Source organism: Leucoraja erinacea, chromosome 22 (genome assembly GCF_028641065.1).
Source record: "Leucoraja erinacea ecotype New England chromosome 22, Leri_hhj_1, whole genome shotgun sequence".
Lineage (NCBI taxonomy): Eukaryota > Metazoa > Chordata > Chondrichthyes > Rajiformes > Rajidae > Leucoraja > Leucoraja erinaceus.
The window spans coordinates 34,958,047-35,102,225 of record NC_073398.1 but is presented as its reverse complement, the minus strand read 5'-3'; the positions used below and the strand labels follow the sequence as shown (position 1 = coordinate 35,102,225).

At 48.5% G+C, this 144,179-nt stretch overlaps 1 protein-coding gene across 2 annotated transcripts; it reads right to left on the bottom strand.

Moving 5' to 3' along the window:
* Positions 1 to 26,557: 26,557 nt before the first annotated feature.
* Positions 26,558 to 105,624, bottom strand: prkcq (protein kinase C, theta). 2 transcript variants are annotated; one of them, XM_055653454.1, is made up of 18 exons: positions 105,510 to 105,624; positions 67,291 to 67,428; positions 60,171 to 60,370; positions 57,707 to 57,767; positions 54,904 to 55,069; positions 53,850 to 53,881; positions 53,678 to 53,762; positions 50,292 to 50,422; positions 47,643 to 47,752; positions 45,992 to 46,097; positions 44,194 to 44,351; positions 42,226 to 42,399; positions 38,127 to 38,218; positions 36,056 to 36,118; positions 34,152 to 34,290; positions 31,732 to 31,920; positions 28,850 to 28,978; positions 26,558 to 27,051 (listed from the first exon to the last, which is right to left on the bottom strand). In XM_055653454.1, exons 2-18 carry the CDS (start codon positions 67,403 to 67,405, stop codon positions 26,899 to 26,901), a joined length of 2,103 nt encoding a protein of 700 aa, XP_055509429.1. In that variant the 5' UTR covers positions 67,406 to 67,428; positions 105,510 to 105,624; the 3' UTR covers positions 26,558 to 26,898. The 2 variants fall into 2 exon arrangements, with proteins under 2 accessions (XP_055509429.1, XP_055509430.1); XM_055653455.1 differs by having other exon boundaries at positions 54,904 to 55,066.
* Positions 105,625 to 144,179: the final 38,555 nt, after the last annotated feature.

Below are 144,179 nucleotides of genomic sequence, written 5' to 3'. Positions count from 1 at the left end.
ACGTTTCGGGCCGAAACCCGGAAGGGTTTCGTCCCGAAACGTTGCCTATTTCCATAAGGATTTCGGCCCCGAAACGTTGCCTATTTCCTTCGCTCCATAGATGCTGCTGCACCATAACTCAGCGGGTCAGGCAGCATCTGTGGAGAACATGGATAGGTGACGTTTTTCACAGAGTGCTGGAGTAACTCAGCGGGTCAGGCAGCATCTGTGGAGAACATGGATAGGTGGTGTTTCACAGAGTGCTGGAGTAACTCAGCGGGTCAGGCAGCATCTGTGGAGAACATGGATAGGTGACATTTCACAGAGTATAAGATTGTAGTTCCGGACTGCTCTCTGGTTGTGGTAGACCTGAAACATCACCTATCCATGTTCTCCACAGATGCTGCCTGACCCGCTGAGTTACTCCAGCACTCTGTCTTTTTAAAGTCATACAGGCCCTTCTGCCCATCATGTCCTTGCCGAACAAGATGCCTCATCTAGTCCCACCTGCACATGTTTGGTCCATATCCCTCAAAACATTTCCTATGTTATATACCTGTCCAAATGTCTTTTAAATGTTGTAATAATACTTGCCTCAACTAGCTTTTCTGTAAACTAGCATCTGCTGTTTCTTGTTTAAGAATAAGGGGGAAGCCATTTAGAATGGAGATGAGGAAACACTTTTTCACACAGAGAGTTGCGAGTCTGTGGAATTCTCTGCCTCAGAGGGCGGTGGGGGCTGGTTCTCTGGATGCTTTCAAGAGAGAGCTAGATAGGGCTCTTGAAAATAGCTACGTCAGGGGATATGGGGAGAAGGCAGGAACGGGGTACTGATTGGGGATGATCAGCCATGATCACATTGAATGGCGGTGCTGGCTCGAAGGGCCAAATGGCCTACTCCTGCACCTATTGTCTATTGTCTATTGTTTGTTCAATTAGTTTAGTTTAGTTTAGTTTAGTTTAGTTTAGTTTCTTGAGTTAGACTTTAGACTTTGGAGATACAGCATGGAAACAGACCCTTCGGCCCATCGAGCCCGTGCTGACCAGCGATCACCCCGTACAGTAGCACTACCCTACACACTAGGGACAATTTACAGATTTTTTTTTAAACCAAAGCTAATTAACCTACAAAGCTGTGTAGAAAGGAACTGCAGATGTTGGTTTACACCGAAGATAGACACAAAGTGCTGGAGTAACAGCGGGTCAGGCAGCATCTCTGGAGAAAAGGAATAGGTGACGTTTCGTTGAGTTACTCCAGCTTTTTATGTCAACCTCCAAACCTGCACGTCTTTGGAGTGTGGGAGGAAACCAGAGCACCCGGAGAAAACCCACGCAGGTCACGGGGAGAACGTGCAAACTCCGTATGGAAGGCACCCGTAGTCAGGATTGAACCCGTGTCTCTGGCGCGGTGAGGCAGCAACTCTACCGCTGTGCCTTGGTTCTTGGTTCTTGGTCCTCCAAAATATTCCAAATGGGATTTTAAACTGAAGAGGATTTCTAAACTGGCCCCTCTCCACTCACTCTCCCTGCCCCTCTTCCCCCCTCCTCCCCTCCTTTCCTCCCATTCCCTCCACCCTTGTCCCTTCTCAACCCCGCCCCCTTTAGTTCCCCTCCCCCCTCTTTTTTCACACTCCCCCTCTCCCTCCCTTCTTTTCTCACTCGCTCCCCCTTACCCCCCCTTCCTCCCTCCCCCTCTCCCTCTTCCCTTCTCCCTCCCTAGCTTTCCTTCCTCTCCCTTTCTTTTTTCTTCCCTCTTCCCCCTCCCGCCTTCTCTCTTCCCTCCTTCCCTCCTCTTTCCCCTAGCCTTCTCTCCTCCTCCTTCCTCCCTCTATCCATTCCCTCCTTCTCTCTCTCTCTTTTCAGGTTTCCTCCCCTCCCCCTTCTTTCCTTTCCTCTCTCTTCCTTCCCTCCCCTCTCCTTGGCTTGCTGTCTTTTCTTTCCTCCCTTCCCTCCCTCTGCCCTCCTTTCTCTTTTCCCCGTTCTTTCCCTCTTGGTCTCTCTCTCCCCTTCCTCCCTCTGCTTCTCCCCTCCCCCCTCTCTCTCCTCCCTCCCTCCTCTCTCTCTCCCCTCCTTTCTCCCTCTCCTCCCTCTTCCCTTCTTTCTTCCTTCTTTCTTCCTTTCTTTTTCTCCTCTCCTCTCTCTTCCTGGCCTTTTTCATCTCCTCCCCTTTTTCTTCGGTCTTCCATCTCTCTCGTCTGTCTCCTTCCCCCCCCTCCCACCCATCTTTCCGCTTCCCCTTCTCATTCTCTTCGCCTCCCCCTTGTTGGATCAGACTCCCCGCCTCCCCCCTCTTCCCCCCCCCTCCCTTTCTTCCGTCCCCCCCTTACCTTCCTTTTTCCTTTCTCTCCTCCCTCCCCTTCTCTTTATCTCCCCTCTCTTCTCCCCCTCCTCTCTCCCTCTTCTGTCCTCTGTCCCTCCTCCCTCTCTCTCCCCCTTTTCCTCAACTCTTGCCTTTGCTTCTTTTTCTTTTCTCCTTCCCCAAACTCCTGTCTTCCCCTCTTTTCTCTCGGCTTCTTCCTCTTTTTTCTCTGCCCCCCTTTTCCCCCCTTTTCTTCCCCTTGTGTCCTTTCCCCTTTGCCCTTCCTCTCCCCCCCTCTTTTCTCCCTCTTTCCTCTCCCCCCCTTTCTCTTTTCTTCCCCTCCCCTTTGAGGGGAGAGCTTTTTTTCTCTCCCCTTCTCCCTCTTTTCCCCTCCCTTCCTCTCTCCTTTTCCCTCTCTTTTCCCCTCCTCCTCTGTTTTCTTCTTTCCCCATCCATCTTTCCTCTCTTCTCTCCTTCTTCCTTTTGCCCTTCTTTCCTTTCCTTTTTTCCCTCCTTGCCTTCCTATCCTCTGTTTTTTTTCCCCCTGGTTTTGTTTCCGCTCTCTTCCCCCCCTCACCCCTTCCCCCTTTCCCCTTTCTCTCCCCTTTCCCCCCTTCCCTCTCTTTTCCCCTTCTCTCCCCCTTCCCCTCCCTTTTGTCTTTCTCTTCCTTGTGCTCCCTCTCCTTCCCTGTTCTCTCCTCTCCTGTGTTCTCTAGACTCTAATCTCTCCCCCCCTTGGTGCTTTTTTTCTTTTTTCCTTTTCCTCTTCTTCCTTTCCTCTGCTCTCCCCGCTTTTCTTCCCTGAGAGTTTCCCCCTCCCTCCCTGGTCCCCCCCCCGTACCCACTGTTGCGCTCCTTTCTTTTGTCTGTTCCTCCTTTTCCCCTTATTTTCTCCCCTCCCGCCTCCTCCTCCCTCTCCTGTTCTTTCTCCCTCTCCTCCTGTGTTTTTCCCCTCTTCCCTCCTCCTCTTCGTTATCCTCTTCTCCTTTCTTTCTTCTCCCCCCCCCCTCCTCTGCTCCCTGGTGCTCTACTTAGTTCCCTCCCTTTCCTGTTTTGGGTCCTTTCCTTTTCCTTCTCCTTCCTGCTCCTCCTCCTCCTCTGCGTCCCTCCCCCTTCTCCTTTCTTCCCCTGTCCCCCCCCTCTCCACTGTGGCTCCTTGTTTTCCCTCTGTCTCCCCTCTCCTCTCCCTCTTTTCCCTGGCTGTCCCCCCTTTCTCGCTTCCAAGAGTCCTCATTCCTCTGTTTTGGCTCTCTTCTCCTCTCCGCTCTCTCTCGCTGCTTTTAGCCCCTCCTCCCTTCTCCTAGTCCTTCCCTCCTCTTTCTCTTGCCTCTTGTCCTATGTTCTGTCTTCGTCTGTCTCTATCCTCTTCCTCTGGTTCCGCTCGGACTCTCTCTTGTGGCTGTATCTATGTCTTGTTTCTACTCCTCTCCTCTCTTCTGTATGTATCTGTTTTTAGTCCCATCTCCTCTTTTCTCCCACTGGGTCCACTCTGTTGATTTCCTTTTTTATGTGGTTCTGTGTCCCTATCTCCTCTCCCCTGTCTTCTCCTCCCTCGACTGATCTGTGTTTCCCCCCTTCTTCTCTCCTCTGGCTTTGGCCTTGTTTTCCCTTCTGTCTCCTGTCTTCTCCTCCCGTGTCTCCTGTCTCCTTTCGTTGCTCTTCTTCACTTTTTTTCCTTTCTTCTCTTTCCTCCCTCTCCTCCTCTGTTCTCTGTCCCCCCTGTTTCCCTCCAAAGTCCTCGGCCCATCCGGTCTCCTCCTCCCTCCCCTCTCGCCTTGTTTTTCCCTCCTCCTCCTCCCCCCCCTCCTCTCCTCTGCTCTGTGGTCCCTATCGTGTGTCTTCTTTCCTCTTTCCTTCCCTTTGCTTCCTTCCCTTCTCCTCTCTCTTTCCTCTTCCCCCCCTTTCTATTCTTCACCGTATATGCTTGAGTATCCTTCAGTTAGGTCGTTTGGGCCTCTGTTCCCCACTCTCCCTCTCTCCCCCCCACCCTTCCACTCTGTCCACTTCCTCCTTCTCCCTCCATCCTGCCATCTCAGCCCCCTCTCCTCCCACTCCCACTCCCTCTCTCCCACCAACTAACCTCTCCTCCCCAAGAAGGAGAGACTCCCTCCCCTCCCACCCCCTCCCCCCCTTCCTTCCTCCACCCCTAACATCTCTCTCCATCTTCATAAACCTCTGAGCCACTCTCGAACTTGAACTTACCCCACCCCCAAAAACCCCACCTCTCCCCCCATCACACCCCCTCCCCCCCCCCCATGTCTCCCTGTACCTCAGGTAAACCCCTCTGTCCCCACCTCCTTCCACACCTCTATCCCCTCCCCTCCTCTGTTGGCTAGTAAATCCCCTATTATACCATACTCCACTATTCCACTTCTCCCCCCTCCCCACTTTTGATTTGCAAAGCAAACCGAAGTCAGGATCGAACCCGGGTCTGTGGAGCAGGAGATGACCCCTGCATTCAGCTGCGCATAATATACTCAGCATTGAAACTTGCACCGAGTTTAAAAAAAAACTTTGAATTGAGCCATCAGGAACAAATTTACAGTCTGCTGAATGAAAATTGCAACGATGGCGAATTAAAAACTGGATTGTTGCTTCTAAATGTCCACCATCTAGTCTCCTCTCATCCCCAGCATTGTATCTGATCACAGCTCCCATTGAAGGTTATGCCAGTCTCCTCTGGATGTTAAATCCCTAGTCCAGGCTGCTTAATCACCTCAGTGTCGAGGCAGAGGCATTTCTCATTCAGCATGGAGGTGTACGTGTGGCTGGTCACATCTCAGTGAGCCCCAGACGCTGGGCCAGTCACACCACATTACATCGCAATACTCACCACAAACTTCCCCTGTCTCTTAACCTCTTGTGCTCTGGTATTCCACGCAGTGTGTGTGTGTGTGTGTACGTGTGTGTGTGTGTGTGTGTGTGTGTGTGTACGTGTGTGTGTATGTGTGTGTACGTGTGTGTACGTGTGTATGTGTGTATGTGTACGCGTGCTAGTGTGCATGTGAATGTGCATGAGTGTGTGCATGTGTGTGTAGTGTGTTTGTGTGTACGTGTACACGTGTGTGTGTATGTGTGTGTGTGTGTGTGTGCATGTGTGTGTGTGCATGTGTGTGTGTGTGTGTGTGTGTACGTGTGTGTGTATCTCTATGTGTGTGTGTGTGTGTGTACATGTGTGTGTATGTGTGTGTACGTGTGTGTACGTGTGTGTACGTGTATGTGTATGTGTACGCGTGCTAGTGTGCATGTGAATGTGCATGAGTGTGTGTGTGTCAGTGTGTGTGTACGTGTACACGTGTGTGTATGTGTGTGTGTGTGTGTGTGTGTGTGTTTGAATGTGTGTGTGTATCTCTATGTGTGTGTGAGTGTGTGTATGTGTGTGTGTCTGTGTGACTATGTCACACTCACACACACACAGACTCACACACACACACACACAGAGGGGGAGAGAGAGGGGGGGAAGGAGGAGAGAAATACGAGAGGGGTTGAGAGATAGGGGTGCATGAAAGAGAGGGGGGGGAGATAACATAGGGGGAGATAGGGAGGGAGGAAGGGGGGAGTGAGGGGGGAGAAACAGTTCATGATCCCTATGGACCATTCTCCAGGTTTCTGTCATTGTGACATTATTGGTGCACCAAAGCTTTTGGTTTCCAGATTACCTTAAATCCTACGGGCATCACGGTGGTGCAGCGGGTAGAGCTGCTGCCTCACGGTGCCAGAGACCCGGGTTCCATCCTGACTACGGGCGCTGTCTGTACAGAGTTTGTACGTTCTCCCTGTGACCTGCGTGGGTTTTCTCCGGGTGCTCCGGTTTCCTCCCACACTGCAAAGACGTGCAGGTTTGTAGGTTGATCGGCTTGGTGTAAATGTAAAATAGTCCCCTGGAGCGTGTAGGATAGTGTTAGTGTGCGGGGATCGCTGGACACGGTGGGCCGAAGGGCCTGTTTCCACGCTGTATCTCTAAACTAAACTAAAGTAAAACCAAACTAACCTAAGTACATGAAAGCAGGTCAAACCTGGTGATAAAATTCCCAGCTGTAATCTGTTCAGTTCATTCATCTTTAAAGAGCGGGCCTGATTCGAGTAACAGCAGCACAATGCAGGCAGCACCTCATCCTTTATTCAGTAGACTCGTGCTTCTAGTGCATTAGGAAGAGAATAAATACGAAGCCCATTCCCCTGTCCTCTGCTCTCCTTCCTCCCAAAGCCGTTGATTCATCAGCAAAGCCTTTACTTCAAGTAATCCTTGCATCCCCTCTCTCTCCGTCCCTCCCCCACCCATATAACTATATAACAATTACAGCACGGAAACAGGCCATCTCGACCCTTCTAGTCCGTGCCGAACACTTATTCTCCCCTAGTCCCATCTACCTGCACTCAGACCATAACCCTCCATTCCTTTCCCGTCCATATACCTATCCAATTTATTTTTAAATGATGAAATCGAACCTGCCTCCACCACCTTCACTGGAAGCTCATTCCACACCGCTACCACTCTCTGAGTAAAGAAGTTCCACCTCATGTTACCACTAAACTTCTGTTCCTTAATTCTCAAGTCATGTCCCCTTGTTTGAATCTTCCCTATTCTCAGTGGGAAAAGCGTATCCACGTCAACTCTGTCTCTCCCTCTCATCATTTTAAAGACCTCTATCAAGTCCCCCCTTAACCTTCTGCGCTCCAAAGGTAATCCAGGCAACATTCTAGTAAATCTCCTCTGTACCCTCTCTATTTTGTTGACATCCTCCCTATAATTAGGTGACCAGAATTGTATCCCATACTCCAGAAATGGCCTCACCAATGCCTTGTACAATTTTAACATTACATCCCAACTTCTATACTCAATGCTCTGATTTATAAAGGCCAGCATACCAAAAGCTTTCTTTACCACCCTATCTACAAGAGATTCCACCTTCAGGGAACTGTGCACAGTTATTCCCAGATCCCTCTGTTCAACTGTATTCTTCAATTCCCTACCATTTACCATGTAGGTCCTATTTTGATTTGTCCTGCCAAGGTGTAGCACCTCACACTTATCAGCATTAAACTCCATCTGCCATCTTTCAGCCCACGCTTCCAAATGGCCTAAATCTCTCTGTAGACTTTGAAAATCTACTTCATTATCCACAACATCACCTATCTTAGTATCATCTGCATATTTACTAATCCAATTTACCACACCTTCGTCCAGATCATTGATGTACATGACAAACAACAGTGGACCCAACACAGATCCCTGTGGCACCCCGCTAGTCACTGGCCTCCAACCTGACAAACAGCCATCCACCATTACTCTCTGACATCTCCCATTCAGCCACTGTTGAATCCATCTTGCTACTCCACCATTAATACCCAACAATTGAACCTTCTCAACCAACCTTCCGTGAGGAACCTTGTCAAAGGCCTTACTGAAGTCCATATAGACAACATCCACTGCTTTACCCTCATCAATTTCCCGAGTAACCTCTTCAAAAGATTCAAGAAGATTAGTTAAACATGACCTTCCAGGCACAAATCCATGTTGACTGTTCCTAATCAGACCCTGTTTATCCAGATGCTTATATATATTATCTCTAAGTATCCTTTCCATTAATTTGCCCACTACTGACGTCAAACTAACAGGCCTATAATTGCTAGGTTTACTCTTAGAACCATTTTTAAACAATGGAACAACATGCGTAGTTGGTGCAACTAGTTTGACTGTGACCTTGTTGAGTCTCATTGTCTTTAACTCGTTTTCACCTAGCGAACAATGGCCTGCTTCCTTGATCATGGTTGCATTTAATAATAATAATAATAATAATAATAATAATAATATATTTTATTGTCATTGCACATAGGTGCAAGGAGATTTGGAATACGGCTTCATCCGATGTCATAACTTAAATCTATTATATATTAAAACTGTGTGGCTGCCGCCTGCCACCTGGCGTCCGGCTGCCTTTCTGCCTTTTGATTCGCTGCTCCTTCCTATCAGCTTCCAACACACTTCAAAACAAAGTTGCAAGACAGGAACACTCTGAACTTTTCACCTCAACGGGATATCACAGCAAGTGCTTCAACATGAGGGGGAGGGCCAATTGGTATTGCAATTGGAACTGCTACAGCACGAGGCGCAGTCGTCTTTCTTACAGTTTGGCTTTCTTCCCAACCAATTGTTCAAGCGCTTTTGATTGCAACATGCGCCTTAATTTAGTTCAACAATGAAACTGACAAGTTACTAAAGGAGAAATTGGAATTTTTTAAAAATCCACTGCTGAGGGAGGCAGGGGAATGCTGGAATCTTACATTTGGGAACGGGTTCAGTTCCGTTGGAGGGGACGGGTGCATGGTGGAATATTGGGTTGGGGGATCACACCATTGGGGGAGCAGACCCAACGGGTCTGCACTTGGTCTAGTAACTAATACAATTTGGATACCCAGAGAAACATGATTTATAAAAAAACCCAGTAAAGCAGTATAAAGTGCAAATGTGTGTGTGCCGGGTCAATGTGCAACGTGACCATCCGAGGGAGACAGTTCATGGGGGTGTGGGGCACTCAGCAGGGCCGGTTCAGAGCTGCTATAGCTCTGGGGATGAAGCTGTTCCTGAGTCTGGAGGTGCGGGCGTTGAAGGCCTTGTAACATCTGCCGGATGGTGGAAGTTCGAACAGACTATTACAAGGGTTACATTTTTTGCATTCCGTTCATTCATTTGTTCCACATCTCTCTACATCACCGTCTATATCTCTTATCTCTCTTTCCCCTGACTCTCAGTCTGAAGAAGGGTCTCGACCCGAAACGTCACCCATTCCTTCTTGCAAGAGGTGCTGCCCTGACCCGCTGAGTTCCTCCAGCATTTTGTGTCTGCATCTGCAGTTCCTTCCTACACCTTTATTTCTAATGGGCCTGTCCCACATAGGCGATTTTTTTCAGGATGTTGCCACATGGTCGCCGGCGTGTCGCCTGTACGGTCGTGAGTCGTCTCCTCAGTCGCCCACAGAGACCTAGCGTCTTTCTTGTTGCCGCTGGGTTTTCAACACGTTGAACTTTTTCGGCGACAGTGGTGACCATGGGTTTGACGCCAATGAGCGTAGCCTGGAGTATTGTGTGCAGTTTTGGTCCCCTAATTTGAGGAAGGACATTCTTGCTATTGAGGGAGTGCAGCGTAGGCTTACAAGGTTAATTCCCGGGATGGCGGGACTGTCATTTGCTGCGAGAATGGAGCGGCTGGGCTTGTACACTCTGGAGTTTAGAAGGATGAGAGGGGATCTCATTGAAACATATAAGATTGTAAAAGGGCTTGGACACGCTAGAGGCAGGAAACATGTTCCCGATGTTGGGGGAGTCCAGAACCAGGGGCCACAGTTTAAGAATAAGGGGTAAGGCATTTAGAACGGAAGACTTTTTCCCACAGAGAGTGGTGAGTCTGTGGAATTATCTGCCTCAGAGGGCGGTGGAGGCCGGTTCTCTGGATACTTTCAAGAGAGAGCTAGATAGGGCTCTTAAAAATAGTGGAGTCAGGGGATATGGGGAGAAGGCAGGAATGGGGAACTGATTGTGGATGATCAGCCATGATCACATTGAATGGCGGTGCTGGCTCGAAGGGCCGAGTGGCCTCCTCCTGCATCTATTGTCTATTGACTATTGACGTAGGTGCTGGCATAGGTTGTCACCAGGATGTCGGACCGGTGAATTCCATTGCCATAGTCGCCGGCAGTTGCCGAAAAATCACCCAAGTGGGACAGGGCCATTAGTCTTCTTATAGCAGAATGAATGCTCTCCGACATTGACCTTGAACAATCTCCGAAGATATCTTGGGAATCTTCAACTGTTAAACAGACAAAGCGCCCTGGCATGGACTGTGATCTCACCCAAATCAAGGACCAGTCTCATCCCGGTCACTCCCTCTTCTCCCCTCTCCCATCGGGCAAGAGGTACAGAAGTGTGAAAACGAACGCACACCTCCAGATTCAGGGACAGTTTCTTCCCGGCTGTTATCAGGCAACTGAACCATCCATTCACAACTAGAGAGCAGTCCTGAACTACTATCTACCTCATTGGTGACCCTCCGACTATCTTTAATCGGACTTTACTGGACTTTATCTTGTCCTAAACATTATTCCCTTTATCCTGTATCTGGGCACTGGATGGCTCGATTGCATGGAGATTAATGAAAATTGTTAGGGTGATAAGTGTATAGATAAGGAGTGAAAACAGCCAAAGGGAAGTGTTCCATGATCTGCATTTCCTAGGAAGAAGCGTTTCGGCCCGAAACGTTGCCTATTTCCTTCGCTCCATAGATGCTGCTGCACCCGCTGAGTTTCTCCAGCATTTTTCTGTACCTCCTGCATTTCCTTTGTTCTGGTTTCACACCTTACACTTCCTTATCTTTGTACCGCCCACTCCCCTGAAATCTGTCTGAAGATGCCTCAAAAAGGCTGGCAGCATCATCAAGTACCCACACCATCCTGGCCACACACTCATCTCCCCGCTACCTTCAGGTAGAAGGTACAGGAGCCTGAAGACTGCAACGTCCAGGTTCAGGAATAGCTACTTCCCCACAGCCATCAGGCTATTGAACTCAACTAAAACAAAACTATGAACATTAACAGCCCATTATCTGTTAATTTGCACTTTATCAGTTTAAATGGACACACTGATCTGTTCTGTATTCATGCCTACTATGTTCTGTTGTGCTGAAGGAAAGCAAGAATTTCATTGTCCTATCTGGGACACATGACAATAAATTCTCTTGAATCTTGAATCTTGAAGAAGGGTCTCGCCCCGAAACGTCACCCATTCCTTCTCTCCAGAGATGCTGCCTGTCTCGCTGAGTTACTCCAGCATTTTGTGTCTATCTTCGGTGTAAACCAGCATCTGCAGTTCCTTCCTACACAGTTTATTCCCAGCTGTTATCAGGCAGCTGAACCATCCTATCACCAACTAGAGAGCGGTCCTGACCTCCCATCCACCTCGCTGGAGACCCGCAACTGGACTTTACCTTGCACTAAACGTTATTCCCTTTATCATGTATCTGTACACTGTGGACGGCTCGATTGTAATCGTGTATTGTCTTTCCGCTGACTGGTTAGCACGCAACAAAAGCTTTTCACTGTACCTCGGTACACGTGTGACAACAGTACACCAATATCAATAAATTAAATGCTGTCAGCTCCACCAATAAATCACAGATGAAATTACTAAAGAGTTTGTGAGTTCAGCGGTTGCAGTCACTTCTCCAGTAGCGCAACTCACCATGACCACAGCTCATTAACATTCCCACCCCCGTGTGTGTGTGTGTGTACATGTGTGTGTGTGTGTGTGTATGTGTGTGTACATATGTGTGTGTGTGTGTACATGTGTTTGTGTGTGTGTACATGTGTGTGTGTACATGTGTGTGTGTGTGTGCGTGTACATGTGTGTGTGTGTGTGTATGTGTGTGCGTGCGTGTGTGTGTACGTGTGTGTACATGTGTGTGTGTGTGTGTACGTGTGTGTGTGTGTGTGTGTACATGTCTGTGTGTACGTGTGTGTGTGTGTATGTGGATGTGTGTGTGTGTACATGTGTGTGTGTGTGTGTGTGCGCGTTGTGAGTCTGTGGAATTCTCTGCCTCAGAGGGCAGTGGAGGCCGGTTCTCTGGATGCTTTCAAGAGAGAGTTAGATAGTGCTCTTAAAGATAGCGGAGTCAGGGGATATGGAGAGAAGGCAGGAACGGGGTACTGATTGGGGATGATCAGCCATGATCACATCGAATGGCGGTGCTGGCTCGAAGGGCCGAATGGCCTCTACTCCTGCACCTATTGTCTATTGTCTATCGTCTATTGACCCTTCTTCAGACTAGTTTAGTTTAGTTTAGAGATACAGCGCGCAAACAGGCCCTTCGGCCAATCGAGTCCATACCAGCCAGCGATCCCCGCACACTGACACTATCCTACACACACTAGGGGCAGTGACACCAATCCAATTAGCCCACAACCCCGTACGTCTTTGGAGTGTGGGAGGAAACCAGAGCACCCGAGGAAAACCTAAGCAGGTCACGGGGAGAACGTGCAAACTCCGTACAGACAGCACCCGTGGTCGGGATGGAACCCGGGTCTCTGGCGCTGTGAGGCAGCAGTTCTACCCGCAGTGCCACGTAGCGAGAGGTTGTTTAAATACTTCTGCGGGATGATCAGTGTCAGGTCACTAAAACCACCTCCCCTGAATACATCAATGACAGGACCTTGACATCGTAAATCCTCTAGATGAGGATTGAAGGGCTATTAAAGCAGGCCCTCGGGCTAAACGGCTTAAAAGGCAGCTGACGGCTTTAATATATGGACGTCTTTGACATTTAGAGGCATTCAAAAACAAAGTTGAGCTAAAATTACCCATGAATAGCTGACTAAAAATGATAAAACACTTCAGGTATTTAAATGGTCCCTGGCACTTCCATCAATATAATACTAATGTTCAAGAAGGAACTGCAGATGCTGGAGAATCGAAGGTAGACAAAAGTGCTGGAGTAACTCAGCGGGTGAGGCAGCATCTATGGAGCGAAGGAAATAGGCAACGTTTCGGGACGAAACCCGAAAGGGTTTCGGCCCGAAACGTTACCTATTTCCAGAAGGATTTCGGCCCGAAACGTTACCTATTTCCAGAAGGATTTCGGCCCGAAACGTTACCTATTTCCAGAAGGATTTCGGCCCGAAACGTTGCCTATTTCCAGAAGGATTTCGGCCCAAAACGTTGCCTATTTCCTTCGCTCCATAGATGCTGCTGCACCCACTGAGTTTCTCCAGCAAGTTTTTCTACCAAATTAAATGCTGATTGCTTGAGCATTTCTCTTGATTAGTACGGGTGTCAGGGGTTATGGGGAGAAGGCAGGAGAATGGGGTTAGGAGGGAGAGGTAGATCAGCCGTGATCGAATGGCGGTGTAGACTTGATGGGCCGAGTGGCCTGATTCTGCTCCTCGAACTGATGTACTATTCCTCTCATGATTTTAGAAACATAGAAAATAGGTGCAGGAGGAGGCCATTCGGCCCTTCGAGCCAGCACCGCCATTCATTGTGATCATGGCTGATCGTCCCCAATCAATAACCCGTGCCTGCCTTCTCCCCATATCCCTTGACTCCACTAGCCCCTAGAGCTCTATCTAACTCTCTCTTAAATCCATCCAATGACTTGGCCTCCACTGCCCTCTGTGGCAGGGAATTCCACAAATTCTCTGGGTGAAAAAGTTTTTTCTCACCTTAGTCTTAAATGGCCTATTAAGACTGTGGCCCCTGGTTCTGGACTCGCCCAACATTGGGAACATTTTTCCTGCATCTAGCTTGTCCAGTCTTTTTTTATAATTTTATATGTTTCTATAAGATCAGCCCCCTCATCCATCAAAACTCCAGTGAATACAAGCCTAGTCTTTTCAATCTTTCCTCATATGACAGTCCCGCCATCCCAGGGATCAATCTGGTGAACCTACGCTGCACTGCCTCAATCACAAGGATGTCCTTCCTCAAATTAGGAGACCAACACTGTACACAATACTCCAGATGTGGTCTCATCAGAGCCCTGTACAACTGCAGAAAAACCTATTTTGTACACTTCTGTACAATCACCCCCAACTACCTCCTCCTCCTCTGGCAGCTCGTTCCGTACACCTCCCACCTTCTCAGTGAAAAGTTGCTCCTCTGGTTCCTACTAAATCCTTCCCCTCTCACCTTCAACCTCTGCCCTCTGGATCATCATTTATGCCAAACAGATAAAGTTCACAAAAGTGCTGGAGTAACTCAGCGGGTGCAGCAGCATCTATGGAGCGAAGGAAATAGGCAACGTTTCGGGCCGAAACCCGGAAGGGTTTCGGGCCGAAACGTTACCTATTTCCAGAAGGGTTTCGGCCCGAAACATTGCCTATTTCCAGAAGGATTTCGGCCCGAAACGTTGCCTGTTTCCTTCGCTCCATAGATGCTGCTGCACCATAACTCAGCGGGCCAGGCAGCATCTGTGGTGAACATGGATAGGTGACGTTTCGCAGAGTGCTGGAGTAACTCAGCGGGTCTGGCAGCATCTGTGGAGAACATGGATAGGTGACGTTTCACAGAGTGCTGGAGTAACTCAGCGGGTCAGGCAGCATCTGTGGAGAACATGGATAGGTGACGTTTCACAGAGTGCTGGAGTAACTCAGCGGGTCAGGCATCATCTGTGGAGAACGTGGATAGGTGACGTTTCACAGAGTGCCGGAGTAACTCGAAACGTTACCTATTTCCAGAAGGGTTTCGGCCCAAAACGTTCACAAGGTCATTTGCACTGACATTTGAATAACTCTGGCACTGGCCACTCAAATCAGCTGCCCTGGACTTTTTAATTATTGTTTTTTACTGTATATTAATGTTGCTGTTTTACCTGCTTTTAACTATTTATACTGTTTCATCAGGGACTGGATTGTTTTTACTGTTATTACGTGTGAAATGTTTAGGTTTTTATGTGCGATGTTCTGGTATTCCCTGGGAAACGTCTTCTCATTTTGCACTGTACAATTGTTGCTTTGTAAAATGACAATAAAGGTTGATTTGATTTGATATAGAAACATAGAAAATAGGTGCAGGAGTAGGCCATTCGGCCCTTCGAGCCTGCACCGCCATTCAATGTGATCATCCAACTCAGTATCCAATCCCTGCCTTCTCTCCATACCCCCTGATCCCTTTAACCACAAGGGCAACATCTAACTCCCTCTGAAATATAGCCAATGAACTGTGGCCTCAACTACCTTCTGTGGCAGAGAATTCCACAGATTCACCACTCTCTGTGTAAAAAATGATTTTCTCATCTCGGTCCTAAAAGATTTCCCTCTTATCCTTAAACTGTGACCCCTAGTTCTGGACAAGAGCAGAAGAATCAGGCCATTCGACCCATCAAGTCTACTCCGCCATTCAATCATAGTTGATCTATCTCTCCCTCCTGACCCCATTCTCCTGCCTTCTCCCCATAACCCCTGACACGAGTAGGCTCACCAGGTTAATTCCCGGGATGGCGGGACTGTCATACGCTGAGAGAATGGAGAAGCTGGGCTTGTACACTCTGGAGTTTAGAAGGATGAGAGGGAATCTTATTGAACCATGTAAGATTATTAAGGGTTTGGACACGCTAGAGGCAGGAAACATGTTCCCGATGTTGGGGGAGTCCAGAACCAGGGGCCACAGTTTAAGAATAAGGGGTAAGTCATTTAGAATGAAGATGAGGAAACACTTTTTCTCACAGAGAGTTGTGAGTCTGTGGAATTCTCTGCCTCAGAGGGCGGTGGAGGCAGGTTGTCTGGATGCTTTCAAGAGAGAGCTAGATAGGGCTCTTAAAAATAGCAGAGTCAGGGGATATGGGGAGAAGGCAGGAACGGGGTACTGATTGGGGATGATCAGCCATGATCACATTGAATGGCGGTGCTGGCTTGAAGGGCCGAATGGCCTACTCCTGCACCTATTGTCTATTGTCTAGTGTCTATAATTAAACGTTAAACGTTGCGATAGTCCCAGCCTCATCTACCTCCTCTGGCAGCTCGTTCGATACACCCACCACCCTCTGTGTGAAAAGGTTATATACTATTAAATCTTTCCTCCTTTCTCCTTAAAACTATGTCCTCTGGTCCTCGATTCCCCTCCTCTGGGCAAGACTCTGTGCATCTACCCAATCTATTCCTCACATGACTTGATACACCTCTATAAGATCACCCCTCATCCTCCTGCGCTCCAAGGAATAGAGACCCAGCCTGCTCAACCTCTCCCTGTAGCTCACACCCTCGAGTCCTGGCAACATCCTCGTGAATACTACAACATCCTTTATGGGTTAGGGGGCCAAACCTGTGCGCAGTTCTCCAGGCGTGGCCTTACATACCTCCTGTACGACCTTAACGAAACCTTCCTAGCACTAAATATCAACGCCTCCACGATTTAGGACAGTTTTCCTGCGTCAATGTTGGTTCGACCTGTTTGCTGACATTTTTGTGACTAATTCACGAGAACACCTTGATTAGTTCGGAGATACAGCGGGGAAACTATCCTACACACACTGGGGACAATTTACATTTACACCAAGTCAATTAACCTGCAAACCTGCACGTCTGTGGAGTGTGGGAGGAAACCGAAGATCTCGGAGAAAACCCGCGCAGGTCGCGGGGAGAACGTGCAAACTCCGTAAAGACAGCACCCGTAGTTGGAATCGAACCCGGGTCTCTGCTGCTGTGAGGAAAAGTTGCTTCTCGGGTTCCCATTAAATAGGAATAGGACATTCAGCACGGTGGTGGAGCAGTAATCGCTGCCTAACGGCACCGGAGACCCTGGCTTGATCCTGGCAACGGAGTGCTGTCTGCAAGGAGTTTGCACGTTCTCCCTGTGACTGCGTGGGTTTCCTCTGTAAACTTCCCCCTAGGGAGTGGACGAGAAAGTGGGATAACATAGAAACATAGAAATTAGGTGCAGGAGTAGGCCATTCGGCCCTTCGAGCCTGCACCGCCATTCAATATGATCATGGCAGATCATCCAACTCAGTATCCCGTACCTGCCTTCTCTCATATTTCCCCCTGATCCCCTTAGCCACAAGGGCCACATCTAACTCCCTCTTAAATATAGCCAATGAACTGTGGCCTCGACTACCCTCTGTGGCAGAGAGTTCCAGAGATTCACCACTCTCTGTGTGAAAAAAAGTTCTTCTCATCTTGGTTTTAAAGGATTTCCCCTTTATCCTTAAGCTGTGACATAGAACTAGTATGAACGGGTGATCGCTGGTCGGCGTGGACTCTCCCTGCTTCTTTACCTCCCCCCACCACCACCCCCCCCACCCCCCCCCCCCCCCCGTGAGAGACTACAATTGGGTGAAGCTCAGAGGGCCGGCACGGTGGCGCAGCGGTAGAGTTGCTGCCTCACAGTGCCAGGGACCCGGGTGCGATCCTGACTACGGGCGCTGTCTGTACGGAGTTTGCACGTTCTCCCCGTGACCTGCGTGGGTTTTCTCCGAGATATTCGGTTTCCTCCCACACTCCAACGACGTGCAGGTTTGTAGAATAATTGGCCTGGTGTAAGTGTGAATTGTCCCTAGTGTGTGTAGGATAGTGTTAGTGTGCGGGCCTGTTTTCCCCACTGTATCTCGGAACTAAACAAGGTGCTGCATCTCTAAACTAAACTAAACTAGTGACAGTTACAGGTTGATTCACCATTTATTGACATGATTCATTGATTCACAATTCATAATTGACCATTCGTAAGTAAAAAGGTCCCAAGAACTAATTTGTAATCCCACTAACTACACTGAGTACTTATGTCTAGTAAATATTATTGATAGTCATGGTACACAAGGAACTGCAGGTGCCGAAATCTGGAGCAAAACACAGAGTGCTGGAGTAATTCATGAGAGGAATAGATCGGGTAGACGCACAGAGTCTCTTGCCCAGAGTAGGGGAATCGAGGACCAGAGGACATGGGTTTATGGTGAAGGGGAAAAGGTTTAATAGGAACACAAGAAGCAACTTTTCCACCCAGAGGGTGGTGGGTGTCTGAAACCAGCTGCCAGAGGAGGTTGTTGGGGCAGGGACGATGACAACATCTGAAAGGCACTTGGACAGGTACATGGATAGGACAGGTTTAGAGGGATATGGGCCAAACGCACGCAAATGAGATTAGTGTAGTCATCAGTCTGAAGAAGGGTTTTGACCTGAAACGTTGCCTATTTCCTTCGCTCCACAGATGCTGCTGCACCCGCTGAGTTTCTCCAGCATTTTTGTCTATATTTTGGCTATATTTAAGAGGGAGTTAGATGTGGCCCTTGTGGCTAAGGGGATCAGAGGGTATGGAGAGAAGGCAGGTACAGGATACTGAGTTGGATGATCAGCCATGATCATATTGAATGGCGGTGCAGGCTCGAAGGGCCGAATGGCCTACTCCTGCACCTATTTTCTATGTTTCTATGTTTCTATTTTCCAGCATCTGCAGTTCCTTCTTAAACACCATGTCACCACAGTGTCTCTATGGATGAACCAGTGGTAGAGATTGCCCTCTAGTGGCCTTGCATCGACGGTGCGGAGTGAAATATATAGAGTGATACAGCGTGGAAACTTCAGCCCAACCTGCCCACACCGACCAACATGTCCCATCTACACTAGTCCCACCTGCCTGCGCTTGCTCCATATCCTGTCCTATCCAACTACCTGTCTGTTTCTTAAACATCACAAATCTGAGGAAAGACATTATTGCCATAGAGGGAGTGCAGAGAAGGTTCACCAGACTGATTCCTGGGATGTCAGGACTGTTCGTATGAAGAAAGACTGGATAGACTTGGTTTATACTCTCTAGAATTTAGGAGATTGAGAGGGGATCTTATAGAAACTTACAAAATTCTTAAGGGGTTGGACAGGCTAGATGCAGGAAGATTGTTCCCGATGTTGGGGAAGTCCAGGACAAGGGGTCACAGCTTAAGGATAAGGGGGAAATCCTTTAAAACCGAGATGAGAAGAACTTTTTTCACACAGAGAGTGGTGAATCTCTGGAACTCTCTGCCACAGAGGGTAGTCGAGGCCAGTTCATTGGCTATATTTAAGAGGGAGTTAGATGTGGCCCTTGTGGCTAAGGGGATGAGAGGGAATGGAGAGAAGGCAGGGATGGGATACTGAGTTGGATGATCAGCCATGATCATATTGAATGGTGGTGCAGGCTCGAAGGGCCGAATGGCCTACTCCTGCACCTAATTTCTATGTTTCTATGTTTCCATCACGATAGTCCCAGCCTCAACTACCTCCTCTGGCAGCTCGTTCCATACACCCACCACCCTCTGTGTGAAATAGTGACCTCTCAGACTCCTATTAAATCTTTACCCCTTCAACTTAAAACTATGTTCTCTGGTCCTCGATTCCCCTACTCTGGGCGGGAGAATCTTTGCATCTACTCGATCTATTCCTCTCATGATTTTTATACATCTCTATAAGTCGCTCCCCACCCTCCTGTACTCCAAGGAACAGAGTCCCAGCCTGCTCAACCTCTCCCGACAATTTATCCGTGCGAATCTTCTCCGCACCCATTCTAACTTAACAACATAATTCCTACCACATGGTAATATGTTTGGGATCATGAGCGGCGCGGTGGCGCAGCGGTAGAGTCGCTGCCTCACAGCGCCAGAGACCCGGGTTCGATCCAGACCACGGGCGCTGTCTGTACAGAGTTTGCACGTTCTCCCCGTGGGTTTCTCCGAGAACTTTGGTTTCCTCCCACATCCCAAAGACGTGCGGGTTTGTAGGTTAATTAGTTGGTGTAAATGTAGATTGTCCCCAGTGTGTGTAGGGTAGTGTTAGTGTGTGGGGGTCGCTGGTCGGCGCGGGCTCGATGGGCCGAAGGGTCTTTCTCGGTGCTGTATCTCTAAACTAAACTAAACTAGTGAGGTACTCTTCTTCACCACGAGTTAGGGGAGACAATAGGTGCAGGAGTAGGCCATTCAGCCCTTTGAACCAGCACCGCCATTCAATGTGATCATGGCTGATCATCCCCAATCAGTACCCCGTTCCTGCCTTCTCCCCATATCCCCTGACTCCGCTATCTTTAAGAGCCCTATCTAGCTCTCTCTTGAAAGTATCCGGAGAACCGGCCTCCACCGCCCTTCCACAGACTCACAACTCTCTGTGTGAAAAAGTGTTTCCTCGTCTTCGTTCTAAATAGCTTACACCACAGCTCCAGAGAGTCCCCAGCTTATGGAAGGGCCGTTCAGAAGCCTGATAACAGAGGGGAAGAAGCTGTTCCTGAGTCTGGTGGTGCGCGCTTTCAAGCTTCTGTACCTTCTGCCGGACGGGAGCGGGGAGAAGAAGGAATGACCGGGGTGGGACAGGGACAAGTCTTTGATGATGTCGGCTGCTTTCCGAGGCAGCGTGAAGTGTAGATGGAGTCAATGGTGGGGAGTGTGGTGTGTGTGATGGACTGGGCTACATCTACAATGGTGGGGAAGTGTGGTGTGTGTGATGGACTGGGCCACATCTACAATGGTGGGGAGTGTGGTGTGTGTGTGATGGACTGGGCTACATCTACAATGGTGGGGAGTGTGGTGTGTGTGTGATGGACTGGGCTACATCTACAATGGTGTGGAGTGTGGTCTGTGTGTGACTGTTCGCTAATGGTTGTCTTTGCTACTCCTGCCCTAGAATTATTGCAAGAGACATCAACATCAGCCGGCAACACATTAGGATCATGTGGATTATTCCTGTAATCCTCTTTTTGGCAAGCGGACTCACGCTCACATTCCAGGGATGGAATTCCGTTGATGCAGAGATTAATGGGGATACATAGCGATGAGGCTGTGGGATTTAGGGATGGTGGCACTCTCTCTCCCTCTCTCTGTGTGTGTGTGTGGCCCCTCCTGACTAATAGCAATGACTTGGCCAGTTCTCATCCAGCTTTGTTACATCACTGGAGACAGACACAAAATGCTGGAGTAACTCAGCAGGTCGGGCAGCATTCCCACACTGACCTTTCTGTCCTGGGCATCCTCCACTGTCAGAGTGAGGCCCAGCGCAAATTGGAGGAACAGCACCTCATATTTTGCTTGGGGCAGCTTACATAGAAACATAGAAAAATAGGTGCAGGAGTAGGCCATTCGGCCCTTCGAGCCTGCACCGCCATTCAATATGATCATGGCTGATCATCCAACTCAGTATCCCGTACCTGCCTTCTCTCCATACCCTCTGATCCCCTTAGCCACAAGGGCCACATCTAACTCCCTCTTAAATATAGCCAATGAACTGGCCTCGACTACCCTCTGTGGCAGAGAGTTCCAGAGATTCACCACTCTCTGTGTGAAAAAAGTTCCTGACATCCCAGGAATCAGTCTAGTGAACCTTCTCTGCACTCCCTCTATGGCAATAATGTCCTTCCTCAGATTTGGAGACCAAAACTGTACGCAATACTCCAGGTGTGGTCTCACCAAGACCCTGTACAACTGCAGTAGAACCTCCCTGCTCCTATACTCAAATCCTTTTGCTATGAAAGCTAACATACCATTCACTTTCTTCACTGCCTGCTGCACCTGCATGCCTACTTTCAATGACTGGTGTACCATGACACCCAGGTCTCGCTGCATTTCCCCTTTTCCTAGTCGGTCACCAGCGGTATTAACATTGACTTCTCTAGCTTCAAGTAACCCCCTTCATTCCTCCCTCCCTCCCCCACCACAGTCATCCTACTAGTTCCACTGTTCGCATCTTTGTATCCCTTTGTGATCACCTCCTCCCCAGCCAACAATGGACCATTGTGGGCTCCACCCTTCCTTGGTCACCTGTTGACGGCCCTTGCTATGTTCTGGCCTTTTCCTACCTCCAGTTCCCTCCCCTCTACTTGCCGTCTGAAGAATGGTCCCGACCCGAAAACGTCACCTATCCATGTTCTCCACAGATGCTGCCTGACCCGCTGAGTTACTCCAGCACTCTGTGAAACGTCACCTATCCATGTTCTCCACACAGATGCTGCCTGACCCGCTGAGTTACTCCGGCACTCTGTGAAACGTCACCTATCCATGTTCTCCACAGATGCTGCCTGACCCGCTGAGTTACTCCAGCACTCTGTGAAACGTCACCTATCCATGTTCTCCACAGATGCTGCCCGGTTACTCCAGCACTCATTCAAGCACTTTGACAGTTTGGTTTGTCTAATGACTTAAACATCGGAACAATGGTGACCAGGTGACTTTTGCAAGGTGCATGGATCCAGCAAATGAGGGTTTAAGGCTGAAATAATTGATGTCAATGTTTAATTTCCCACAATACTACAGACAGCTGACATACAAACGGGAGCAGAAAATGCCGGAGATATAGGAACGATCTTATACCGAAGCCAATGAACCTACAAACCCGTGTGTCTTTAGAGTGTGGGAGGCAAGTAGAGCACCCGGGGAAAACTCACGCAGGTCACGGGGGGGAACGTGCAAACTCCGTACAGACAGCGCCCATAGTCGGGATGGAACCCGGGTCTCTGGCGCTGTGAGGCAGCAACTCTACCGCTGTGCCGCCATGTTTAGAAAGCACACTGGCACTAATAGCTAATATATTTATAAAGAAACCATGCACTGGCAAACTCATCGCTATGTTGTTGGAGCATATGACAATTAAACAGTCTTGGCTACAGAAATTTGGACAAGTACATGGATGGGAAAGGTTCAGACTAGAGAGGTGTGGGCCAAAGGTGGGACTAGTGTAGATGGGGCATATTGGCTAGCATGGGGGAGTTGGGCCAAAGGGCCTGTTTGCGTGCGGTATAACTATGCAATAGACAATAGGTGCAGGAGTAGGCCTCAGGGTTAAAGGACGTTCATTTAGTAAGGAGGAGGAGAAATTTCTTTAGTCAGAGGGTGGTGAATCTGTGGAATTCATTGCCACAGACGGAGGCCAAGTCAGAGGACATTTTTAAACCAGAGACTGATTCATGAATAGTACGGGTCCCAGATTATTGGCAGCAGGATATGTAGTTTTGCTTCCAATTCCTATTTCAATAGACAATAGGTGCAGGAGTAGGCCATTCGGCCCATCGAGCCAGCACTGCCATTCAATGTAATCATGGCTGATCATCCCCAATCAGTACCCCGTTCCTGCCTTCTCCCCATATCCCCTGACTCCGCTATCTTTAAGAGCCCTATCGAGCTCTCTCTTGAAAGCATCCAGAGAACCGGCCTCCACCGCCCTCTGAGTCAGAGAATTCCACAGACTCACCACTCTCTGTGAGAAAAGTGTTTCCTCATCTCCGTTCTAAATGGCTTGCCCCTTATTCTTAAACTGTGTGTGGCCCCTGGTTCTGGACTCCCCCAACATCGGGAACATGTTTCCTGCCTCTAGTGCGTCCAAACCCTTAATAATCCTGTATGTTTCAATAAGTCCCCCCTCTCACCCTTCTAAACTCCAGAGTGTACAAGCCCAGCCGCTCCATTCTCTCAGCATATGACAGTCCCGCCATCCCGGGAATTAACCTTGTGAACCTACGCTGCATTTTAATAAACGGGAAGTATTTTTAATGCTCATTAGTTAGGACATTTCAGTTTCTTTCCCAATCATGCGTGCTTTACAATCTTGACTAAGAGTTTCATAAAACACTCAAATGATTAATTAAAAAAGATGTTTTTTCTCGTTCTTGGGCTGTAAGAATTCTTCAGGAAACGGCCGCTGAGCGAGAGAGAATTCATCTTCTCTTTGGGTGGCTCAGCGGTAGAGTTGCTGCCTCACCGCGGCAGAGACCCGGGTTCCATCCTGACTACGGGTGCTGTCTGTACGGAGTTTTCACGTTCTCCCCGTGGGTTTTCTCCGAGCGCTCCGGTTTCCTCCCACACTACCAAAGTCGTACAGATTTGCAGACCAATTGTCCCTAGTGTGAACGGGAGATAGGCGGTTGGTGCACACTCGATGGGCCGAAGGGCCTGTTTCCAGGTTGTGCCTCTAAACTACATGTATGTTGGATGTCAGGGGTCCCATTGAACTAATATCTTCACACTTGGACATTCGGGATACAGCGCGGGAAACGGGCCGTTCACCCCACCGAGCCCGCGCCGACCAGCGGTCTCCCCGTACACGAGCAATATCCTCCACACTCGGGACAATTTACAATTCACAGGAGCCAAACTGACCTACAAACCTGCCCGTCTTTGGAATGTGGGCGGAAACCGGAGCTCCCGGAGAAAACCCACGGTGGGTCACAGGGATATGGGCCAAATGATGGCAGGTGGGACTAGTGTAGATGGGGCATGTTGTTCGGTGTGGGCAAGTTGGGCCGAAGGGCCTGTTTCCACGCTGTATCACTCTGTGTATTCTGCTGATCTAGTCTGGAGCTGCATTGGGAAGCTCTTATCCCTTGATTTCATCTCCCTCCGTAGAGTTGATCCCATCTCACCCCCACTGCCTCCACCATCTCCTGCAGTCTCCTGTCCCCAGATCCCCACCCTCCCTTGTTCTGGCCTCTCTAGGTGTGTGTGTGTGTGTGTGTGTGTGTGTGTGTGTGTGTGTGTGTGTGTGTGTATGTGTGAGGATATGTGGGTGTGAGTGTATGTTTGTCTGGTAATGTGTTGGTGTGTGTGTGTGTGTGTCTGTGTGTGTGTGTGTGTGTGCGTGTGTGTGACTGTGTGTGTTTTCACATTAAATCACAAACATTCACACTTCACTCACCCTCAGGCATGTGTGCACACACACACACACATGTACACACACGCACACGCATGTGTGGAATTCTCTGCCACAATCTGTGGAATTCTCTGCCACAGAGGGTAGTTGAGGCCACAGTTCATTGGCTATATTTAAGAGGGAGTTAGATGTGGCCGTTGTGGCTAAAGGGATCAGGGGGTATGGAGAGAAGGCAGGTAATAGGATACTGAGTTGGATGATCAGCCATGATCATATTGAATGGCAGTGCAGGCTCGAATGGCCGAATGTCCTACTCCTGCACCTATTTTCTATGTCTATGTCTATGTGCACACACGTGCACACACACACACGCATGTACGCACACACACACACACAAACACACGCACGTGCACACACCACACACACACACACACACACAAATACATGCACACACCACACGTCACACACACCTCTAACCCCCACTTACACCCACACCTTCATACACAGACACACCCATACACCTCATACACAGACACACAGAGGGAGGATGTTGTTCCTGGGTCTGGTGCTGGACTCAGGCTCACACATCACGCACACGGAGCCGGCATTGAAAGTTGTCCAGGATGGGCCCGGAAATGAACACTGATTGACCGGGGGGGGGGGGGGGGGGATTTAGAGGCGGGAGATCAGGGTGGTGAGTGGTGGTGGAGAAAGTTCATAGGTTCATGTGATAGGAGCAGAATGAGTCCATTCGGCCCATCGAGTCTACTCCGCCATTCTATCACGGCCGATCTAGCTCTCCTTCCTAACCCCATTCTCCTGCCTTCTCCACGTAACCCCTGACACCCGCACTAATCAGGAACTTCTGCCTTAAAAATATCCACCGACTTGGCCTCCCCAGTCGTCTGCGGCAACGAGGTCCACGGATTCACCACCCAGATCTTTTGTTTTACAGACCGTAGCAAGGCAGCGTCTGTGCCATGGGCATTCTCCAGGGGATGGGCACCAGCTACCGACCATCTCAGACAGGACTTTGCCCGCTCTCCTGACTCCAAGTTCAGGGCAGGACCAAGTCTACAACTTGAGGAGGGAAACGCCACCGAGACGAGCGGCCGACATAGACACGTGGAAACCAGGTGCAGGAGTAGGCCATTCGGCCCTCCGAGCCAATGTTAGCACGGCTGATCATCCAAAATCAGTACCCTGTTCCTGCTTTTCCCCCCACACAATCCCTTGACTCCGTTAACCCGAAGAGCTACATGTAATGGGCCTGTCCCACCTGGTGATTTTTTCGGCGACAGTGACTGGCGTATCAGGGTTGCCGAAAGATTTCGAACGTTTCAAAATCCAGCGGCGATAGGGTGATTTCACCAAAGGTCAAATGAGCGTAGATCCCCCCTCACGTGACCGAAAATTTTAACTGGAGGACATATGTCAGTTCGGTACATGTTAGTGAATGGGGAAACACGCACCTTCCCACCCGTTAAAAACATGGAAAACGGCCGATTTTTTAGTTGAAATTTTCTGTGCTAGTCGGGGTGACCGTGAAGCACAACGACCTAAATTTTCAGGCAAAAAAAAAGATAGAAAGTAAGGTAATTACAAGAGGGAACTGAAGGTAAAAAACAGCGGAAGTGAACAGCCGACATTTGCTGTGGAGATTTAAAGATCCAAAATATCGGGAATTATCGCGTTTGCTTGCTGAATTTCATCAAAAGTAAGGAATTATTAACTTACTATTGATGAAATTCAGCGAGCAAACGCGATAATTCCCGACTAGCACAGAAAATTTCAGGTCAAAAATCCGCTGTTTTCCATGTTTTTAACGGGTGGGAAAGTGCGTGTTTCCCCATTCACTAACATGTACCGATGTGACATATGTCCTCCAGTTAAAATTTTCGGTCACGTGAGGGGAGGATCTACGCTCATTTGACCTTTGGTGAAATCACCCTATACTCGAGGGGGCGCCGCGTGTCGATATGTCGACGTGCCGCGACTTTATCGGTGACCTGATACATCAGCCGGTGATGCCGGCAGTCACAGAGAAAATAAAAAATCGACCAAGTGGGACAGGCCCTTTTACTCTCTCTTGAGATGAACGGAAAACACGGTCGCGGGAATCGTTTTCCCAGGAAACAGCGTTGGCCCTCCCCTCCCCCCTCCCCCCCCCCACGCAATGAGCGCCCCCACGGAAATCAAAGCTTGTAAACACAATGATTGGAGATTTAAACATTTCTACATGCAATATTGGCCGCTGGTCTCCAGTGCCAATACTTGAAGATTACACTAGGCGCGACTCTCTCGAGCGTTTGGTCCACGGAAACAAACAGGATGACTTCACCCACGGCGGTCTCACGCAACGGCCTCCCAAGGCTTGTGTCCGGGTATGTTGGGGTGAATATTTAACACTGGGGTTCCACTATTTCATGCCACACTAGAGTGGAGCGACACAGACTGGTCCAGGGAGCATGCTGTTATCACGGGCAAAGCGCAGGCCTCGCAGTCACAGTGTTACACCACGTGTGGGGAGGATGTTCTTCCCCCGCCTCGTCAAAGTATCCTGTCCATCCTGGGGTTGGTGAAGGAGAAGTTGTTGAACATGTTCTGGTCCATGCTGTTGATCAGAGTCCTGTCCGCACACGACAGCTTCGGCTTCTCGTTCAGAAACTCCTTGTCAAAGTTGCTGCAGTCACCCGCCGACTTCTGCCGGGGGAAACGGACACAGATTCATCATCGAGTTAAAGAATTACCGAGACACAGAGGCACGGAGAGACAGGCGGAGGGAGAGGCGGAGGGAGAGGCGGAGACGGAGAGGCGGAGGGAGGCAGAGAGACGGAGAGAGAGGCGGAGAGAGAGAGAGAGAGAGAGAGTACTGAGACTAACTTATCCAGTTAAACCCTATCCAGTTAAACCCTGACCAGCCTCAGATCAACACTGCTCCCCAATCACCAGTTAGACTGAACCAAATTATCAAACAATGTAAAGAAACGTATTTGGAACATTGGGATAAAGAAACCAAAAGCCAAAGCAGATTAGAATGTTACCGTGCCCTAAAAAGAGATTATAAATTGGCAAACTATTTCTCAACTGTTAGAGACATAAAGCAGAGACAGGCCCTCACCAAATACAGGTTAAGTGACTACTACTTGGCAGTTGAAAAGGGAAGACAGAAGAGATTCTGGCAACCAAGAGAAAACAGAATATGCGGTCACTGTTTGACAGATGAGGTTGAAACAGGAGGTGTAACTTCCTCCTAAAATGCAAGAAAATTGACAAAACAAGGAAAGCATACTTTGACAAACTCAGTGTGGCAACCCCGGATTTTAAAGAACTAGATGCTACATCAAAACTAAGAATAATCCTTGGCGAAGGAAATACGGCACATCTTGTTGCACAATACGTAACAGCATGCCATAACCTGAGAGACGGTGAATGACCAACATGCACATATGTACGCACACACTAATCGACATTAACTAACACTAAGAAATGAATATTGAATTGCTAAACTTGCTATTGTGTTGTACTGCTTACAGCTGCAAGAACATGTAGCATCAATAAAGGGCTATAGGCCTATTGCAAGTTTATGTACAGGGACATATCTATCCATGCACTGTATACTTGTATTTATACTTATGCATCTTAAATATGTATGTCATGTTTTATACTTTGGCAATATAACAATGTTTTTTTTTATCATGCCAATAAAGTTTTTAAATTGAATTGAATTGAGAGAGAGAGAGAGAGAGAGAGAGACAGAGAGAGAGACAGAGAGAAACATAAGCACACAGTGTAGAAACAGGCCCTTCAGCCCAATTTACACACACTGACCAACATGCCCCATCTACACTATTACCACCTGCCTGGATTTGGCCCATATCCCTCCAAACCTGTCCTATCCATGTACGTCTTTAAATGTTTAGGACCGACCCGCTGAGTTACTCCAGCACTCTGTGAAACGTCACCTATCCATGTTCTCCACAGATGCTGCCTGACCCACTGAGTTACTCCAGCACTCTGTGAAACGTCACCTACCCATGTTCTCCCCAGATGCTGCCTGACCCGCTGAGTTACTCCAGCACTCTGTGAAACGTCACCTATCCATGTTCTCCACAGATGCTGCATGACCCGCTGAGTTACTCCAGCACTCTGTGAAACGTCACCTATCCATGTTCTCCACAGATGCTGGCTGGCCCGCTGAGTTATGGTGCAGCAGCATCTATGGAGCGAAGGAAATAGGCAACGTTTCGGGGCCGAAACCCTTATGGAAATAGGCAACGCTTCGGGCCGAAACCCGGAAGGGTTTCGACCCGAAACGTTGCCTATTTCCTTAGCTCCATAGATGCTGCTGCACCCGCTGAGTTACTCCAGCACTCTGTGAAACGTCACCTATCCATGTTCTCCACAGATGCTGCCTGACCCGCTGAGTTACTCCAGCACTCCGTGTCTGTCTTTGGTGTAAAACCAGCATCTGCAGTTCATCCTCATTACATTTTCTTACCACGGTGGGTCGGAAGGGTGCATCCACTTCCCTGTTTTCCAGTGCTTGCCAGTTTATATTCCCGAAAAAGGCGTGTTGCCGGATGTTCCCTTTAATTCCCAGCCTTCTCTCGGGTTCTCTGACGAAGAGCTGAAAGAAACAAACAGGTCGCTGATCACCCATTGCTGTTCAACTATCGTTCAGTCAGGCTTGTTCCCCGCGGAATCCACTGAACATAGAAACATAGAAATTAGGTGCAGGAGTAGAGGCCATTCGGCCCTTCGAGCCTGCACCGCCATTCAATATGATCATGGCTGATCATCCAACTCAGTATCCCGTACCTGCCTTCTCTCCATACCCCCTGATCCCTTTAGCCACAAGGGCCACATCTAACTCCCTCTTAAATATAGCCAATGAACTGTGGCCTCGACTACCCTCTGTGGCAGAGAATTCCACAGATTCACCACTCTCTGTCTGAAAAAAGTTCTTCTCATCTCGGTTTTAAAGGATTTCCCCCTTTATCCTTAAGCTGTGACCCCTCGTTCCTGGACTTCCCTAACATCGGGAACAATCTTCCTGCATCTAGCCTGTCCAACCCCTTAAGAATTTTGTAAGTTTCTATAAGATCCCCTCTCAATCTCCTAAATTCTAGAGAATATAAACCAAGTCTATCCAGTCTTTCTTCATAAGACAGTCCTGACATCCCAGGAATCAGTCTGTTGAACCGTCTCTGCACTCCCTCTATGGCAATAATGTCCTTCCTCAGATTTGGAGACCAAAACTGTACGCAATACTCCAGGTGTGGTCTCACCAAGACCCTGTACAACTGCAGTAGAACCTCCCTGCTCCTATACTCAAATCCTTTTGCAATGAAAGCTAACATACCATTCACTTTCTTCACTGCCTGCTGCACCTGCATGCCTACCTTCAATGACTGGTGTACCATGACACCCAGCCACCCATCTACAAGATGAGATGGATGGCGCAGCAGTAGAGTTGCTGCCTCACAGCTAGGGGTTGCCAACTGCCCCGTATTAGCCGGGACATCCCGTATATTGGGCTAGATTGGTTTGTCCCGTACGGGACCGCCCTTGTCCCGTATTTGACCGCTACTACTCGGGTCGAGGGGACTGTCGGGTCGTCCGGCCCCGCCTCACCCGTCCCGACGTAGTGCAGCCCGTGGAGTGCAGCAGCAGCAGCAGCAGCAGCAGCAGCGCCTCGCCCGTGGCCCCGTCGGTCAGTCGGCAGCCCGGCCAGCTGTCCGACCTTCGGACCTTCGCTTACCGCCGACACCACCACCTTCTCGTGGCCGATCAACGGTTCACGAGTTGGACGAGGCGCAGGACTTTGCGCTGGCCCCACCAGCTGGGCTTTGTGTGCAGTCCAGCACCCAGAGCCAACTCATCATTCACCCACCCAGACACGGCCCAGTCGGTCAACGAATTGCCGTGGGGAATTTGTCCCGTATTTTGACCTTTTGTCCCTTATTTGGGAAAGTTGGCGACCCTACTCACAACAGCGCCAGAGACCCGGGCTGGAGTGTCCTTTTATTCTGAGGCTATGAACTCTATTCCTAGACTCTCCCACTAGTGGAAACATCTCCTCCACATCCACAAGAATTATCCCAGGAATTAATACATTGAAACTAACAGAATAATGAAAGGCCTGGATAGAGTGGATGTGGAGAGGATGTTTCCACTAGTGGGGGAGTCTAGGACCAGAGGTCACGGCCTCAGGGTTAAAGGACGTTCTTTTCGGAAGGAGATGAGGAGAAATTTCTTTAGTCAGAGGGTGGTGAATCTGTGGAAATCTTTGCCACAGACGGCTGTGGAGGCCACAAGTCAATGGATATTTTTAAGGCAGAGATGGATAGATTCTTGATTAGTACGGGTGTCAGGGGTTATGGGGAGAAGGCAGGAGAATGGGGTTTAGAGAGACAATAGACAATAGGTGCAAGAGTAGGCCATTCGGCCCTTCATGCCAGCACCGCCATTCACTGTGATCATGGCTGATCATCCCCAATCAGTACCCCGTTCCTGCCTTCTCCCCATATCCGCTGACTCCGCTATCTTTAAGAGCCCTATCTAGCTCTCTCTTGAAAGCATCCAGAGAACCGGCCTCCACCGCCCTCTGAGGCAGGGAATTCCACAGACTCACAACCCTCTGTGTGAAAAAGTGTTTCCTCATCTCCGTTCCAAATGGCTTACCCCTTATTCTTAGGTCAGCCATGATTGAATGGTGGAGTAGACTTGACGGGCCGAATGGCCTAACTCTGCTGCTATCACTCATGACCTTATGACATTGCCATGAGGAGATAATGGAGATGGCGTTTAAGAAGAAACTGTGCAGATGCTGGAAAATCGAAGGCAGACAAACGTGCTGGAGAAACTCAGCGGGTGCAGCAGCATCTATGGAGCGAAGGAAATAGGCAACGTTTCGGGCCGAAACCCTTCTGGAAATAGGCAACGTTTCGGGGCCGAAATCCTTCTGGAAATCTGGAAATAGGCAACGTTTCGGGCCGAAATCCTTCTGGAAATAGGCAACGTTTCGGGCCGAAATCCTTCTGGAAATAGGCAACGTTTTGGGCCGAAATCCTTCTGGAAATAGGCAACGTTTCGGGCCGAAATCCTTCTGGAAATAGGCAACGTTTCGGGCCGAAATCCTTCTGGAAATAGGCAACGTTGCGGGCCGAAATCCTTCTGGAAATAGGCAACGTTTCGGGCCGAAATCCTTCTGGAAATAGGCAACGTTTCGGGCCGAAATCCTTCTGGAAATAGGCAACTTTTCGGGCCGAAACCCTTTCGGGTTTCGTCCCGAAACGTTGCCTATTTCCTTCGCTCCATAGATGCTGCTGCACCCGCTGAGTTTCTCCAGCAATTCTGTCTATTGGAGATGGTGCTTACCTTGACCAGGATGTCCTTGCCCTCCTTGCCCAACCAACGTGGGTAGATGGGGTCGTCCGTGCGGATGGATTGGAAGAGCTCATCCTCGTCTCCTCCACGGAATGGAGACTGTCCGATCAGCATCTCGTAGAGAAGGACAGCAAAGGACCACCAGTCCACTGACATGCTGTATTTCTGCCCAAGTAGGATCTGTGCAACAAGCGGAATAAGTGGACACAGTCAGACTCAACCTCATCTCTTGCATCCGCTGCTCTAGGTGTCAGCTGCTCTACATCGGTGAGACCAAGCGCTAGGCTTGGCGATCGTTTCGCCCAACACCTCCGCTCGGTTCGCAATAACCAACCTGATCTCCCGGTGGCTCAGCACTTCAACTCCCCCTCCCATTCCCAATCCGACCTTCCTGTCCAGGGTCTCCTCCATGGCCAGAGTGAGCCCCACCGCAAATTGGAGGAGCAGCGCCTCATATTTCGCTTGGGTAGTTTACACCCCAGCGGTATGAACATTGACTTCTCCAATTTCAGGTAGTCCCTGCTTTCTCCCTCCTTCCCCTCCCCTCCCCTTAGCTCTCCCACAGCCCATTGTCTCCGCCTCTTCCTTTCTTCTTCCCTCCCCTCCCCCCCCCACCCTCACATCAGTCTGAAGAAGGGTCTCGTCCCGAAACGTCGCCTATTCCTTCGCTCCACAGATGCTGCCTCTCCCGCTGAGTTTCTCCAGCAATTTTGTCTACCAGTATCAGTTCGGTTCAGTTAATTGTCAATGTGTGGGAAGGAACTGCTGATGCAGCTTTAAGGGGCCAGTCCCACTTGGCGATTTTTTTCGGCGACTGCCGGCATCATATCAGGGTCGCCAGAAGATTTCGAACATTTCAAAATCCAGCGGCGTCAAAAAAAATGTTGCGACACTTGAAAAAACACCGCACGTACACAAAATGCTGGAGTAACTCAGCGGGTCAGGCAGCATCTCTGGAGAGAAGGAATAGGTGACATTTCGGGTTGAGACGCTTCCTCGGAAGCATCTACTGAGGTACAGTGAAAAGCTTTTGTTGCGTGCTAACCAGTCAGCGGAAAGACAATACATGATTACAATCGAGCCATTTACAGTGTTTAGATACAAGATAAAGGGAATAACGTTTAGTGCAAGGTAAAGCCAGCAAAGTCCGTTCAAGGATAGTCCGAGGGTCTCCAATGAGGTAGATAGTAGTTCAGGACCGCTCTCTAGTTGTGGTAGGACGGTTCAGTTGCCTGATAACAGCCGGGAAGAAACTGTCCCTGAATCTGGAGGTGTGTGCATTGGTTTTCACACTTCTGTACCTCTTGCCCGATGGGAGAGGGGAGAAGAGGGAGTGGCCGGGGGTGAGACTGGTCCTTGATGATGCTGCTGGCCTTGCCGAGGCAGCGTGAGGTGTAGATGGAGTCGATGGAAGGGAGGTTGGTTTGTGTGTGTGATGGTCTGGGCTGCGTCCACAATTCGCTGCGATTTCTCGTGGTCTCAGATGGAGCCACACTGTGTGGCTCTGTGAGATTAGTATAGATTAGTTTAGTGATACAGCGCGCAAACAGGCCCTTCGGCCCACCGAGTCCATGCTGACCAGCGATCCCCGCACTTTAACGCTATCCTACACACACTAGGGACAATTTACACACACACCAGGCCAATTAACCTACAAACCGGCACGTCTTTGGAGTGTGGGAGGAAACCGAAGATCTCAGAGAAAACCCACGCAGGTCACGGGGAGAACGTGCAAACTCCGTACAGGCAGCACCCGTAGTCGGGGTGGAACCCGGGTCTCTAGCGCTGCGAGCGCTGTAAGGCAGCAACTCTACCGCTGCGCCACTGTGACTTCCCAAGTAAAACACGGTATCTTGCCCCGTCCATCTCGGCATGAGCAGCAGAGTGTATGTGCGGTGTGACTCTGTGACACTATGAAAGGACTAGGCTTGTATTCACTGGAGTTTAGAAGGATGAGGGGGATCTTACAGAAGCATATAAAAATTATAAAAGGACTGGACAAGCAAAATGTTCCCAATGTTGGGCGAGTCCAGAACCAGGATCCACAGTCATAGAATAAAGGGGAGGCCATTTAAGGCTGTGGTGAGAAAAAACTTTTTCACCCAGAGAGTTGTAAATTTATGGAATTCCCTGTCATAGTGGAGGCCAAGTCACTGGATGGATTTAAGAGAGAGTTAGATAGAGCTCTAGGGGACTAGTGGAGTCAAGGGATATGGGGAGAAGGCAGGCACGGGTTATTGATAGGGGACGATCAGCCATGATCACAATGAATGGCGAATGGTGCTGGCTCGAATGGCCGAATGGCATCCTCCTGCACCTATTTTCTATGTTTCTATGTCACGCCTGTTCACGGTTCTCTCATGTGGCTGGCGTTTTGGGCAGCGTATCGCCGCGCCCGTGGGTGTACTGACCTCAGGAGCGATGTAGTCGGGGGTTCCACAGAAGGTGCTGGTCCTGGCATCGTTGAGAATGTTTTCCTTGCACATGCCAAAGTCGGCGATCTTAATGTGACCCTCACTGTCCAGAAGAACGTTGTCCAGCTTCAGGTCCCTAGAAATACGTGAGGAGGATTGGTGAGAACAAAAGCCACAGACAATGACGCCCGCAGCGAATTGTGGACGCAGCCCAGACCATCACGCACACAAACCAACCTCCCCTCCCATCGACTCCATCTACACTGCACCCTGCCTCGGCAAGGCCAGCAGCATCATCAAGGACCAGTCTCACCCCCGGCCACTCCCTCTTCTCCCCTCTCCCATCGGGCAAGAGGTACAGAAGTGTGAAAACGAACGCACACACACCTCCAGATTCAGGGACAGTTTCTTCCCGGCTGTTATCAGGCAACTGAACCATCCTACCACAACTAGAGAGCGGTCCTGAACTACTATCTACCTCATTGGAGACCCTCGGACTATCCTTGATCGGACTTTACCTTGCACTAAACGTTATTCCCTTTATCCTGTTTAAGAAGGAACAGCAGATGCTGGAAAATTGAAGGTTGACAAAAATGCTGGAGAAACTCAGCAGGTGCAGCAGCATCTATGGAGCGAAGGAAATAGGCAACGTTTCGGGACGAAACCCTTCCGGGCAAGAGGTAGGGAAGTGTGAAAAAGCACACAATAGACAATAGGCGCAGCAGTAGGCCATTCGGCCCTTCGAGCCAGCACCGACCGCCATTCAATGTGATCATGGCTCCAGATTCAGGGACAGTTTCTTCCCGGCTGTTATCAGGCAACTGAACCATCCTACCACCAACTATACAGCCATACAATAAAAAAAGGGACACAACACACTATAGGGTTTGACATAAAACATCCCCACACAGCAGAATCAAGGTTCCCCACTGTGTGGAAAGGCACCAAAGTCAGTCTCTTCCTCCACTGTTCCCCGTGGTCAGGACCTCCCCGTGCCCTCCGCAGTTGCCGCTACAGGCGGCCCGATGTTCAAGACCGCAGAACCATATAACTATATAACAATTACAGCACGGAAACAGGCCATTCGGCCCTTCTAGTCCGTGTCTAACACTTACTCTCACCTAGTCCCATCTACCTGCACTCAGACCATAACCCTCCATTCCTTTCCCATCCATATACCTATCCAATTTATTTTTAAATTATAAAATCGAACCTGCCTCCACCACTTCCACTGGAAGCTCATTCCACACCGCTACCACTCTCTGAGTAAAGAAGTTCCCCCTCATGTTACCCCTAAACTTCTGTCCCTTAATTCTCAAGTCATGTCCTCTTGTTTGAATCTTCCCTACTCTCAATGGGACAAGCTTGTCCACGTCAACTCTGTCTATCCCTCTCATCATTTTAAAGACCTCTATCAAGCCCCCCCCCCCCCCCCCCCTTAACTAGAAATTAAACACAAGTTTGCACACGGGGAATTTTCCACTCGGACTGAACTAAGGTGCTTGCCTTAACCTTTATGTTTTTTGTTTTTTTTTTTAAATATTTAATATATTTTTATTAGAAGCAGTGAACTCAAGTACGATCAGTGGCAAATGACAAAATACATTTATTGTACAGCTTCCATTTTAATTTTAACAAAGATGAAATAGAGAAAGAGAGAAAGAGCAAGAAAGAAAGGAAGGAGAAAATGAACGTGTAAAAACAGAACCCCTAAACTACCAAATGAGTGTGGTCAAAGAGTGAGTCAAAAAAAATAAATAAATAAAAAGACAAAAATGAAAAAAACGAAAAAAAACTCCAAAAGATGTTGATTGGTATACCTGCTTCATTCGTTAACGTGACTGAATCTGCAAATAAAATCCAAGCATTAGACAACAACATGCATGTTCTATGCGTGTTACCTGTAAATGATGCCCCTGGCATGAAGAAACTGGAGGCCACAGATGATTTCAGCTGCGTAGAACCTGCAAAGAGACTTATCTTGGTGAATGTTGTAACAATTAAACTTTTAGTCGGAGGGTGGTGAATCTGTGGGATTCTTCACCACACAAGATGGCGGCGCTGGCTTAACAGCTGCGGCCCACCTGCAGTCCGTCTGTTTTTTTTTCTTTCGTTTTGTTCCTTGTCATGTTTTAGTTAATTTTGTTTTATTAAGTTGTGTATGTGTGTGGGTGGGTGTGGGAGAAACATGCTTTGGCCTCTTCCTTCGGGGGATGCGACTTTTTCTTCGGTCGTATCCCCCGTCTCCGTCTGCGCCGAGGCCTAATGGCGGAGCTGGCGGCAACGGAGCTGTGGCGGCGGCAGCAGCGGCGGAGACCTGGCTCAGCCCTGAGGCTGTGGCGGCGGTGGAGACCTGACTCGGCCTCTGAGCTGTGGCGGCGGCGGCGGCAGCGGCAGCGGTAGCGGCAGCAGCGGCGGAGACCTGGCCCGGCACCGGGGCTGTGGCGGAGGCAGCGACCACCCGCGGAGTTTGAACCGTCGCCTCGGCGCAGAGGGAGAACAAAGAGGGAAGAGCCAGAGACTTTAAGATTTTGCCTTCCACCACAGTGAGGAGGTGTTTGGTGAACTCACTGTGGTGGTTGTTAAATTTGTGTTGACTATGTGTTTTGTAATTTTTTTTAATTATATGTATGACTGCAGGGAAACATAATTTCGTTCAGACCGAAAGGTCTGAATGACAATAAACAAATCTAATCTAATCTAATTTAATCTAACAAGGCTGTGGAGGCCAGGTCAGTGGATGTTTTTTAAGGCAGAGATAGATAGATTCTTGATCAGTACGGGTGTCAGGGGTTATGGGGAGAAGGCAGGAGAATGGGTTAGGAGGGGAAGATGGACCAGCCATGATTGAATGGCGGAGTAGACTTGATGAGCCGAATGGCCTCATTCTGCTCATATCACTTATGACTTTATAACAAGGAACTGCAGTAGCTGGCTTACAGAAAAAGCCACAAAGTGCTAGAGTAACTCAGCGGGTCAGGCAGCATCTCTGGAGAACATGGATAGGTGATGTTTTGGGTTGGGAACATTTCTCCAGACAGGCCTGCAACGTCACCTATCCATGTTCTCCACAGATGCTGCCTGACCCGCTGAGTTACTCCAGCACTCTGTGAAACGTCACCTATCCATGTTCTCCACAGATGCTGCCTGACTCGCTGAGTTACTGCAGTACTCAGTGTCTATCTTTGATTTAAATCAGCATTCTTGATTAGTACGGGTGTCGGGGAGTTCTGGGGCCTGCCCTGGTTTCCCCCCACATCCCAAAGACATCCCAAAGATCATGGCTGATTGTCCCCTCTCAATAACCCGTGCCTGCCTTCCCCCCATATCCCTTGACTCCACTAGCCCCTAGAGCTCTATCTAACTCTCTCTTAAATCCATCCAGTGACTTGGCCTCCACTGCCCTCTGTGGCAGGGAACTCCACAAATTCACAACTCTCTGGGCGAAATTTTTTTTTCTCATCTCCAAACTGAACTAGTTTAACCGGCAAGGCCAGCAGCATCATCAAGGACCAGTCTCACCCCCGGCCACTCCCTCTTCTCCCCTCTCCCATCGGCCAAGAGGTACAGAAGTGTGAAAACGAACGCACACACACCTCCAGATTCAGGGACAGTTTCTTCCCGGCTGTTATCAGGCAACTGAACCATCCCACCACAACCAGAGAGCGGTCCTGAACTACTATCTACCTCATTGGTGACCCTTGGACTATCCTTGATTGGAGTTTACTGGCTTTACCTTGCACTAAACGTTATTCCCTTATCATGTATCTGTACACTGTGGACGGCTCGATTGTAATCATGTATATATAAGATCATAAGTGATCGCAGCAGAATTAGGCCATTCGGCCCATTTCCGCTGGCTGGTTAGCACGCAACATAACCTCGGTATACGTGACAATAAACTAAACCGAGCTGAACTAAGCTGGGAGCACAATGAAGAGATTTGGGAAACCGGAATGACGATGCACTCACGTGGCTCTCGGTACCTCAAACTTCTGGCAGCTTTGGATGTGAAACATCAGGTCGCCCCCATTCAGGTACTCCATCACAAAGAACAGGTTCTCCTGGGCAAAGAAGGAAGCAGAGGATCAATACCCTCAGTCTCACCCAAGAGGAATCGAAGGCGTCCTGATCAATACTCAACTCATCTCATCCATTGGGGTCTGCGGCCGACAAATTGACATGGAGGCATGTTCATGGGGACATGGTCATGGAGGTGGGGGTCACAGAGTCAAGGAGTCCTAGTCATACCACATGGAAACAGGCTCTTCGGCCCAACTCTCCTATCTTCTCCAGCCTCTGGTCTTGGAGGTGACCACTGACAGTAATTAAGGTATCCATGCTGGAACTCAGAGTCATGCAGTGTAGAAACAGGCCCTTAGTCCCAACTTGCCCACACCGGCCAGCATGTTTCATCTCCATCCACTGGCTTGGCAGGTAATAGATGCATACAGATGAGGGGGGTGGGTTGAAAGGCATATGGTTGGACAATGGGCAGAGATGGTGAGTTGGATTAAAATTGGAGAAGTCAAGAAGTTCATACCGCTGGGGTGTAAGCTTCCCCAAAGTGAAATATGAGGTGCTGTTCCTCCAATTTGCTCTGGGCCTCACTCTGACAGTGGAGGAGGCCCAGGACAGAAAGGTCAGTGTGGGAATGTGAAGGGGGGGTTGAAATAGCTAACAACCGGGAGATCGAACAGACCTTGATGGACCGAACGCCTGTCGGGTGAGATGGTCGCCTGGTCTCTTGGTAAATGATGTCGCGTGGGATCCAAGGAGAGATAGCTGAATGGATAGAAAATTGGTAGGAAGCAGAGGGTGATTGTGGAAGGTTGCTTCTCGGACTGGAGGCCTGTGACTAGTGGTGTGCCTCAGGGTTCGGTGCTGGGCCCGTTACTGTTTGTCATCTACATCAATGATTTGGTTGAGAACATACAGGGCAAGATTGGTAAGTTTGCTGATGATACAAAAGTGGGTGGTATTGCAGATAATGAAGATGGTTGTGACTGATTGCAGCAGGATCTGGATCGATTGGCCAGGTGGGCTGAGGAATGGTTGATGGAATTTAATACAGAGAAAGGTGAGGTGTTGCAATTTGGGAAGTCTAACATGGGCACGACCTACATAGTATTTGGTCGGCCTCTGGGTAGTGTTGTAGAGCAGAGGGATCTAGGAGTACAGGTGCATGGTTCCTTGAAGGTCGAGTCGCAGGTAGATAAAGTGGTCAAAAAGGCTTTGGGCACATTGGCTTTTATCAGCCAGAGTATTGAGTATAGAAGTTGGGAGGTCATGTTGCAGTTGTATAAGAAATTGGTGAGCCCGCATTTAGAATATTGTGTTCAGTTCTGGACACCCTGTTACAGGAAAGATGTTGTCAAACTAGAAAGGGTACAGAGAAGATTTACGAAGATGTTGCCAGGAGTTGAGGGTGTGAGCTACAGGGAGAGGTTGAGCAGGCTGGGTCTCTATTCCTTGGAGCGCAGGAGGATGAGGGGGCGATCTTATAGAGGTGTACAAAATCATGAGGGGAATAGATCGGGTAGACGCACAGAGTCTCTTGCCCAGAGTAGGGGAATCGAGGACCAGAGGACACAGGTTCAAGGTGAAGGGGAAAAGATTTAATAGGAATCTGAGGGGTAACTTTTTCACACAGAGGGTGGGTGGTAGATGTGTGGAACTGCCAGAGGAGGTAGGTGAGGTAGTTAGTATTGCAACGTTTAAGAAACATTTGGATGGATACATGGATAGGACTGGTTGAGAGGGATATGGACCAAACGTAGGCAGTTGGGACTAGTGTAGATGGGGCATGTTGGCCAGTGTTGGCAAGTTGGGCCGAAGGGCCTGTTCCTGTGCTGTAGGGTTCTATAAAGTGCTGGAGTCATTCAAAGTCAAAGTCAAAAGGACACACTGATCTGTTCTGTATTCATGCCTACTATGTTCTGTTGTGCTGAAGCAAAGCAAGAATGTCATTGTCCTATCAGGGACACATGACAATAAACTCTCTTGAATCTTGAAGCCAAAGTTAATTTTATTCGTCACATGCACCCAAAGGTGCAGTGAAATGAATTTACCAGCAACGATACACTTAAAAAGAACACACAATACACAATAAGATCTAACACAAACATCCACCACAGTATTCTTCACTGTGGTGGAAGGCAACAAAGTTCAGACAGTTCAGGCAGCATCTCTAGAGTACAATGGGGTTTTGTCTTGGGACTCGAAGGGCCTGTGTGATACCGGGGCTACAGGATGTGGGAGAGAATGACTGTGGGTGTAAGGGCCGATCAGACTGGGGATTCCCGCGGTTGGTGGATCGTTTCGCCGAACACCTCCGCTCAGTCCGCAATAACCTACCTGAACTCCCGGTGGCTCAGCACTTCAACTCCCCCTCCCATTCCCAATCCTACCTCTCTGTCCTGGGTCTCCTCCATTGCCATAGTGAGCAACACCGGAAATTGGAGGAACAGCACCTCATATTCCGCCTGGGCAGCTTGCGTCCTGATGGCATGGATGTTGAATTCTCCCAATTTTGCTAGCCCTTGCTGTCTCCTCCCCTTCCTTAACCCTCGAGCTGTCTCCTCCCCTCCCCCCGCCCTCGGGCTCCTCCTCCTCCCCTTTTTCCTTCCTTCTCCCCTCCCACCCCCCATCAGTCTGAAGAAGGGTTTCGGCCCGAAACGTCGCCTATTTCCTTCGCTCCATAGATGCTGCTGCACCCGCTGAGTTTCTCCAGCAATTTTGTCTACCTTCGATCTTCCAGCATCTGCAGTTCCTTCTTGAACACTTTGTCTACTCCACTGGGGATTCCCGCGGTCGGTGACTCATCTCCCTGTTCAGTTGCCACGTACGTGCGTACGCTAAACTCAGGCACGCTCGTGAGTAATTCACACCCACGGCAGTGACTTAGCGAAAGGTCAAAGCGATTGGCAGAGCGGAATCATTTTGTAAATTGAATAAACCTTCTTTCCTTACAGCGACACTTTGAAATGACAAATAACACAAGGCACGAAAGGGCCTGTCCCACATGTGATTCTTTTCGGCGCCTTTTGCCGGCACCCGTCATAGTCGCAAGCAGGTCGGTGAAAATGTTCAACATGTTGAAAATCCAGCGGCGACCAAAACAAGGTACGTACGACTCTGTGGGCGACTACTCACCACCATACAGGCTTCACCCCGCGACATGTCGCCCGTATGGTTGTGAGAGTCGTACCTTTTTCTGGTCGCCGCTGGATTTTCAACGTGTTGAAGATTATCGGCCACCTGCTGAGACTATGACGGGTGCTGGCAAAAATCACGTAAGTGGGACAGGCCCTTTAGTGTCCTTGCTACACCAGCAAGGTGTCCTAACTACACCAAATTCATTATGCCCAGACCATCACGCAAACCAACCTCCCCATTCCATCGACTCCATCTCCACCTCACGCTGCCTCGGCAAGGCCAGCAGCATCATCAAGGACCAGTCTCACCCCCCGGCCACTCCCTCTTCTCCCCTCTCCCATCGGGCAAGAGGTACAGAAGTGTGAAAACCAACGCACACACACCTCCAGATTCAGGGACAGTTTCTTCCCGGCTGTTATCAGGCAACTGAACCATCCTACCACAACCAGAGAGCGGTCCTGAACTACTATCTACCTCATTGGAGACTCTCGGACTATCCTTGATTGGACTTTGCTGGGCCAAATGGCCTAATTCTCTTCCTATCATCTCTGCCTCAGAGGGCTGGATGCTTTCAAGAGAGAGCTAGATAGGGCTCTTAAAAATAGCGCAGTCAGGGGATATGTGGAGAAGGCAGGGATGGGGAACTGATTGGGGATGATCAGCCATGATCACATTGAATGGCGGTGCTGGCTCGAAGGGCCGAATGGCCTACTCCTGCACCGATTGTCCATTGTCTATTGTTATGGGGAGAAGGCAGGCGAATGGGGTTGAGAGGGAGAGATAGATCAGCCATGATTGAATGGCGGGGTAGACTTGACGGGCCGAATGGCCCCATTCTGCTCCTATCCCACGAACGTGAAATATACGAGACGCAGTCGGGGCGATGGAAGGTGATTGTTTGAAGGGCTCCTACCTTGGTTTGGAACGTGCAGTAGAGATGAGTGAGAAAGGGATGCTCCCACGCCAGAGAGAGAACTCGCTTTTCCACCATGGTGCATTCCACGTCATCGTCCAGCAGGACCACGTCTTTCTTCAAAGCCTTGATGGCAAAGAACTCGTTCCTGCCCTTCAACTCAGCGAGGAAGACCTGGACAAACGAGCACAGGAGACATGAGGTTTGTGTTGAAGAAAGAACTACAGATGCTGGAAAAATCGAAGGTAGACAAAAAAAAATGCTGGAGAAACTTAGCGGGTGAGGCAGCATCTGTGGAGTGAAGGAATAGGCGACGTTTCGTCACCTATTCCTTCGAAGAAGGGTCTCACCCGAAACGTCACCTATTCCTTCGAAGAGAGGTCTCATAGAAACATAGAAAATAGGTGCAGGAGTAGGCCATTCGGCCCTTCGAGCCTGCACCGCCATTCAATATGATCATGGCTGATCATCCAACTCAGTATCCTGTACCTCAGGTACCCGAAACGACACCTATTCCTTCGGAGAAGGGTCTTGATCAGAAACATCACCTATTCCTTCGGTCTATAGATGCTGCCTCACCCGCTGAGATTCTCCAGCATTTTGTCAAACGACCACAGGAGACATGAAGAACATCATTAGCTTGGGTTAAACAAAACTCCCAGGAATGAATAAATGAAAGAATGAATGAATGAATGGTTGAATGAATGAATGAATGGACGATATTTCATTGTCACAGGTGACATGCCACAGTGATATGTGCACTCCCAAGGTATGCAAAGAGGCACCACAGAAAGGGCACTGACAAAGTATCCCATCGCGGCTGTTCCATTGTCTTCATGCCTCAGAGGGTGGTGGAGGCCGGTTCTCTGGATGCTTTCAAGAGAGAGCTAGAGAGAGCTCTTAGGGATAGCGGAGTCAGGGGATATGGGGAGAAGGCAGGAACGGGGTACTGATCGGGGATGATCAGCCATGATCACATTGAATGGCGGTGCTGGCTTGAAGGGCTGAATGGCCTATTGTCTATTGTTCTCCCCTCCCCCCCGCCGTCTGAAGTTAAGAGTAAGGATAGTATTGAATAGAAGAGCTACGAAGGTTTAATTGCCGTATGTAACGACAATGAAACAGTTCATTTCTTACTTGCAGCAGCATTATAGGTGGCACGGTGGCGCAGCAGTAGAGTTGCTGCCTTACAGCAACAGAGACCCAGGTTCAATCCTGACTATTGATGCTGCCTGTGTGGAGTTTGCATGTTCTCCCCCGTGACCGCTCACCAGTTTCCTCCCACAACCCAAAGACGTGTGTGTGTGTAGGCCTGTTTCCTCGCTGTATCTCTAAACTAAACTGAAGCTTTTCACAGTACCTCAGTAAAACCCGACAGCTCTAAACCAAATTAAACAGATACAGGGTGAAGGGAACAACCCTTTAGTGCAAGATAAAGTCCAGTAAATGTCCGATTACAGAGAGCCCGAGGGTCTCCAATGAGGTTGGTGGGAGATCTTCAACCCCGCAACGGCGACTTCCCCCGCCAGAGTTGCGGGGTTGAAGAGCTCCTGGAGCGGGGCCTAACATCACTGCCCCGCGCGGCTTGGAATGGCCGCGGGACTCTGCGAGCGCACGCCGGGGGCTCTAACAGCAAGACCCGGTGTGCGACCTCGCACCACCCGGCGTGGCTTTAATGGCCGTGGGACAATCGCCATCGCCAGCCGGGGGCTATGACTTTGACTCTGACATCGGGGGGGGGGGAGAGTGCAGTGGAGAGATAAGTTTATTAGGCCTTCCATCACAGCGATGTGATGGATGTTTATGTAAATTATGTTGTGTCTTGGGTCTATGTGTTTGTAATGTATGGCTGCAGAAACGGCATTTCGTTTGGACCTCAAGGGGTCCAAATGACAATTAAATGTATCTTGTATCTTGTATCTTGTATCTTGTAGAACCGCTCAGCATGAAGTGCGTTCATTTCCTTGCCTTTCCAAAGCTGCCTTTCCCCAACATCTTGTGCAGGGTGAAGTCATCGACGGTGAACCTGCGTTGATCGATGCTGGGAACCTCCTCGTAGATGGGCGAGTCCGGAGGGCTGCTCGTCTCCTCTTCCGTAGGAGTTTCCCAGCTGATTCCTTGCACCTCTGGAGAAAATAATGTTTTTTTAGTTTAGTTCAGTTTGGAGATAAGAGCGCTGAAAACAGGCTCTTCGGCCCACCGAGTCTGCTCTGCCCAGCGGTCCCCACACGCTAACACTGCCCTACACGCACTAGGGACCATTTACATTTACACCAACAACCTACAACCTGCACGGCTTTGGAGTGTGGGAGGAAACCGGAGCGCCCGGAGAAAACCCACGCAGGTCACGGGGAGAGCGTGCAAACTCCGTACAGACAGCACCCGTAGTCAGGATCGACCCCGGGTCCCTACCCAAAAACATCACCTGTCCATCTCCTCCCGATCTGCTAGGTTCCTCCAGCACTTTGGTTCTCCGCAAGATTCCAGCATCTGCAGTTCCTTGTGTCTACTTTTGTAAAAGTCATTGCTCTTCTGGAACTGGCCACTTGGGGGAGGTAGAGGACACGAAGGTAGACACTAAATGCTGGAGTAACTCAGCGGGACAGGCAGCGTCTCTGGAGAGAAGGAATGGGTGACGTTTCGGGTCGAGACCCTTCTTCGGACTCTGACCCAAAACGTCGCCCATTCCTGCTCTCCAGAGAGGCCGGGCCGCCCGTCCCGTCCCGCTGAGTTACTCCAGCATTTTTGTGTCAATCTTCAGTGTAAACCAGCACCTGCAGTTCCTTCCCAGACAATATATCCCCTTTGTTGCATGAAGCAAATCGACGGGACTGTTGCCGAATGTCCCCTCCCTCCCTATCTTCAGATACCAGCACACAATGTGGCTCAGACCCTCATGACAATGCTGCCAAACTTAAGGGGCTGTCCCACCTGGGCGACCTAATTGGCGAGTTTAGAAGAGTTTGAAAAAATGATGTTGAAGACTTCCTTCAACTATGTTGAAGACCAGCTACAACTAGCTACAACTAACTTCGGGGAAATTGGACACCGAATAGTGGAGAGTGAAGACGACCTCCTTTCGATCTCCTTCGACCTCTCTTCGACTATGATGAAGACTATCTTCGACTACCCTCGACTACCTATGACTAACGTGCCGACCTACTACGACTAAACCTGCGAGTAAAAAAAGTATCAATTTTTTCCATGGCGACCCTTTTTTTACTCGCGGGCGATTTTCAACATATTGAAAAAAACGCAGCGACTTAGCTGAGACCTCGAGTACGCGGGGACCACTCTCAAGCATGAAGGAGAGTTACAAAGACCTCCTACGACCTCATGTCGACCGTTCTGTGATCATCCCCAATCAGTACCCCGTTCCTGCCTTCTCCCCATATCCCCTGACTCCCCTATCTTTAAGAGCCCTATCTGATATACCGTGACATAGCCCTATAGAGCTATATCACGGTGGCGCAGCGGTAGAATTGCTGCCCTATGGCACCAGGGACCCGGGTTCGATCCCGACTACGGGCGCTGTCTGTACGGAGATTGTACGCTCTCCCCGTGACCTGCGTGGGTTTTCTCCGAGATCTTCGGTTTCCTCCCACACTCCAAAGACGTGCAGGTTTGACAATAGACACGCTTGGTATAAATGTGTGTGTAGGAACGTGTTAGTGTGCGGGGATCGCTGGTCGGCGCGGACCCGGTGGGCCGAAGGGCCTGTTTCCGCGCTGGATCTCTGAACGAAACTAAACACCACCCACTGCACCTTTCACCGATGCCGTCGGCTTTGGATCCTCCGATGGTTTCTCGAAAATGCCAACTTTCAAAGGTCCCTCTCGACTGATGTGCTCGTTGTCACGTTGGGTACGTGCCTGCAGCAAAGAGGCGCATAAACAGGGCGTTAAAGACTCGGCGTACACGGGCAACAAGTCTTGGGATTGGGATAGAAAATTACTTTCCAAATAGTGAAAGGCCTGGATAGAGTGGATGTGGAGAGGATGTTTCCACTAGTGGGAGAGTCTAGGACCAGTTAAAGGAATTAAAGGATGTTCCTTTAGGAATGAGATGGGGAGGAATTTCTTCAGCCAGAGGGTGGTGAATCTGTGGAACTCATTGCCACAGACGGCTGTGGAGGCCACAAGTCAGTGGGTATTTTTAAAGTGGCAATTGCTAGATTCTTGATTAGTGCGGGTGTCAGGGTTTATGGGGAGAAGGCAGGGGAATGGGGTTGAGAGGGAGAGATCCATCAGCCATGATTCAATGGCGCAGTAGACTTGATGGGCCAAATGGCCTAATTCTCCTCCTATCATCTCTGCCTCAGAGGGCGGCGGAGGCAGATTCTCTGGATGCTTTCAAGCGAGAGCTAGATAGGGCTCTTAAAAGTAACGGGGTACTGATTGGGGATGATCAGCCATGATCACATTGAATGGCGGTGTTGGCTCGAAAGGACAAATGGCCTACTCCTGCACCTATTGTCTAGTGTCATTTATGGAAAAAAAAGTATGAGGGCCATAGTGAGGTAGGTTGGAGGATTAGTTAGTTAGTTTATTGTCATGTGTACCGAGGTACAGTGAAAAACGTTTGATACACGATAAGGGAATAATGTTTAGTGCAAGGTAAAGCCAGCAAACTCCGATCAAGGATAGTCCGAGGGTCACCAATGAGGTAGATAATAGTTCAGGACCGCTCTCTAGTTGTGGTAGGATGGTTCAGTTGCCTGATAACAGCTGGGAAGAAACTGTCCCTGAATCTGGAGGTGTGTGTGCGTTCGTTTTCACACTTCTGTACCTCTTGCCCGACGGGAGAGGGGAGAAGAGGGAGTGGCCGGGGGTGAGACTGGTCCTTGATGATGCTGCTGGCCTTGCCGAGGCAGCGCGAGGTGGAGATGGAGTCAGTGGAAGGGAGGTTGGTTTGTGGGATGGTCTGGGCTGCGTCCACAATTCTCTGCAATTTCTTGTGGTCTTGGACGGAGCTGTTCCCAAACCGTGCTGTGATGCGTCTGAGGGTCACCAGTGAGGTAGATAGTAGTTCAGGACCGCTCTCTGGTTGTGGTGGGATGGTTCAGTTGCCTGATAACAGCCGGGAAGAAACTGTCCCTGAATCTGGAGGTGTGCTTCGGTAACTCTTGTCTGATGGGAGAGGGCAAGAACATACTTGGTAAATACTATTCTGATTCTGATTCTGATTTCGAGAAGAGGGAGTGGCCGGTGCGACTGGTCCTTGATGATGCTGCTGGCCTTGCCGAGGCAGCGTGAGGTGGAGATGGAGTCGATGGAAGGGGGGTTGGTTTGTGTGTGTGTGTGATGGTCTGGGCTGCGTCTACAACTCTCTGCGGTTTGTCGCGGAGGTGGACGGAGCTGTTCCCGCACGCATGGCTGGCTTGGTCGCTGGGGGTGGGGGGAGAAGGCGGGAATCACCTGCTGTTCGCTCTCTATCTGGGCCAGGGCCTCCGCCATCATCTTCTGGTTCACTCCGCACAGATTGGCCACTTTGTTCTGACACTTGTGGTGGACGTTCATCCCGCATTCTGTCCCGAGAGAAGAGACAGACAGAATGGCGTCAATTCCCCAAACCTCACCACTGCCAAGGACGTTACTCGATTGGCCAAGTCAGTGGACATTTTTATAATAATAATAATAATAATCTTATTTATATAGCACATTTTTAGTCAACTTGCATTGACCCCAAAGTGCTTCACATAATTACATTACATTTATACACACAGGCAAAGGTGGGTGAAGGTCTTGCCCCAAGGACACAACGACAGTATGCACTCCAAGCGGGATTCGAACCAGCTACCTTCCGGTCGCCAGCCGAACACTTAGCCCATTGCGCCATCTGTCGTCCAGAAACCAGAACCAGAAACATAGGAAATAGGTGCAGGAGTATTTGGCCCTTCGAGCCAGTACCGTCATTCAATATGACCCCGTTCCTGCTTTCTCCCCATATCCCTTGAGTCCGTTAGCCCTAAGAGCTAAGTCTAACTCTCTCTTGAAAACATCCAATGAATTGGCCTCCACTGCCTTCTGTGGCAGAGAATTACACAGATTCACAACTCTCTGCGTGAAAAATATTTCCTCATCCCGGACCTAAATGGCCGAGCCCTTATTCTTAAACTGTGTGTGACCCCTGGTTGTGGACTCCCCCAACATGCGGACCATTTTTCCTGCATCTAGCCTGACCAATCGCTTAAGAATTTCACATGTTTCTATAAGGTTCCCTCTCATCCTTCTAAATTCCAGTGAATACAAGCCCAGTCAGCCCATTCTTTCATCATATGTCAGTACCGCCATTCCATTAGGCAGAGGTAGATAGATTATTGATTAGTACGGGTGTCTGGAGGTATGGGGAGAAGGCAGGAGAATGGGGTTAGGAGCGAGAGATAGATCAGCCATGATTGAATGGCGGAATGGACTCGATGGGCCAAATGGCCTAACTCTGTCGCTTGTATACAAGAGCGGGGATGTAATGCTGAGGCTCTATAAGGTGTTGGTCAGGCCGCATTGAGAATATTGTGAGCAACTTTGGGCACCATATCTGAGGAAGGATGTGCTGACTCTGGAGAGGGTCCAGAGGAGATTTACAAGAATGATCCCAGGAATGAGTGGGTTAACCTATGATGAGCGTTTGACGACACTGGGCCTGTACTCGCTGGAGTTTAGAAGAATGAGGGGGGACCTCATTGAAACTTACAGAATAGTGAAAGGCCTGGATAGAGTGGATGCGGAGAGGATGTTTCCACTGGTGGAGGAGTCCAGGACTAGAGGTCACAGCCTCAGAATTAAAGGACGTTCTTTAAGAAAGGAGATGATGAGGAATTTCTTTAGTCAGAGGGTGGTGAACCTGTGGAATTCTTTGCCACAGATGGCTGTGGAGGCCACATGTCAGTGGATATTTTTAAGACAGAGATAGATAGATTTTCGAGTCTTTTCTCATCCACTCTCTAACACACTACCAAGGCTGCTGTTAGTCCCACATTCTTTTTAACAGCGGTATTCTAACAGTATATTACACCGTTAAAAATTTCACTAGCACACCGATGCAAATGTTTTCTGCGTCATTTCGACATACAGCACGGAACAGTCCACACTAGTTCTATGTTATCGAACTTCGTTTTGTGCATTTTGTTGTCTCTGTACTGTACACTGACAATGACAATTAAAATTGAATCTGAATCTGAATCTGAATTATCCCACTTTCTCATCCACTGCATGCACACTAGGGGGCAATTTGCCAATTACAAAACAGAATTGCCGATTTAGAAGCAGAGCCTACAAACCCGCACGTCTTTGGGATGTGGGAGGATACCGGAGCAGCCGGAGGAAACCCAAGCAGGTCGGAGAGAGAACGTGCAAACTCCACACAGACAGCACCCGAGGTCAGGATTGAACCCGGGTCTCTGGTGCTGTGAGGCAGAGGGTCTCCCCACATTAATCACCCTGCATAGAACATAGAATGGCCCAGACCCCCCCGAGTTCACCCAAGACCTTGTGCTTTTGCTCAAAGGTCCAGCATAGAACATTGAACAGTACAGCAGGGGAACAGGCCCTTCGGCCCACGATGTCTCTGCAGAACATGATGCCTAGGTAGTGCTGGAGTAACTCAGCGGGTCAGGCAGCATCTGTGGAGAACATGGATAGGTGACGTTTCACAGAGTGCTGGAGTAACTCAGCGGGTGCAGGCAGCATCTGTGGAGAACATGGATAGGTGACGTTTCACAGAGTGCTGGAGTAACTCAGCGGGTCCAGCATCTATGGAGCTAAGGAAATAGGCAACGTTTCGGGTCGAAACCCTTCCGGGTTTCGGCCCAAAACGTTGCCTATTTCCAGAAGGGTTTCGGCCCGAAACGTTGCCTATTTCCTTCGCTCCATAGATGCTGCTGCACCATAACTCAGCGGGCCAGGCAGCATCTGTGGAGAACATGGATAGGTGACGTTTCACAGAGTGCTGGAGTAACTCAGCGGGTCAGGCAGCATCTGTGGAGAACATGGATAGGTGACGTTTCACAGAGTGCTGGAGTAACTCAGCGGGTCAGGCAGCATCCACGGAACAACCTGCACATTTACCTTCACATTTTAACCCCTGCCTTGCCAGGCCCCAGAGTAGAGTGCCACAGTGTTCACAGAAGGTTGGACTCTTGTAGTTGTAGATTTTAAACCTGTGCGGCATGTCGATTTTAAACCTCTCCTTGTGGAAACTGGAAGGCAACGGAGAAAAACGGTGGTCAGTGAAAACATGAGAGAGATTGTTTAGGGGAGACACAAAATACTGGAGTAACTCAGCGGGTCAGGCACCCATTCCTTCTTTCCATAGACGAGTTACTCCAGCATTCCATGTCAACATTGACAACGCCCAGTGAATTGGCCTCCACTGCCTTCTGTGGCAGAGAATCCCACAGATTCACAACTCTCTGGGTGAAAAGGTTTTTCCACATAGAAACATGGAAATTAGGTGCAGGAGGAGGCCATTCGGCCCTTCGAGCCTGCACCGCCATTCAATATGATCATGGCTGATCATCCAACTCAGTATCCCGTACCTGCCTTCTCTCCATACCCCCTGATCCCTTTAGCCACAAGGGCCACATCTAACTCCCTCTTAAATATAGCCAATGAATTGGCCTCGACTACCCTCTGCGGCAGAGAGTTCCAGAGATTCACCACTCTCTGTGTGAAAAACGTTCTTCTCATCTCGGTTTTAAAGGATTTCCCCCTTATCCTTAAGCTGTGACCCCTTGTTCTGGACTTCCCCAACATCGGGAACAATCTTCCTGCATCTAGCCTGTCCAACCCCTTAAGAATTTTGTAAGTTTCTATAAGGACATCTCAGTCCTAACTGGCCTTATTCTTATTCTTAAACTGTGTGACCCCTGGTTCTGGACTCCCCCACTCGATCAATTCTGGTTTTGGACAGTGAGGTCCTGGACATTCAGTACAGCTCGGCCCAACTAGGGCTTTTAGTCCAATACTCCATGTAACGCTTTCATTCACAGATACGTCCTGACGTTCATATGTGAATAGGAACATAATTAGGCCATTCTGCCCATCAAGTCTACCCCACCATTCAATCGTGGCTGATCTATTCCCCCTCCATTGACGAACTGTACACTGCAAGGGCCAGGAAGCGAGCAAGGGCCAGGAAGATCATCTCTGACCCCTCTCACCCTGGCCACAAACTCTTTGAATCACTTCCCTCTGGAAGGCGACTCCGGACTGTCAAAGCTGCCACAGCCAGGACATAAAAACAGTTTTTATCCACGAGTAGTTGCTCTACTCAACGGCCAAAAATCTGTAGCCTCCCTTTGATTTGGTATTGTGTTGGTTCACATGCTTGATCAATGGTGTTTTATCATTAATGTTTTATCATTATTAATGTTTAGTGTTTTCGGAGACATTCGTAACTGTCACTGTATGTCATGTTGTTACTTGTGGGCGGAGCACCAAGGCAAATTCCTTGTATGTGAATACTTGGCCAATAAACTTACTTACTTACTTATCTATCTCTCCCTCTCAACCCCATTCTCCTGCCTTCTCCCCGTAACCCCTGACACCCGTACTAATCAAGAATCTGTCAATCTCCACCTTAAATATTCCCATTGACTTCTGTACCAATGAGTTCCACAGATTCACCATCCTCTAGGTGAAGAAATTCCTCCCCATTTCCTTCCTAAAGGAACGTCCTTGTATTTTGAGGCTGTGGCCTCTCATCCAAGACTCTTCCAGTAGTGGAAACATCCACTCTATCCGGGCCTTTCATTATTCGGTAAGTTTCAATGAGGTGCCCCCTCATCCTTCTAATCCTAACATCTACCGCATTGAAGACCCTCGGACTATCCTTGATCGGGCTTTACCTGGCACTAAACATTATTCCCCTTTATCCTGTATCTGTACACTGTGGACGGCTCGATGGTAATCATGTATAGTCTTTCCGCTGACTGGTTAGCGCGCAACAAAAGCTTTTCACTGTACCTCGGTACACGTGACAATCATCTAAACTAAAGCTACCAGCTCTGTTCTTTCGAAGGTAGACAAAAATGCTGGAGGAACTCAACGGGTGAGGCAGCATCTATGGAGCGAAGGAATGGGTGACGTTTCGGGTCGAGACCCGGAAGGGTCTCGACCCGAAACGTCACCTATTCCTTCGCTCCATAGATGCTTTCCGGGTCTTGACCCGAAACGTCAACAATTCCTTCGCTCCATAGATGCTGCTGCACCCGCTGAGTTTCTCCAGCATTTTTTGTCTACCTTCGATTTTCCAGCATCTGCAGTTCCTTCTTAAACAGCTCTGGTCCTCCGTTGCTTTATAGAAGTAATTCTCTTCTCGTGTATCCAGGGTGTGATCCAGCGCCAGAGACCCGGGTTCCAGAGATCCTGACTACGGGCGCTGTCTGTACGGAGTTTGTACGTTCTCCCCGTGGCCTGCGTGGGTTTTCTCCGGGCGCTCCGGTTTCCTCCCACACTCCAAAGACGTACAGGTTTGTCGGCTAATTGGCTTTGGTGTTAATTTAAATTGTCCCTAGTGTGTGTGCGGGGTAGTATTTGTGTGCGGGGGGAGATCGCTGGTCGGCGCTGACTCGGTGGGCCGAAGGGCCTGTTTCCGCGCTGTATCTCTGAAGTAAACCAAACAAAATGGAGACATGGGCCAAAGGCCAACATGAGGGACTAGCGTAGATGGGGGCAGTCAAATGCGTCTTAAACATGCATCTCTCATAGGTAATTTGTTACTAACACCTATGAGAGAGAAGCGAGTGTTACCAAACTCCTGAATCACTGGTCGGGGTGGAACCCTCTCCAAGACACACGTGAAGCTCACCGTTTGACCTGTTTTTACAGAATGTTAAATGGCCAGCTCGACATAGACTCCAAGACCTACACCAAACCCTAACACAATTAGGAGCAGACGAGGGCATTCGATCCAGTTTGAGATACAAGCCGCCAAGACAGAGATGTGTACAGCAATTCGTTCCCCCCCCCGCACAATTAAAGCACGGAATAATCTCCACCCTACCATAGTTACCCAACCAGACGCAACTAAATTTAAGGGTTTCGAAGGCTGCAGCAGCATCTATGGAGCTGAGGAAATAGGCAACGTTTCGGGTCGAAACCCTTCCGGGTTTCGGCCCGAAACGTTACCTATTTCCAGAAGGGTTTCGGCCCGAAACGTTGCCTATTTCCTTCGCTCCATAGATGCTGCTGCACCCGCTGAGCTTCTCCAGCTTTTTTTGTGCAACTAAATTTAAGGTAGCTCGTTCTTTTCTTCCCAAAAACCCTTTCTGGCTTAAGTCCTCCCTCCACCACCTCCAGTTTAAATTCCATTTGGAATATTTTGGAGGACCAAGAAACCAAGAAACGGCACTATCGTATCTGCCGCCGCCCCTGGCAGCGCGTTCCAGGCACCCACCGCCCTCTGTGCCCCTCTACACCAGTGGCTTTGGGACTGAGATCACATACGTACAATAGTCTCCCTGCTGTTCACGGCAGACCCAGTGCACTTGGCGATAATCTTGTCGATACACTTCTTATGAATGGCAGCGTTGCACTCTGTGGAGTAAGCGGAGATATTGATCACACTCAGAGCATCATTCAAATCTTTCTCTGGAAACATCTGTAGAGCTGGCAACTACTTACGTCTGCACTGGTATCCTTGTTTATTCAACCCCCTGCAATTACAAAAGAAATTCATAAATTATAGGAGCAGATTCGGCCAATTGACCCATCATTTGTGGAGCTAGATAGGGCTCTTAAAGATAGCAGAGTCAGGGGATATGGGGAGAAGGCAGGAACGGGGTACTGATTGAGGATGATCAGCCATGATCACATTGAATGGCGGTGCTGGCTCGAAGGGCCAAATGGCCTACTCCTGCACCTATTGTCTATTGTATAATTGAGGAAGGACATTCTTGCTATTGAGGGAGTGCAGTGTAGGTTTACAAGGTTAATTCCCAGGATGGCGGGACTGTCATATGCTGAGAGAATGGAGCGGCTGGGCTTGTGCACTCTGGAGTTTAGAAGGATGAGAGGATATCTCATTGAAAAATATAAGATTATTAAGGGTTCGGACACGCTAGAGGCAGGAAACATGTTCCCGATGTTGGGGGAGTCCAGAACTAGGGGCCACAGTTTAAGAATAAGGGGTAAGCCATTTAGAACGGAGACGAGGAAACACTTTTTCTCACAGAGAGTTGTGAGTCTATGGAATTCTCTGCCTCAGAGGCCGGTTCTCTGGATACTTTCAAGAGAGAGTTAGATAGAGCTCTTAAAAATAGCGGAGTCAGGGGATATGGGGAGAAGGCAGGAACGGGGTACTGATTGGGGATGATCAGCCATGATCACATTGAATGGTGGTGCTGGTTCGAAGGACCGAATGGCCTACTCCTGCACCTATTGCCTATTGTCGCTGCCAAGATACGGAGGTGTCTCATGTTACCACCCAGCGCAGGCGTGGCATGAACTCATTCAGTCCTTGGTCCAGGCCAGCAAGACGGATTAGGTGACCTCATCTCCCTGTTGGCTGCGGGGAAGGAAAGGGGAGGTTTGTTCCGTGCTCGAATGGTGGTGCTGGTTGGTAGGGCCGAATGGCCTCTACTCCTGCACCTATTGTCTACTGTCACTCTACCCAGGCCTTACACTGTGGAAGCACCCCCCCGTGTTTGGGGAACAAGGCGAGTTGGGGTCCACGTACCAGACAAACTCGTGGCAGACGGAGCAGAAGGTGGGCTGTGGGAAGAAGGTGGCGATGAACTCATGGCACTTGACGGTGTGAACCTTGGCCTGTTTGATGGCTCCCCGTCGCTGGTGGCGGGCGAATAGACCCTCCTCCTCGCCCTCCGCACTTTCCTTCTCTCCTGCTGGGCAGAGGGGGGGGGGGGTGGGGGGGGGGTGGGAAACAGGAGGTCAGGCATTGAATACAACCCCACGTGATCTCTCCCCCTCCCTTCTAGGAGAGACCCCCCCCCCACCCTCCGCTACCTACACATTCCAACAGTGTCATAAAACAGCACCGTTTTTTTTAAATGTTTTAAAAATTTTTAATTTTTATTTATTATCAAAAATATTTATTCATATATTAAAATATATACAGTACAGTAAAAAGGAAAACAGAAGCTATGATATCTAACAGTATGATTCGACTGGAGAACAACGTTTCTCATTGTTTCTCACAACACCTGCCAATAATTAAACCAACATCAACCCAATAATCAATCAATATAATCAATCAATATTAAACCAATACCAAGCCAATAATCAATCAATATTAAACCAATACCAAGCCAATAATCAATCAATATTAAACCGATACCAAGCCAATAATCAATCAATATTTTGTTTAAGAAGAAACTGCAGATGCTGGAAAATCGAAGGTACACAAAAATGCTGGAGAAACTCAGCGGGTGCAGCAGCATCTATGGAGGGAAGGAAACAGGCAACGTGTCGGCCCGAAACCTAAAGGAAATAGGTAACGTTTCGGGTCGAAACCCAAAGGGTTTCGGCCCAAAACGTTGCCTATTTCCTTCGCTCCATAGATGCTGCTACACCCGCTGAGTTTCTCAAACATTTTTGTGTACCATCAACCAATATTTAACCAATACCAACCCAATAATCAATCAATATTTAACCAATACCAACCCAATAATCAATCAATATTTAACCAATACCAACCCAATAATAAATCAATATTTAACCAATACCAACCCAATAATCAATCAATATTTAACCAATACCAATTTAACCAATAATCAATCAATATTTAACCAATACCAATCAAATAATCAATCAATATTTAAGCAATACCAATCAAATAATCAATCAATATTGAACCAATACCAACCAAATAATCAATCAATATTTAACCAATACCAACCCAATAATCAATCGATATTTAACCAATACCAAGCCAATAATAGATCAATATTTAACCAATACCAACCCAATAATCAATCAATATTTAACCAATACCAACCCAATAATCAATCGATATTTAACCAATACCAACCCAATAATCAATCGATATTTAACCAATACCAACCCAATAATCAATCAATATTTAACCAATACCAACCCAATAATCAATCGATATTTAACCAATACCAACCCAATAATCAATCGATATTTAACCAATAACAACCCAATAATCAATCAATATTTAACCAATAACAAGCCAATAATCAACCAATATTCTTGGTTCTTGGACCTCCAATATATTCCAAATGGAATTTAAACTGGAGGTGGTGGAGGGTGGACTTAAGCAATAAAGGATTCTTGGAGAAGAGCTACCTTAAATGTAGTTGTGTATGGTTGAGTAACTATGGTAGGATGAAGAGTATTCCATGCTTTAATTGTGCGGGGGAAGAATATTAAACCCAGATAAACCAATAATCAACCAATATTAAACCAATACCAGCCAATAATAAATCAATACCACGTCCACTTGGATCTCACTTCAATGGTCAGTCTGCCATTATAATTTTATCAAGATATTTGTTAAAATTAATTTACATCTCATCTAAACGGCAAATTTCTTTCTTTTGCAGGTTAATAGTTTTCCATTCATTCGGCCAGGGGCGAGACAGAAGTTTCAGAAATGCCGCCTATAGTCAGCGGAGTGCGCATGGATTGCACCGTGTTGCCATAGCAACCGATGGTTTAAATGACTTCAAGTGTTGAGAACCTAAGGAATGTTCCGGCGTGCACTTAAAATGAATCACCCGCTGAGAATTACGTGACTTGTTACCGAGACAAGAATGTCACGGAGGCGCAGCGGGAGAGTCGCTGCCTCGCGGCGCCAGAGACCCGGGTTCCATCCCGACTACGGGTGCTTTTCACTGTACCTCGGTACACGTGACAATGATCCAAACTAAAGCTACCGGCTCTGTTCCTTCGAAGGTAGACAAAAATGCTGGAGAAACTCAGAGGGTGAGACGGCATCTATGGAGCGAAGGAATAGGTGATGGTTTCTGGGTCTCGACCCAAAACGTCACCTATTCCTTCGCTCCACAGATGTTTTCCGGGTCTCGACCCAAAACGTCACCTATTTCCTTCGCTCCATAGATGCTGCCTCACTCGCTGAGTTTCCCCAGCATTTTTTGTGTACCTTCGATTTTCCAGCATCTGCAGTTCCTTCTTAAACAAAATATTGATTGATTATTGGCTTGGTGTTGGTTTAATATTGATTGATTATTGGCTGGTTTTCTCCGCCATCTCCGGTTTCCTCCCGCGCTCCAAAGACGCGCCCGGCCTCCACTGCCTTCTGTGGCAAAGAACCCCAAAGGTCCACCGCCCTCTGACGAAAGATATTCCCCCCTCATTGGGTCTCCTAAAGGAACATCCTTTAATTTTGAGGCTGTGACCTCTAGTCCACGTGACAGAAGCCTTTCACTGTACCTCGGTACACGTGACAATGAACTGGACCAAAGTGGACTGATGTGGTGCTCAGAGTAACTGTGGGCTTTAAGCAGTGTCACGGAACGACAGGTACAAACACTCACCATTTTGTTCGAGATAGTAATTCGCACTCATCAGCATCCGACCGCGGGGTTTTAGGTCCAACTGTTTTGTTATAAACGAAGAAGGAACAAAAGATTAATCGCAAGAAGTAAAACACGATTACAATACGATGATTGTTTGACCGTTACCAGAATTCTGCCTGGATCAGAGGGCATTAGCCACAAGGGGAGGATAGAAACATAGACAACAGGTGCAGGAGTAGAGGCCATTCAGCCCTTCGAGCCTGCACCACCATTCAATATGATCATGGCTGATCATCCAATCAGTATCCTGTACCTGCCTTCTCTCCATACCCCCTGATCCCTTTAGCCACAAGGGCCACATCTAACTCCCTCTTAAATATAGCCAATGAACTGTGGCCTCAATTACCTTCTGTGGCAGAGAGTTCCACAGATTCACCACTCTCTGTGTGTGAAAAAAAAATGTTTTTCTCATCTCGGTCCTAAAAGACTTCCCCCTTATCCTTAAACTGTGACCCCTTGTTCTGGACTTCCCCAACATCGGGAACAATCTTCCTGCATCTAGCCAGTCAAACCCCTTAAGAATTTTGTAAGTTTCTATAAGATCCCCCCCTCAATCTTCTAAATTCTAGCGAGTACAAGCCGAGTCTATCCAGTCTTTCTTCATTTGAAAGTCCTGCCATCCCAGGAATCTTCTCTGTACTCCTTCTATGGCAAGAATGTCCTTCCTCAGATTAGGAGACCAAAGCTGTACGCAATACTCCAGGTGTGGTCTCACCAAGACCCTCTTTGTTTTCTCTGGAACGTTGGAGATTGAATCTGACGGTGTATGCTTCAGACTTGATTTTACTGCAAGGTTCGTGACTTTGCAAGGCCATACTTGAAACCTTGGTCATTGTTAGCGGACGCCTTGAATAACAGTACAAGACTTCACTCTAGTGCATGGGGGACATGTCAGGCTGTTGTACACAAACTGCAGATGCTGGTTTAAATCGAAGGTAGACACAAAACGCTGGAGTAACTCAGTGGGTGAGACAGCATTTCTGGAGAACATGGATAGGTGACGTTTCGGGTCAAGTCCCTTCTTCAGACTGTGCCTCTGTAAATTGCTCCTTAGCGTGTTGGGAGTTGATGAGAAAATGTGATGTAGAACTAATGTGGCGGAACGTTGGTACATCGGTAGAGTTACTGCTTTACAGCACTGGAGACCCTGGTTCGATCCCGACTACGGGTGCTGTCTGTATGGAGTTCGCACGTTCTCCCCGTGACCCGCGTGGGTTTTCTCCGGGTGCTCTGCTCTCCTCCAAAGACTTACGGGTTTGTCGGTTAATTGGCTTCGGCAAAAATTGTAAATTGTTCCTAGTGTGTGTAGGATAGTGTTAGCGTGCGGGGATCGCTGGTCGGCGCGGACTCGGTGGGCCGAACGGCCTGTTTCTCCGCTGTATCTCTAAATTAAACAAACCTAAATAAAACTAAACTAAACTAGTTTTAATTTAGAGATACAGCGCGGAAACAGGCCCTTCGGCCCACCGGGTCCGCGCCGACCAGCGATCCCCGCACGCTAACACTATCCTACACACGCTAGGGACAATTTTTTTAATTTATTTTGTTGACATTTTTTTTACATTTATACCAGGCCAATTAACCTACATCCTGTACGTCTTGGGAGTGTGGGAGGAAACCGAAGATCTCAAAGAAAACCCACGCAGGTCACGGGGAGAACGTGCAAACTCCGTACAGACAGCACCCATAGTCGGGATCGAACCCGGGTCTCCGGCGCTGCATTCTCTGCAAGTCAGCAACTCTACCGCTGCGCCACTGTGAACGGGCGACCGCTGGTCAGTGCGGACACGGTGGGCCAAAGTGTCTGTTCCTCCGCACTCTCTAAACTAAACTTGGTGTGGAAAGGTGACCGAGGGTCGGCGCGGACTTGGTGGGCCGAAGGACTTGTTTCCACGCTGTAACTTGAAACGAAACAAAACGAAATCTAACGAAAATAAACTAAAGAAGGAGATGAGGTGGAATCGCTTGGAATCTGTGGAATTCATTGCTGCAGAGGGCTATGGAGGCCAAGTCAATGGATATTTTTAAGGCAAAGAGATAGATTCTTGTCAGGGGTTATGGGGAGGAGGCAGGAGAATGGGGTTAGGAGGGAGAGATAGATCAGCCATGATTGAATGTGGACTCGATGGGATGCAGTTTCCAACTGGATTTCTACATCAATCAGTCAATGTAGAGAGGGCAGTGGAGGCCAAGTCGCTGGATGGATTTAAGAGAGAGTTAGATAGAGCTCTAGCGGCTAGTGGAGTCAAGGGATATGGGGAGAAGGCAGGCACGGGTTATTGATTGGGGATGATCAGCCATGATCACAATGAATGGCGGTGCTGGGTCGAAGGGCCGAATGGCCTCCTCCTGCACCTATTGTCTATGTTGTAATGATTGGTGCGGTGCCAATAAATAGTGCAGCAACTAATCGATACTTTACCCAGATGTCGGCTTTGCCTTGGTTGCGTTTACATTTCTCGGCCAGGGAGTTGAGCTCGACGGTGGTCTCGGAGATGAGCTCCACGCTCTTGTCTTTGATGACGATATGCATCAGGTGACCCTTGTTGATCTGGGCGTCGAAGGTGCTGTTCCAGGGCGGGTACATGGTGGGCTTCTTCTGCATTAAGATCTGCCCTTTCTCTGTGGAGGCATTCACACACATAACATAGAAACATAGAAAATAGGTGCAGGAGTAGGCCATTCAGCCCTTCGAGCAGAGAATTCCACAGACTCACCACTCTCTGTGAGAAAAAGTGTTTCCTCGTCTCTGTTCTAAATGGCTTACTCCTTATTCTTAAACTGTGGCCCCTGGTTCTGGACTCCCCCAACATCGGGCACATGTTTCCTGCCTCTAGCGTGTCCAAACCCTTAATTATCTTATATGTTTCAATGAGATACAAGAGCAAGATTCAAGATTCAATTTAATTGTCATTTGGACCCCTTGAGGTCCAAACGAAATGCCGTTTCTGCAGCCATACATTACAAACAAATAGACCCAAGACACAACATAATTTACATAAACATCCATCACATCGCTGTGATGGAAGGCCAAAAAAACGTATCTCTCCACTGCACTCCCCCCCCCCCCCCCCCGATGTCAGAGTCAAAGTCAAAGCCCCCGGCTGGCGATGGCGATTGGCCCGCGGCCATTAAAGCCACGCCGGGTGGTGCAAGATCGCACACCGGGTCTTGGTGTTAGAGCCCCCGGCGTGCGCTCGCAGAGTCCCGCAGCCATTCCAAGCCGCGCGGGGCGGTGATGTCAGGCCCCGCTCCAGGAGCTCTTCGACCCCGCAACTCGGGCGGGAGAACTCGCCATTGCGTGAGCCCTGAAAAGCGGTCTCCCTCCAGGGACCCGCGGGCTCCCGTTGCTGCCGTCCGCCAGACCCGCAGTTGCAGCCTCTGAATCTCCGGAGGTCGGGCCGCAGCAGTAGCAGCGCTCCTCCACCGCTCCACCCGCTCTGGACTCGGCCAGCTCCGCGACGGTGAGGTGAGGTGATTCGTCGGCACCAGAGCCCCCAGTCTTCTCCTGTTGGAGGCCGCTCCTCATTGCAGCCCCAACGACAACGGAGACCCGACAAAGAAAAGGTCAGGTCTCCCGAGAGTCGCGCCGCCTACCCTCTCATCCTTCTCATCCTTCTAAATTCCAGAGTATACAAGTCCAGCCGCTCCATTCTCTCAGCATATGACAGTCCCGCCATCCCGGGAATTAACATTGTGAACCTATGCTGCACTTCCTCAATAGCAAGAATGTCCTTCCTCAAATTTGGAACCAAAACTGCACACAATACTGTGGTCTCACTAGGGCCCTGTACAAGTGTTGCACCAATACTCAACTCCTCTTGTTATGAAAGGCCAACACGCCATTCACTTTCTTCACTGCCTGCTGTACCTGCAAGCTTACTTTCAGTGACCGATGAACAAGGACCCCAGATCCCGTTGTACTTCCCCTTTTCCCAGCTTGACACCATTTAGATAGTAATCTGCCTTCCTGTTTTTGCTACCAAAGTGGATACTCACATTTATCCACATTAAACTGCGTCTGCCATGCATCTGCCCACTCACCCAACCTGTCCAAGTCACCCTGCATTCTCATAGCATCCTCCTCACAGTTCACACTGCCACCCAGCTTTGTGTCATCTGTAAATATGCTAATGTTACTTTGAAACCCTTCATCTAAATCATTAATATATATTGCAAATAGCTGGGGTCCCAGCACCGAGCCTTGTGGTACCCCACTAGTCACTGCCTGCCATTCTGAAAGGGACCCGTTAATCCCTACTCTTTGTTTCCTGTCTGCCAACCAATTTTCTATCCATTGTTTGTGCCCACTAATCTCTTATGTGGGACCTTACCAAATGCTTTCTCAAAGTCCAGGTACACTACATCCACTGGCTCTCCCCTTGTCCATTTTCCTAGTTACATCCTCAAGAAATTCCAGAAGATTAGTCAAGCATGATTTCCCCTTCGTAAATCCATGCTGACTCGGACCGATCCTGTTACTGCTATCCAAATATTTCATCTTTTATGATTGACTCCAGCATCTTCCCCACCACCAATGTCAGGCTAACTGGTCTATAATTCCCTGTTTTCCTCTCTCCTGCCTTTCTTAAAAAGTGGGATAATGTTAGCTACATTGGATAATTATCACCAATGCGCCTACAATTTCTAGAGCCAAGTCCTTAAGTACCCTGGGATACAGACCATCAGGCCCTGGGGATTTATCAGCCTTCAGTCCCTTCAGTCTACCCAACACCATTTCCTACCCAATGTGGATTTCCTTCGGTTCTTCCGTCACCCCAGATCCTCTGGCCACTAGTGCATTAGGAAGATTGTTTGTGTCCTCCTTAGGGAAGACAGGTCCAAAGTACCTGTTCAACTCATCTGCCATTTCCTTGTTCCCCATAATAAATTCACCCTTTTCATTCTTCTAGGGTCCAACTTTGGTCTTAACTAATTCTTGCTCTCCACACACCTAGATGCCACAGTTCACCACCCTCTGACCAAAGCCATTCCTCCTCATCTCCTTCTAAATGCACATCTGCGCCGACCAGCGATCCCCGCACACTAACACCATCCTACACACACTAGGGCCAATTCACACTTACACCAAGCCAATTAACCAACAAACCTGCACGTCTTTGGAGTGTGGGAGGAAACCGAAGATCTCGGAGAAAACCCACGCAGGTCACGGGGAGAATGTACAAAGTCCGTACAGACAGCGCCCGTAGTCGGGATCGAACCCGGGTCTCCGGTGCTGCAAGCGCTGTATGGCAGCAACTCTACCGCTGCACCACCGTGACCGCCCTATCTCTCCCTCCTGACCCCATTCTCCTGCCTTCTCCCCATAACTCCCGACACCCACACTAATCAAGAATCTGTCAATCTCCTCCTTAAAAGCATTCATTGCCCAATCCCTACGATGGAAGGCTTTGACTGACTGAAAGACCCAGCGTGGAAACAGGCCCTTCGGCCCACCGAGTCCGCGCTGACCATCGATCACCCGTTCACACCAGTTCCATGCTATCCCACTTTCTCATCCACTCCCTACACACTGGGGGGCAATTTACAGAGGGGCCGATTAACCTACAAACATCGCACGTCTTTAGGATGTGGGAGGAAACCGGAGCACCCGGAGGAAACCCACTAGGTCCCAGGGAGAACGTGCAAACTCCACACAGACATAATGCCCCCAAGTATGTTTGGAGTTTATAGTGTTCAAGACCCTGATGGCTGTAGGGAAGAAGCTGTTCTTGAACCTGGAGGTCACAGTTTTCAGGCTCCTGTACCTTCTTCCCCATGGTAGCGAGATGAGCATGGCCAGGATGGTGTGGGTCTCTGATGATGCTGGCTGCCTTTTTGAGGCAGTGACTCCTGTAGATCCCTTCGATGGTGGGGAGGTCAGTACCTGTGATGGACCGGGCAGTGTTCACCACTTCTTGTAACATGGTGTAAAAAGCTAGGAAAAGGGGTTGTGGTTTTGTGAAAGACTAATAATAGGAACTGCTGACATTTTCCACTCTCCACAGCTTCAGTGTGGGGAAATAACAGTTTAATAACGACATATTAAACCATAGGTACGAAAAGTTCACAAGTTTCACTTCGTCGAAATGATGCAGACAACTTTCCATCGGTGCACTAGTGAAGTTTTTAAATCCACGGGGCAACAAGCCGTTTGATTAACCGCTGTTCTAGAGAACGTTGGACAACCAGCAGGCTCAGTAGTGCGTTAGAGAGTGGATGAGAAAATGGGAACTTGTGTGAATGGGTGATCGCTGGACAACATGGACTCGATGGGCCGAATGACTTGGCCTCCTCTCCCATCGGGCAAAAGGTACAGAAGTGTGAAAGCGCACACCTCCAGATTCAGGGATAGTTTCTTCCCAGCTGTTATCAGGCAACTGAAACAGAGAGCGGTCCTGAACTACTATCTACCACATTGGTGACCCTCGGACTATCCTTGATCGGACTTGATCCTTGATCGGACTTTACCTTGCACTGCATACATTATTTCCTATATCCTGTATCTGTACACTGTGGACGGCTCGATTGTAATCATGTATTGTCTTTCCGCTGACTGGTTAGCACGCAACATTGTACCTCGGTACACGTGACAATAAACTCAACTGAACTGAAACACTGGGATCCTGGGGTCTCACTCACACGGCATGGTGCGTTTCGTGACCAGTGGCCATCTCCACACTCACACAAGATTCAAGATTCAATTTTAATTGTCATTGTCAGTGTACAGTACAGAGACAACGAAATGCATTTAGCATCTCCATTGAAGAGCGACATAGCAAACGATTTGAATAAATAATAATAAGTGTCCGGGGGGGGGGGGTGGTGATTGGCAGTCACCGAGGTACGTTGTTGAGTAGAGTGACAGCCGCCGGAAAGAAGCTGTTCCTCGACCTGCTGGTTCGGCAACGGAGAGACCTGTAGCGCCTCCCGGATGGTAGGAGGGTAAACAGTCCATGGTTGGGGTGAGAGCAGTCCTTGGCGATGCTGAGCGCCCTCCACAGACAGCGCTTGCTTTGGACAGACTCAATGGAGGGGAGCGAGGAACCGGTGATGCGTTGGGCAATTTTCACCACCCTCTGCAATGCCTTCCGGTCGGAGACAGAGCAGTTGCCATACCATACTGTGATGCAGTTGGTAAGGATGCTCTCGATGGTGCAGCGGTAGAAGTTCACCAGGATCTGAGGAGACAGATGGACCTTCTTCAGTCTCCTCAGGAAGAAGAGACGCTGATGAGCCTTCTTGATCAGAGTAGAGGTATTGTGGGTCCAAGAGAGGTCATCGGAGATGTTGACTCCCACCACCACGTTGCCAGTGATGGCGATCCCTAGAATGCCCCTGGTCCATCTTCAGCGACCATGACAATAGGTGCAAGAGGAGGCCATTCGGCCCTTCCAGCCAGCACCGCCATTCAATGTGATCATGGCTGTTCAACCCCAATCAGTACCCCGTTCCTGCCTTCTCCCCATATCCCCTGACTCTGCCCTATCTAGCTCTCTCTTGAAAGTATCCAGAGAACCTTCCTCCACCGCCCTCTGAGGGATGTGGGAGGAAACCGCAGCACCCGGAGGAAACCCACGTGGGTCACGGGGAGAACGTGCAAACTCCACAAACACAGACAGCACCCTAGGTTAGGATTGAGCCCGGGTCTCTGGTGCTGTGAGGCAGCAGCTCTACCCGCTGCTCCAACGTGCTGAAGCTACTCTGTTGGTGGTTTCCACCACAAGTATTATTTTACTTGTACTAAGACGCTACCTGCAAGTGAAGTCAGATTCCACTGGCAATTACTGCAAAGTGCTTGTCCGAAACATAATGTTTAGCATTGCTTCAAAGACATTGATACAGAGTCTAAGAATATCTTGCATTATAGTAAGTAGTAGGAGTGGAGAAAAGCAATTTGTCCGGCACAGCGGGTAGTCCCGCTGCCTTCCAGCTCCACAAACCCGGATTCGATCCTGACCTCGGGTGCTGTCTGTGCCTGTGGAGTTTGCACGATCTCCCTGTGACGGCGTGGGTTTCCTACGAGAAGATAGACACAAAAAGCTGGAGTAACTCAGCGGGACAGGCAGCATCTCTGGCAAGAAGGAATGGGTGGCGGTTCGGGTCGAGACCCTTTGTCACCCATTCCTTTCCCTCCAGAGATGCTGCCTGTCTCACTGAGTTACTCCAGCTTTTTGTGCCTATCTTCGGTTTAATTCTGTGGCAGAGAATTTCACAGATTCACAACTGGAAAACGTTTTTCCTCGTCTCAGTCCTAAATGGCCTACCCCTTATTCTTAAACTGTGTGACCCCTGGTTGTGGACTCCCCCAACATGGGGAACATTTTTCCAGCATCCAGCCTGTCCAATTCCTTAAGAATTTTTTTGTGTTTCTATAGGATCCCCTCTCATCCTTCTAAATTCCAGTGAATACAAGCCCAGTCAACCCATTCTTGCATCATATGCCAGTCCCGCCATTCCGCTAGGCAGAGGTAGATAGATTATTGATTAGTACGGGTGTCAGGGGTTATGGGGAGAAGGCAGGAGGATGGGGTTAGGAGGGAGAGATAGATCAGCCGTGATTGAATTGCGGAGTGGACTAGATGGGCCAAATGGCCTAACTCTTTCGGCTGAATACAAGAGCAGGGGTGTAAATGCTGAGGCTCTATAAGGCGCTGGTCAGGCCGCATTGGGAATATTGTGAGCAATTCTGGGCCCCATATCTGAGGAAGGATGTGCTGTTCTCTGGAGAGGGTCCAGAGGAGGTTTACAAGAATGATCCCAGGAATGAGTGAGTTAACATATGATGAGCGTTTGACACCACTGGGCCTGTACTCGCTGGAGTTTAGAAGAATGAGGGGGGACCTCATTGAAACGTATTGAATAGTGAAAGGCCTGGATAGAGTGGATGCGGAGAGGATGTTTCCACTAGTGGGAGAGTCTAGGAATTAAAGCACGTTCCTTTAAAAAGGAGATGAGGAGGAATTACTTTAGCCAGAGGGTGGTGAATCTGTGGAATTCTTTGCCACAGACGGGTGTGGAGGCCTGGTCAGTGGATATTTTTAAGGCGGAGATAGATAGATTCTTGATCAGTGTGTCAGGGGTTACGGGGAGAAGGCAGGAGAACGGGGTTGGGAGGGAGAGATAGATTGAATGGCGGAGTAGGCTGGATGGGCCGAATGGCCTATTACTGCTCCTATCACTTATGAACATAAAATATATGAAGAGAGAGTGACCGAGGTGCGACTGACCCTTGATGATGCTGCTGGCCTTGCCGAGGCAGTGTGAGGTGTAGATGGAGTCAATGGAAGGAAGGTAGACAGCAAAACTTGGCAGGACAGGCCCCATCTCTAGAGAGAAGGAACGGGTAACCCTTCTTCTAACTTCAATTTAAACCGGCATCTGCAGTTCTATCCTGCTCAATGGAAGGGAGGCTGGTTTGTGTGATGCTCTGGGCTGCGACCACAATTCGCTGGGGGGAGGTGGGGGGGGGGGGGGGGGGGGGGGGGGGGGGGGGGGGGGGGGGGGGGGCGGGGGGGGGGGGGGGGGGGGGGGATTGTTACCTGTGTCCACCACCTCTTTCACAATCACGGCACAGTAAGGGTTCTGGATGTCCTCTGCTGGCTGTGACGGGCCGCTGTCAAAGTTGGAGAACCCAATGCGGAGGAAGGGATTCATCTCGTCGATCTTCACGGTCAGACCTGGGGGGAAGAACAAGGAGAAAGTAAACATGCAGGTACAGCAGGCAGTGAAGAAAGTGAACATGCAGGTACAGCAGGCAGTGAAGAAAGTAAACATGCAGGTACAGCAGGCAGTGAAGAAAGTAAGCATGCAGGTACAGCAGGCAGTGAAGAAAGTAAACATGCAGGTACAGCAGGCAGTGAAGAAAGTAAGCATGCAGGTACAGCAAGTAGTGAAGAAAGTAAGCATGCAGGTACAGCAGGCAGTGAAGAAAGTAAACATGCAGGTACAGCAGGCAGTGAAGGAAGCTAATGGCATGTTGGCCTTCATAACGATTTGAGTGTAGGAGCAAGGAGATCCTACTGCAGTTGTACAGGACCCTGGTGAGACCACACCTGGAGTATTGTGCGCAGTTTTGGTCTCCTAATTTGAGGGAGGACATTCTTGTTATTGAGGCAGTGCAGCGTAGGTTCACCAGGTTAATCCCCAGGATGGCGGGACTGTCATATGAGGAAAGATTGGAAAGACTGGACTTGTATTCACTGGTTTAGAAGGATGAGAAGATTTCTTAAAGAAAAGTATAAAATTATAAAAGGGCTGGACAAGCTAGATGCAGGAAAAATATTCCCAATGTTGGGCGAGTCCAGAACCAGGGGCCACAGTCTGAGAATAAAGGGGAGGCCATTTCAAACTGAGATGAGAAAAAACTTTTTCACCCAGAGAGTTGTGAATTTATAGAATTCTCTGCCACAGAGGGCAGTGGAGGCCAATTCACTGGATGCATTTAAAAGATAGTTAGACAGAGTTCTAGGGGCTAGTGGAGTCAAGGGATATGGGGAGAAGGCAGGCACGGGTTACGGATTGTGGATGATCACCCATGATCACAATGAATGGCGGTGCTACATTAGTAATAATCTTTCAAAACTCCTTAGATTCTGGAGTAGTTCCAGAGGATTGGCGGGTAGCAAACGTAACCCCACTTTTTAAGAAGGGAGGGAGAGAGAAAACGGGGAATTACAGACCAGTTAGCCTAACATCGGTAGTGGGGAAACTGCTAGAGTCAGTTATTAAAGATGGGATAGTAGCACATTTAGAAAGTGGTGAAATCATTGGACAAAGTCAGCATGGATTTACGAAAGGTAAATCATGTCTGACGAATCTTATAGAATTTTTCGAGGATGTAACTAGTAGCGTGGATAGGGGAGAACCAGTGGATGTGGTGTATCTGGACTTCCAGAAGGCTTTCGACAAGGTCCCACATAAGAGATTAGTATACAAACTTAAAGCACATGGCATTGGGGGTTCAGTATTGATGTGGATAGAGAACTGGCTGGCAAACAGGAAGCAAAGAGTAGGAGTAAACGGGTCCTTTTCACAATGGCAGGCAGTGACTAGTGGGGTACCTCAAGGCTCAGTACTGGGACCCCAGCTATTTACAATATATATTAATGATCTGGATGAGGGAATTGAAGGCAATATCTCCAAGTTTGCGGATGACACTAAGCTGGGGGGCAGTGTTAGGTGTGAGGAGGATGCTAGGAGACTGCAAAGTGACTTGGATAGGCTGGGTGAGTGGGCAAATGTTTGGCAGATGCAGTTTAATGTGTATAAATGTGAGGTTATCCATTTTGGTGGCAAAAACGGGAAAGCAGATTATTATCTAAACGGTGGCCGATTGGGAAAGGGGGAGATGCAGCGAGACCTGGGTGTCATGGTACACCAGTCATTGAAGGTAGGCATGCAGGTGCAGCAGGCAGTAAAGAAAGCGAATGGCATGTTGGCTTTCATAGCAAGAGGATTTGAGTATAGGAGCAGGGAGGTTCTACTGCAGTTGTATAGGGTCTTGGTGAGACCACACCTGGAGTATTGCGTGCAGTTTTGGTCTCCAAATCTGAGGAAGGACATTATTGCCATAGAGGGAGTGCAGAGAAGGTTCACCAGACTGATTCCTGGGATGTCAGGACTGTCTTATGAAGAAAGACTGGATAGACTTGGTTTATACTCTCTAGAGTTTAGGAGATTGAGAGGGGATCTTATAGAAACTTACAAAATTCTTAAGGGGTTGGACAGGCTAGATGCAGGAAGATTGTTTCCGATGTTGGGGAAGTCCAGGACAAGGGGTCACAGCTTAAGGATAAGGGGGAAATCCTTTAAAACCGAGATGAGGAGAACTTTTTTCACACAGAGAGTGGTGAATCTCTGGAACTCTCTGCCACAGAGGGTAGTTGAGGCCAGTTCATTGGCTATATTTAAGAGGGAGTTAGATGTGGCCCTTGTGGCCAAGGGGATCAGAGGGTATGGAGAAAAGGCAGGTACGGGATACTGAGTTGGATGATCAGCCATGATCATATTAAATGGCGGTGCAGGCTCGAAGGGCCGAATGGCCTACTCCTGCACCTAATTTCTATGTTTCTATGTTTATGTCTGGTACAGGTGTCAGGGGTTATGGGGAGAAGGCAGGAGAATGGGGTTAGGAGGGAGAGATAGATCAGTCATGATTGGACGGCAGAATAGTCTTGATGGGCCGAATAATAATAATAATAATAATTTTATTTATAGAGCACTTTAAAAACAAACATAGCTGCAACAAAGTGCTGTACATCACTAATCATTGACAAAAAAGTTAATACACACCAAAAATAACAATCAAAAGAAATAGTAGGAAAAGACATGTAAAATAAAGAAACATCAAAAACACCACAAACAGAAGCAAAGCCTCAGGCATGGTCAAAAGCCAGGGAGTACAAATGCGTTTTAACACTGGATTTGAAGATGGACAGTGAGGGGGCCTGTCTGATGTGCAGCGGCAGGGTGTTCCAGAGTGCCGGAGCAGCAACAGAGAAGGCTCTATCCCCTCTGAGCCTCCGACTAGACCTCGGTACCTCCAGGAGCAGCTGACCAGCTGACCTGAGGGACCGGGCAGGAGTGTATGGGTGGAGCAGCTCAGAGAGGTAAGGCGGGGCGAGCCCATTCAGAGATTTAAAAACAAATAACAGTAACTTAAAATGAATAGCCTAATTGTACTCCTATTCCTTATGACCTTATGACCCAAGGTCACACAGAGATGCTGCCTGACCCGCTAAGTTACTCCAGCACTCTGTGAAACGTCACCTATCCATGTTCTCCACAGATGCTGCCTGACCCGCTGAGTTACTCCAGCACTCTGTGAAACGTCACCTATCCATGTTCTCCACAGATGCTGCCTGACCCGCTGAGTTACTCCAGCACTCTGTGAAACGTCACCTATCCATGTTCTCCACAGATGCTGCCTGGCCCACTGAGTTACTCCAGCTTCTTGTGTCTATCTTAGGAGGCAACATGAGCTCCACTGGTTAAAAATACACACTGGCAGCTGCCAAGTAGACTGGAGGTAAGAATGCTACGCAATAAATTCAATTGGAGTCATCTTGGACACTTCATGCATTTCTTAGACTTGCTCATGATTCTAAAGGCTTTGGAAGGCTCAATCCTTCAATTCAATAAGAAGGTCGCCATACAAGGTCACCATGTTATTGGCGTTATTGGCTGGTTATTGGCTGCAACCTTCCCTCCATTGACGAACTATACACTGCAAGGGCCAGGAAGCGAGCGGGCAAGATCATCTCTGACCCCTCTCACCCTGGTCACAAACTCTTTGAATCACTTCCCTCTGGAAGGCGACTCCGGACTGTCAAAGCTGCCACAACCAGACATGAAAACAGCTTTTTTTCCACGAGTAGCAGCTCTACTCAACAACCAAAAGTCTGTAGCCTCCTTTTGCTCTGGTATTTTATTCCATTCACATGTTTAATCAATAATGTTTTATTATTATTGTTTAATGTTCTATGTGTCATTCCTAACTGTTACTGTATGTCATGTGGTCACTTGCGGGCGGAGCACCAAGGCAAATTCCTTGTATGTGAATGTACTTGGCCAATAAACTTATGCATTCATTCAGTCATTCATTCATTCAGTCAGTCATTCAATCATTCAGTCATTCATTCATCATGCATTCATTCATTCATTTTAGGAAAGATGTTGTCAAGCTTGAAAGGGTTCAGAGAAGATTTACGAGGATGTTGCCAGGACTAGAGGGTGTGAGCTATAGGGAGAGGTTGAGCAGGCTGGGTCTCTATTCCATGGAGCGCAGGAGGATGAGGGGTGATCTTATCGAAGTGTATAAAATCATGAGAGGAATAGATCGGATAGATGCACAGAGTCTCTTGCCCAGAGTTGGGGAATCGAGGACCAGGTTCACGGTGAAGGGGATAAGATGTAATTCGAAGGAAGAACTGCAGATGCTGGAAAAATCGAAGGTAGACAAAAATGCTGGAGAAACTCAGCGGGTGAGGCAGCATCTATAGATGCTGCCTCGCCCGCTGAGTTTCTCCAGCATTTTTGTCTACCATAGGAATCTGAGGGGTAACCTTTTCACACAAAGGGTGGTGGGTGTATGGAACCAGCTGCCAGAGAAGGTAGTTGAGGCTGGGACTATTCCATCGTTTAAGAAACAGTTAGACACGTATCTTATAGAAACGTACAAAATTCTTAAGGGGTTTGACAGGCTAGATGCAGGAAAATTGTTCCCGATGTTGGGGAAGTCTAGAACAAGGGGTCACAGTTTAAGGATAAGGGTCTTTTAGGACCGAGATGAGAAAAACTTTTTTCACACACAGAGTGGTGAATCTGTGGAATTCCCTGCCACAGAAGGTAGTTGAGGCCACAGTCCATTGGCTATATTTAAGAGGGAGTTAGATGTGGCCCTTGTGGCTAAAGGGATCAGGGGGTTATGGAGAGAAGGCAGGTACAGGATACTGAGTTGGATGATCAGCCATGATCATATTGAATGGCGGTGCAGGCTCGAAGGGCCGAATGGCCTACTCCCGCACCTATTTTCTATGTTTCTATGTACATGGATAGGACAGGTTTGGAGGGATATGGACCAAGCGCAGGCAGGTGGGACTAGTGTAGATGGGACATGTAGCTCCGATCATCCTGGCGAGAGGGCCTGAAACATCGGAGAGCCCAAAGGCCCCGGCCACAGGTGAACAAAGAGGAAGTGGGCTGAACTTTGTTGCCTTCCCTCACAGTGGGGAACTTTGATTCGGCTGTGTGGGGGGTGTTCTTGTTAAATTCTATCATGTGTTGTGTTATTTTTATTCGCGTGACTGTACGGCGACTCAAATCTCACTGTACCAATTGGTGCAATAAATGTCCCTTGACCTCTTGAACATGTTGGCCGGCGTGGGCAAGTTGGGCCGAAGGGCCTGTTTCCACGCTGTATCACTCTATGACTCTATCTCTATGCAGTAGATGAGGTTGGAGGAGGTGTAGGCGGAGGTGGGATGAAGCACAGATGGCGACGTGTCTCAGCAGCAGAGTGACTAATGTGGGAACTATAAGCAGCCCAACCAACACGGCTTGTAACAAAATACCGTGAGGCTGAAATGTCAACGTCTGTGAACGACGCTAGAGAAATCCTCGCAGCGTACTCAGAGCAACAAAGCTCCTGGATTCCTCCCTAGTCTAATCTTCAACAGCATTTTATTGATAACTTTAGAAGGATGAGAGGATATCTCATTGAAACATGTAACATTATTAAAGGTTTGGACACGCTAGAGGCAGGAAACATGTTCCTGAAGAAACCATTCACTGTAATCTTGGATGATCATCCACAATCAGTAGGTACACAAAAATGCTGGAGAAACTCAGCGGGTGCAGCAGCATCTATGGAGCGAAGGAAATAGGCAACGTTTCGGCCCGAAACGTTGCCTATTTCCTTCGTTCCATAGATGCTGCTGCACCCGCTGAGTTTCTCCAGCATTTTTGTGTACCTTTGATTTTCCAGCATCTGCAGTTCCTTCTTAAACAACATGTTCCTGATGTTGGGGGAGTCCAGAACCAGGGGCCACACACAGTTTAAGAATAAGGGGTAAGCCATTTAGAACAGAGGTGAGGAAACACTTTTTCACACAGAGAGTTGCGAGTCAGTGGAATTCTCTGTCTCAGAGGGCGGTGGAGGCCGGTTCGCTTGATGCTTTCAAGAGAGAGCTAGATAGGGCTCTTAAAGATAGTGGAGTCAGGGGATATGGGGAGAAGGCAGGAACGGGGTACTGATTGGGGATGATCAGCCATGATCACATTGAATGGTGGTGCTGGCTCAAAGGGCCAAATGGACTACTCCTGCACCTGTTGTCTATTGTGATTAGAAGCAAGTCATAGAGTGATACAGTGTGGAAACAGGCCCTTCAGCCCAACTTGCCCACGCCGACCAACATGTCCCATCTACACTAGTCCCACCTGCCTGCGTTTGGCCCATATCCCTCCTATCCATGTACGTGTCTAACTGTTTCTTAAACGTTGGGATAGTCCCTGCCTCAACCACCCCCTCCAGCAGCTCGTTCCATACACCCACCACCCTTTGTTTAAAGCAATTGCCCTTCAGTTTCTGAATAAATCTTTCCCCCCCTCACCTTAAACCTATGTCTCCTAATTCTTGATTCCACTACTCAGGTTGAAAGAATTTGCATTCTCAATCCATTAAAAAAAATAAATGGCGCTGCAGTAGAGTTGCTGCCTTTACAGCGCCAGAGAACCAGGTTCATTGAAGGTAGGCATGCAGGTGCAGCAGGCAGTGAAGAAAGCGAATGGTATGTTAGCTTTCATAGCAAAAGGATTTGAGTATAGGAGCAGGGAGGTTCTACTGCAGTTGTACAGGTCTTGGTGAGACCACACCTGGAGTATTGCGTACAGTTTTGGTCTCCAAATCTGAGGAAGGACATTATTGCCATAGAGGGAGTGCAGAGAGAGGTTCACCAGACTGATTCCTGGGATGTCAGGACTGTCTTATGAAGAAAGACTGGATAGACTTGGTTTATACTCTCTAGAATTTAGGAGATTGAGAGGAGATCTTATAGAAACGTACAAAATTCTTAAGGGGTTGGACAGGCTAGATGCAGGAAGATTGTTCCCGATGTTGGGGAAGTCCAGGGACAAGGGGTCACAGCTTAAGGATAAGGGGGGAAATCCTTTAAAACCGAGATGAGAAGAACTTTTTTCACACAGAGAGTGGTGAATCTCTGGAATTCTCTGCCACAGAAGGTAGTTGAGGCCACAGTCCATTGGCTATATTTAAGAGGGAGTTAGATGTGGCCCTTGTGGCTAAAGGGGACCAGGGGGTATGGAGAGAAGGCAGGTACGGGATACTGAGTTGGATGATCAGCCATGATCATATTGAATGGCGGTGCAGGCTCGAAGGGCCGAATGGCCTACTCCTGCACCTAATTTCTATGTTTCTATATTTCTATGTTTCGGTCCTGAGTACGGCTGCTGTCTGTACAGAGTTTGCACGTTCTCCTTGTGACCGCGCAGTTTCCTCCCACACTCCAAAACCATGCAGGTTTGTAGGTCAAAATAGGCTTTGTAAATTGCCCCTAGCGGTATAGTATAAGTGTATGATGTGATTGTTGGTCAGTACGGACTCTGTGGGCCAAAGGGCCTGTTTACAATCTGCATCTCAAACGAAAACGAAACTCCTAACGTACTGAACGCTGACATTTCAGGCGCGCTTTTAAACATCGAGTGAGAGGAAGCTGCCATTGAAGGTTTGAGTTGGAATCGCCATTGATGCTCAAAGGAGAGAAAGTTTCTTTGATGAACAAAGACAATTTCTCTCTTTGAAAATCGCGTGTTTGATTCGAAAATAGTTGTGGATTATTTTAATACAGCTCGCAATATAATTACGGCTCATTTCATAGAAACAAACACCGACCAACATGCCCCATCTACATAGAAACATAGGTGCAGGAGTAGGCCATTCGGCCCTTCGAGCCTGCACCGCCATTCAATGTGATCATGGCTGATCATCCAACTCAGTATCCCGTACCTGCCTTCTCTCCATACCCCCTGATCCCCTTAGCCACAAGGGCCACATCTAACTCCCTCTTAAATATAGCCAATGAACTGTGGCCTCAACTACCCTCTGTGGCAGAGAATTCCAGAGATTCACCACTCTCTGTGTGAAAAATGACTAGTGTGACTGTGTGAAAAAATTACTACACTTGTCCCACCTGCCTGCGTTTGGCCCATATCCCTACAAACCTGCCCTATCCATGCACCTGTCTAAATGTTTCTTAAATCTACATTCCTCAACTACCTCCTCTTTAGTTTACAGTTTAGGTTTAGAGATACAGCGCGGAAACAGGCCCTTCGGCCCACCGAGTCCGCGCCGACCAGCGATCCCCGCACACTAACACTATCCTACACCCAACTAGGGACATTTTTTACATTTACACCAAGCCAATTAACCTACAAAACCTGTAAGTCTTTGGAGTGTGGGAGGAAACCGAAGATCTCGGAGAAAACCCACGCAGGTCACGGGGAGAACGTACAAACTTGCAGGTTGAAAATCCAGTGGCGACCAGAACAAGGTACGACTCTTTGGGCGACTACTCACGGCCGTACAGGCTTCACCCCGCGACATGTCGCCGGTACGGTCGTGAGTCGTCTCCTCAGTCGCCTAAAGAGTCGTCGCGTCTTTCTGGTCGCTGCTGGATTTTCAACATGGTGAACATTGTCGGTGACCAGCAACGACCTATGACGGGTGCCAGCAGTCGCCGAAAAAGTCACGTAAGTGGGACAGGCCACATTACATGGACAAGTTGGGCCGGAGATTAATACGTGAAAATTTGATATTTATAATTTGCGAGGTATTAATTTTGCTGATCCACTGTTTTAATAGAATATTCCTTTTATTAAATGTGATTATTTACACCGATGCTGGAGTTTACACTTTCAGATAGACACTCGCACTTTTGAAGTGTTGTCACACTTTCACACTTTGTTTATTAATCACACAAACACTTTGGAAGGAAGTGCTCAGTTTAGTTTAGAGCTACCGCGTAGAAACAGGCCCTTCGGCCCACCGAGTCCGCGCCGACCAGCGATCCCCGCACACTAACACTATCCAACACACACCAGGGACAACTTGCAACCAAAGCCAAACAACCTACAAACCCGCACGTGTTCGGAGTGTGGGAGGAAACCGGAGCACCCGGAGAAAACCCACGAGGGCCGCAGGGAGAAACGTGCAAACTCCGTACAGACAGCGCCCGTGGTCAGGATCAAACCCGGGGTGTCTGGCGCCGTGAGGCCGCAACTCTACCGCTGCGCCACCTTCCCACTGAAATAAGATTAGTTTAACTTGGCATTAGATGGACACAAAGAACTGCAGATGCTCTGTTAATACACAAAGGCTAACCGAATGCGTTGCACTCTGCCCAAAAGTCAAATAATGGCTTTTATCGGCGACTGCCCGCACCTGTCATAGGTCATTGCATAAAAGGACCCCCACCCTCCCGTCTCCACCAGCCAGTGAAGTGAAGGATCTAAACCAGTGGTTCCCAACCTTTTTTTGGCCATGCCCCACCTAATCACCTCTAAAATCCTGATGCCCCCCCTTGCTTTCCCTTGAGAGAAAACGGAGGAAATAGATACTATAAGGGTAACTTAGCAAAAGCTCTTTGAATCGCATTTCTAAATCCAATTCAATAAATAAGGTTCTCCCATGACCTCGCGCGCTTCGTGCGACGTGCATGAAGAGCGATGGCGCGGTGATTGTGTAATAACTACAAAATAAAGACCTTTTTTACCCAAAAAAAATTATTTACTCAAAATAACATCTGAAACATAAACTACATATGTTTACCTGATGGAAAATCCCAAAAAATAAAAATCGAAAATTTGGACCCAGACCTCCTCAGTCGCACTCAATTGCCCCCCTTAAAAATCAAATTGCCCCACGTTGGGAACCACTGATCTAAACCAACAACACACATTTGCATTAATATAGTGCCTTTCTAACACGCAACAAGACTATTCCTAAATAGGCACGTGGATATGCAGGGTGGTGCTCAGACGTGGCGTTGAAGGACAAGAAGCTGAAGCAAAGAAGTCAAAGCCAAATGTCCGAGTGGAAACAAAGCCGAAACGCCAATTCACCGCATGGCTGCGTTGCCTAAAAGCAAACTCACCGAATGCCTCTCTGCCGAAAAGTCAAATAACGGACATGACGTCGCTGGAGGGGCGGTACTTATCCGCGATTGTTCCAGAGCACCACCCCACCCCCCGCGTCCATCACGTCACTGGCCGTTGGAGACGGGAGGGTGGGGGTCATTTTTCCACACAACCCATTATTCGACTTTTCGGCAGAGGTCTGTCTGTGAATATTGCCATAGAGGGAGTGCAGAGAGCGGTTCACCAGACTGATTCCTGGGATGTCAGGACTGTCTTATGAAGAAAGACTGGATAGACTTGGTTTATACTCTCTAGAATTTAGGAGATTGAGAGGGGATCTTATAGAAACTTACAAAATTCTTAAGAGGTTGGACAGGCTAGATGCAGGAAGATTGTTCCCGATGTTAGGGAAGTCCAGGACAAGGGGTCACAGCTTAAGGATAAGGGGGAAATCCTTTAAAACCGAGATGAGAAGAACTTTTTTCACACAGAGAGTGGTGAATCTCTGGAACTCTCTGCCACAGAGGGTAGTTGAGGCCAGTTCATTGGCTATATTTAAGAGGGAATTAGATGTGGCCCTTGTGGCTAAGGGGATCAGGGGGCATGGAGAGAAGGCAGGTACGGGATACTGAGTTGGATGATCAGCCATGATCATATTGAATGGCGGTGCAGGCTCGAAGGGCCGAATGGCCTACTCCTGCACCTAATTTCTATGTTTCTATGAATGAGGAAGTCGAGGATCCAATTGCAGAGGGAAGCTGGTGGGAACCTCACACCTCAGAAGTGAGAGGCTGAAAATGTCCGTATAAACTCCAGCCCGTTGGCCAATCGGGTCACCGAAAAAGCCGCGGCGTGAGGACGTTTGACGCGCGGCGTTTTTTTCCCAAGTGTCGCCACATTTTTTTTTTTGCCGCCGCTGGATTTGGAAATGTTCGAAACCTTTTGGCGACAATGATATGATGCTGGCAGTCGCAGAAAAAAATTGGCAAGTGGGACAGGCTGCACTTTCAGACATCATGTATCTGTACACTGTGGACGGCTCGATTGTAATCGTGTATTGTCTTTCCACTGACTGGTTGGCACGCAACAAAAGCGTTTCGCCGTTCCTCGTTACACGTGACAATAAACTAAACTGAACTACGTTCTATGTTTAAAATGGCGAGGTTGGGAAGTTGCAAATCGGGTTCTGAAAACCCAAATCCAAATCGTCGATTCATATGGAGACGAGTTGTCGGACGGAATAACCATGGGGAGGTCTACTGTAGACTTCCCTCCACAGTCTGGGAGACAATGCCTTCCAATATCACTAGCTGTTCTAGTTACTGCCCACAATTTCCATCGTTGTGCTGCAGTCTTTCTTACTGTAACCCCGACCTTCAGTTTTGATGGCGGGACAACTTAGAAAATTAGAAACGTAGAAAATAGGCGCAGGAGGAGGCCATTCGGCCCTTCGAGCCAGCACCGCCATTCAACACGATCATGGCTGATCAACTACAATCAGTACCCCATTCCTGCTTTCCTTCCCCATACCCCTTGATTCTGTTACTCCTAAGAGTTAAATCTAACTCTCTTGAAAACATCCAGTGAATTGGCCTCCACTGCCTTCTGTGGCAGAGAATTCCGCAGATTCACAACTCTCTGGGTGAAAATTTTTTTCCTCATCTCTGTCCAAAATGGCCAACCTCTTATTCTTAAACTGCCTGGTTCTGGACTCTGCCAGACTTGGTCTTTTAATATAAACCACAACAATCCACCCTGTTACTATCTCACATCAACAATTTGGGTGCGAGATGATTTTAACAAATCCACGCTGGCTCCTTCAAACTTCTGCAAATTGCTAAATGATTTGGTTCTGGTGGAGACTGCTGCCAAATAGATCGGAGAAGTGGATGCAGAAACAAGGAACTGCTGATGCTGGTTTACAAAAAAAGGAACAAGGTGCTGGAGTAACTCAGCGGGTCATGCAGCATCTGTGGAGAACATGGATAGCTGACGTTTCACAGAGTGCTGGAGTAACTCAGCGGGTCAGGCAGCATCTGTGGAGAACATGGATAGGTGACGTTTCACAGAGTGCTGGAGTAACTCAGCGGGTCAGGCAGCATCTGTGGAGAACATGGATAGGTGACGTTGCACAGAGTGCTGGAGTAACTCAGCGGGTCAGGCAGCATCTGTGGAGAACATGGATAGGTGACGTTTCACAGAGTGCTGGAGTAACTCAGCGGGTGCAGCAGCATCTATGGAGCTAAGGAAATAGGCAACGTTTCGGGTCGAAACCCTTTCGGGTTTCGGCCCGAAACGTTGCCTATTTCCAGAAGGGTTTCGGCCCGAAACGTTGCCTAATTCCTTCGCTCCATAGATGCTGCTGCACCATAACTCAGCGGGTCAGGCAGCATCTGTGGAGAACATGGATAGGTGACGTTTCACAGAGTGCTGGAGTAACTCAGCGGGTCAGGCAGCATCTGTGGAGAACATGGATAGGTGACGTTTCACAGAGTGCTGGAGTAACTCAGCGGGTCAGGCAGCATCTCTGGGGAACTGTGGATAGGTGAAGTTTCGGGTCGGGACCCTTCTTCAGACTGAGAGTCGGGGGAAAAGGAAACGAGAGATATAGACGATGATGTCGTGAGATGTAGAACAAATGATTGAAAAATATGCAAATAGCAACAATGATAAGATTCAATTTTAATTTAAATGATTTAAATGATAAAGGAAACAGGTCATTGTTAATAATAATAATAATAAATTTTATTAATGGGCGCCTTTCAAGAGTCTCAAGGACACCTTACAAACATTTAGCAAGTAGAGGAAAAACATGTAAGGGGAATGAAATAAATAGTAGAGACATGACTAGTACACAAAGTAAAGACAGAATTCAATTCAAAACACAATATGAGGCAATTCAAGCACAGATGGAAAGGGAGGGGGACGTGGGGCTAAGGATAGGCAGAGGTGAAGAGATGGGTCTTGAGGCGGGACTGGAAGATGGTGAGGGACACGGAATTGCGGATCAGTTGGGGGAGGGAGTTCCAGAGCCTGGGAGCTGCCCTGGAGAAGGCTTTGTCCCCAAAACTGCGCAGGTTGGACTTGTGGATGGAGAGGAGACCGGCTGATGTGGATCTGAGGGACCGTGAGGGTTGGTAGGGAGAGAGGAGGTCAGTGGGATATGGGGGGGGGGCAGATGGTGGAGGACTTTGTAGGTTTGTTAGCTGTGGGCGAGGTGAAAACGAGTTACTGACAATGAGACTCAACAAGATGACTTTGAAGCTGGTGTGGCGATAAAATATGTAGTGGGGCTAAATGCAAATTGAAGGAACACCACCTCATATTTCACGGGCAGCTTACACCCCAGCGGTATGAACATTGACTTCTCTAACTCTCTCTCCGTCCCTCCCCACCCTAATTCTCCGACTAGTTTCACTTCCCTGCTGATTAATTTTACTGATTGCATGCCTCGTTGTCACCGTCCCCTCAGCCAATAATCATCTATTCTACATTTCCTAATCAGGAAGTGCATTGATCTGTCATTTTCACACCTCGCCCTTCCTTATCTCTAGTTCCCCTCTCCACTGACTCTCTCTCAGTCTGAAGAAGGGTCACGGCGGCGCAGCAGTAGAGTTGCTGCCTTACAGCGAATGCAGCGCCCGGGTCCGATCCCGACTACGGGTGCTGTCTGTACGGAGTTTGCACGTTCTCCCCGTGACCTGCGTGGGTTTTCTCTGAGATCTTCCGTTTCTTCGCTAGATGCAGGAACATTGCTCCCGATGTTGGGGAAGTCCTGGACAAGGGGTCACTGTTTAAGGATAAGGGGGAAATCCTTTAAAACCGAGATGAGAAGAACTTTTTTCACACAGAGAGTGGTGAATCTCTGGAACTCTCTGCCACAGAGGGTAGTTGAGGCCACAGTTCATTGGCTATATTTAAGAGGGAGTTAGATGTGGCCCTTGTGGCTAAAGGGATCAGAGGGTATGGAGAGAAGGCAGGTACGGGATACTGAGTTGGATGATCAGCCACGATCATATTGAATGGCGAATGGTGCAGGCTCGAAGGGCCGAATGGCCTACTCCTGCACCTAAGTTCAATGTTTCTATGTTTCTCACACTCCAAAGACGTTATTTGGCTTGGTATACGCGTACATTGTCCCTAGCGTGTGTAGGATTGTAGGGTAGTTAGCGTGCGGGGATCGCAGGTCGGCGCGGACCCGGTGGGCCGAAAGGGGCCTGTTTCCGAGCTGCATCTCTAAACCAAACTGAAATGGTCTCGGCCCGAAACGTCGCCCATCCCTTCTCTCCAGAGATGCTGCCTATCCCGCTGAGTTACTCCAGCATTGTGTGTCCATTTGCAACGATGGATGTTTTTCTGCTACTTACGATGGCCCTCGGGACTACAAAAAACTGGACGGAGAGCACTTTGGAGGAAGATGAAGTGAATAAAAGATCACGGCACATCACAGCAAATCACTCCGTTTCCTGCAGCTCTTACAGTCCTGGTTTTAACTAGAATCTTGAACTAACAGAATGGCAGGAAGTGTATCAATGTGCGGTGAGGGACTCTGGTGATTTAATGGTCATTGCCAGGGGAATGGATGCTCAGTCCATTATTACTTTTAACTCCGTTTTCTCTTGAGGGCAGAATGTTGAGAGGTGACCTAACAATGTTTAAGAAAGAACTGCAGATGCTGGAAAAATCGAAGGTACACAAAAATGCTGGAGAAACTCAGCGGGTGAGGCAGCATCTACGGAGCGAAGGAATAGGCGACGTTTCGGGTCGAGACCCTTCTTTAGACTGATGTGGGGGGGGGGAAGAATAAAGGAAGATGCAGAGACAGTGGGCTGTGGGAGAGCTGGGAAGGGGAGGGTAGTTTACACCCCAGCGGTATGAACATTGACTTCTCCAATTTCAGGTAGTCCCTGCTTTCTCCCTCCTTCCCCTCCCCTTCCCAGCTCCCCCACAGCCCACTGTCTCCGCCTCGTCCTTTCTTCTTCCACCCCCCTCCCCACCCCCACATCAGTCTGAAGAAGGGTCTCGACCCGAAACATCACCCATTCCTTCGCTCCATAGATGCTGCCTCACCTCCTGAGGTTAATACAATGATGATAGAGTGGGTGTAGAGAGAGAGAATGCCCCCACACATGGTCCCCAGACAGCGCAGTTTAGATTTAAAGATACAGGCCCTTCGGCCCAGCGTGTGTCCTCGCCCACCAGTGATCCCTGCACAATAACACAAGCCTGCACACATACACCAGGAACAATTTACACATATCAAGTGTTCGGCATGGACTCGAAGGGCCGTGATGACCTGTTTCCGTGCTGTAATTGTTATATGGTTATACAGACCTGCAATCCTGTATGTCTTGAGTGTGGGAGGAAACCCAAGGTCTCGGAGAAAACCCACGCGGGTCACGGGGAGAACGTGCATACTCCGTACAGACAGCGCCCGTATTCGGATTCACAAAGTCGAAAGTGCCGGCACGAAGTTGCACATAGAAACATAGAAATTAGGTGCAGGAGTAGGCCATTCGGCCCTTCGAGCCTGCACCGCCATTCAATATGATCATGGCTGATCATCCAACTCAGTATCCCGTACCTGCCTTCTCTCCATACCCTCTGATCCCCTTAGCCGCAAGGGCCACATCTAACTCCCTCTTAAATATAGCCAATGAACTGGCCTCAACTACCCTCTGTGGCAGAGAGTTCCAGAGATTCACCACTCTCTGTGTGAAAAAAGTTCTTCTCATCTCGGTTTTAAAGGATTTCCCCCTTATCCTTAAGCTGTGACCCCTTGTCCTGGATGGACCAGTGCACATGGACCAGTGCGCATTTTTCCGTCAACAGGTCACATATCTCGGACACGTGATCTCGGCAAGTGGTCTGAAGCCATCGGAGGAAGGAGTGGACGCAGTTTGGAAATTGCCGACGCCCGAGAATGTGAAGCAGCTTGAACTACTTTGGCAAGTTCATCCCGGCACTTCCCACTTTTTGTGCGCGCCATTGAAAACTGGACGTCGAATGGCACTGGTCCAAAGAGTGTGACCATGCATTCAATACCAGGTTGAAGGAGATCTTCGCCCTGGAGACGAGTTTGGTCCACTATGACCCATCGAAGCCGATCTCGCTGGCCGCCGATGCATCGCCCTATGGTCTTGGAGCCGTGATCTAACGAACGGCGCCGAACGGCAAGGAAGAACCAATCGCGTTCTCATCCAAAATCGCCGACGACCGCCCGAGAAAAACTCCAGCCAAGTGGACAAAGAAGCTCTGGCGACCGTGTTTGGTGCCCGGACGTTCCGCCAATATCGGAGTGGGCGACATTTCCTGCTCATCGCCCACCGCAAGCCGCTGCCGACTATTTTCAGTCCGGGGAAAAGTTTGCCCGTTGTGACCTCTACAACGTCGGGCCCTAATCACGATGGGATACGCGTGCCACATCATTCACCACACAGTCCACCAAACATCACGGTGTCTGTGCAGAGTTTGTGATCGCGTGGGTTTAATACGGGCGCCCCGGTTTCCTCCCGCACTCCAAAGACGTACAGGTTAGCAAAGACAATTAACCTACAAAAACATCTGCAATCTGAAGAAGGGTCTCCAACCCGAAATGTCACCTATTCCTTCGCTCCATAGATGCTGCCTCACCCTCTGAGTTTCTCCAGCATTTTTATCAACCACCGATTTTTCCAGCATCTGCAGTTCCTTCTTCAGCAAAACTAATTGTACAATCACTGGCTTCACGCCACTGAGTAAAGTCGCGCTTGTTTTTTTTGTTTCAACGATGAAATGCAAGGTGACAAAGGAGGCTTCAGCTACCACGTCCCATCTTAGTGACCTCTCCATCATCCTACGTGAACAAAGAGCTGTGTGGTCATACCTCAGTCACCACATGAATGCTGCCAGTTCCACCGAAGCCTCTTTGACAACAGGGCAACGTAGAAACATAGACAATAGGTGCAGGAGTAGAGGCCATTCGGCCCTTCGAGCCTGCACCGCCATTCAATATGATCATGGCTGATCATCCAACTCAGTATCCTGTACCTGCCTTCTCTCCATACCCCCTGATCCCTTTAGCCACAAGGGCCACATCTAACTCCCTCTTAAATATAGCCAATGAACTGTGGCCTCAACTACTTTCTGTGGCAGAGAATTCCACAGATTCACCACTCTCTGTGTGAATTTTTTTTTTCTCATCTCGGTCCTAAAAGATTTCCCCCTTATCCTTAAACTGTGACCCCTTGTTCTGGACTTCCCCAACATCGGGAACAATCTTCCTGCATCTAGCCTGTCCAACCCCTTAAGAATTTTGTAAGGTTCTATACGATCCCCCCTCAATCTAGCGAGTACAAGCAACCGTGGCTCCACTCGCTCATCTCTGAGCTTGGAGGTTGTGGGTTCGAATCCCACACAAGGCCTTTGAACACAACACGTTGGGCTGAGTCATTGATGGTATTTGTGGGGGGGGGGGGGGGGGGGGTGTTTTATGTTGTATTAGAATCTGGGTACCACACGTGGAGTATTGTGTGCAGTTTTGGTCCCCTAATTTGAGGGAGGACATTCTTGCTATTGAGGGAGTGCAGTGTAGGTTCACCAGGTTAATTCCCGGGATGGCGGGACTGTCATATGCTGAGAGAATGGAGCGGCTGGGCTTGTACACTCTGGAGTTTAGAAGGATGAGAGGGCATCTTATCGAAACATATATGATTGTTAAGGGTTTGGACACGCTAGAGGCAGGAAACATGTTCCCGATGTTGGGGGAGTCCAGATCCAAGGGCCACAGTTTAAGAATAAGGGGTAAGCCATTTAGAACGGAGACGAGGAAACACTTTTTCTCACAGAGAGTTGTTCGTCTGTGGAATTCTCTGCCTGTGGAGGTCAGTTCTCTGGATGCTTTCAAGAGAGAGTTAGATAGAGCTCTTAAAGATAGTGGAGTCAGGGGATATGGGGAGAAGGCAGGAACTGGGTACTGATTGGGGATGATCAGCCATGATCACATTGAATGGCGGTGCTGGCTCGAAGGGCCGAATGGCCTACTCCTGCACCTATTGTCCATTGTCTGTAGCCTCAGTGAAATAAAAGAGACGCTTCAATGAAAAAGACTGTGGCCTTTATTTATCGTAGAATTTAGTTTAGAGATACACAACACAGAAACAGGCCCTTGAGCCCACCCAGTCAGTGCCAACCAATGATCCCCGCACATTAACACTAATCTACATGTATTGTCACCTTGTCGTGGTGGAGAAGCTTGTGTGGACCTGAGATCCTGAGAGCGATGCCGTCTGGAGCGACGCTCCTGGTAGGGCCACCCATGGCGGTCAGGTCGAGGGGGGGAGGTCCCTGACAAAGAGCCAATCCAATAACAAGACCTCAACGGTGGAACAGGCGGAGGACGATGGCTGACCTTAGTGGAGCGTCACGACGGCTGGGAAGGCGGATGAAGGCTGCGGCAGAAAAGGGTCTCCGGTCGTCTCGGACTCCACGCCACTGGATCCTGACCCAGATCTGTGAAGGGCCGTGGGGTGGCTGGCTGTGCACCAGTCTCCCCACGTTAAACAATGTCACGCACAGGCGTCCACCATGCCTGGAGACACCCATGGTCAGTCCGCCAAAACTGGGGGGGGGGGGGCTAAGAAGACACAGACTAGGGAGAATTTACAATGACACCACGTCTGTACACCACTGGAGTGCGGGAGGAAAGCTGAACGCCCGGAGAAAACCCACACAAAAATAAACATTTGGACCGATACATGGATAGAGCAGGTTTAGAGGGACATGGGCCAATTGCTGGCAGGTGGGACTAGTGTAGATGGGTTTAAACCAGCATCTGCACTTCCTCCCTACACATGTTGGCCAGTGTGGGGGCAAGTTGGTGCCGAAGGGCCTGTTTCCACGCTGTATCACTCCTCGACTCAATGAGCAGCATATTAACAGGTGCATGAGGAAGGCATTGCTTAAATGCCATTCAATGACATTCAAAGTTTCCCTGTCGAGCAGGGAGTGTGGTCGGTGACAATTCACCAACAAGCTGCGACTGAGGTTACACTCATCATCACCATGGAGACGGCTTTGGCAGTCAGTCAGTCAAAGAAAATGGCTTCAAATTAGCACTAAACGCCACCAGCAAATAGATTAATGGAATTCTGAACTATTTCATGCAATCGAGGTCCACTTAAAACAGATTTGTGGAAGCTTTGTTAGTGGAGTTCTCCATAATTGAAAGGAAGTGCAATTCGAACTCTCAAAGTGCCATTAACTGTGGGTTTGTTGCTGAGAATCAACACGATGGCACAGCGGTAGAGTTGCTGCCCCCCAGCGCCAGAGGCCCGGGTTCCTCGGGTGCTGTCTGTACGGAGTTTGCACGCTCTCCCCGTGACCCACGGGGGTTTTCTCCTGGTGCTCTGGATCCCCCCACACACTCCAGAGACTTGGTAAAAATTGCAAATTGTTCCTAGTGTGTGTGTGTGTAGGATAGTGTTGGTGTGTGCGGGGATCGCTGGTCGGTACGGACTCGGTGGGCCGAAGGGCCTGTTTCCACGCTGTACCTCTAAACTAAACTAAACCTCACGAGGAAAGTTGTGATGTGGGGAGAAGATGGGAGGATTGAGGCAGGGCTGGGGAGTTTCAATATAAAGATACAGCATTGGAAAGAGGCCCTTCGGCCCACCAAGTCCACGCCGACCATCGATCACCCGTTCCCACTTTCTCATCCACTTCCTAACCACTAGGGGGGCAATTTACAGAGGGGGCCGATTAACCTGCAAACCCGCACGTCTTTGGAGTGTGGGAGGAAACCGGAGCGCCCGGAGAAAACCCACGCAGGTCACGGGGAGAGCGTGCAAAGTTGTCAAGGATTGAACCTGGACAACTGCGGCTGTGAGGCAGCAGCTCTACCCGCTGTGTCACCGTGTTGCCCGGGTGATGTTAGGTATCTCATGATTTTATACACCTCCATAAGATCACCCCTCATCCTCCTGTGCTCCAAGGAATAATGTCCCAGCCTACTGTAGCCGAGGCCCTCTAGTCCCGGCAGCGACCTCGTCAACCCTCTCTGCACTCTTCAAAGCTCGATTGGACTTATTGTCATTATCTCATAAGAGGCAACGAAGTGGATTTTCCTTACAGGCAAGTAACATTAAAATAAAGAATAAATAAAACATATTAAAAAAAAAAGCACAAACACAAAAGCCCACGACACAACATAACCCCACAGTGGCACCAAAGTTGAGGAAGGTACCATAGTCCAGCCAGCCTCCCCGCCGATCTTGACAACTCTTCCTAGAACACGGTGACCAACACTGTACACAATGGAACTGTTGCCTCTCCAACCTGTGTGAAGGAAGGAACGGCAGATGCTGGTTCAACAGGGATCTGAAGAAGGGTCTCCACCCAATACGCCATCCGTTTAGTTTAGAGATACAGCGCGGAAACAGCCCCTTCGGCCCACCACGTCCACAATGGCCAGCGATCCCCGCACACTAACACTATCCTACACACACTCGGGACAATTTTACATTTACACCGAGCCAATTAACCTGCTTGCCTGCACGCCGTTGGAGTGTGGGAGGAAACGGAAGATCTCAGAGAAAACCCACGCGGGTCATGGGGAACACGTGCAAACTCCGTACAGACAGCGCCCGTAGTCGGATGATCAGCCATGATCATATTGAATGGCGGTGCAGGCTCGAAGGGCCGAATGGCCTACTCCTGCACCTGTTGTCTATGTTTCTATGTAGTCGGGATGGAACCCAGGTCTCTGGCGCCGTGAGGCAGCAACTCTACCGCTGCGCCACCGTGCCGCCCATGGTAGGATGATTCAGTTGCCTGATAACAGCTGGGAAGAAACTGACTTGTGATCAACGAGTGTACGATCAGTCGGTGGGAAATGCCCAGTTTTGTGTCTGGATCCTTTCCAGATTTTTATTTTAGACCACCTGCTTTGCGGAATGAAAGCATGAGTGGGATGTGCTTGAGCTAATTGCCGAGCAGGCCGTGATAATGGAAAGTAGTTTGTAGTTTCATCCCACGCTGGGTTCCGCACTAATGCTTGTACCGCTAAATAATCCAATGATACCACCAGCCACGACAACATTGGATCTGGCGTGCCGGCTTAAAATGCACCGCAAAAGCTGTCAGCGTTAAAATCCAGCTGGCACGATAGCAGGAAGGTGGGATGGATGATAAATGGGGCGTGGGACTGAGGATCATTGTCGGAGGAATTAAGCGAGTCTCACCTGCAGATTATCATCGGAATCCAATTTAGGAATCAATTTTAGTCTTAGCGGGGAAACGGGCCCTTTGACCCACCGAGTCCGCGCCGACCAGCGATCACCCCGTACGCTAGCACCGCCCTTCGCACTACCGACAATTTAGAACTTTTACGGGCCTGTCCCACTTGCGCGACTTTTTCGGCGACTGCTGGCACTCGTCATAGGTCGTTGCAGGTCGCCGAAAATTTTCAACGTGTTGAGAATCCAGCGGCGACCGGAACAAGGTACGACTCTTTGGGCGACTGAGGAGACGACTGACGACCGTACAGGCGACTCCGCTTGGGGTGGGGCGTTCGGTTTCCGCCACCGCTGGGCGTGGTTTTTGCCGCGCTCACTGTGTGCTTGTTCTGAGATTCTGGATGTCGGAGGTCCTCAATAGAAAAGAAAAATACGCCTGCGGGCCGGGTAATGTCTGGTTATGAAGCATGTCTCTCCAAATAAATGGAGGGGCTGCACCCCCCCAGTTACGTGGCCCCTTTGTGTCTGTGTGTGTGTGTGTGTGTGTGTGTGTGTGTGTGTGTGTGTGTGTGTGTGTGTGTGTGTGTGTGTGTGTGTGTGTGTGTGTTGTGCGCGCGCAGTTGGATCAGTTGTGTGTGTGTGTGTGTGTGTGTGTGTGTGTGTGTGTGTGTGTGTGTGCGTGTGTGTGTGTGTGTGTGTGTGTGTGTGTGTGTGCGTGTGCGTGTGTGCGTGTGTGTGTGCGTGTGTGTGTGTGTGTGTGTGTGTGTGTGTGTGTGTGTGTGTGTGTGTGTGTGTGTGTGTGTGTGTGTGCGTGTGTGTGTGTGTGTGCGTGTGCGTGTGTGTGTGTGCGCTTGGATCAGTTGTGTGTGTGTGTGTGTGTGTGTGTGTGTGTGTGCGCGCTTGGATCAGTTGTGTGTGTGTGTGTGTGTGTGTGTGTGTGTGTGTGTGTGTGTGTGTGTGTGTGTGTGTGTGTGTGTGTGTGCGCGCTTGGATCAGTTGTGTGTGTGTGTGTGTGTGCGTGTGCGCGTGTGTGTGTGTGTGTGTGCGTATGTGTGTGTGTGTGTGCGTGTGTGTGTGTGTGTGTGTGTGTGTGTGTGTGTGTGGGTGTGTGTGTGTGTGTGTGTGTGTGTGTGTGTGTGTGTGTGTGTGTGTGTGTGTGTGTGTGTGTGTGTGTGTGTGTGTGTGTGTGTGTGTGTGTGTGTGTGTGTGTGTATGTGTGTGTGTGTGTGTGTGTGCGTGCGTGTGTCTCTCTCTCTCTGTACGTGTGTGACTTGTCACCTGACGGTGATACAGTAGACTCGTGTCCTGGCTGCCCTTCACTGGACAAGTGAAACTGGAGAATTTCAAGAGTCAGCTTGCCCTGTTAATCACTGGGTTACCAGCAACTGAGTTGACCGGGTTTGGCCCTCAGCGACCCAGTTTTGCAATGACTCACATCCACTTTCCAACAAGCTGGGGATGTGGAAAGCATTCAAGAAATCATTGCATTAGTTCCCCTTTTCTTACCGAGGCAGTGAACTTTCTCTCTGACCAACCCACTTCTGGAGACTGGAGGTTAATTATAGAAGAGACTAGCCCAGCTATTTTGATCTTGCGTTTCTGAAGAGCAATGCCTTTACTTTTGCCAAGTCATTCTTTCAGTCAGATGTCAGTCTGAAGAAGGGACTCGACCCGAAACGTCACCTATCCATGTTCTCCACAGATGCTGCCTGACCCGCTGAGTTATGGTGCAGCAGCATCTATGGAGCGAAGGAAATAGGCAACGTTTCGGGCCGAAACCCTTCTGGAAATAGGCAACGTTTCGGGCCGAAACCTGGAAGGGTTTCGACCCGAAACGTTGCCTATTTCCTTAGCTCCATAGATGCTGCCTGACCCGCTGAGTTACTCCAGCACTCTGTGAAACGTCACCTATCCATGTTCTCCACGGATGCTGCCTGACCCGCTGAGTTACTCCAGCACTCTGTGAAACGTCACCTATCCATGTTCTCCACAGATGCTGCCTGACCCACTGAGTTACTCCAGCTTTAAGTGTCTATCTTCAGGAGTAGGCCATTCGGCCCTTCGAGCCTGCACCGCCATTCAATATGATCATGGCTGATCATCCAACTCAGTATCCCGTACCTGCCTTCTCTCCATACCCTCTGATCCCCATAGCCACAAGGGCCCCATCTAACTCCCTCTTAAATATAGCCAATGAACTGGCCTCAACTACCCTCTGCGGCAGAGAGTTCCAGAGATTCACCACTCTCTGTGTGAAAAAAGTTCTTCTCATCTCGGTTTTAAAGGATTTCCCCCCTTATCCTTAAGCTGTGACCCCTCGTCCTGAACTTCCCCAACATCGGGAACAATCTTCCTGCATCTAGCCTGTCCAACCCCTTAAGAATTTTGTAAGTTTCTATAAGATCCCCTCTCAATCTCCTAAATTCTAGAGAGTATAAACCAAGTCTATCCAGTCTTTCTTCATAAGACAGTCCTGACATCCCAGGAATCAGTCTGGTGAACCTTCTCTGCACTCCCTCTATGGCAATAATGTCCTTCCTCAGATTTGGAGACCAAAACTGTACGCAATACTCCAGGTGTGGTCTCACCAAGACTCTGTACAACTGCAGTAGAACCTCCCTGCTCCTATACTCAAATCCTTTTGCTATGAAAGCTAACATACCATTCGCTTTCTTCACTGCCTGCTGCACCTGCATGCCTACCTTCAATGACTGGTGTACCATGACACCCAGGTTTCGCTGCATCTCCCCTTTTCCTAGTCGGCCACCATTTAGATAATAGTCTGCTTTCCTGTTTTTGCCACCAAAATGGATAACCTCACATTTATCCACATTAAACCTGTCCTAAACCTTCTGTTGGTACTGAATTACACTCTTATCTTTTCTTTCGCTCGCTGGAGTTTAGAAGGATGAGGGGGGGGACCTCATTGAAACTTACCGAATAGTGAAAGGCCTGGATAGAGTGGATGTGGAGAGGATGTTTCCACTAGTGGGAGAGTCTAGGACCAGAGGGCACAGCCTCAGAATTAAAGGACGTACTTTTAGGAAGGAGAAGAGGAGGAATTTCTTTAGTCAGAGGGTGGTGAATCTGTGGAATTCATTGCCACAGACGGCTGTGGAGGCCACAAGTCAGTGGATAGTTTTAAGACGGAGATAGATAGATTCTTGATTAGATACTGGTGTCAGGGGGTTATGGGGAGAAGGCAGGAGAATGTGGTTGAGAGGGAGAGATAGATCAGCCACGATTGAATGGCAGAGTAGACTTGATGGGCCGAATGGCCTAATTCTGCTCCAAGAACTTGCGCAGGGAGGAATGGGCAGTGGCTGGTTTGCACCAAAGATGGACACAATATGACAGGTGGGCAGGCGGCATCGCTGGAGAGAAGGAACTGGTGACGTTTTGGGTCGAGACACGTGACATTAGTCGAAAAGAAAAGAAAGAGAAAAAAAAAGTGGTGGAGTGGAACGCTGTGCGTACACGTGCTTCGTGACGCGCGGAGTCAAGGGGCACCTGTTGCTGGCACAGCTCACACCAGGGCGATAGCAGAGATCACAGCCGACAAGAAACGCACCCAGGCTTCCTGTGTGGTGGAGAGTTCACATCCTGCCTCAAGCTGTTCGCTTGTCAAACACTGGCCTGCACATGTCATAGAGTCTTTCAGTTTAGTCTGGTGATAACAGCGTGGAAAAAGGCCCCGTGTGGCCCACCAGGTCCGTGGCGACCATCCATCCCTGCTGGGGGAGCCCAGAACCAGGGGCTACACACAGTTTAAGAATAAGGGGTAAGCCATTTAGAACGGAGATGAGGAAACACTTGAGGTGCAGGAGTAGAGGCCATTCGGCCTTTCGAGCCAGCACCGCCATTCAATGTGATCATGGCTGATCATCCACAATCAGTACCCCGTTCCTGCCTTCTCCCCATATCCCCTGACTCTGCTATCTTTAAGAGCCCTATCTAGCTCTCTCTTGAAAGTATCCAGAGAACGACTAAAAGGACCCCATCACTGGACAGGGTGTTGTTATGTTGCATATGTAGTCCCACGTATGAGAAGCATGAGCCAGTTGCACCAGCACACGGGGATTTCCAAGCGAAGCCTAGCGAAGGCTGAGCAATTCTTTATGATACTCTTCCCGTCCTTTGGTAGTATAATAGTGTCACGGGAACTAATTAATATGGCCTCCGCTTTAGAGACACTTGCTAATGCCACTGCCATCTCCTTGAGTGCAACCCAGGAGGAGGTAGAAGGGGTAACAGCTGAGATGGCAGCTATAAGGACCGTAGTATTACAAAACAGAATGGCCTTAGATTTTATCCTGGCAGAAAAAGGAGGGACATGAGCAATAATAGATCGAGAAGGTTGCACTTTTATTCCTGATGCTTCCTCCAACATTCCCAACTTGGCTGCCCCATATCAGAATGGAAGTGACTAAAATAAGGAAGGTAGGAGCTGAATTCCATGGTTATAGCTCCGGTGGAGTTTGGTGGCCATTTAATATGTTTGGAGGGACTTGGGGAATGATTGTCCACTATGGATTGACTGTATTACTGGTTGTACTCGTAATTTGTCTGATGCGATGCTCATGGTCTTTCGAATGTACTCGGTAGTTATCAAAACTTTGATAGAAGGATGGAATGATGAAGCCGAATAAAGTTACACAAATAAGAAAATCTTAAAATAGGTTTCTGGGCTAGCTTACAGCTTATATTTAGTGTCAAATTAGGCTTGCCTCGGGTTGCGGTGTGTGAGATAATAAATACCATAACATTGTCTCCCAAGTGAGGAGGTGACAGAGAGGAAGAGAGAAACAGCTAGTCATATCTTTGGAGTAAGGTGCCGTAAACCAAATGGCCAATGTTTATGGGGGAGGAGACGAGAAAGGGAGAAACAGCTAGTCATATCTTTGGTTTAAGATACCATAAACCAAATGGCCAATGTTTATGGGGGAGGAGGTGAGAAAGGAAGAGAGAAACAGCTAGAGTCATATCTTTGGAGTAAGATGCCGTAAACCAAATGGCCAATGTTTTTTAATATATTTTGTACCATGTGACAAAATGCCTTTGATGTGATGCCTTTTCCTGTACCTCTGACCATGACTAATGTCTGTGGAATGTGCTAAGGTGACAAACATACACTTATATAATACTATGTAATTCTGTTGTTCAGAGAAGTGGACTGAGGACAGTGAAGTGTCTACATTGGTCACTTAGCAGGAATACTCGCTCCCTTCCATCGGCCGATAATAAGTAAAGTTTTGGGTCTACCAAACAGTTTGTGTGGTGTCTGTTTATTAAGAAGCGAACCTGTTTAGTTGTTATAAAAGTAACTTTTTCACAGGAGTAGGCCATTCGTCCCTTCAGGCCAGCACCGCCATTCAATATGATCATGGCTGATCATCCAAAATCAGTACCCGTTCCTGCTTTCTCCCCATATCCCTTGATTCCGTTAGCCCTAAGAGCTAAATCTAACTCTCTCTTCTGAAAACATCCAGCGAATCAGCCTCCACCGCCTTCTGTGGCAGAGAATCCCACAGATTCACAACTCTCTGGGTGAAAAAGGTTTTCCTCATCTCAGTCCAAAAGATAGTCCGAGGGTCTCCAATGAGGTAGGTGGGAGGTCAGGACCGCTCTCTAGTTGGAGATAGGACGGTTCAGTTGCCCTGATAACAGCTGGGAAGAAACTGTCACTGAATCTTGGGACAGGGTAAGAGTGACATGGGCCAAACGCAGGCAGGTGGGACTAGTGTGGATGGGACATGTTGGTCGGAGTGGGCAAGTTGGGCCTGGTGCCACGCTGAATGACGGTAAACAAGGAAGGATGCTGTACAACTCTGCTACATCCTGATACACTCGCGTCAAAAACCAGATTGCAGAGGAGATGAAGGCGTCGTGAGAAATGTCCGGATTCCTCATTTCATTTTTCCAGAATCGACATTAGAAGTGGTCGGGTGTTCTGTCAGCGCACATTAACACACCCACACATCAGTAGAAATAAGATTCACAGCAACTCTGCCATTCTGCCTTCTGAACCCTTTCGCACTTATCTTTGGGCCTGAACGGGAAGTCAGTAGAAACATAGAAACATAGGTGCAGGAACAGGCCATTCGGCCCTTCGAGCAAGCACCGCCATTCAATCTGATCATCCAAAATCAGTACCCCGTTCCTGCTTTCTCCCCATATCCCTTGATTCCTTTAGCCCCAAGAGCTAAATCTAACTTTCTCCTGAAAACATCCAGTGAATTGGCCTCCACCGCCTTCTGTGGCAGAGAATTCCACAGATTCACAACTCTCTGGGTGAAAAGGTTTTTCCTCATCTCAGTCCTAAATGGCCGACCCCTTATTCTTAAACTGTGTGTGACCCCCTGGTTCTGGACTCCCCCAACACGGGGAACATTTTTCCTGCATCTAGCCTGTCCAATCCCTGAAAAATTGTATATGTTTGAATAAGATCACCTCTCATCCTTCTAAATTCCAGTCGACCCATTCTTTCATCATATGACATTTCAGGTCGAGACCCTTCTTCAGACATACAGGTTGTATTAGATGTGGTTATTTTGTTGGATCACATGCTTGATCAATGGTGTTTTATCATTAATGTTTTATTATTATTAATGTTTAGTGTTTTCGGAGTCATTCGTAACAGTCACTGTATGTCATGTTGTGATCTGTGGGCGGAGCACCAAGGCAAATTCCTTGTATGGGAATACACGGCCAATAAACTTACTTACTTACTTCCGTATGTACTTATTACATACTTGCCCTTGCATGGCTATGGTTTGGCCACCTAACATTATTGATAATTCATTGCACTGTGTTATTGATTATTTACTTGTCGTGCCTGTAAAAGAATTCCATTGTTCCCTTCCTGAGCACATGAAAATTAAACAATGAATCATTCTTAAACATTAAACCATTAGTTATTCATTCAACTCTGCAACACGGCCAGGCCAGGCCAGGCCAGGCCGACCGCTGCCACTCTAACCCAGAGCTGCTGCTAACACAATGGGCCTTTTATGGATAAGGCTCTCCATTTTTAAGAACTTTTAGACCAGAAGGGCGTCACGGTGGCGCAGCGGTAGAGTTGCTGCCTCGCAAACGCCAGAGACCCAGGTTCGATCCCGACTACGGGTGCTGTCTGTACGGAGTTTGCACGTTTGCACGGGGTTACTCCGAGATCTTTGGTTTCCTCCTACACTCCAAAGACGGGCAGGTTTGTAGGTTAATTGGCTTGGTGGATGTGTAAATTGTCCCTAGTGTGTGTGTAGGATAGTGTTAGTGTGCGGGGATTGCTGGTCGGCGCTGACTCGGTGGGCCGAAGGGCCTGTTTCAGCGCTGGATCTCGAAACTAAATTAAAAGGTGACTCTCTCTGCCGCGCCTGTGTTGGCCTTGTTCAGCAAGGGAATGCACAGCTTCTCAGAGAAGTCATTCTGTGCCGGTGAAAGTACAAAGGCAGAAGCAAAGCAAACCCTGATATACCGTGTGAGTACAGGCCCTTCAGCCCAACACATCCAAGGACGTAGTTAAGGCAGATACTATCACAGCGTTTAAAAAACACTTAGACAGGTACATGGATTGGGCAGGTTTGGTGTGATATGGGCCAAACGCAGGCAGGTGGGACTAGTGCAGATGGGACATGTTGGTCGGTATGGGCAAGTTGGGCCGAAGGGCCTGTTTCCACGCTGTATCACTCTACTCTGGGTATATTTACCCTATCTATTCCCAACCCAAAGACATGTCGGGGTTGAGGCTGGGAATCAGAGCCCCAGCTGCAAGATTGCTTCAGCAGGCTGGAGAGGTCATAAGGTCTTAAGTGATAGGAACAGAATTAGGCCATTCAGCCCATCAAGTCTACTCCGCCATTCAACCATGGCTGATCTATCTCTCCCTCCGATCTATCTCTCTTCTCCTGCCTTCTCCCCGTAACCCCTGACACATGTACTAATCAAGAATCTATCAATCTGCTCCATAAAAATACCAGCCTCCGATTAAAGAAATTCTCTGAGTAAAGAAATCCCACCTCATCTCCTTCCCAAAGGTACGTCCTTTGATTTTGAGGCTGCGACCTCTGGTCCTAGACTCTCCCACCAGTGGAAACATCCTCTCCACATCCACTCCATCCAAGGCTTTCACTATTCTGTACATTTCAATGAGGTCCCCCCAAAAATTCTTCTAAACTCCAGCGAGTACAGGCCCAGTGCCGTCAAACGCTCAGCGTACGTTAACCCACTCATTCCTGGGATTGTTCTCGTGAACCTACTCTAGAGCCGGCACGTCCTTCCTCAGATACGGGGCCCAAATTTGCTCACCAGACTGACCAGCGCCTTATAGAGCCTCAGCACAACATACGTGTATAGGAAGGACTGCAGATGGTGGTTTAAATGGAAGATAGACACAAAATGACTATTAGACTCAGATGGCTAATGGCTAATACTCAGAAATAGTTGCTTTCCGAAAATTATAACTACTCTTAATTCAAATTCACACATGCACTGACTTCACAGCCCAACACCCGGACTTCCATCTGTACATATGTATATAGCGCCGCAGAATTGTGCACCTATCCCCCCCCCCCCCCTGCCCTTCTCCCTTCTGTTTTTGTTTTTCTGTTTCTTGTTTTTTGTACTAAATTATATGTAAGCACTGAGTACGAGCAGCTTTCAATTTCACTGTACATGTATAGTGACAATAAATGGCATATCTATCTATCTATATCTATATCTAAAATGCTGGAGTAACTCAGCGTAACGGGCGGCATGTACTCTAGTCCTCTTGAAATAAATGCTTGAAAAATAAACAGCATTGAGTTTGCCTTCCTTAAGGGCCCGTCCGCACTAAAGCGACTATGGTGGCCACAAGTTTGCCGGTGGTTGCCGTGGTGTCGGGGTATGGTCGCGTGTAGTTTCCTCAGTGTCCCGACAAGTCGTGATGTCATTCTGGTCGCAGCTAATTTTTCAACATGTTGAAAACTTAGCAGGACCCATTTTTTTGTTTGACCCCCTGGGTCGTAGCTCTAGTCTTCTCGACACGTAGGTGCGGTGGTGGTAGGTCGCCGGTGGGTCACCAGGATGATGTAGGTGGTTCGTTGGTTATCGACGGTGCTGGCCGGTGAATTTGACTGGCCCACCTGTGTGTCTTCATCGCCTGAAACAGGTCAGGGGTGACTCTAGTGAAGTTTCTAAAAGAATCATGATCTACTTGCTAGAGCATAGACAATAGGTGCAGGGAGGAGGCCATTCGGCACTTCGAGCCAGCACCACCATTCAATGTGATCATGGCTGATCATCCCCAATCAGTACCCCGTTCCTGCCTTCTCCCCATATCCCCCGACTCCGCTATTTTTAAGAGCCCCATCTAGCTCTCTCTTGAAAGCATCCAGAGAACCGGCCTCCACCGCCCTCTGAGGCAGAGAATTCCACAGACTCACAACCCTCCGTGAGAAAAAGTATTTCCTCGTCTCTGTTCTAAATGGCTTACCCCTTATTCTTAAACTGTGTGGCCCCTGGTTCTGGACTCCCCCAACATCAGGAACATGTTTCCTGCCTCTAGCGTGTCCAAGCCCTTAATAATCTTATATAATCGGCCGACTTGGCGTTGCTGAATATCCCACGGTGTAGGCATAAGCTCAGGGGCGACCGTGCCTTTGCGGTTGCAGCCCCTAGACTGTGGAAGAGCATCCCTCTTCCCATCAGAACTGCCCCCTCCATCGACTCTTTTAAGTCAAGACTTATCTATTCTCCCAAGCCTTTCCCGACATCCTCTGAGTGAGGGCCACCTGTATATATGTAGGTACACAAAAATGCTGGAGAAACTCAGCGGGTGCAGCAGCATCTATGGAGCTAAGGAAATAGGCAACGTTTCGGGTCGAAACCCTTCCGGGTTTCGGCCCGAAACGTTACCTATTTCCAGAAGGGTTTCGGCCCGAAACGTTGCCTATTTCCTTCGCTCCATAGATGCTGCTGCACCCGCTGAGTTTCTCCAGCTTTCTTGTGCAACTAAATTTAAGGTAGCTCGTTCTTTCTTCCCAAAAACCCTTTCTGGCTTAAGTCCTCCCTCCACCACCTCCAGTTTAAATTCCATTGGGAATTTTTCAGACGTATATATATGTATGTCGTTTGTTTTGTTGTGCTATTCTTACAACAAATGTAAAGCACTTTGGCCAACGAGAGTTGTTTTTTAAATGTGCTGTATAAATAAATGTGACTTGACTTGAGTTGACTTATATTTCAACAAGATCCCCTCTCATCCCAGCCGCTCCATTCTCTCAGCATATGACAGTCCTGCCATCCCGGGAATTGAACTACGCTGCACTCCCTCAATAGCAAAGTCATACTGGCCCAACGAGGGTCTACTGTGGCACAAGGGCCTCACCCACACAGACCTCTTCTTGTATCCTGCCTTGCTGATCTATAAGCACGAGGCCTGCTGCAAACAGCAGGGGTTCTTCTTCTAGTGAGAGCAATGCATGTTTCTTCATGGCAAACGTGACTCACAATGATAGCAAACCCATCAAAAGTAAAATAGGATGATGTCATTGTTTCGGAGGTCAAAATTAGTTTTATTGGCCTCACAGGAGCAGCTGGGCTTGTACACTCTGTAGATTAGAATGATGAGAGGAGATCTTGTTCAAACATATAAGATTATTAAGGGTTTGGACACGCTAGAGGCAGGAAACGTGTTCCCGGTGTTGGGGGGAGTCCGGAAACAGGGGACACCCACAGTTTAAGAATAAGGAATAAGCCATTTCCAGAACGGAGACGAGGAAACACTTTTTCACCCAGAGAGTTGTGAGTCTGTGGAATTCTCTGCCTAAGAGGGCGGTGGAGGCAGGTTCTTTGGAAACTTTCATGAGAGAGCTAGATAGGGCTCTTAAAAATAGCGGAGTCAGTGGATATGGGGAGAAGGCAGGAACGGGGACTGATTGGGGATGATCAGCCATGATCACATTGAATGCCGGTGCTGGCTCAAAGGGCCAAATGGCCTACTCCTGCACCTACTGTCTATTGTCTATTGAATGGCGGTGCTGGCCCGAAGGGCTGAATGGCCTACTCCTGCACCTATTGTATGTCATATTGTCACTTGCGGGCAGAGCAGCAAGGCAAATTCCTTGTATGTGAATACTTGGCCAATAAACTTATTAATTCATTCATTCGTTGTCTATTGTCACATTGTCTCCTACAGGGTCGTACCATATCGTAGCGTGACCCCGGTTGGCGTAGATGTGGTCGAAGGTGGACGTCTTAACTCGCCGCTATAGGGTTGCCGGGTGTCGTGAACTAGGTTGTAAGATTGTCGTAGACATGGTCGTAGAATGGGGTCCACTCACCGGTTACATTCGGCGACCCGACAGAAATATGACAGTCGCTGGCAGTCGCCTATTCAATCACATTAAGGGCCTGTCCCACTTACGCAACTGTTTCGGCGACTGCCGGCAACTGTCATAGGTCGTTGCAGGTCGCCGAAAATGTTCAACGTGTTGAAAATCCAGCGGCGACCAGAACAAGGTACGACTCTTTGGGCGACTACTCACGACCGTACGGGCTTCACCCCGCGACATGTCGCCTGTACGGTCGTGAGTCGTCTCCTCAGTCGCCCAAAGAGTCGTAGCGTCTTTCTGGTCGGCGCTGGATTTTCGACACGTTGAAAATTTTCGCCAACCTGCCGACAGGTGCCGCCAGTTGCCGAAAAAGTCTCGCAAGTGGGACAGGCCCATTAGTGCCGCTGAGGCTGGGAACCAAGGTGCCCGTCTCGGGACGAGAGGGTTCGGTTAGGTTAGGTTTATTATTATTATTGGCGCATGAACCGTAACAAGGTGCGGGCTGCAAGGGACACAGAGTGCTGGAGTAACTCAGCAGGTTAGGCAAGACATCTGGAGCAAATAGAGAGGTGACCTCATCTTTGTTTGCAAGCTGACCATTCAAACCAAATTGAATTCTCAAATTTAGATGTTTAGAGGTACAGCATGAAAACAGCCCCTTCGGCCCATCGGGAGTCATTGTAGCCCAACTACAATAGAGCATTGGTATTATGGCACTGTTATTGTTTGGGTTTTTTTTTCCGAGTTTTGTTATATTATTTATACGTTTACATATTGTGTTGTGCTGCAGCAAGCAAGAATTTCATTGTTCTATCTGGGACACATGACAATAAAACACTCTTGACTCTTGAGTCCAAGCCAACCATTAATTCACACTAGTTCTATATTCTCCCACTTTCCCCATCCACTCCCTACACACTAGGGGGCAATATACAGAGGGGCAATTAACCTACAAACCCGCACGTCTTTGGGATGTGGGAGGAAACCGGAGCGCCCGGAGAAAACGACAATTTTCACACAGAATCTCTGGAACTCTCTGCCACAGAAGGTAGTTGAGGCCACAGTTCATTGGCTATATTTAAGAGGGAGTTAGATGTGGCCCTTGTGGCTAAGGGGATCAGGGGGTATGGAGAGAAGGCAGGTACGGGATACTGAGTTGGATGATCAGCCATGATCATATTGAATGGCGGTGCAGGCTCGAAGGGACGAATGGCCTACTCCTGCACCTATTTTCTATGTTTCTATAACCCGCGCAGGTAACGGGAAGAACGTGCATACACCGCACAGACAGCAACTGTAGCCAGGATTGAACCCGGGTCTCTGGCGTTGTGAGGCGCTGGCTCTACTGCTGCACCAAATTAAGGTTCCAACCCCAAAACGTCACCTATCCATGTTCTCCACAGATGCTGCCTGACCCGCTGAGTTACTCCAGCACTCTGTGAAACGTCACCTATCCGTGTTCTCCACAGATGCTGCCTGACCCACTGAGTTATGGCGCAGCAGCATCTATGGAGCGAAGGAAATAGGCAACGTTTCGGGCCGAAACCCTTCTGGAAATAGGCAACGTTTCGGGCCGAAACCCGGAAGGGTTTCGACCCGATGCTGCCTGACCCGCTGAGCTACTCCAGCACTCTGTGAAACGTCACCTACCTATCTGCCTCACCCGCTGTTTCCAGCACCTATCATGATGCTGCCTGACCCGCTGACTCCAGCACTCTGTGAAACGTTATCTCCACAGATGCTGCTGTCTGAGTTACGCACTTTTTTCCCTTTCTTGAAACAGTTGGCTTTCAGTGGGCTGGGTAACAAAATGACGAATGTTGTATTTTTTCTGCCGAGCTCGGCACTAATCGCAGCTTCAGAAGTTGTTTTGATGGAAAGTTTGCCGAGTCTAACCGGCCCGGCCTTTATGCTGGTGGAACCGCTGGGGTTTGCCACAGGCACCGTGTGAAACTCTCCACAACTTTGGGAGTTCCATCTTGAACTACAGTTGCAAAAAATGCCAGACTGAGCCCTTTGTCACCTTCTCCATTGCAATCAAGGGAAATCATTTGAACCTATGTAAATGTAAGCTATTTACAGAACAGCCCCACACTGAAAATGTTATAGTGTCATAGAGGCTTACATTGCCTCCTCTGCCTTAGAATGTTCTGCATGTCCCCTGCAACTGTCACCAACTTCTACAGATGCGCCATTACAAGCATTTTATCGGGACGCATCGCGGTATGGATTGGGAACAGCTCCATCCAAAACCGCAAGAAATTGTGGACGCAGCCCAGCCCGTGACACAAACCAACCTCCCTTCCATTGACTCCATCTACACCTCACGCTGCCTCGGCAAGGCCAGCAGGATCATCAAGGACCAGTCATCAAGGAGTGGATGAGAAAGTGGGATAACATAGAACTAGTGTGAACGGGTGCCAGCACGCACGCACCTGCGCATATATGCACACACACACACACATATACACACAGAAGCATACACACACACACACACATACACATACACACACACACACACACACACGCGCACACATGTGTTCACACACATACACACACATGTGTGCGCACACACACATATACACACACATACACACACACACACACACACACGCACGTACACATACACATATACACACACACACACATACACACACATACACACACACATATACACACACACGCACACACACACACTCGCACGTACACACACACACATATACACACACACACACACACACATACACACACACACTCACACGTACACACACACACATATACACACACACACACACACACACACACATATACACACACACACACACGCACACGTACACACACACACACACGTACACACACACAGCCTCCACAACCATTAACAAAGGACCGCTTCTCTCAACCTGACGGGGATGGCATCAGTAACATAGATCTGCCATGGAAAATCAAGGCGACAAAAGACACCAAAAACATGTTGGAGCTAAATTAAATAAGGTTAAAAAAACGAGAGTGCTGGAGTAACTCAGCGGGTCAGGCGGCATCTGTGGAGAACACGGAGAGGTGACGTTTCGGGTCGAGACCCTTCTTCAGACCTGACCTGAAACATCACCTATCCATGTTCTGGAGTGTGGCGGTGCCTAACGGCAGCGACTCGACTGCAGTCCGTCTGTCTTTTAAAAAAAAAATTATCCCGTTAAATGTATGTTTTTCATTCTAATTTTTATTATTTTTTAGCTGCGTATATGGGGTGGGTGGGGGGAACTGTTTAATCTCTGCCCTGTACGGGGGACCTGACTTTTTCCCTGTCGGGTCTCCGGTGTCGTTGGGCCTAACGTCGAGGAGCCGGCAGCGGCCTCCAACCGGAACCAACCTGAGGCATCCAGTCGCGGAGCCTGCGGAACTTGCCATGGCGGAGCTGGCCGACTTCGGAGCGGGGAGAGCTGTGGTGGCGCGTGGCTACGACCCACCTTCGGAGCTTCGGAGGCTCCGGCCGCGGGCCCGGTGGACGGTAACATCGGGAGCTCGCGGGTCCCGGGTGGGAGACCGCTTTTCAGAGCTCGCGCAACGGCGACTTCTCCCGCTGGAATCGCGGGGTTTAAATTACTCGGAGCAGGGCCAAAAATCGCGAGCCACAGTTTGCCTCGACGTTACAGTTGGACTGCTGGACCGCGGGGGGAAGAACAAAGGGAAGAGATAAGACTTTGCCTTCCATCACAGTGAGGAGGAGTTGAAGATTCACTGTGATGGATGTTTGTGTAAATTGTGTTAAGTGTGTGTCTTGGGTTTTTTTTGTAATGTTAAAACTGTAGGAATGCAATTTCGTTCAAACCAAACTGTTTGAATGACAATAAAAGGCATTCTATTCTATTCTCCAGAGATGCTGCCTGACCCGCTGAGTTACTCCAGCAATCTGTGTCTTTTTGTGTATGGATCAGCAGCTGCATTTCGTTGCTTCTACCTTCTTCAGACTGATTCTGTGGCATTGGGAATATACATTGGGACCCGTGTTCAATGTCAGCGAACACTGCGACTCCTGTTAGAGAATCGTGTACGATCTTGGATGTTAATTCTAACTCCAAACACCAACAGTTTTCCAGTGAAAATCCACTGCCACGCTTGGATATAGCCAGACGTTGGTATATAACACACACACACACAGAAAATAGGTGCCGGAGGAGGCCATTCGGCCCTACGATGCAGCACCGCCATTCATTGTGATCATGGCTGATCGTCCCCAATCAATAACCCGTGTCTGCCTTCTCCCCATATCCCTTGACTCCACTAGCCCCTAGAGCTCTATCTAACTCTCTCTTAAATCCATCCAGTGACTTAGCCTCCACTGCCCTCTGTAGCAGGGAATTCCACAAATTCACAACTCTCTGGGTGAAAAAGTTTTTTCTCACTTCAGTCTTAAATGACCTCCCCTTTATTCTAAGTGTATTCTAACATTGGGAACATTTTTCCTGTATCTAGCTTGTCCAGTCCTTTTATAATTTTATATGTTTCTATAAGATCCCCCTCATCCTTCTAAACTCCAGTAAATACAAGTCTAGTCTTTTCAATCTTTCCTCATTTGACACATATTCCCCCCCCCCCCCCCCACACCACACACACATCACATCCCACACACACATTCCCCCTCTCACATATCAACACATACACACACACACACCACACACACACACACACACACACACACATATACACACACCCATATTTCCCCCCCCCCCACACACACACACAGGTACACACTTAGATCCCCACACATTCACATCCCCATACACACATCCACACGCAGACACCCACACACAGATACATACATACACACAGACATACACACACACACACACACACACAGCCACATACACACACACAACCACATACACACATAAAAACACACACACACACACACACACACACACACACCCACACACACACACACACACACACACACACACACACACACACACACACACACACACACACACACACACACACACACACACACACACACACACACACACACACACACACACACACACACACACAAAGATACACACACACACGGATACATACACACACACACAGACACATACACACAGACACACACACATATATACACACACATATACACAGACACACCTGTTACCAAAGATCACCCGCTCTCCTCCATCCCCCGCCTCTAGTCCACATTGAACACGTTGCAGAGACGAGGAAATGCTTTTCATTTCACACCATTCATATAACACGGAATGAATTTTCTCGTTCTCTCTGTCTCCCCCTCCCCGACTCTCAGCCTGAAGAAGGGTCTCGACCCGAAACATCACCCATTCCTTCTCTACAGAGATGCTGCCCTGACCCATCTGAGTTACTCCAGCACTTTGTGTCTACCTTCGGTTTAAACCAGCATCTGCAGTTCCTTCCCGCACACGACTCCAGCATTTCGTGTCTCTCTTCGAGTTGGGTTTTTTTTTTTTTAAATTACAGATTATATTAAAAACAGAAAAGGACCTTCCCAGTTACAGGCAAAACAAGACACAGTGACAAAGGCAGTGGTGAGAAGGGGAATGGAGGGTAAAAACTCACCCAGAGTTGTAGCAGCAACGAGGATCTGAGAGGCTGAGTGTGTGGAGTTAACACTGCAACTTGTGTCCAAATGCAAGTGTAAAAGACAGCGCACAGAGGCCGCCCTGCCCAACACACACACAAACCACTCGGTAACTTGCATTCAATGCATTGGCCCAGAAACTGCCAGTCAACGCAGTTTGTCCCCGCCTTGCAACCCACTTGAAACTGATACTGACATGTGCAGGCGTTTCAATCTATCTATCTCTCTCTGAAGAAGGGTTTCGGCACGAAACGTCGCCTATTTCCTTCGCTCCATAGATGCTGCTGCACCCGCTGAGTTTCTCCAGTAATTTAGTGTACCTTCGATCTTCCAGCATCTGCACAGTTCCTTTTTGAACACTATCTATCTCTTCCTCTCTCTCCCTTTCATTGCGATCTTAAACCTCATTACAGGAGGTATCTTTTTCTGTTACAGTTCTACAGGAACACCCTCGTCAGTAGATTTCATTTTCTATCTCTCTCCCTCCCATTCGCCCCCTTTCCCCCTCTCTCCCTCCCATCCCCTCCCTCTCTCTCTCTCTCCCCCTCTCTCCCCTCTCAACCCCCCACTCCCTCCCTCCTCTCCCCCCTCTCTCTCCCATCCCCTCTCTCCTCTCTCCCCCTCTCCTCCCATCCCCTCTCTCCCTCCTCTCTCCCCTGTCTCCCCTCTCCCCCCCTCTCCCCCTCTCCCCCCTCCCTCCCCTCCCCTCTCTCCCCTCCCTCTCTTCCCCTCTCTCCCCTGTCTCCCCCTCTCTCCCCCTCTCACCTCCCCCTCTCTCCTTTCTCTCTCCTCCCCTCTCTCCCCGTCTCCCCTCTTCTCTCTCTCCCCCCTGTCTCCCCCCTCTCTCCTCCCATCCCCTCTCTCCCCTCCCTCTCTTCCCCTCTCTCCCCCTGTCTCCCCCCCTCCTCTCACCTCCCCCTTTCTCCTTTCTCTCCCCCCTCTCCCCGTCTCCTCCTTCTCTCTCTCCCCCTGTCTCTCCCCTCTCTCCTCCCCTCTCCCCCTCCCTCCCCTGTCTCCCCACCCTCTCTCCCCCTCTCTCCCCTCTCTCTCCCCTTCTCTCTCCCCCACAATGGTCCATTGTTGACTGTAGGATATGTGATAACGAAGGGATTCAAAACAGTGAAAGTCAACGGAACGACAGTGAAACTAACACGCCGACTAGGGTCGGGAAGGGATAGAAATGTAGAAACATAGACAATAGGTGCAGGAGTAGGCCATTCGGCCCTTCGAGCCAGCACCGCCATTCAATGTGACCATGGCTGATCATCCAGAATCAGTAACCCATTCCGGCTTTTCCCCCATATCCCTTGATTCCGTTAGCCCTAAGAGCTAAATCTAACTGGAAAACATCCAGTGAATCGGCCTCCACTGCCTTCTGTGGCAGAGAATTCCACAGATTCACAACTCTCTGGGTGAGAAAAATTTTCCTCATCTCAGTCCTAAACGTCACCCATTCCTTCTCTCCAGAGATGATGCCTGTCCCGCTGAGTTACTCCAGCACTTTGTGTCTATCTTGGGTTGAAACCAGCATCTGCAGTTCCTTCTTGCACCAATCATTTTTACCAATTTGAAACACCCAGATAGTGTTAGATATTGTGCCTCAAAAATCAATTGGCTGCCTTTTTTTTGGGTCATTTGTGGGTAAGTTCGTTTGACGGGTAAGTTTCAAATGACATTTTAGAGATTTGAAAAAAAAAAAAGTTATTATATCTGTAAGGTTGGCGGTGTGGATTAAAGGTCACGATATCTGTGTCGGAAATTATGACTTGAATTTATCACTCAGATATGTGTGCTCAGTTACCGGCCTTTACATAGAATGATACAGCATGGAAACAGGCCCTTCGGCCCACACCGACCAACATCTCCCAGCTATACTAGTCCCACCTGCCTGCGTTTGGTCCATATCCCTCCAAACCTGTCCTATCCATGTACCTGTCTAACTATTTCTTAAACGTTGGGACAGTCCCAGCCTCAACTACCTCCTCTGGCAGCTTGTTCCATACACCCACCACCCTTTGGTGGTGAATCTCTGGAACTCTCTGCCACAGAGGGTAGTTGAGGCCAGTTCATTGGCTATATTTAAGAGGGAGTTAGATGTGGCCCTTGTGTCTAAGGGGATCAGGGGGTATGGAGAGAAGGCAGGTACGGGATACTGAGTTGGATGATCAGCCATGATCATATTGAATGGCGGTGCAGGCTCGAAGGGCCGAATGGCCTACTCCTGCACCTAATTTCTATGTTGCTATGTTTCTATGTTTGAGTGAAAAAGTTACCCCTCAGATTCCTATTAAATCTTTACCCCCACACCTTAAGCCAATGTCCTCTGGTCATCGATTCACTTACTCTGGGCAAGAGACTCTGTGCGTCTACCCGATCTATTCCTCTCATGATTTTGTACATCTCTATAAGATCACCCCTCATCCTCCTGCGCTCCAAGGAATAGAGTCCCAGCCTGCTCAACCTCTCCCTGTAGCTCACACCCTCGAGTCCTGGCAACATCCTCGTAAATCTTCTCTGTACCCTTTCCAGCTTGACAACATCTTTCCTATAATATGGTGCCCAGAACTGAACACAATGCTCTAAACACGGTCTCACCAACGTCTTATACAACTGCAACATGAATGAACGAATGAATGATTACGTTTATTGGCCGAGTATTCACATACAAGGAATTTGCCTTGGTGCTCTGCCCGCAAGTGACAATTAAAAGTGACAAACATGATCTGCCAACTCCTATACTCATCATGATTGGCAGTCACTCGAGACAAGTATGACTGTCCTCTCATGGAGGACGCCTGTGCGTGACTTTGTTTAACGTGGGGAGACTGGTGCACAGACAGACACCCCACGTTCCTTGACAGATCTGGGTCAGGATCCAGTGGCGTGGAGTCCAAGACGACCGGAGACCCTTTTCTGCCGCAGTCTTCATCCGCCTTCCCACCCATTGTGATGCTCCGCTAAGGTCAGCCATCGTCCTCCGCCTGTTCCACCGTTGAGGTCTTGGTTGGATTGGCTCTTTGTCAGGGACCTTCTCCCCTCGACCCTACCGCCATGGGTGGCCCTAGCAGGAGCGTCGCTCCAGACGGCATCGCTCTCAGGATCTCAGGTCCACACGAGCTTCTCCACCACGATAAGGTGACAATACACGGAGAAGATACCCAATACTCTGACTTCTCCAAGGTCCACGGCTGAGACTGGATGATGGGAGTCAGTGATCACACAACACAACGGGGTGAGACATGGGTCATATCCCTTGTCTAGGATGGTTGGGGGAAGGGCATTAAAGATGGGGAACGAGGGAATAACCAGTTTACCACAATGATGTGCAGGAATGGAAGATTCTAGGACCAGAGGTCATAGCCTCAGAATTAAAGAAATTTAGATGAATTTAGCAGGGACCTCATTGAAACCTACTGAAGAGTGAAAGGCCTGGATAGAGTGGATGTGGAGAGGATGTTTCCACTAGTGGGAGAGTCTAGGACTAGAGGTCACAGCCTCAGAAATAAAGGACGTTCTTTTAGGAAGGAGATGAGGAGGGATTTCTTTAGCCAGAGGGTGGTGAATCTGTGGAATTCATTGCCACAGACAGCTGTGGAGGCCACAAGTCAATGGATATTTTTAAGGCAGAGATAGATAGATTGTCGATTAGTGCAGGTGTCAGGGGATATGGGGAGAAGGCAGGAGAATGGGGTTAGGAGGGAGAGATAGATCAGCCATGATTGAATGGTGGATTAATCTGGATTGGCCGAATGGCCTCATTCTGCTCCTATCACATATGAACTTCAGACAAAACGATAGAGAAGGTCAGGCAGCATCTGTGGAGAAGATGGATAGGTGACGTTTCACAGAGTGCTGGAGTAACTCAGCGGGACAGGCAGCATCTGTGGAGAACATGGATAGGTGACGCTTCACAGAGTGCTGGAATAACTCAGCGGGTCAGGCAGCATCTGTGGAGAACATGGATAGGTGACGTTTCACAGAGTGCTGGAGTAACTCAGCGGGTGCAGCAGCATCTATGGAGCTAAGGAAATAGGCAACGTTTCGGGTCGAAACCCTTCCGGGTTTCGGCCCGAAACGTTGCCTATTTCCAGAAGGGTCTCGGCCCGAAACGTTGCCTATTTCCAGAAGGGTTTCGGCCCGAAACGTTGCCTATTTCCTTAGCTCCATAGATGCTGCTGCACCATAACTCAGTGGGCCAGGCAGCATCTGTGGAGAACATGGATAGGTGACGTTTCAAAGAGTGCTGGAGTAACTCAGCGGGTCAGGCAGCATCTGTGGAGAACATGGATAGGTGACATTTCACAGAGTGCTGGAGTAACTCAGCGGGTCAGGCAGCATCTAGGAAGGAGATGAGGAGGGATTTCTTTAGCCAGAGGGTGGTGAATCTGTGGAATTCCTTGCAGTGGAGGCCACAAGGCAGTGGATATTTTTAAGGCAGATGCAGGTAAATTGTTGATTAGTACGGGTGTCAGAGGTTATGGGGTGAAGGCAGGAGAATGGGGTTGAGAGGAAAAGATAGATCAGCCAAGATTCTTCTTCTTGCATATAGGGGCGTGCACTAGGACAACTAGTTCTATTTGATCTTATTTGATTGTGCACGCCGGGTTGATTGCATTTGTGAAAACTGGGCGGACCACGTGAAGGTTGCAATCTCCCACCCCAGCCAAGGTTGAATGGCGGAGTAGACTTGATGGGCCGAATGGCCTAATTCTGCTCCTATACTTATGAACCTGTGAAGGAGCTGCAGATGCTGGTTTACCCCGAGGACAGACAAATTCTTCAGTCTGAGGAAGGGTCTCGACCCCAAACGTCACCGATTCCTTGTCTCCAGAGATGTTGCCCGTCCTGCTGAGTTACTCCAGCTTCGGTTTAAACCAGCATCTGCAGTTCCTTGACTCTAATCTTGCAGCACCCGTTGGTTAATGTCACAACTGCAGCTGTCGGGGTTGTTGCAAACTGTGAACTCGATGCTGCCTGGTACTAAAGCCTTCAGAGAGCCGGGAATGGCAAGTTAGACATTGTTTGTGTCAGAATGTGGGTGGATCACATATTGTGACACCATCTTCTGCAATCTGTTCCCTTTCCCTCTTGCACTGCCTGTTGCAGTCATGTAACCTACAGTTTAGTTTGAGAAGGAACTGCAGATGCTGAAAAAAAAAAATCGAAGATAGATAAAAATGCTGGAGGAACTCAGCGGGTGAGGCAACATCTATGGAGCGAAGGAATAGGTGACGTTTCGGGTCGAGACCCTTCTTCAGTTTAGAGATAGAAACATAGAAAATAGGTGCAGGAGTAGGCCATTCGGCCCTTCGAGCCTGCACCGCCATTCGATATGATCATGGCTGATCATCCAACTCAGTATCCCATCCCGTCATTAAACACTTTCATTAAAATGTTTTTCTCTATTTATGATAAACCTGTTTTCCAATCCACCAAACTACAGCGACTGTCTCTCACAACTAATTAGTGGAAATCTGAAAGCCCAATTTAAAAACAGCGATAATGCTTTTGTTGACATGAGTCGTGCTTCAGGATAGAAACTCCCTCTGGCTGCACAGCAGAGCTTAATGTGAAAATAATTATTTACTTTAGTTTAGTTTAGAGATACAGCGCGGAAGCAGGACCTTCGGCCCACCGAGTCCGTGCCGTCCAGCGATCCCCGCACACTAGCACTATCCTGTACAAACCATTCCCCCCGTGACCTGCATGGGCTTTCTCTGAGATAGAAACATAGAAAATAGGTGCAGGAGTAGAGGCCATTCGGCCCTGCGAGCCTGCACCGCCATTCGATACGATCATGGCTGATCATCCAACAGCTTTTTCTCTCATCAGACTACTCAACACACTTAAGAAAATTCCATGAACAGTACCCAAACAAAGACAAACAAACTGTGAAAATAGCTTTGGCTCAATGTCTCCAGTACGAAATTTGCACTTTTTCTATATTGCACCTTTCATTGTTGCACCCTTTTTAAAATACCTCAACGTTTTTGCTACAGTTTGGCACACTGTGAATATTTTAATATTTTAAATAATGTAGTGTCTATTGTCTAATTTTATTGGTATGTTGTCTGTCTGTGTTTTTAATATTACTTGCACATTTGGAGTATGGGGAAATGTAATTTCGATCCTCTGTGTAACTACTGTTACATAATTGAATTGACAATAAAGTTTACTTTGACTTTGACTTTGTATCCCATCCCTGCCTTCTCTCCATACCCCCTGATCCCTTTACCCACAAGGGCCACATCTAACTCCCTCTTAAATATAGCCAATGAACTGGCCTCAACTACCTTCTGTGGCAGAGAGTTCCAGAGATTCTCCACTCTCTGTGTGAATAGCGCAGTGTATATACAGCGCAGAAACAGGCCCTTCGGCCCACCGAGTCTGCGCCGACCAGCGATCCCCACAAACTAACGGTATCCTACACACACCACACACACACACACACACACACACACACACACACACACACACACACACACACACACACACACACACACACACACACACACACACACACACACACACACACACACACACACACACACACACACACACACACACACACTGAACTTTGTTTCCCCCCCTGTTATGTACTAAGTTTACATATTGTGTTGAGCTGCAGCAAATAAGAATGCCATCGTCCTATGTGGGACACATGACAATAAAACACTCTTAACAATAGACAATTTACAATTATACCAAGCCAATTAACCTACAAACCTGTACGCCTTTGGAGTTTGGGAGGAAACCGGAGCACCCGGAGAAACCCCACGCAGAGGACGGGGAGGACGTGCAAACTCCGTACAGACAGCGCCCGTAGTCGGGATCGAACCCGGGACTCTGGCGCTGTGAGACCGCATCTCTACCGACTTCTTGCGCCGCTTTGCGATTCGCCTCATTTGTAAACCGCCTCCACAACAGTCAAAAAGTACGAGATCCTGAAAGCTTTCATGGAAAGGAAATCTCACAATAACACGCTGTGAAAATCCTGCACTTTGTTGAGAATGACGTCTGAGTGGATTTCACACTCACAGGCAGCTAAAGTGGCATTGGGTAACGGTAATCACAAAAATAATCGTTTTATGGAGCAGCGGTAATAAGGCAATTATGTCCTCACAGGCGAGTTTCATTCTTTCAACATATTATTTTCCCTGTTTAGAGTATTATCATAATGTATTGAGTTAAACCGATACATTTTGGGGCTGAAGGGCCTCTGGGCATGCTGTACTGGGCAGGTACGGGATACTGAGTTGGATGATCAGTCATGATCATATTGAATGGCGGTGCAGGCTCGAAGGGCCGAATGGCCTACTCCTGCACCTAATTTCTATGTTTCTATGTTTCTATGTACTGTTCTGGAGAAGCCACAAAGAACTGCAGATGCTGGTTTTGGACCGAAACAGACACAGAGTGCTGGAGTAACTCAGCAGGTTAGGCAGGATATCTGGAGAAAATAGAGAGGTGACCTATCGGGTGAGTAAGAATAAGGAGTAAGCCATTTAGAATGGAGACGAGGAAACACTTTTTCACACAGAGAGTTGTGAGTCTGTGGAAGTCTCTCGCTCAGAGGGCGGTGGAGGCCGGTTCGCTGGAAACTTTCAAGAGAGAGCTAGATAGGGCTCTTGAAGATAGCGGAGTCAGAGGATATGGAGAGAAGGCAGGAACGGGATACTGATTGTGGATTGTTCAAGACGGAACTGCAGATGCTGGAAAATCAAAGGTACACAAAAATGCTGGAGAAACTCAGCGGGTGCAGCAGCATCTATGGAGCGAAGGAAATAGGCAACGTTTCGGGCCGAAACCCAAAAGGGTTTCGGCCCGAAACGTTGCCTATTTCCAGAAGGGTTTCGGGCCGAAACGTTGCCTATTTCCTTCGCTCCATAGATGCTGCTGCACCCGCTGAGTTTCTCCAGCATTTTTGTGTACCTACTGATTGTGGATGATCATCCATGATTACAGTGAATGGCGGTGCTGGCTCGAAAGGGCTGAATGGCCTTCCCCCTGCACCTATTGTATGTCACTGTATGTTATGTTGTCACTTGCGGGCGGAGCAGCAAGGCAAATTCCTTGTATGTGAATACTTGGCCAATAAACTTATTCATTCATTCATTCGATGTCTATTGTCACATTGTCTCCTACAGGGTCGTACCATATCGTAGCGTGACCCCGGTTGGCGTAGATGTGGTCGTAGGTGGACGTCTTAACTTGCCGCTATAGGGTTAATATAAATGGCTGATTCCTTATTCCTAAACTGTGTGGCCCCTGGTTCTGGGCTCCCCCAACATCGGGAACATGTTTCCTGCCTCTCGTTCACAAAGCTAAAGTGGCATTGGGTTATGGAAATAACAAAAAATAATTGTTTTATGGAGAAGCAATTACACCCTCACAGGCAAGTTAAATTCTTTCATCATATTATTTTCCCCCCCTCAGCCTGCCTGTGCCAGAGTTATTTAATGCTGTTCTTAAGTTTATTTTAAGTTCTTCACAGGATGTGGGTGTGTAAGAGGCAGTGTTGACTTTGATGGTTCATTCCTACTGTAGTGAGCGGAGTCTGAGAGGGTCGCTTCACAGCGCACCATGTTCCTGTGGGTTGTCGGGGTGTGTACATGTACATGCTAGAGTGAGTCGATTCACCTACAAACCTGCACGCCTTTGGAATGTGGGAGGGGTCCGAAGATCAGCAGAAGGGTCTCGACCCAAAACGCCGCCCATTCCTTCTCTCCAGAGATGTGGCCTGTCCCGCTGAGTTACTCCAGCACTTTGTGTCTATGTTTGGTTTAAACCAGCACCTGCAGTTCCTTCCTGCGCAAAGAATTTAATTCCCATTGTGGGCAAGAGAATAGATTCCAAACTGGAGCAGGAGCTGGTGATTGAAACATGAACTCTTCCTTAATTATCTCTCTCCACCCCATCACAGTGATCACTCGGTTTAGTTTAGTTTAGAGATACAGCACGGAAACAGGCCATTCAGCCCACCGAGTCCGTGCCGACCAGCGATCCCCACATACCAGCACCATCCTACACACACTAGGGACAATTTACAATGATACCAAAGCTAATTAACCTACGAACCTGCACGTCTTTGGAGTGTGGGAGGAAACCGAAGATCTCGGAGAAAACCCACGCAGGTCACGGGGAGAACGTGCAAACTCCGTACAGACAGCACCCGTGGTCGGGATTGAACCTGGGACTCTGGCGCTGTGAGGCAGCAACTCTACCGCTGCGCCACACATTCCACAGAGGTCATTCTCTCAGCATGTTCAAGTCACGCATTCAAGTCAAATGATGATTTGACTATTAAATTATTTTTTATATTAGCATTTATATTTATATACAATGCAGGCTTGGGTTGGGAAGAGACGCTCTATAGCTTTGGAAGCAGCACTTCAGCCAAATGACACACACGTGGATGAGCCAAGTTGAAGTCCCACTCGATTCATGCAGCATAGAGAGCACTATATCGGGATGCATCGCAGCACGGTTTGGGAACTGCTCCATCCAAGACCACAAGAAATCGCAGCGAATTGTGGACGCAGCCCAGACCATCACACACACAAACCAACCTCCCTTCCATTGACTCCAAAGGGACAGCCCCTTAATTGGACTTTGCTAGATTTTATCTTACACAAAACGTTATTCCCCTTATCATGTATCTGTACACCGTAAATGGCTCGATTGTAATCAAGTCTAGTTTTTCCGCTGACTGGTTAGCACGCAACAAAAGCTTTTCACTGTACCTCTTGCTTGCTTGGAGAGGGGGTGAAGAGGGAGTCAGAGTGATACAGCGTGGAAACAGACCCTTCGGCCCAACTTGCCAACACCAGCCATCTATCCTAGTCCCACCTGCCTGCTCTAGGCCCATGTCCCTTTAAACCTGAGGTAGACAAAAATGGTGAAGAAACTCAGCGGGTGCAGCAGCATCTATGGAGCGAAGGAAATAGGCAACGTTTCGGCCCGAAACCCTTCTGGAAATAGGCAACGTTTCAGGCCGAAACCCGGAAGGGTTTCGACCCGAAACGTTGCCTATTTCCTTAGCTCCATAGATGCTGCCTGACCCGCTGAGTTACTCCAGCACTCTGTGAAACGTCACCTATCCATGTTCTCCACAGATGCTGCCTGACCCACTGAGTTACTCCAGCACTCTGTGAAACGTCACCTATCCATGTTCTCCACAGATGCTGCCTGACCCACTGAGTTACTCCAGCTTTAAGTGTCCATCTTCAGGGTCAAATTACACCATTGGCCAAAGATCATTCTCGAGTAGCAGATTTTCTTCACTCCATTTAGTTTAGTTTAGAGATACAGCGCAGAAACAGGCCCTTCGGCCCCACATATTGCTGCTATCCTACACACACACTGGGGACAATTTATAACAAGGGACATTTACACCAAGCCAACTAACCTACAAACCTGCACGTCTTTGGAGTGTGGGAGGAAACCGGAGCACCCGGAGAAAACCCACGCAGGTCACGGGGAGAACGTGCAAACTCCCTACAGACAGCACCCGTAGTGGGGATGGAACCCGGGTCTCTGGCCCGAAACGTTGCCTATTTCCTTCGCTCCATAGATGCTGCTGCACCCGCTGAGTTTCTCCAGCACTTTTGTCTACCTTTCGATTTTCCAGCATCTGCAGTTCCTTCTTAAATCCCATTAAACCTGTCCTATCCATGTACCTGTCTTAATGTCTCATAAACGTTGCAATAATCCCAGCCTCAACTACCTCCTCCGGCAGCTCGTTCCATACGCCCACCACCCTTTGAATGACAATGTTGCCCCTCAGGTTCCTATTAAATATCCCCCCCCCCCCCCCCCCCTCACCTTAAACCTATGTCCTCTGGTTCTCGATTCCCCTACTCTGGGCAAGGGATGCTGCGCGTCTACCCCATCTATTCCTCTCATGATTTTGTACACCTCTACAAGAGAGTGACTGGAGTGAGACTGGTCCTCGATGACACTGGTGGCCTTCATGTAAGTGATCGGAGCAGAATTAGGCCATTCGGCCCATCAAGTCCACTCCGCCATTCAATCGTGGCTGATCTATCTCTCCCTCCTAATCCCATTCTCCTTGATCTACAAGGACAAGGACGAACAGACTAAAAAACTGTTTTTACCCCACTGCTATAAAAGCACTAAATGTAGCCGCCAAGGAACGCAGGGGCGATACATACTAAGGGACTGTGGTACACTGTGAAATCGACAGAAGGATGGAGGGTTGGGTGTTTATGCGTGCTATTTTCATGATATTTATTTTAGTTGTTTATCTTTTAATATTTTATCTTGTATGTATCGTTAGCTTTTAGAAATGTTTGAATGGTGCACTGACTGGCTGACATTTTAAAATTTCGTTGTACATGGTTCATGTTACAATGACAATAAAGAAACTATTCTATTCTATTCTATTCTCCTGCCTTCTCCCCATAATCCCGGACACCCGCACTAATCAAGAATCTATCTATCTCTGCCTTAAAATTACCCACTGACTTGTGGCCCCCACAGCCGTCTGTGGCAAAGAATTCCACAGATTCACCACCCTCTGATGAAAGAAATTCCTCCTCATCTCCTTCCTAAAGGAGCGCCCTTTAATTCTGAGGCTGTGCCCTCTGGTCCTGGACTCTCCCACTAGTGGAAACATCCTCTCCACATCCACTCTATCCAGGTCGTTCACTATTTCTTGGACTTGCTGAGGCAGTGTGAAGTGCAGGCAGGCTGTGGTCTTGGAAGGAGCTTGGAGCTGCTAGGAGCAAAGCAGGAGGACAAATAAAAGTGACAAATGTCTTGTCTATTTGCCTATTATTTACTTATTGCTCAGTCGAAGCTTCCACACAGGTTACCCAATTGTGCTCAAAGCTCCCCCCTGGTGGATGGATGGAGCAGCCTCTGATCTAATATTTTTGTGCATATCTTTCATTCATTTCTCTTTATCTCTCTACATCATCGTCTATATCTCCCGATTCCCTTTTCCCCGACGCTCAGTCTGAAGAAGAGTCTCGACCCGAAACATCACCCATTCCTTCTCCCCAGAGACGCTGCCTGTCCCGCTGAGTTACTCCAGCATTTTGTGTCTATCTTTGGTTTAAACCAGCGTCTCTGTAGTTCCTTCCTCTAGCAATCTGATTTAGTTTAGTTTAGTTTAGAGATACAGCACGGAAACAGGCCCTTCGGCCCACTGAGTCCGTGCCGGCCAGCGATGTCCCGCACATTAACACTGTCCTACACACACTAGGGACAATTTACAATTTTACCAAAGCCGATTAATCTACAAACCCGTGGGTCTTTGGAGTGTGGGAGGAAACTGGAGCACCTGGAGAAAACCCACGCAGGTCACAGGGCGAACTTGCAAACTCCGTACAGACAGCGCCCGTCGTCAGGATTAGAAACATATAAACATAGAAACATAGAAAATAGGTGCAGGAGTAGAGGCCATTCGGCCCTTCGAGCCTGCACCGCCATTCAATATGATCATGGCTGATCATCCAACTCAGTATCCTGTACCTGCCTTCTCTCCATACCCCCTGATCCCTTTAGCCACAAGGGCCACATCTAACTCCCTCTTAAATATAGCCAATGAACTGTGGCCTCAACTACCTTCTGTGGCAGAGAATTCCGCAGATTCACCACTCTCTGTGTGAAAAATGTTTTTCTCATCTCGGTTCTAAAAGATTTCCCCCTTATCCTTAAACTGTGACCCCTTGTCCTGGACTTCCCCAACATCGGGAACAATCTTCCTGCATCTAGCCTGTCCAACCCCTTAAGAATTGTGTACGTTTCTATAAGATCCCCCCCTCAATCTTCTAAATTCTAGCGAGTACAAGCCAAGTCCAACCAGTCTTTCTTCATATGAAAGTCCTGCCATCCCTGGAATCAGTCTGGTGAACCTTCTCTGTACTCCCTCTATGGCAAGAATGAACCCGGGTCTCTGGTGCCGTGAGGCAGCAACTCTACCGCTGCGCCACCGTGTATTGATGTAGATCCCAAATGCTGGAGAGAGGGAAGGGGGGTGAGGGTGGGGGGGGGGAAAGACAAATACTTTTTTGAACCCCATTCCGTGCGATCTGAAAGGCCAAATTACCACTACTTATTCCTTGGGATAAGACCAAGCAAAGACATTACAGATTACAGAAAAAAAACCACACAGATAAAAACCTCTCGACCTCGATTTGCATTCAGATGGAACAAATTAGTTTTTCTCTCTCTCGTTTGAAATGATATGATCAAAGATCTTTAACAGCACTGAAATCTCTGGTAGTCATCAAAGTTCATGGCGGGGTATGTAGTCAAAATAGCAATTTCTTCCACTTTCTTTTCCAGGGAAACAATTATAATCTGATTCGGTATTTTCTGCCCATCCAACATTCACGAATCTACATTATGCAAATGTTTAATTATTCCAAAAATAGCCCCGTTAAATTTGCTTCTAACCATCTCCGCAAAAAAATGGCCTTTTACATCAAATCTTTCCCGTCGTGGCTTCACGTGCAGTTTTGTTTAGAGGTACAGCGCTGAAACAGGCCCTTCGGCCCATCGAGTCTGCGCTGGCCACCGCCTCCCAGTACACTACACACCCGCTCGGGACAAGTTACAATTCTACCAAAGCCAATTAACCTACAAACCTGCACGTCTTTGGAGTGTGGGAGAGGAAACCGGAGCACCCGGAGAAAATGCACGCAGGTCACGGGGAGAACATGCAAACTCCGTACAGACAGCACCCGCAGTTGGGATCGAACCCGGGTCTCCGGCGCTGCATTCGCTGTAAGGCAGCAACTCTACCGCTGCGCCACCGTGACCGCCCTAGTACAATGTAGAAGTAGTAACGGCCAATGTGTAAATGCATACTGATTAATGAACGAATAAGTTTATTGGCCAAGTATTCACATACAAGGAATTTGCCTTGGTGCTCCGCCCGCAAGTGACAGCATGACGTACAGTGACAGTTAGGAACGACAGACACATCAAGCATAAAATCCACGCAGATCACGGGGAGAACGTGCAAACTCCGTACAGACAGCACCCGTAGTCAGGATCGAACCCAGGTCTCTGGCGCTGTGAGGCAGCAGCTCTAACGCTGCGCCACCTTGCCACTTTTGCGTGCGAGCTTTACTGTTTGAGTTGTACTTACGTCATTTATCGAAAACAGATCTCAAAATCGCACATTATCGTTATGGTAACGTTATCGCTTGGATGAAAATTTAATATCAACCTCAAAGATGGAAAATGATGAAAGACAAGTTTGTGCAAAGATTGTACATTCAATTTGAAATGACTATTTTCACATTGATGATAGTACAAGATCTTGAGCAAAACACAAAGTGCTGGAGGAACTCAGCGGGTCAGGCAGCATCTGGGGAGGGAAATGAGCAGATGACGTTTTAAGGTAGGGACCCTTCTTCAGACTCGTTGGAGAGAGGAGAAGAACTTCTTCAAAGTAGACATACCTTGAGGAGGTTTGACAGTGGAACCGTATGATGGGGGAATAAGACACGGCAGGTGGTGGAATCCTGAGCAAAAGACAAAGTGCTGGAGGAACTCAGCAGGTCAGGAAACCTGTGTACGAAGGAACTGCAGGTGCTGGTTTAAATCGAAGACAGACACAAAGTGCTGGAGTAACTCAGCGGGACAGGCAGCATCTCTGGAGAGAAGGAATGGGTGACGTTTCGGGTCGAGTCCCTTCTTCAGATTGATGTCCGGGGAGGGGGCGGGACAGAGATAGAATGTAGTCGGAGACAGTGAGACTTGGTGGGAGAAGTGGGAAAGGGAAGGGGATGGAGAAAGAAGGAAAGCAAGGGCTACTTGAAGTTAGAGAAGTCAGTTCATACCGCTGGGGTGTAAACTGCCCAAGCGAAATATGAGGTGCTGCTCCTCCAATTTGCGCTGGGCCTCACTCTGACAATGGAGGAGGCCCAGGACAGAATGTTCGGATTGGGAATGGGAGGGGGAGTTAGAGTGTTTAGCAACCATATTTCGGGAACACTTTCTGGAAATGTGTGTGCCAAATTTCTGCTGTTATTGAACAGAGAAGATGTATTATAGATGTATTATAATAAGATCATGAGGGGGAATAGATCGGGTAAATGCACAGAGGCTTTTCCCCAGAGTAGGGGAATCAAGGGCCAGGGGCATAGGTTTAAGGTGAGGGAGGGGGTGGGGGGGAATGATTTAATATGAAACTGAGTGGCAACATATTTTACATAAACAGGCTGTCCCACTTGGGCGACCTAATTGGCGAGTTTAGAAGAGTATAGGAGAGTTTGAAAAATTGACATGTTGAAGACCTCCTTCGACTATGTTGAAGACCAGCTTCGACTAGCTACGACTAACGTGCCGACCTACTACGGCTAAACCTACGAGTAAAAAAAAGTGTCGATTTTTTTCCACGGCCACCTTTGTTTACTGGCGGGCGTTTTTCAACATGTTGAAAATAAAAACGCCGCAACCTAGGCGAGGCCTCGAGTACGCGGAGACCACTCTTGAGCGTGAAGGAGAGTTACGAAGACCTCCTACGACCTCGTGTCGTCCATCCTGCGAGTACGGGTCGCGGGACAAACTCGCCAGAACTCGGGGATTAGGTCGCCCAAGTGGGACAGGCCCCTCAAGGGCCATCCTCTGGAAAGTGAACCCAGGCGCGTCACACACGTGACCAGAGGGCATCACCTCCCCCCCATATAAAGTAATACATTAAAACATTCCTCTAAGGGATTATTAATCTAATTTCATTGCTATTTTCCGACCTACAGAACCATCATGCATGTCTGCCAAAGATATGAACATTCTGGATTTTTAAAATTCACAAGAGTCTGCAAGATAAAACCGAGTTATGAAAAATAAAAAACGCTTCCGCGACGAGGTCACACACGTGACCGGCCGCGTTTGACCTCTGAGGCGAAACAAACATTGTCACCATAACGCAAATATTTCACGATACACTTCGAAATAAAGATACGAATCATATACACAGATCGAGACAATATACCCGTAATTCTTTCAGAATTAGAGGAGATGTTTTTCACAAAATCTTTTTTTTTCTTTTTTTTTTGGGGGGGTCACACACGTGACTAAGAATGTGGGGGGAGGGGTGGGTGGGGCATAAAGGGTCATAAATAGGTGGAACTGAAGAAGGGTCTCGACCCGAAACGTCGCCTATTTCCTTCGCTCCATAGACGCCGCCTCACCCGCTGAGTTCCTCCAGCATTTTTTGTCTCCCTTAAATATACGGAATGAGCTGCTCCGCGGAGGAGGTAGTTGAGGTAGTTTTAAGCCCCTTGTCCCACTTAGGAGACCTAAACAGCAACCTCTGGTGACCTTGCCCGCCACCCAAGGTTTCCATGAGGTCACCGGACGTTTTGGTCACTCTCCCTAACGGTGGAAAGTGGTTTTCGCGGTGGTCGAGACTTCATCTAGGTTGCTGCTATTTTCTCATCGTGATTAAAACCGGCCTCGACTAAAAATAGGTTGCCGTTTTAAAAATCGATCGGTTTTTAGTCGCAGGTCTAGTGGAAGCCGGTTTTCTTCATAGCCGAGGAAGGTTTTCAACATGTGCGTGGGAGGTGGTAGGAGTTTGCAGTGGGTGGCGGGCAAGGTCGCCAGAGGTTGCTGTTTAGATCTCCTAAGTGGGACGGGGGCTTTAACTATCGCAGCATTTGGACAGGTACAAGGATAGGACAAGTTTACATGGGCCAAACGCAGGCAGGTGGGACTAATGTAGGTGGTCGGTTCGGGCAAGTTGGGCCTAAGGGCCTGTTTCCATGCTGTATCACTCGATTACGGCACAGTTCAGGAACAGGCCCTTTGGCCAACAAAGTCCGCGCTCCCTGTCCTCCGTTTTCCTGGCATCCTCCCCTCCCCTCCAGGAGTGAAACCAATTGATCCTCTCTCTCTCTCTGTGGGTGCAAACAAAACTGACCTTCATCTTCGGCCCACTCAGAATCCAAGCCCCTCATAAACATCCGGGCTGTTTGACCGAGATCCATCACCCTAGGCCCATCCAGATCACGTCACCTGTGGGAATAAAAGAGGTCGGACACACAACTGGTAAACTCTGCACTGAATTTTTGTTGCTAGTTTTCCAGTTTTACAGATACGGTGTGGAAACAGGCCTTTCGGGCCCACCGAGTCCGCTCCGACCAACACCAGTCACCCCCTTAATCTTATTACCCATTACATTCAAGAGAGAGTTAGATTTCCCGATGTTGGGGGAGTCCAGAACCAGGGGCCACACACAGTTTAAGAATAAGGGGTAAGCCATTTAGAACGGAGACGAGGAAAGACTTTTTCTCACAGAGAGTGGTGAGTCTGTGGAATTCTCTGCCTCAGAGGACAGTGGAGGCTGGGTCTCTGGATGCTTTCAAGAGAGAGCTAGATAGGGCTCTTAAAGATAGTGGAGTCAGGGGATATGGGGAGAAGGCAGGAACGGGGTACTGATTGGGGATGATCAGCCATGATCACATTGAATGGCGGTGCTGACTCAAAGGGCCGAATGGCCTACTCCTGCGCCTATTGTCTATGTTTCTACACTAGCTCTCCCTCATTTACTGGGGTCAATTTACAGAAGTCAATTAACCTAATCGGTAGTGGGGAAACTGCTAGAGTCAGTTATTAAAGATGGGATAGCAGCACATTTGGAAAGTGGTGAAATCATTGGACAAAGTCAGCATGGATTTACGAAAGGTAAATCATGTCTGACGAATCTTATTTCACACAGAGAGTGGTGAATCTCTGGAACTCTCTGCCACAGAGGGTAGTTGAGGCCAGTTCATTGGCTATATTTAAGAGGGAGTTAGATGTGGCCCTTGTGGCTAAAGGGGATCAGAGGGTATGGAGAGAAAGCAGGTACGGGATACTGAGTTGGATGATCAGCCATGATCATATTGAATGGCGGTGCAGGCTCGAAGGGCCAAATGGCCTACTCCTGCACCTAATTTCTATGTTTCTATGTTTTCTAACCTACATAGTGCTGGAGTAACTCAGCGGGTCAGGCAGCTTCTGTGGAGAACATGGATAGGCAACGTTTCGGATCGAGACCCTTCTTCAGACTAAGACCCAAAACGTCACCTATCCATGTTCTCCACAGATGCTGCCTGATCCGCTGAGTTACTCCATCGTGGTTTATCGTGGCTCATCTAACAGCGAGCTTGCTTTGTGAGTTATGACTGTTATCTCGAGAGGTGCATCGGTTGAGGGTTCAGAAGGTTTCTGTAACTCATTTTGCAAGTTCTCTGATAAACTAAGCAAAAATAAACAGGCGCTGAGAAAGACAAGCCAAAGATACGATGAAAGCCCGCCCTCTCATCTCGACCACAAGTAGTTTGCGCCCAGCTGCAGATAAGGGTTTTTTTGATTTTTAGATTAGACAGAGTCACAGAGTGATACAGTGTGGAAACAGGCCCTTCAGTGTCCCATCTACACGAGTCCCACCTGCCTGTACTTGGCCCATATCCCTCTATACCTGTCCTATCCATGTACATGATGGGATAGTCCCCGCCTCAACTACCTCCTCTGGCAGCTCGTTCCATACACCCACCAGATAGATATTGTCCAAGATGATCAGATAGAAACCGAAAATAGGTGCAGGAGGAGGCCATTCGGCCCTTCGAAGCAGCACCACCATTCATTGTGATCATGGCTGATCACAATGTTACAGAAGATCAGCAAGGTCTGACTAAACTACAATTTTCAGGTGCCAAAGTTATAGAGTTTGCAGCACACACACAGGCCCTTCGGCCCAACTTGTCCATGCTGTCCAAAATGCCCCTCTAGGCTAATCCCACCTCCCCGCATCTGACCCATATCACTTTCTATCCAAGTACTTATCCAATTGTCTTAGAAATACTGTTGTAGTCCCTGCCTCAAACACCTCCTCTGGCAGCCCGTTCCATACACTTTGTCAAAATGTTGCCCTTCAGGGTCCTATTAAATCTTTCCCCTCTCACCTTTCCTGACCCACTTAGGCGATTTTTTAGAACGGAGACGAGGAAACACTTTTTCACATAGAGAGTTGTGAGTCTGTGGAATTCTCTGCCTCAGAGGGCCGTGGAGGCCGGTTCTCTGGAAACTTTCAAGAGAGAGCTGGATAGGGCTCTTAAAGATATTGGAGTCAGGGGATATGGGGAGAAGGCAGGAACGGGGTACTGATTGTGGATTGTTCAAGAAGGAACTGCAGATGCTGGAAAATCGAAGGTACACAAAAATGCTGGAGAAACTCAGCGGGTGCAGCAGCATCTATGGAGCGAAGGAAATAGGCAACGTTTCGAGCCGAAACCCTTTCGGGTTTCGGCCCGAAACGTTGCCTATTTCCAGAAGGGTTTCGGGCCGAAACGTTGCCTATTTCCTTCGCTCCATAGATGCTGCTGCACCCGCTGAGTTTCACCTATTGTCTATTGTCTTTTCTCTATCACAGGGGTGGGGAACCTTTTCATGTTAGAATGCCGCATTAAGTTAGCTGTAATCTAATAAGGCCGCATCCGAGAAACTTCAACTCGATATACTTCATAATGTACATTATTTAGTTAAAATATATGACTTGCTAATGTTTTAATTGTGACCGTTGATCGGTGGGGGGGCGGGGGTTATTTTGTTGAATCTTCTTTTTACTCTTTGGTATTTTAAATACGTTCATTTTAAGATTACAATAAAAATAATCAAAGACAAACAAAAACATACTGATAAAAGTAAAAGGATTTGTTCTACAGAATTTGGATTCATTCAAAAGGCCGCACTTAATGGCCGAGATGGCCGCAGATTCCCCACCCCCTGGTCAATAATATCATGTTCATCAAATGAGATTTGGACATAATACTGAGGATTTGAGCTGATATTAGTATAAAGTGTAAATAGTTGAGTGTTATCGTATATGATCCATGAGACCCCATTGATCACAATTTTCCATGGCCAATTAACCTACTAATGTTAAGCAACCAATTAAGGTTGGAAGGTTAATTAGTCATGGTAAATTGCCCCAAGCGTGTAGCTGAGTGGTAGAGTCTAGAGGGACATTAATGGGAAAATAACATGGTGTAAATGGGTAGTTCATTGACTTGATGGGCCGAATGGACTAATTTTACTTCGGAGTCACGTGAGTGATTCCGTGAAGAAGCCCGCCCCAGGACGCATTGCGGCATTACGTTTTCGGCATGCAAAGCGGCAGCCGGGAGTCAGGGCTCCCGAAGAAAACGAGAGAGAATCTAAGTTAGGTAAGTACTTACCTTTTCCTTTTACAGCCCCTTTGCGTCTGCTTGTTTTTTCCCGCAGGGACGTGCAAGCGGCCCCCTTGGACTCTGGCAGGAGTTTCCCGTTCGAGTGAGGGGAGGAAAGACGCTACCAGGGAGACAGAGCGCCGGCGGACCATGAATGGGACCTGTGCCGGTGCCGAGAAAATCTCCCCAGGGGCTACAGCTGACAGCTGGAAGACGGCGCTAGCGCTCTGTTGGGGGTTCCCCTTAGTCCTCGCTCGCTCTCCACGCACTGTCCAGGTGAGGCAGGCAGGCAGGCGGGCGGGCGGGAGGAGGCTTCCGACATTTGCGGAGCCGTTAGGGGAACCCACTGTGCAGAGCTGGCGTGGAGTACGCTGCAGCCCGAGTGCAGGTGAGCAGCAGCCCGAGTACAGGGAGAGCGAGGTCCGCTAATCAGCGGCCCGCTCCCGACTCTGCACCAAGCCCGCCAGCATCAGCTGGGGGCTAAGGGGGGAAATATGCTGCACCTGCCCGCTCAAGAGAGAGTCAGGGCAGCAACAGGCGGTAGGACCGCTTAGCGGGCGGTCCGCAAACCCGACATCGGGACCGAGCCAGCCCGCTAGCCCTGACCACGTCAACGGAAAAAGGGAGCGGGCTGGATGTGTGGAAAACCCGGCAGTGGAACGACATTGGACTGGGAAGTCTCTCCACCCAGGAGGGGGAGAGACAGCTGCCTGAGCTGCAGGAACGACTCTTGGGCATTGGAAAGGTAAGTTTGCAGTTGTGTTTTTATTACAGACTTCAGGAACACAACGCAGAACTCGCAAAGAGGAACTGCCCCGCTCCAACTCTACCAGCGGGGCAGCAACCGGCGGCAGCGTCGCTCGTAGAGCGGTTTTCGCTATCCCTGAGACCGAGCCAAGCCAGTCTCGCCAGAGCCTACACGGCGGACTGGGAAAGGGGCTAGGAAGCCAAATGGCCGGTCGTCTCCGACTCGTCGGAGGGAGGGGAAATGTCCACCCCAAAGCGGGGGAGAGACAGCCGCCTAAGCTGCATCCAGCAGCTATTGGAGGGGATGGTCTACCGAGAGCAGCAGCGCTCTCGGACAGACAGGACAGGCGCCCCCTCCATGGTGCTGAGTCCGGCACCTCCCTTTGCGACCTCGGACCAGGAATGGGAGGTTAGCATCGGTGACCAGGGGCAGGCTGGTCTGAGTATGGGGCAGGCGGAAGGAGCCGAAAGAGAGCAGGGTGTGCAGGAAGAGCTGCTGGGGGTCGTAAGCCGATTCATCGCTACCCCACGGGTTGGAGCACCACTGGAGCCAAGGATGGCTGCCAGCATAAACCATCTCTCCAACAAACCACTGCAGGAGAAGGTGCTCGCCCAAGTGCTTGAGGAGCACACAGCCCCGAATAATTGTGACGCTCTCAAGGTCAAGAGCCTCAATCCTCAAATATGGGGCAACGTGGGGCGACCGATTCGGACACAGGAGGTCAAACTCCAGCGCATTCTTCGCCTCCTCACGGCGGCTATAACAGCCTATGCGCGGGGTGTCGAGACCGTAGAGATGACCACTCACCAACAGGATGTCCTGGCACTCATGTGCACGACACAATATGAGCTGAATAACCTGAGAAGAGACAACAGCAGGCCGGCCCTCAATCCTAAATTTGCAGGATTATGCAAAACTCCATCAGTAGAGACCGACTCATTTTTTATTTGGGAAGGACTTGAACAAACAGCTCAAAGAGATGGAAGAGGCGTCTAAGACCTTTAGCCTCATGAGGGCACCACCGGCAGCGAACATACCAAAGCTCTTCATTCCACCCAGGCGGCAGCACACCACTGTATCTACCAGTCGGCGTCCCGAATATGCGACTGGTCAAAGCTTGGGGCCGCACTATCCCCAGAAACCTTTTTAGGTCAGGGCCTGCAGCGGACCCCCTGGAAAATGCGCCTCCCCCCAACATCGCCAGCACATCGACAGGGAAGAACACTCAAAAAGAAAAAACACAACCCCGCCAATAACCATGGAGGTAGGTGGGTCTGGTTCCTACCAGCAAATACAGCGCTTTCTTGGACTATCTTGGCTTTCATATTAATTCAGTCCACGTAACTTTAATGTTGCCAAGAGACAACATAGTTGAATTGGCACAAACAAAGAACAAATTAATGGTCAAACTACCAACTACTCGACAAATAACAGAGTAATTGGGGGAAAATGGTACCATTTTCTGTCTACATGATTCAGATGTTAGTATCAAAATCAACATATAGGTTGTCATTGAGCATCTCATGAAGTTACCCACTGAAATAATATCAGAAAGACAGTGGTGGGGTTACCACTTATACTGGGGCTCGGGTGAAAATTATGAGTTTAAGCACTTGCATGTATGGGTATAAATAAGACTACACTATGGAGGTGGCCTATATTAACCATATGGCAGCATAAAGTCGGTATCATATGACAAGTTGGTCAAAACAATTTGGCAATGGTATATCCATAGAGGTATTGGACTATCAACAACTTACCTGCCTGGTAAGCAAAATAAGGTGACAGACACCAGGTCACATAAAAGTAAGGACAACATCAATTAGATGTTTTCATATAAAGTTTAACAAAACTATCAAGCTATATGATGCAACAGATATTAATGCATTTTCATTGTCGCTGTACTGTATACTGACAATGATAATTAAAATGGAATGTGAAACTGATATCGATTATTTGCATTAACGCTATATCACCAGGTGTTTGGGGATGTCCTATGTATGTCGCGGGGGAAACCAGACCCTGGGCCAGTGGAATCCTCATTAAAACTTTTCTCTGGGACAGATAGTTCCAGCAGAAAGATCGTCAGCTATATATATTAACTTTTCTGGCCCATAGGTCATGTTGTCATTCAAGAATGTATTTATAATATTGATAGACAAATGCGTTCACGCAGCATTGGTGAAATTAATTTTATGTATTTTTCCGTTCTGCCTCACCTATCGAGAACAACGCACAGTACAAAAGGATTCTGCTTCAGGTATTTGATAGTACCTGACGGACTTACGCAGACCTTGTTTCACTTCACGCCATGATATGGTTGTTGGAACTTGGATGGTGTTTTTCCAGTACCCAGAATTATTAATATCGGAGCCGGGCACAAATCTACTGTGCCATGAGAAATAAGCTCCTGAGCTGCAGATTCTGCGCAAACCTCTGGGACTGGGATTGTTATACTGAATAATCGACACCATGTCAGCATCCTTTTGAACATCCACTGGACTACAACACTTGTCCAGCATCAAGAGTGGTACTACGAACTGGAATTCCTGGAGAACCTTCATCATGATGAAGGATTCGGCTACAGTGCCATCAACACAGCTAGAATTGCCCTGCCTGTTCTTTTTCAAAACAGCTACAGGACAACAGGACATGGGGTCACTGGCCTGGTGGTAATGAAGGGTATTAAAACTCTAAACCCCTAGACAATGTACACCTATATATGGGATGTCACAGTGGTTAACCACACTTCAGGGAATCCCACCAGCCAGAGTCCAAAACCTGAACCTTCTATGCACTAAAACATATGTTAAAGGCACATGGAGCAGCACAGAGGGTCCAGTCACTACTCCTATTTCAACTAGACACCATGCTCACAGCTTCAGACCAGATCTCTATCATTTGTCCAGGGAATGGTCAAACCAGACCAGGAATACTTTATCCAGTCATAAAATCCGGGCTTACCCGCCAGAGAACACGGTAATGTACCAAGACCCTTTTTTACCTTACATAGACACAACCTAATTATGCGAGGGAGATGAAAAGCCTTGTGGGTTGGTTACAAAAAACCTTGTGGTCGGGTAACAAGCCTTTTTTGAAATGGCTCAAGCAGGTTAAGCTCTTGGGATAAAACTAACATGTCAAAGTTGTCATCCCACAGGAGAAGCTTCCACGTCAACGGCAAAAGAATGGACGTATCCTATAAACCACATCCTGGCTCCAGCAGAATAGTGGGGGTAAAACGTTCAGAGAGAAATAATTTATTATAAACTGTTGACAAAACCTGTTTTTCATTTGCAGGAAAGATTCCAATCTGCAAATATTCAGATTAGCCAAAGGGAGCATTACATTTCTTCAGTGTCTATTGTAAAATACCATTGGGTTTTCTATAAACAGAATCATTGGTTGGTTACGATACACACTTCCTCCCTCAAAGACTTCGGCAGTGAGTGTAGTAAAACTGTTACACGGTTTGAAATCACAGAGCTTTGAAATCTTCACGGAATCACTCACGTGACTCCGAAGTAAAATAGTAAGATTAAACGAGAACTTACCAGTTTGAAGTTTGATCTGTATTTTATGAGGAGTTACGATGAGGGATTACGTGCCCTCCGCTCCCACCCTCATTACATGGATCAAACTGATAATGGATGTCTCTTTGTTCTTTACTATGTTACTTCAAATACGTGTCTGTCTGTGATTCCACACCGCTGCTTTGAAGTTATGCCGCAATGCGTCCTGGGGCGGGCTTCTTCACGTAATCCCTCATCGTAACTCCTCATAAAATACAGATCAAACTTCAAACTGGTAAGTTCTCGTTTAATCTTACTATTTTACCCCTCCATAACCTAGGGACTAGGGGAGAATACGTGTTCGGCACGGACTAGAAGGGCCGAGATGGCCTGTGTCCGTGCTGTAATTGTTATATGGTTGCTATATGGTTATAATCCGTGACTCGACGGGCCGAACGGCCTGTTTCCATGCTGTATAATTCATTACCTATTTACCCTGAAGCCCTGTTTTCTGTTGATTGCCACTCCATCTCCTCCCCTCTCCCATCGGGCAAGAGGTACAGGAGTGTGAAAACGATCGCACACACACCTCCAGATTCAGGGACAGTTCCTTCCCGGCTGTTATCAGGCAACTGAACCGTCCTACCAGGGCTGGATTAACCATTAAACAAAATAAGCACGTGCTTAGGGCATCAAGGGAAGTGTTCATGGTGTCACAGTAAGATTAATTTTGAGGATCTGATCAAAGACTTTGCAATTAAAAAAAGTAGGAGAAAACTTTTCAAAATTAAATGAAGTGGAAATATACAAAAATAAATTATTTTCCATCTTGCTGTCAGTTTTGTTTCATTTTGAAAAATAAAACATTATTTTATGGTTTATTATTGTTAATGTTTTGAATTACATATATATGGGGGCACCAAAATCTTTTAAGTGCTTAGGGCCTCTATGGGTCTTAATCCGGCCCTGCATCCTACCACAACTAGAGAGCAGTCCTGAACTACCACCGACCTCATTGGTGACCCTCGGGACTATCTTTGATCAGACTTTACCTTGCACTAAACGTTAATGACATTATTCCTATTCCTTCGCTCCATAGATGCTGCCTCTCTGGCTGAGTTTCTCCAGCATTTTTGTCTACCTTCGATTTTTCCAGCATCTGCAGTTCTTTCTTAAACAATTATTCCTTTTATCCTGTATCTGTACACTGTGGACGGCTCGATTGTAATCATGTATTGTCTTTCCGCTGACTGGTTAGCACGCAACAAAAGCTTTTCACTGTACCTCGGTACACGTGACCAGAAGCTCACTGTGATAAGTTTTTTTGGCCTTCCATCACAGCAATGTGATGGATGTTTATGTAAATTATGTTGTGTCTTGGGTCTATTTGTTTGTAATGTATGGCTGCAGAAACGGCATTTCGTTTGGACCTCAATGGGTCCAAATGACAATTAAATTGAATCTTGAATCTTGAATCTTGAATGTCCTGCACATTGAGGAATCGATGGTTCGCTGCTCACCTGTGGGGCTGGCTGCCTGTTTTGTTGGTGACTGCAAGCTGACAGGGTTGATCATCAGTGTCAAAGCTGGCTTCCTGTGTAAGAAACCACACTCTTCAGCTTTCTTTGACAGCTTATGAGTGCGCTGCTCATCTACTTAGTTCCAATCTGCATTCTCACAAAGGTCGCAAAGGTTTCAAAGGCCTTTCATTGTCACGTGTATCAATTAAGGTACAGTCATATGTGAATTACCATACAGCCATGTGGAAAAAAATGCAACAAGACACACAGCTACATAAAAGTTAACATAAACTTCCACCACCGGAGAACATGGATAGGTGACGTTTCACAGAGTGCTGGAGTGACTCAGCGGGTCAGGCAGCATCTGTGGAGAACATGGATAGGTGACGTTTTGCAGAGTGCTGGAGTAACTCAGCGGGTCAGGCAGCATCTATGGAGAACATGGATAGGTGACGTTTCACAGAGTGCTGGAGTAACTCAGCGGGTGCAGCAGCATCTATGGAGCTAAGGAAATAGGCAACATTTCGGGTCGAAACCCTTCCGGGTTTCAGCCCGAAACGTTGCCTATTTCCAGAAGGGTTTCGGCCCGAAACGTTGCCTATTTCCTTAGCTCCATAGATGCTGCTGCACCATAACTCAGCGGGTCAGGCAGCATCTGTGGAGAACATGGATAGGTGACGTTTCACAGAGTGCTGGAGTAACTCAGCGGGTCAGGCAGCATCTATGGAGAACATGGATAGGTGATGTTTCACAGAGTGCTGGAGTAACTCAGCGGGTCAGGCAGCATCTGTGGGGAACATGGATAGGTGACGTGTCGGGTGCTGGAGTAACTCAGCCTTCCATCACAATGAGGAACGTAGGGAATCTGCTGTGGTGAAACGTCACCTATCCATGTTCTCCATAGATGCTGCCTGACCCGCTGAGTTACTCCAGCACTCTGGACCCTTCTTCAGACTTCTCTTCCCATAAACCAGCATCTGCAGTTCCTTGCTACACATTTGATTAACGTTGTTGGTGATATCTTTGCATGGACTGTGTTGGACACACTGAACCAGGAGGACCCGCATATAGTATGCCTGAAACACGGTGGCGCAGCGGGTAGAGCCGCTGCCTCACAGCGCCAGAGACCCGGGTTTGATCCTGACCTTGGGCGCTGTTTGTGTGGAGTTTGCATGTTCTCCCCGTGACTGCGTGGACTTCCTCCCTCATCCCAAAGACGTGGAGGTTTGGAGGTTAATTGGCCTTTGTACATTGCCCCCTAGTGTGTGTAGGGAGTGGATGCCTGAGTGGTCTAACATGGAACTAGTGTATGTCGGAAGGAACTGCAGATGCCAGTTTACACCGAAGAGAGGCACAAAACGCTGCAGTAAAACAGCGGGACAGGCAGCATCTCTGGAGAACATGGATAGGTGACGTTGTGAAGGGTTGAGACCCTTCTTCAGACTGAGAGAAGCTGGAGGCATTGGAAGGTACAGAACAAATGACCAAGGAAATGCGGAGCCCACAATGGTCCATTGTTGGCTCGGGACGAGGTGGCAATGAAGGAATCCAAACAGTGAAATAAGCAAGATGACTCAGATGGGGGAGGGACGGAGAGAGAGAGAGAGAGAGAGAGGGAACACAGGGAACAGAATAGACAATAGACAATAGGTGCAGTAGGCCATTCGGCCCTTTGAGCCAGCACCGCCATTCAATGTAATCACATACCCCTAACCTGCCTTCTCCCCATATACCCTGACTCCGCTATCTTTAAGAGCCCTATCTAGCTCTCTCTTGAAAGCATCCAGAGAACCTGCCTCCACCGCCCCCATGAGGCAGAGAATTCCACAGACTCACAACTCGCTGTGTGAGAAAAAGTGTTTCCTCGTCTCTGTTCTAAATGGTGAACCAGTGTGAGGGGGGGGTGATCGACAGTCAGCGTGGAGTTTGCAGGTTCTCCCAGTGACCATGTGGTGAGAAGGACCCAAACCTAAACTCAACAAAGGGCGGCTCGTTTCTTCCCCGCTTGCCCAGGCACTTTGAACAAGGCACCCACCTTCAAATATTATTTGGTGAGCCCCCTCTCTCATGGTACTGAGAAGGGTGTGGCGTGTGTTCTTGGGGGGGGGGGACTTACAGCAACATCTTACAGTTCGAGGAGGGGCTCTTGCGATGCCCACCTGCGCAAACACTTGGCTTTGAGCGGAAACATCTTCTGGATGAGGTTTGCCTTGATCAGAGGGGTTCCAGATTGAAGATTGACAGTCCAAAAGGGGCAAGACAAACCGTCTGGACAAGGCCCGCACCTGACCAAGGCCTTAATTGAAAACATCACAAAGAAATATTCTCCATTATTCACCCCTCGATGCCACAATAAGATGCTGCTCATTGCTCAACCGATGATGTGGCTCTAGATGGCCAGTGATGTCATATCAATGCACCGGCCTGTTGCTAAGGAAATGATGTCATAATTAATCTGCCACGCGGGGACAGGCCCTTCGGCCCCACGGGTCCGTGCCGACCAGCGATCGCCCCCCATACCAACAATACCTGACACACACTAGGGACAATTTACAATCTTTACTGAAGCCAATTAACCTGCAAACCAGCGCATCTTTGGAGTGTGGGAGGAAACTGGAGCACCCATAGAAAAAACGCTATCTTCAAGACCCCTATCTAGCTCTCTCTTGAAAGTAAACAGAGAACCGGCCTCCACCGTCCTCTGAGGCAGAAAATTCCACAGACTCACCACTCTCTGTGAGAAAAAGTGTTTCCTCATCTCCGTTCTAAATGGCTTACCCCTTATTCTTAAACTGTGTGTGGCTCCTGGTTCTGGACTCCCCCAACATCGGGAACATATTTCCTGCCTCTAGCGTGTCCAAGCCCTTAAATGAGATGTCCTCTCATCCTTCTAAACGGCAGAGTGTACAAGCCCAGCCGCTCCATTCTCTCAGCACGTGACAGTCCCTGAGGTTATCCTGAACTCAACGGCTGTGAAGTCCGACGGAGGCTGCAACAGATCTAACAGCTCCAATCGTCTTGGTTCCCTTGCCGTTGGAATGAGTTGATTGATTTGTGAAGGACCGTGTGCTTCCTGGAGCGCAAACACACGCACACGCGTCACGTTCTGTGAGCTGAAAAAAACAACGGAACTCAGACCATCCGGGGGATTGCCATGATAATTGAGAATTAACACAGAGAAATAGGAGGTGTTGCATTTTTGGGAGCACTAACGGCCCCTGTCCCACGGTACGAGTTCATTCCAAGAGCTCTCCCGAGTTTTAAAAAAATCAAACTCGTGGTAAGCACGGAGAATGTACGTAGCGGGTACGTCGGAGCTCGGGGACGTCTCTTAGCGGCTCGTAACGCTGGTACTCGGGAAGACTCGCTAACAGCAGGTAAGCACGGGAAGATTTTTCAACATGATGAAAAATGTCCACGAGAGCCCCGAGTACCGACGAGTGGCCATTACCGTAAATCTCCGAGTTCGAATCAGGGCAAACTCGGGAGAACTCTTGGAATGAACTCGTACCGTGGGTCAGAACCTACACAGTAAATGATAGAGACCAAGGGAGTGTTGAAGAGCAGAGAGATCTAGGAGAGACTCTGTGCGTTTACTCAAACTGTTTGGATAGCATGCAGAGCAAAGCTTTTAACGGTAGTTTAGTTTAGTTTAGTTTGGAGATACACAGCTAAACTAAATCCCTTCGGTCCCACCGAGTCCGTGCCGACCAGCGATCCCCGCACATTAACATCATCTAACACCAGGGACAACTTTTACATTTACACCAAGCCACTTAACCTACAAACCTGCACGTCTTTGGAGCGTGGGAGCAAACCGAAGATCTCGGAGAAAACCCACGGGGAGAACGTGCAAACTCCGTACAGACAGCACCCGTTGTCAGGATCAAACCCGGGTCTCCGGCGCTGTGAGGCAGCAACACTACCGCTGTGTCACCGTGCCACCATTTTATACAATAATTAGATGCGCCAGATAAAATTTTGTGTAAAATGTGGTGAACTGTAGTAATTGGATAATCAACAAGGTGCAATTATTTACAGGCCAAACCACCCAATGGAATTGTGAGACAACAAACTGCATATTTAAACTCTTTTTGAGTCTTTAACGTCATACTTTTTAAACGCAAACATGCACAATGTTAGATCATGGAGCGATTGAAATGCTATGAAATGATCACCACCTTGTGGCTATTCCGGCTACTGTAACCAATGATCAATGGAACACAGGGCAGTGGACACAAGGAACTGCAGGCGCTGAAAACATGAGCGGAAAAAAAAAAAAACACGGGAGTGCTGGAGTAACTCAGCGGGTCAGGCAGCATCTGTGGAGAACATGGATAGGTGACGTTTCACAGAGTGCTGGAGTAACTCAGTGGGTCAGGCAGCATCTGTGGAGAACATGGATAGGTGACGTTTCACAGAGTGCTGGAGTAACTCAGCGGGTCAGGCAGCATCTATGGAGCTAAGGAAATAGGCAACGTTTCGGGTCGAAACCCTTCCGGGTTTCGGCCCGAAACGTTGCCTATTTCCAGAAGGGTTTCGGCCCGAAACGTTGCCTAATTCCTTCGCTCCATAGATGCTGCTGCACCATAACTCAGTGGGCCAGGCAGCATCTGTGGAGAACATGGATAGGTGATGTTTCACAGAGTGCTGGAGTAACTCAGTGGGTCAGGCAGCATCTCTGGAGAACATAGATAGGTGATGTTTCGACCCAGTCTGTGGAAGAGTCTCGAGACAAAACACCATGTACTCTAGAGATACTGCCTGAATTGCGGAATGACTCCAGCACTTTATAGAACAGTGGAGCAGAGGAAAAGGCTCTTCGGCCCAATTTGCCCACACCGGCCAACATGCCCCATCTATACTAGTCCCACCCGCCCGCGTTTGGTCCATATCCCCCTAAAGCTGTCATTGATGTTAGAGAAGTCAATGTTCACACCGCTGGGGTGTAAGCTGCCCAAGCAAAATATGAGGTGCTGTTCCTTCAATCTGTGTTTTCTTTAAGAACTGACAAGAATGGGCTGTAGGTGGCAGCCGTGAGCTACCTACATGGAATGGAATGGAAAATATGTGACAAGTTACAGTGAAATTCTTGGGTCGACACCAAATAGGTGAGGCAGCATCTATGGAGAGAAGGAATGGGTGACGTTTCGGGTGACCCAGCATTTCATGTCTACCTTTGATTTTATCCAGCATCTGCAGTTCTTTCTTACAAAAATATTCTCTGCTTGCGTGCCAATTGTCGCCACAGATGACACAAAGCTGGGTGGCAGTGTGAACTGTGTGGAGGATGCTATGAGAATGCAGGGTGACTTAGACAGGTTGGGGGAGTGGGCAGATGCATGGCAGATGCAGTTCAATGTGGATAAATGTGAGGTTATCCACTTTGGTAGCAAAAACATGAAGGCAGATTACTATCTAAATGGTGTCATGTTGGGAAAAGGGGAAGTACAACGGGATCTGGGGGTCCTTGTTCATCAGTCACTGAAAGTAAGCATGCAGGTACAGCAGGCAGTGAAGAAAGTGAATGGCATGTTGGCCTTCATAACAAGAGGAGTTGAGTATTGGTGCAAATAGGTCCTTCTGCAGTTGTACAGGGCCCTAGTGAGACCACACCTGCAGTATTGTGTGCAGTTTTGGTCCCCTAATTTGAGGAAGGACATTCTAACCTGTCTAACTATTTCTAAAAAGTTGGATTAGTCCAAGCCTCAACTACTTCCTCTGGCAGCTCGTTCCATACACCCACCTCCCATCTCCGGAGAACAGAAATAGGTGATGTTTCAGGTCGAAACCCTTCAGGGGAAAGGGAAACAAGAGATATGGTGAAGTAGCGAGATATAGAACAAATGAATGAAAGATATGCAAGGAAAGGTGGAGCCCACAATGCTCCATTGTTGGCTGTGGGCTGGATGATAATGCGTTAACGTGAGACTCAACAGGACGCCATTGAAACTAGTGCGATGACTTGGGTGGGGGGTAGGGATGGAGAGAGAGGGGATGCAAGGGTTACTTGAAGTGAGAGAAATCAAAAGTCATACCGCTGAGTCGAAAGCTTCCCAAACGGAGGAGGACTGGCCAGAAGGGGGGCGCTGTATTGTTTATTTTTATTTATCGCTGGGCAATTATTAATGAGGGGAAAAGTGAAAGCAATAAAAGTATAAACCTACTACTTGTGTCAAATCAGACACGCCCTGGCTTAACGCAGCATTATTGAACCGTCAATTCAGTTGCAAATCACCAGAGGCAAAATGTGCTTACAATTGGACTGCTCAATGTTAACTCTTGAAAAAAGGATGTTGGTGATCTCCAGTTTAGTTTAGTTGAGGGATACAGCGCGGAAACAGGCCCTTCGGCCCACCGAGTCTCCACCGGCTAGCGTACTTTAATACTATCCCCTACACACGCTCGGGACAATTCACACATATTAACCTACAAGCCACACGTCTTTGGAGTGTGGGAGGAAACCGAAGATCTCGGAAGAAAACCACGCACAGGTCACGGACAAACTCCGTACAGACAGCACCCGTAGTCAGAATTAATCCCGGGTCCCGGGCGCTGTGGGGATGGGACAGAGGTGCAGCGGGTAGAGCTGCTGCCTCACAGCTCCGTAGACCCGGGTTCCATCCTGACCTCGGGTGCTGCAGGTTTACTCCGGGTGCTCCGGTTTCCTCCCACATTCCAAAGGCGTGGAGGTTTGCAGGTTAATTGGCCCCCGGGTGTGGGTTAGTGCCGGTGTCAGGGGTCACGGGGAGATGGGGTTGGGAGGGAGAGATCGATCTGCCACAAATTGAATGGCGGAGTAGACTCGATGGGCCGAACGGCCGAATTCTGCTCCCATCGGTTATGGACTTACAAACCTGCCATTCGGCCCATCGAATCCCTGCTGCTTTGTCAATCACAAGATCGCCGACCTCTGCCCATGGCCATCTCTCTCATCCTTTATCGCCAGTGTTTATCGGTCGCTAATGTTTTCATCAATTCCTTCGTTTTGCCAAGCGACCCACATTCCCCATTGTGGCGAAGGTTTTATCTCCCCCCCCCCCCCCCCGCTGGAAGATTCTCTTTGGACGAGTTTAGATTTAATTTTAGATTATGTCTCCGAGTTGTCACTTCCCTTATAAGCGAGTGTGGATATTTCTTATCGCACCTGTCAGGCCATTTCAGGTTCGTAAACACTTTAATCAGTCCACCTCCTCATCCCCTGAGCATATAAACCAGGGTTAGTCATCACCGAGGCTCTGGCACGCAGGCCTTCAAGATGGTTTGTCAATGGTCTTCCTTCAAGGTCATTGGGAAGGGAGGAACTGCAGATAGAATCATCGAAACATAGACCATAGGTGCAGGAGTAGGCCATTCAGCCCTTGGTGGCCGATTGGGAAAGGGGGAGATGCAGCGAGACCTGGGTGTCATGGTACACCAGTCATTGAAGGTAGGCATGCAGGTGCAGCAGGCAGTAAAGAAAGCGAATGGTATGTTAGCTTTCATTGCAAAAGGATTTGAGTATAGGAGCAGAGAGGTTCTACTGCAGTTGTACAGGGTCTTGGTGAGACCACACCTGGAGTATTGCGTACAGTTTTGGTCTCCAAACCTGAGGAAGGACATTATTGCCATAGAGGGAGTGCAGAGAAGGTTCACCAGACTGATTCCTGGGATGTCAGGACTGTCTTATGAAGAAAGACTGGATAGACTTGGTTTATACTCTCTAGAATTTAGGAGATTGAGAGGGGACCTTATAGAAACTTACAAAATTCTTAAGGGGTTGGATAGGCTAGATGCAGGAAGATTGCTCCCGATGTTGGGGAAGTCCAGGGCAAGGGGTCACAGCTTAAGGATAAGGGGGAAATCCTTTAAAACCGAGATGAGAAGAACTTTTTTCACACAGAGAGTGGTGAATCTCTGGAACTCTCTGCCACAGAGGGTAGTCGAGGCCAGTTCATTGGCTATATTTAAGAGGGAGTTAGGTGTGGCCCTTGTGGCTAAGGGGATCAGAGGGTATGGAGAGAAGGCAGGTACGGGATACTGAGTTGGATGATCAGCCATGATCATATTGAATGGCGGTGCAGGCTCGAAGGGCCGAATGGCCTACTCCTGCACTTAATTTCTATGTTTCTATGTTTCTATGATCATGGCTAATCATCCAGAATCAGTACCCCGTTCCTCCTTTCTCCCCCAATCCCTTGATTCCGTTAGCCCTAAGAGCTAAATCTAACTCTCTCTTGTGAATTGGCCTCCACTGCCTTCTGTGGCAGAGAATTCCACAGATTCACAACTCTCTGGGTGAAAAGGTTTTTCCTCATCTTAGTCCTAAATGGTCTACCCTTTATTCCTAAACTGTGCGACCCCTTGTTCTGGACACCCCCCAACATTGGGAACATTTTTCCTGCATCTAGCCGGTCCAATCCCTTTAGAATTTTATATGTTTCTAGAAGGTTCCCTAAATTCCAGTGAGTACAAGCCCAGTCGACCCATTCTTTCTGATGCTGGTTTACACCGAAGATGGTCGCAAAATGCTGGAGTAACTTGGGAAGCATCTCTGGAGAGAAGGAGTGGTGGGTGACTTTTCCCCTTCTTCAGAGTCGATGACCCTTGAACAAATTGAAAGATATGCAAAATCAGATCAAAGGGTGGTGGAAACCCACAGATATAGAACAAATGAATGAAATGACCCGCTATGCAGCAGCAAAAAATACAACGATCAAAGGAAATAGTGGGCCGAAACCCGCCCACAGAATATTTTTAGCTCCATAGATCGCTGACCCGAAAGCACTCTGTCACCTATCCATTCTCCACAGATGCTGCTCCCGCTGAGTTACTCCTGCCTGACCCGCTGAGATTGACCCGCTGGTTATGGTGCAGCAGCATCTATGGAGCGAAGGAAATAGGCAACGTTTCGGGCCGAAACCCTTCTGGAAATAGGCAACGTTTCGGGCCGAAACCCGGAAGGGTTTCGACCCGAAACGTTGCCTATTTCCTTAGCTCCATAGATGCTGCTGCACCCGCTGAGTTACTCCAGCACTCTGTGAAACGTCATCTATCCGTGTTCTCCACAGATGCTGCCTGACCCGCTGAGTTACTCCAGCACTCTGTGAAACGTCACCTATCCGTGTTCTCCACAGCTGCTGCCTGACCCACTGAGTTACTCCACACTCTGAGAAACGTCGCCTATCTGCCTCTCCACAGATGCTGCCCGACCCACTGAGTCCAGCACTCTGTGTCCATCACTCTGTTTAAACCGGCATCTGCAGTTCCTTCCTCCACCGTAAATCTTCCCAGCGATGTATGCGGCTGTATAAATCATACACACCGGCCTCTCCCTGCCATCATCTATAACGACATCATCTATAACGCTTGTGTGAATCACAAACCAGTGATTTGCTGCTGACCATTTATTAAAGTGAAATGCAAGGCGATCTATAACCCGTTTTCAAAACTGATTTGTTACAGGGTAAGGAGTCGATTACCGTAAAAACCACGCCAGCCTGCTGAAGGGGAGAGGCTTTTGGAATGATTTAAGGACAGGTGCGTCAGAGGTGGGACACCTGAGTGATTGGTGGCCTCAGTTTGACACAATAATGAAGAGTTATTGACAATCTAACTGTGGCTCCAGGATAACAGGATGGGCTATTGACCACAGCGGAAACATCCTGGAATATCTTTAATAACCGCTGGTTTATTACCAATTAGGAACATGTTAGTGAGGATTGTTGGCGAGGATTAATGGGACGGGCTGTCGATTTGTGTTGAGATTTACGTCCAGGCTAACTGGGAGAGAGATTAGCTCGAGAGCTGGCAACTCCTTGTGTGTAACGGAACAGAACTCTCTAAAGATGAAACAATTCATGCTGATCGAACGCAAAGGATAATGTTTAGACAATAATAGACAATAGGTGCAGGAGTAGGCCATTCGGCCCTTCGATCCAGCAGCGCCATTCAACGTGATCATGGCTGATCATCCACAATCAGTACCCCATTCCTGCCTTCTCCCCCATATCCCCTGACTCTGCTGTTTTTAAGAGCCCTATCTAGCTCTCTCTTGAAAGCATCCAGAGAACCGGCCACAGAATTCCACAGACTCACAACTCTCTGGGTGAAAAAGTGTTTCCTCGTCTCCGTTCTAAATGGCCTAACCCTTATTCTTAAACTGTGGCCCCTGGTTCTGGACTCCCCCAACATCGGGAACATGTTTCCTGCCTCTAGCGTGTCCAAGCCCTTAATAATCTTATATGTTTCATTCACAATCAGAACTCCGTTCCTGCCCTCTCCACAGGATCGCTTGATGCCGCTAGCTTTAAGAACTCTATCTAAAGGGCCTGTCCCACTTTCATGACCTAATTCAAGACCTCTGCCGAGTTTGCCCTTGACTCATACTTGCTGCATGTCGTAGGAGGTCGTAGGTAGGTCGTAGGTAGGTCGTAGCAGGCCGTGATGCTAGTCAATAGATAATAGGTGCAGGAGGAGGCCATTCGGCCCTTCGAGCCAGCACTGCCATTCAACGTGATTATGGCTGATCATCCCCAATCAATACCCCGTTCCTGCCTTCTCCCCATATCCCCTGACTCCGCTATGTTTAAGAGCCCTATCTGGCTCTCTCTTGAAAGCATCCAGTAGGATCAGGGTGTTTTTCTAGCCTGATGCTAAATGTCCACGAGTAAAAAAAGGTGGTGAATTAGGTCATGAAAGTGGGACAGGGCCTTAACTCTCGTTTGAAGGCATCCAGTGAAGCAGCCTCCACTGTTGTCCTAATATCCATTAGACGCAGTGCTTTAGAATCAGAAGCATTTCATAAGAAGGGTGATTATGCTTAGCAGGTGTTGATGAATCTGATAACTAATGATCCTATTATGAACATTTGATGGAGATCTTCTTGAAAACCAATTATCATTATAATATGAATCTCAAGTCAAATTATGATAATGAGTGCAGATTACAGGTGTTTGTGATTATTTATGCTAATTACTTCCTGTAGAATTAATGGGAAACATCCTCGTCTGAGTTTTCGATTGTTTCTGTATATTGTAAATTAATGGCACGCCTGGCTGGAGAATTAATAGTTGGGTATCTTCCAAGCTGTTATCAGGCAACTGAAGCATCCTACCACGACGAGAGGGCGGTCCTGATCTATTGTGTAGGAAATAACGGCAGATGCTGGTTTAAGTCGAGGGGATTTATCGCAGTCGCTGCCTCAAAAAGGCTGGCAGTATCATCAAAGACCCACACCATCCTGGCCACACACTCATCTCCCCGCTACCTTCAGGTAGAAAGTACAGGAGCCTGAAGACTGCAACAACCAGGTTCAGGAATAGCTACTTCCCCACAGCCAACAGGTTATTAAACCTGGCTCGGACAAAACTGATTATTAATAGCCCATTACCTGTTATTTGCACTTTACCAGTTTATTTATTCATGTGTGTATATATTTATATTATGGTATATGGACACACTGATCTGTTTTGTAGTAAATGTCTACTATGTTCTGTGTGCTGAAGCAAAGCAAGAATTTTATTGTCCTATACAGGGACACATGACAATAAAACTCACTTGAACTTGAAGTCGGAGGTGGATACAAAATGCTGGAGTAACTCAGCAGGGGACAGGCAGCATCTCTGGAGAGAAGGAACGGTTGACGTTTCGGGACAGCATTTTGTGTCCACCTTCAGCGCAGGAACTTAAGCGGTCGTCTCGAACCTGATGCCAAGACCAAACCTCCTGGAGCTGGGCTTGTACACTCTGGAGTTTAGAAGGATGAGAGGTAATCTCATTGAAACATATAAGATTGTTAAGGGTTTGGACACACTAGAGGCCGGAAACATGTTCCCGATGTTGGGGGAGTCCAGAACCAGGGGCCACAGTTTAAGAATAAGGAATAAGCCATTTAGAACGGAGACGAGGAAACACTTTTTCTCACAGAGAGTGGTGAGTTTGTGGAATTCTGGAGGCCGGTTCTCTGGATGCTTTCAAGAGAGAGCTAGATAGGTCTCTTAAAAACAGCGGAGTCAGGGGATATGGGGAGAAGGCAGGGACGGGGTACTGATTGGGGATGATCAGCCATGATCACAATGAATTTTTATTTTTACATTTACCGAAGCCAATTAACCTACAAACCTGTACATCTTTGGAGTGTGGGAGGAAACCGAAGATCTCGGAGAAAACCTGCGCAGGTCACGGGGAGAACGCGCAAACTCCATACAGACAGAACCTGTAGTCGGGATCGAACCCGGGTCTCTGGTGCTGTGAGGCAGCAACTCTACCGCTGCGCCACCGTGCCACCCTCCGTCTGTCGAGAAAGTCTGTTCAATGCCAATAGCCGGCACATAATGGCGAGCATTAAGAGGCTAATGTTTTTTACCGCATATTCATTAAGAATAATCGGAATCCTTTGGAAAATTATAAGCCCTGTGACAATAACTCTAAACCAAACGGCGGAAGATAAGGCTGTCATTAATAATAGCTTAAAAAACCAGTGTCAAATTGCTGCAATGGATTAAGAAAATAATCAATGTACATTTGTAGCACAAGTTTGTAGGTTTAATATTCCATTTAAAATGACACTGTAATTATGGGATATTCATTATTGCTGCTCCCCTGCTGACAATTTAGAGGCAGATGCTTTTAGTGGAAATATTCTCTGTAGTTCTAGCCACCACTCCGTACAGACAGCACCTGTAGTCAGGATGGA

Bases quoted from the DNA above. Each gene is read 5' to 3' on its own strand.
- prkcq (XM_055653454.1), bottom strand. From the start codon at position 67,405: ATGAATCCCTTCCTCCGCATTGGGTTCTCCAACTTTGACAGCGGCCCG. The intron at 46,098-47,642 runs GTGATTCCCGCC...TCTTTGCTGCAG, and splicing joins AGATAGAGAGCGAACAGCAG to GCACGTACCCAACGTGACAA. The intron at 31,921-34,151 runs GTCAGTACACCC...CTTGTTGCACAG, and splicing joins CCGACTACATCGCTCCTGAG to ATCCTACTTGGGCAGAAATA.